The sequence below is a fragment of the Amphiura filiformis genome, chromosome 17, assembly GCF_039555335.1.
Source record: "Amphiura filiformis chromosome 17, Afil_fr2py, whole genome shotgun sequence".
Taxonomy (NCBI): Eukaryota; Metazoa; Echinodermata; class Ophiuroidea; order Amphilepidida; family Amphiuridae; genus Amphiura; species Amphiura filiformis.
The window spans coordinates 48669636-48813814 of NC_092644.1; the positions used below are offsets into that span (position 1 = coordinate 48669636).

Genomic DNA, 144179 nt, shown 5'->3' on the forward strand with positions numbered 1-144179 from the left:
AGAAATGAACATATTTTGCAAGATCTGGATGTGCTTTATTCATTGAGGTACTTTTTGTCTCAATCTACGCATGTTGTACTAGGAAGCAATATCAGTACATAAAATTAAAATGGAAGAAATGCATTGTGGGAAGTGTAAGATATCTTGTCTGTAAACAATCAATATTTGGTGAGCCATGTAAAGATTGTGAGCCATGTAATGTTAGAAGTTGCAGCTATAATTTGTCATCTTAACACTATTAAGGGATGGGGTATGAACGTTTGGACAGTATTTATTGTGGGACATTAGAGCACATCAGACATATCGAATTGCATTCTGAATACGAAGAATGTCCTTCTGATATCAAGTAATTTTTTTTTTTTTTAAATTCGCAATGTAATACACATTTTATGGCAAATGATTAAAAATTGGTATTTTTTATATTTAACAGTACTCGAAGTAAACTTTATCAATCTGATGATTTATACTTAAAGTGTATGTAGGTGGGATGAAAAGCCGATGATCATTTTCCCAAAACACCAAAAAAAGTTTGCGCTTATTTTATGTCATAATGGGTTTGTAGCAAGTTAAATTACCCAACTATGCCATTTTAGGGTCAAATCATAGCCATATAATGCAGTTAGAAGTGGTCCCTAACCCTAACACTGACCCTTGCTTTTTGATATCGGAATATAAGATCCGAATTTTTCAAGAAGAAGAAGAATTTTAACTTGGCACCCACGGGATTAGAACCTTTGACCCCCCGCATGCCAAGCACACGATCGCAGACCGGTAGCTGGACAGGTTATTGCTGCCCGGCCAGCAATTCTGTGAGCATATCACACTTAGGGTGATTGCGTCATCGCAGACCCTGGGATGCATGCATGATCAGAAATTTTCATCGTGGTATTTTGTGGTTTTTACTGGTGTAAGGGTTAGAAGACACTCTAATCTGGAAAAATACATCTTACCTAACCCTAACACTGACCCATGCTTTTTGATATCGGAAGTCAAAGAAGAGCCAAATTTTTCAAGAAGAAGAATTTTTGACTTGGCACCCCCGGGATTCGAACCTTTGACCCCCCGCATGCCAAGCACACGATCGCGGACCGGTAGCTGGAGGGGGTTATTGCTGCCCTGCCAGCAATTCCGTGAGCATATCACACTTTGGTGATTGCGTCATCGCAGACCCTGGGATGCATGCATGATCAGAAATTGTCATTGTGGTATTTTGTGGTTTTTACTGGTGTTAGGGTTAATGCCCCATATGTATACAATATACTGCTGCACTCCAGAAGAAGCAGCAGCTGAACTAGCTTTGCTCCAAAGCCAACCTATTTTCCATCCAATTGAAAGAAAAAATGAAAAACCATGCCATATGCCCGGGCCATATGCCCTCTGACACTAATAGTAGAGACCCTCGCCTGGCGGCTCGGTGAGTGGACTTTTGCGGTTGGTGGGTTTTGTAGACCAATATCTTAGGCAGACAGTGATCTTTACTGCATAGTGGTCCTACTGCATAGTGGTCCTACTTACTTGTTGGTGACTTAAGTAGCTTGCCTATAGTGAAGCTTGCCTTCGGCAAGCTCTGTACATGTAGATGTACTGCTGGGAGTGGTATTAATTTTTTACAGAATGGTCTAAACCAGGCAGGGATTGGCCTATATACATTTTCTTTAAAAATACCAGTCACTTGCTTGGGTTTATTTTACTTGGGGATCACTGGATCTTCTAAGGTACTGCGAGGGCTCTGATCAAGAGCTACAGCTGAACAAGAAGTCAAAACCAACCAACAAAAATAACAAAAACCCTTAACCAAGCCAGTAAAAGAAGACATAAAAACAAAAAGTGAACAATGAAGATGATCTTGACAAAATATGTCCTGATTGTGGACTGGAGGACATTCACATTGGTCATGTTGGTTGTGATTAATACCAGTGCATGTTTTGTGAACTTTTCTGGCATTTTGCATATGGAGAAGTTGTGGGCTCGGACGAGGACTGGAAAGACCAGGACTGCATGTGTCAGTTGTTCCTCATACAAAATAAACACCATACTGATATAAGACTTTTAAAATAAACTCTTAAGAACGATTGAAGGTCTCAAAATGGTCAACAAACATGACACTAGTTGGTGGTACCTAATGCCCCACCATCAGGGCAATAAGGACCACTTGACCTCACTGTAAATAAATGCATGGTGTTTGAAAATGAATGCATTTTTGGCAGATTTTTTTCCTGCGGTACATAGCTGAAGAACAGGTCTATCAAGTGAAACCATTAAATCACCTCGGTTAGGTGATCTCCGAGTCAAGTTGCAGACTGAAGAGAATAGGAAACTCTCTCCATACCCAGACTCCATACACACGTACCTGCCAAAACAAAAAGCATATAAGAACGAATTTTTTGCAAAAATGTGACTCTAGTAATGTATAGAAAATTCAGTTATGTCTCTATTTCTGAGGTTTAGGGTTGGCAAGTATATACACATGTACATACAATAATGGAATCCTTAGATAATTAATCGTATCCAATGGGGAGCTTCTTAACTGGGATTGGTACTAAACTTTCCTAACCAATCACAAACTTCCCAAGTAGGTTTAGATATATCAATTTTAGACCAATCACATGACTGGTATGGTTCAGATCACCAGCAAAGTGGGTCGTATCCCTTGAGATGATCTGAATCTTGGAAAAGTGATGGTTTGGGCAAATGTAGAGGAATTAATTAATAATATTCTGACATGTTATTTCCTTTGGCCAAACCACATTTAGTGATGCACCATTAGATATTATTTGGGGGAAGGGTTAGGGTCAGGCAGAATTTTTTCTGGTGTCAAAATTTTTTTTTTCACTGCTTTGAAGGCAATTTTTTTTTCGCCGCCTTTAAAGTTGTCTTTTTTCAATTTGAATGTATACCTTATCCAGAGCTGGGTAAGGCAAAAAAAAAAAAATTTTTTTTTTACTCATCAGTGAGGCAAATTTTTTTTACTCGTCAGTGAGGCAAAATAATTGTTTTCAAAAAACTCCCTAGCCTCCCCGATAATATCTAATGGTGCGTCCCTTATGATTGATTATTTAGTCAGATAGTTAGAAAACATGATCCAATTGACCATTACTTTTGAACATACCATCTGTTGTAGCAAACTATGGTAATCTAGAAATTTACCTCTTTTATTTGTGGGAAGTTTCACTTTCTCGCACCAGAATTTTAACTCTGCATAGGGTGAACTTTTAACTTTCTCTCTGAATGCTTTTATGTTATATAAGTTGTGATCAATCGGTATGTCATGAAATGTTTTTAATTAAAACTAAATCTACTTTTTAAACATGAACACATTATAAAGAGTGAACAAATATAAATAACAAATTGTATTACCGTATTTGTTCCAATAAGTGCCCATGCTCCAATGAGCACCACCCAAGGTATTTTCAATTTGCTGAAGGGTACCATTAATGTTGAAGTGACAGATAGATGTTGATACAGTGAAATAGCTGAAGGACTACAAGACCTGCATAAACTTGCAATACATTTTCTGCACCAGAAAAGCTACTAGAACATCTAAAGACCCTTTTATAACGTACATAAATTTGTCTCCAATAAATGCTCCTTACGAAAAAATTAGGTAAACGAGGTAAAAAATAAGTGCAAAGGTATTTATCAAATATCCAGGCAAATATCTCCCTCAATGAGGAATTATACTATGTCACAATAACCTAATCTCACAGGCCGTATACATGCATAGAATTTTGTCCATATATGTTGGCGACACAATGGCACAAGGTACTAAAGGCACTCTCAGATTGAGACAAGACAGACTCTAGCACTAGGTAGATCTGTTTGGCAAAACCACAATGTTTTCCCGGGAAGAGGACCAATAAGGGAAGAGTGAATTTAGGGAGGGAAAATATCAAAACAATTACCACAAATTTTGCATCATTTGCCCCCAAAGTAAAGGTTTTCCTGGTTTCTTATTTTGATTGGGGGATGTGCAAAAAATAAAATTGGGGGATGGATTCCACCCGTTCCCTGTGTCACCACTCAGTAGATCCATTTTAAACCACTTTATAAATCAATCAGATATATCTTCTGTAAATATGCTGTGTCATCAATAGAGGTTATCCACTTTACTCGTGCGTGACTTCTAACAAAAGGCACTGGTTCCCGTAGTATTCCTCATTCAAACCAATTCAATACACGACCTGCATGATTTTGGCGGGCTATTTTGAAACGGTCATAGTTGCACATGCAGGTATTTCTTTTGAAAGTCCTAAACAAGGTATAGCAGTCGCTAATAGGATATGCAGCTTATAGAACACGGATAACCTCTATCAAATCAGATGTGATAAACATTCTTATCTTTCGTGCATCGATAGCTATGTTCAGACCATAGATATCACAATAACTAGATGACTCTGATACCCCTTGGATTTGGATGAGCCAGCTGGAGGAATGTCAGCTGTATGCAAATTACCCGGGCAAATTAAGAGATTGATGCTGAAAAATGCTTGCCCCCCCCCCCCTCCTATTGGTTGGCTAAAAATGACTTGCCCCACTTCAATTTGGTGGCAAAACTCCAAAGCCAAGTGACTAAAACACTGTAAAATAAGCTTCCCAGTTCCCACTCACAAAATGTAATTCCATCAAACTTACATCAAGTTTGGGGCAAGTGAATTTCATATTAGGGCAGTGGTTCACAGTTCCAGGCCTGTGCACAGGTTCTCAAGACCTGTTTGGTCTAAAAAGGTCCACATTTTGAGAAGAAGGTCCACTCTCCCCCAGGAAAAAAGATCAACTCTTTCAAAATCTACACCCCTCAAAAAATCCAGTGTACAGGCCTGATGAGTTCAAATACTGTTAATGTGACCTTGTTTTGAAAATCTGATATCCTTAAAGTTCAAGCGGGTCCTGAAGTTCAACTTCAAAAATTAGCATCTATCTAAAATATTTGCATGTATTATTATTATTATTGTTGTTGTTATGCTGAGAGGGGATGCAAGCATTATTTGATAGGCAATTTTGGAATCCCCACCCCCCCCTGTGACAGATAAATATTGCATAGCCCCTTGCATCTCATGATGTAATATTGTAATTAGGGATAGTCCTTCTGTGCACAGTAAATATATGTAATTGTCCAATACAAATAGTAGTTCGGGGATTAGCATTTGTTGAATAAATATGGACTTTGCTATCAGCACCACGAGTTAACTACATGCTTGTATTTAGAGTTAGATGGGCATAAGCAACCAAATTATATAAATATTAATAATGTTTCATTCAGGATTTAGGTGGACCTACAGTGGCATGCGCAAAGGGGGGGGGCAGGGGGGCATGTGCCCTCCCCAATTTTGTTGGTCATTCGGGGGAAAACGTTAAAACTGCGCCTTACACACCTAAATCAGACTCCATTCTGGGGAACTGAACAACCTGCCCCCCCCCCCACTTTCAATGTGCTGCGCACACCACTGTGGACCTAATTGTTAAAGTTGACTAAGATGTTGGCCTTGGTGGCAGTATGAGATTGGATGGATGGTTTCTACTCTCTTGTCCCAAAGGCAAAAGTAAGACCAGTCAAATTCATAGCACAGCTGAGTCATCAATTGATTTGCTGTTGATTCTTGGAAATTATTTCAATTTTAATTCTGAACACACTACAGGTAACTCTTAGGGGCTGTGCAATAATTACAAGTTACCTGGGTGGGCAAAAAGAGCAGGGAAGCAACTTTTGCCTGGGCAAAGGTGGGGAGGGGCAAGTAATTCTTGGCAGGTCATGGGAGGGGGCAAGGTTTTTTGGCATGCCAAGGGGAGGAACAAGCATTTTTGGCAGGCAATTAAAAAATTGCCAACCCTGGGGACAGATATTGCACAGCCCCTTGATGTATGAGGGTTTTATAACAAAGAAAGAATTATAAGCGGTCAAGTGTAAACAACTTGGGCATGTAATGTGTTTAGATAGGCCCTCCCAGATTGGCCTACTCCTAAATGCCCAAGTCTATAGAACAATTGTGTAAATCACATTTCCAGTGTCAAATTTTGACATGAACAAACTATAATGAAATCTGGCACAGTGGCATTACATATGTTGCTATAAATAAACAAAGGAGCTAGCCAGGCAAACTTGAGCCAGAAAGATAAATACTTAGTCCTACTGTGTGGAACCTTATATTTATATTTTTCACCACCTATACCTGTATCCCCGGCCTGTATCTAATGAAAAACATATCCAGTTGAACCAAAATAAGCTACCGTAGTGAATGTGTGAGTGGGCAGGCCCATGTTGGAAATATCAGTGGTTCCCTTCTGTGGTGGGCAGTGTTCAGTGCTGATATTGAAGTGCATAGTAGGTTACCATGGTTACATGATGGAAAAAATGGTCCTACCAGTTGGACAGATAGATAAGGTGTCTTGTGGGGGAGTCCCAGGCAGCCTACCCAGATGTATAGAGTGTGTGCCAAGATAGTGCATGCATTGCATACATGAACTTTATACCAGGATATGAACTTTGCTGGGATGACTAGTGCTATATACACAGAAAGCAGGATACACTCACATGTGCATCACGGCTAAGTTTATTATGGATTATTTTAACAATTGACCTGAATGAGGAAGTTTTTATAACAATTTGCTGAGTTGAATGTATAGTTGCCTACATTCATAAGTTTTATGTTGAAGTGCAACCACCAGACAAAACTGGTCTTATCTTCATTTGAGTTGACAAGTAGCTAGGTAAGCTTTATCATAGGTAAGTATACTATCAGTCTATTTTACTTCATACATATTAATTATTGTTTGTTTATTTGTTTTGTTTACCTAGGTTGATCCGAAAGGGACACATGCTTTGCCATGCCATAGAAAATCCATGTCCTAGCCTATGCAAAGTGTATAAGCTAGACTATAGTTATAAGCCTATGAAAAGGATGCTGGCTCATTCTTTATAGGCCCAAGGTGATCTCAAACCATGCTATGGTCATAGCATGGTTTTGAGATCACTGCGGGCCTATAATTTTAACCATGACCCGAATAAAGCAGTCAATATTTGTTTTATATACCTCATTGATATAGATTTTTGTCATCTGATTGGTTAAAAGGCCTATATCGGTTATTGTTCATACTCCCCTTTACCAAGAAAGATTTTTGGTTTTGAACCGATCACATCACCACAACTGGCAGGCAGCGCATCTGTGCCGTGTGCGTAACACGAACACGCCATCGCGCGCGTTGAGTTTGATCGGGATGCACACCGATGAAATGAAAATGACTATTCCCGGGGAATAGTCTTTTCAGTTTTTACGTAATTCTAAAACAGGAGGGCATAGCTTATTCAATGACTGCACTTTTAACCAATCAGATGACAGGAATCTATGAGGTATATAACAATTAGAATATCCCTAGGAGATATTTGTATTTCTAGCTGGATATCATGCTATATTACTGAGTAGCATTGCCAAAACTTTTTCATGGAGGAAAATGGAGACATGGGAAAGGCAACATTCAGGGGCAGGGGGAGGGCAAATGGGCTAATATTAAGTAAAAGTCTTAAATTTCATATTTGTCCATTAACCCTAACGGCCTAAGTGCTTTTTGGCGATGGGAAGCGAACGAAGGACAGAATAAAGAGATAAATCAAAGAAAGAAGTTGTTTGCTCTGAGTGGGATTCGAACCGGAGACCCCTTGCATGCCAAGCACTGGGTCGACGACACTTTGCCACGGGTGTTGGGCTTCACTGGCCAATGAAACCGTGCCAGGGCGCTTGCGTCATCACACCACGTGGGATGCACGCACGAACAGCGCATATGTCAAGTAGTATTTTGTTTGTAGTACCTGGTACAGTTAGGGTTAAGTGTCTTTTTTTCTACTGCTCTGTTTATTTAATATATTGTTGTAGTTTAATGTGCCTTGATGATCAGGGGTGCAATATATATGTAAAAAGGTTTGTCGTAAGGTCATTTGCAAAAACAAAAAAAGGGCTGGACAAAAAAAGACCCTACTTGAAAGGTCTACTTGCCCTTAGAATGCTGGTTTTTTTTTTGCCTAAGCACTTTAATTTTTCTATCTGTATTTTCTAGATTGAAAACTTCTATTTTGTTTTGTAGACCCCTTTTATTTTTTTCTGATGTATAAAAAATACATGAGAACATAGAGCCTGAAAAAAGAAGAGAAAAAGAAAGAAATGTGCTACAATGCAAGCAAAAGTTATGTATGCATGCAGCTAACATCTGACAACTGTTCTTTCAATTTAAGCTTAATGCTCTGCGTGCTAGCCGTGCGCTTCAATGGAAAAAGTTTTGAAATATTTTCTCAAAATATAAAGAGCTATCTTAAGAACTACTGAATCAATACTAGGCTTGTTTGTACTCATTTTAATGCATTTTTCATGCTGATTCCAAATATGGTCATGAAAATTTACATTTCTGAAATTTTTGAATTTATAATTTTTAAACTTGTCATTTGCAGGTTTGATACAAAGAGTCAGTCATATATTTTGTTCATCAGTAGTAGTTGTTGACTCCAGCAAGATGGCAGGTACTTCTTCATGAGGGGGATCTAGTCAACAGAAACATAACCCATATACCACAGCCAATCCAGTATCAAAACTCTTCTTCTCGTAAGTGACATCAACCATCACTTTGTAGATATTTTGTAATAAATCTTTTCATCACTTGGCCTATAAGTATAATGAATATAAATTATAATCTGCACATTATAGACACTTTTCAATAAATTGCTGAACATGAAATAAATTGTATTTACAAGAAGAATTTGTCAATGGCTAGCTCAAATGATGTGTTATAAACTTTGGTTAACCTCAAGTTCATGTCGCATATTTCACTGGTAGCAGTTTTGAATTGTGCAAAATGACATTTGTTCAATTCTAGGTGGTGTACACCATTCTTCAGCAAAGTTTACAAGACCAAGAAACTACCTGCAGCAGATTTGTATGGAATTCTACCCAAAGACTCATCGGAATATTGCGGAGATCAAATTGAAAAGTAAGATATTTTAAAGGAAGATTTCGTGATCCTAGCATCCTCTTTTTATGACATTTTTCACTAGATATCCATTAAAAAAGCTTATTCCCAAAATTTCAGTTGATTTTGCGTTTGCGAGTTATGCATGATTATTTGTATTACACTGCTCCATAGGCCACTGTTTTAATATTTGGTTGATAAACATTATGTAGCCGCTGTTTTCCAGTGGCATAAAAATCTCAACTTTTTTTGAGAAAAGTGGGGGATGAGGCTGTGGATCACGAAATGCCCTTTTAAAATGAAGAACATGAAATATTAGTTTCAACCTAGTGGTGCAAAGGCTATATTCCAGTTGAAATCAATACACCCTTATGGAAGACATGACCTTAATCTCCCACACAGGGGTTGTTAAAAAGGAGTTACCTGAATGGGTGACTCCATTTGGAGACAATGTCTTCCATAGAGGGTGTATGGATTTTTGTCAGGGGCACTCTACACACCCCACTCCCTGGCTACACTACTAGTGTATATGGGCCTGTTGGAGATACTACTACATTTTGCTGTTCTGTGGCTTGATTGGGGTTAGAAATGGAAGTAAGTCTTTGTTAATATCACTGGAAAGACAAATTTTGTACCAAAATCTTATTTTGCCAAAACTAGAGATGAGATGGTGTCGCACTGACCCATCAATATAAGAAGTAAGAACAACTATTTTAAGGAGGAGCTGGGTTTACAAACAGGGCACTTTGAATAATATTTGCTATTCCCCCGCCCTATTTACACCCAAAGACCCTCAATTTGTTTAAAAATAGTCCTCTTTCTAGATCCTGGACTTGGTGAAGTGGGAATAGTATGTTATACCTTGCATTTTCATATGAGCTTGGTAGGCTGGTTCCTGGTCCATATCTACCATTACAGGATTCTCTCCAGGAGTCTTTTTTTAATTCCTGGTCTCTTTGCATAATGTAGTATTTCTTTTATGAAATTATGTGGGAGGGGTGGAGTATTTATTATAGGGGGCATTTATTATGAATCGTTTGCAGAAGCTCCAAAACAAATGTGCCCGGCTGATTTACCAACAACCAAAATCTTCGCATATCACCCCCTTGCTCACTGACTTGCACTGGCTCCGTATTGAAGACCGCATCAAGTTCAAACTTCTCCTGTGTGTGTATAAGTCACTAAATGGACTCTGTCCCCAGTACATGAAAGACTGTCTGGTGGTGAAAAAACCTCGTCTTGGGTTAGTAACCACCCGTTCTTGTCACAACATGAACCTTGAGGTCCCTAAGACACATAAATGTGCTGGCGACAGGGTCTTCTCAGTGGCTGGCCCCAGAGCTTGGAATAATCTCCCAAATCACATTCGCAATTCTCCAACAGTTGAAACCTTCAAATCTGCTCTCAAAACTCATCTGTTTCAGATTTCCTATGTTTAGTTTTTCTTGTTTTTGCTTCTTTGTTTTTATTTTTATTGCGCTTTGAATCCAGCGGTAAAGGCGCTATATAAGTGTTGGTTAATGTAAAAAATGTAATGTAATATTACAGACAATAAAATGTGACGTGTCATGTCAAAAGGAGACACTTTTGGGGCAGGTTATCAATTTTGAGGTTTTTACATATCTTAAATATAGAGATATTTTGCTCCACAATGTCGTTTTCCCCAATGAAATCCGACACTCCTAAGTGAAGATATTAAGTTCGTAAGTTATGGTATTACAAACTTGGAAATTGAGATATCTGCCTTTAAAAATATTATTGACAATGTTAAGAGTAGGAATTATTTTGAAAAATGTCTCAAAAAATACAAGATGCCAGTTATATTCCGGTCTGAAACTCTCAGACAATATTTTAAACATTAATAACATCACAAATTCGCAACAAACCCAAATTGTGAAAAAATCAACCCCCGACAGATTTTTGGCTATTTCTCCATTTACGCATGATCAAAACTAATTATAAACTTCAACTTCCATCCAGTTCGTTGCCAAATAGTAGAATTTTTATTTGGAGAACTATTGAAGTAAATCATATTTTCGCATAAAAATGCACTTACAAATGCACTTTCAAAGTAACGAATAGTCCCTATTACTTCAAAACCGACTGCAGATGTTCTTTACATCGGCCGCCAGTTTGAATGCAAAAGTGAGAGGCGAATTTCACCCAATACGGTTAAGCTTAAATAGCGATTTGTTTTAAGTAAAAATTTGCCTCTAATAACTGCCCCTGTTTAAAAATTGCACATCTCAGGACAATTATCACAGATAGACAGACAGACAGACAGATAGACAGTATCACAGTATAATGTCAAAGCTGTAAGGAGTCATCCCAAAAGGGATCATATCACATGGAAATGCAAAATGAAATTTGCAATGGACACTAAAAAGTATTGGAAAATTGTCGGCAAGAAAAAATATCTAATGGACAACCGGGCTATTTTTGTTATTAGTTACTGGACAAACAAAATGTATTTATATTTCTTTGCTTGTCTTCAGAGAATGGACGAAAAGAGCTAGAGAAGAAGAAGCCAAGTCTTTCCATGGCTGTCATGAGAGTGTATGGATTGTACTATGCATTCTTAGGGATATTTGCAACTACAGAGGTAAGCTTGAATTAATGTGTAGGAGATGTAAACCATAATGTATGATTTCTGTCCAATTTTAATTTTGTTATTCTTTACCCAAAATGCTGAAATAATATTAGTAATAACTGCTAGGAAGGGTATCTGTCCATTTTAATACACTCTATTGAGTATACTAAATCCAGGGAGGTAAATAACATGTTAACTGGGTGGGCAAATGCCCACCCAGTAAATTATTTTGCCCACCCAGTAAATTCAACTTGCCCATTGCCCAAAAGTGCCCACCCAGTAAATTATTTTGCCCACAAAAAACTGGGCACCATATAATAATTATCATAAAACTAGTACCAACGTGCATCTCTTGAATTCAACATTTTGAAAGTGATGTTGAATACTATGAAAGTGATGCATCTTTTCTTAACATCTGCCAATTTATTCATTTACCATGTTTACAACTTCGGAGTAGGAATAATTATCACACAGTACAAAATGGTATATAGGAAGCCAAAAATTAATATTATTTTGAGCAATTTCCACACAAAACCTGATTCTTATATGAGCAAATCAATTTGGATAATTATTCTTGAATAAGGCATGATTTTTTTATTATTTGAAACTTAATCCAGATATACATTGCTCATTTCAAGTCTTTGAGCATGCACAAATAGGTAATAGTATTATGAAAATGATTTCCTGCTATCAATCTAAACTTTAAATGTTGAAAGAAAACATGTTACTTGACATTATCATTACTTTTTACACTTTTCGACTGTAATTATACACGGGTCTTTCTTGTTGTGTGCATCATTGGGGCCTATTTATTTAATTACAAAATAAACATTTTATTTATAGTTGGGAAATAGGTCATATAATTGCCAAATTCTTTTGTTATGTAATTTTTTTGTTCATTACTTTTTACACTTTTCGATTGTGATTCTACATTGGTCTTAATTATTTTGTGCAAACATTGGGGCCTATAAAAATTATCAGAATTTGCAAAATCAACATTTTAATTCTAGTTGGGAAATAGGTCAATATAATTCAGAGTTGTCCATATATTGCCAAATTCTAGTAAATTCATTTACCGGCTTGGGTTGAAAATACCAGGGAATACCAAAATATACCGCAAAGAGGCCACTTTGGGCCACTCAAAAACCCTGAAACTTGGTCAAAAATTGCCTGTAATAATGTGTTAATTTGGACTGAAGATAATTAAAAGTGCTGACATTTTGACTTAATAAAAGAAGGAAGGAATTCAGGCATGAGAAGGAAAAGTGGCATCTCTGATACTGGAAAATACTCTTGTTAACATTAAAATCCCTAGTAAATACGTCCTGGTCAAATACTGGTTTGGCAGTAATGTTTTATAAATTTTAGAAATATAGTTTTGTTCATGTTTTCATCACATTTTCATAATTTCTTATCAAATTATTTCAATACATTTTAGAAAATGCCACTCGTCCAAAACAGGTAGGCCTATAATTAAATTTATATTTCTTTAATCTGGGAGTGATGTGTGTATAATTATGTGACAAGCAGTAAAGTCAAAACATTTTTTCAAAGTAATATCAAATAAAAACATTACCCTCCATCTAACTTTACTTCTTTTCCCCTAATGGTGAGTGATAATTAGTGTAAGACTTTTAAATGTCCAAAGTGAAATATATAAATACGATGTACAATTTTTCTGTTGCAACATGAATATGCTAATATCTATATAGATGCATTTAGGGGGAGGGTTAAGTCCACTTTTTACATCAAAGCCAACTTCCACGCAAAACCATCGTAAACCAGATCTACATTTCTGAAAATCTAAACGCCTGGATGCCGTTAATTAATCGCTGCCCACCCAGTAAATTATTTTCCCTGATTTGAGGGCAAAAATAAATTAAATTGCCCACCCAGTAAATTATCCTTATTTACCTCCCTGACTAAATCTATATTGATTTCTCCTTGTTCTGCAGGAAGCAATTCGTGTTGCACAACCAATCATTCTTGGATATCTGATAGACTACTTCTCACCAGTACCCGCTAAGCCTACAGAAGAGTGGGAAGCCTACTGCTATGCAGCAGGTGTCAGTCTTCTAGCCCTTCTATTAGCCTTGGTACATGGACCATATTTCTTTGCTATACAGCGTCTAGGGATGGAAGCTAGAGTGGGATTGTGTACAGTGGTGTACAGAAAGGTAGGCAGGGCAATCGGGTTTTGATTGAGCAAACTTCAATCAAAACCAAAATTGTCATTGGCGTAATAAGCCCTGGGTTTTGTTGGAAAGGGTTTCATTGTCCTGTAGATCAATAAAAGGTGGTGCCATGCGTGTTGTGACATCAGTCCGACACCTGTTGTGCATTCATGCCCTGTGTCGAGTCGCGTGCCAGTAGCCAATCATAGGCAGCGGTTCTGGGGCGTGGCTGTTTTCACAGAAATTGTTGCGGGAAAATTCATAAGCTGTTTCGATACCATCCGAAGAGGTCAGGAAAATTTTAAAACCCACCCACCACTCCCTTTATAAAAAATATGATATTAAATGGCATTGTTTCTTTTGCTTTTTACCATTTTGTCCAATATATGAATCAAAATGGAGATACATTGCTGCATTTGAGCAAGTCATTGGGAATGTTTTCACATACTTAATATTTAATGTCAATGGGGTTGTCCTAATTCCGGAAATGAGTAATGATTAGGTCCAAGCCAAATATGCTGTTTGGGATTTGAAGTGGGTCGTCTCACTTCAGGACCATAAATGGCATCAGATGATATAGCTGTCTGATTGCGTAAAAAGGGTATCAGATGATATTGCTGTCTGATACATATATGATTTCAATGATTGATATATATTGCTTTTAAAGAATAAGCCAGATGATATAGCTGTCTGAGGCGCTAATGAATTTGAATTTATATCTATTTAAAATATCAGATGATATAGCTGTCTGATTGCGTAAAAAGGGTATCAGATGATATTGCTGTCTGATACATATATGATTTCAATGATTGATATATATTGCTTTTAAAGAATAAGCCACATGATATAGCTGTCTGAGGCGCTAATGAATTTGAATTTATATCTATTTAAAATATCAGATGATATAGCTGTCTGAAGTGATATGCGATATTAAATTAAGTATGAAGAACACAGTTGACACTTGATCAACTGTGTAAATGAAAGGAAATAAAAGATTCGGATGGTAAAGATCCAGCTCCGGCAATAGTTGTGTTTGGTCTACTTATTGCGTCCATAGGACAATTGTGTGATATATTAGATACAAATGATACAATTTGTTTATTTTTCTGCAAAGTATAGTTCATTGTATAGTCCATTTGATGTTCATGTGTGTTACATGCACGATCAAAGGCAGTGTATCTGCAGGGAGCAGTCAGCAGTTACTTTGCACCTCATCGCATGCTACAGATGTGCTGCCCTTTGGTCATATGGACGCTACTATCTCAAGGAAATCAAATGGACTATAGTCATCTTCATTGTCATTGTCATCATTGTCATATATGTCTTTCAACAACTCTTCCTATGCCCTTGTACAGGAGCCAATCATTGTTAATCCGTGATTAATCCACACTTTTATTGTAGTGTATATGTGAACACGAGCGAGACTATGCGTTAAAATTCATCATGCCTTGGACCTGTGTGCGTATTCAAGCTTTACAAGATGAATTCGGTATTTTTCAGGTAGTGGCTAAACATTGCAGTTTTATTCTGCAGCTTTTTTGCTGATATCAACAGAGAAATCATCAAAGGTTTTGTAAGGCTCAGTGGCAATGATTAACTGACATTCCTCATGAAATAATCATGTGAATTATATGATCTTTAGCTTCTTTTCATTGTTGTTGAAGGGATTCAATCATGTTTCATCGTTGTTCATCACAGTTTAACAACTTGTGTCTGGCGTGTCTGTGTGGTATACTTCGCTCGGGCATCTAAAAATTCCCTCGCGAAGTAAACCATCCAGACGACGCGGCCGCATCATTGTTAAACGGTGATGAACAACGGTGAAATATGATTGAATCACTAAGTGTATCATCAGTCACTATGCCAGCTGCTATGTGGCCCCATCATCCCCCTCGGCCTTCATCTAAATACCGCTATTAGTCGTCTAGTCGACAAAAAAAAAGACCCGTTTTATGGATGGACAAACTTTTCAAGTAGGGGTGGTCAGTCTGGATTTTTTTTATAATTTTTACATTTTTTTTTTGAGATTAAAATTACCATAAAATATCACCACAAACTTGAAATCTGGCAAAAATTTGATGATTATTTTTGCAAACATATTTTGAAAAATGCTCTAAATTTTTTCAAAAAAATGTCAGTCAAAATAAATAAATCAGTGAAATAGGCTAGGAGTTGGCTCATAATTTTAATATTGTATGTTATTTTTGATAATTGGTTATGAAAAAGATTAGAAAATGTGTTTTCTAAAAATTAGAATGCTTAACTTGAAAATAGTCGTTGTACTATTCTTGGGCTTGATTGCCACATCAAAAATGCATGTTTTTGGCCCTTATTCCAAAAAATTACTAAATATCAAAATTTGACTTTCATTGCCAGTCAGAACTAACTAACATATTAGGATGTAATTATTTTCATTTGGCAAAGCAGGATAATCTTTTTATAATCCCACAAAATTAGTGCTGTATTTTCTGGAATATTGAGTAGTATGCTTACAATCACCATTGTCTATAATGTAATATTTTGTATTATTTGTTGTATTTTTAGATGTTAAAACTGAGCAATACAGCTTTGAGAGAAACTTCAGGAGGACAAATCAACAATTTTATGACAAACGATGTCAATAGATTTGATAGAGTAAGTCAATCTTCTGACCATCTACCGTATTTAGTCAAATAGTCCCCCCCCTCAAATAAACGCCCCACCACTTTTTTCAACCAAGATGTTTCAAAAATTCCGATATTTCCATGCAATCTTGTGTAGTAAGCTTACCAAGTTGCTCACATGGTCGGGAATAGCAGCAATAATGGGTGAAAATCTGCATCGGAATCCCGGAAGTGAACCAAAAGTCAGTGTTTCTAGTCCATAGTTCGTCATTTTAGCGTGACTTTTAAGCTTACCTAATGATTTTAACAGGAATTGTCGTGCTAAAAATGACCTCTAATAAATGCCCCCCCCCCCCCTTGGGAAAATGTAACGCCTCCGGGGGCGTTTATTTGACGAAATACGGTATACACAAGATTAGTTTGCAGAGGGTGCAGAATTGCCAAAATGTAGATTTTTTCCACCCACAAAATCACTTGTATGTAAAAAGTATACCTAAATATTGACATTTTGGACACATTGGGCATTTATTTTACCCTGTTTGTACTCTGAAAAGTGGCCTCTTCTTTGAGGAACTTGTTTGGGGGGGGGGGCAGTTGCACCCCACACACATCCCCCTCATGTGTATAGTGTGTGTGATTTTAAGTAGGGTTATTGTTCAGAATAAGTTTTTTTTCCTACATTTAAAAACCTAATTTGATTACACAGCGCATCATTCTTGTTTGTCATAAAAAATAACAGAGATCCTAGGCTCACTGATGACAAGACATAAACATCTAAAATATTTTGATCTTGTTACAATTATTGACAGTTATTTTATTGTCAACTTTTCAGATCTTTATATATCTACACTACCTATGGCTTGGTCCTGTTGAAGTAGTCATCATAGGATTCCTACTGTATCGTGAAATCAAGTGGGCATTTATACCAGGCTATTTTGTCTTGTTTCTTCTCATGCCAATACAAGCATTTCTTGGTAGACTCTTTGGCACCTTGAGGTATGTATATCAAGTTCATTGGAAGTACAGTCCGACTTCTTTTATCCATGAAAAATAATGAAAATAATACTGACATATGGCATTTGAGTTTTTTGCAAGATAGATAAATCATTACTTACTACAGTGTTTAATATGAAAATGGGTAGTTTTGTATGGAAAAGTTTGTATTTTCTAGACTAAACCAATCATAAATGATTAAAAACAAGTAGTAGAATTGTTTAGCTGTAAGGCCATGAGTCTTTTAGATGCTAAACAGAGTCAAAATCCAATTTACAGCCTTTACAGAAGCAGACTATGCACTAAAAATATCAATCCCATAGAGTTTGTGTGTACCACATCCCCCACCTCCGCCACCCTGCCCATACTGAATTCTATGAAGCACAGTGTCAGTATTAAAAAGGCTAACAGAATTCTTTTTACAGGGTTGAAAGTGCATTTCATTTAGCAATAAAATGAGACCACAAGCATGACAATAACTTCTTGCTTGGCAGAGATATCACCATTTAATTTGAGTCGAATTTGGGAAAATGTAACATCGCCACCTTTTTGGAGTGGCGAGTTCAAGACGCACGACCGTATAGCAGTGCACACAACCCAGCCTCCCACACACACATTCTTTCTTGTAAATACCTGTAAACGAGAACCTACAACTTTTTCCTATCTAACCAAAGACCTTGCAGACCCAAAGATAGGCTCCAAACCATGGACTCTCTTGATTCTGTACTATTAAACCATTACCTGACTTTACACTGGCAAACAAGACATGGTTTTATATGCATTTAACATTGTTGTAGAGGGAAAGCGTAAAAAAAACACTTTACAGGTTGTCGATGACCACTACGGGCCCACATCATTCCATAAACCATTTAACAACAACACGCAACCGCAACCTCTCGCACCATAGTCAAACGCCTTATAGATTGAGCTAACTTGACTGCAGAACAGTGGATGTCCTCTGTGGCTTGGTGTCCTTAGTTACTCTGCTATTATTGGGCATACATGTTCTCTTTTACAGGTCTTTAGAAATACACCCATGCATACTCCCTTCTACCTATATTCCATTCAATTATGTTAACCTACGTTGTTTTAATATTTATTCTTTTCTGTAGGAGAAAGACGGCTGTATTCACAGACAAACGAGTAGGAATAATGTCTGAAATAATTATGGCTATGAGAGTCATCAAAATGTATGCATGGGAACAGCCTTTTGAAATGGTGGTACGCCAAATCAGAAAGTAAGTTTGTTTTTATTGCTACTGTTGGTGATCCCCAGGGGTCTATCTTGGGCCTACTCTTTTTTATATAGGACAGCTGTATTCACAGCTAAGTAGGAATAATGTCTGAAATAACTTTATGGGTATGAGAGTCATTAAAATGCATGGGAACAGCCTTTTGAAGTGGTCGTACATAAGTAAGTACGCCAAATCAGAAAGTAAGTACACCGCAATTATAATTATAAATATTTTTGGAGAGTTTAAATGATGAATATCATTAAATACATATTACTTTCTGTCTTTATGAGATTCATACATGTTTTTAGAGATATGTCATGATATTAAATAACTGGAATACTCCACATAAGACAAAAAAATAGTATGTCTCAAAGATGTCATGGGCGGCGGTGCGCATACGTCTCAGAGAAATTGGCTTTTTTTTTTTCTTTACAAAAATGCTTGTAAATTTTTTAAAAAGCATTTGAAGAGTTCAGATGTAAAAAGTGATGTATATCCATATGATTGTTTAACCCCATGAGAACTACCTACTGGTTGGCCAAAATGAATATTGTGTCCAATTTTGAACCAATCAAGGAGGGTATTAATAAGATCATGTAAATGCAAGTTTAAAGCCTAGTTATAATTGGCAACTGAAATAAGCATTTCAAGTTATCAACCTATCAAAAATGCTGTTAGATGACTAGTAGTGTCCGGTGGGTTAATTGTAATGGTTAACTGTTCTTTCTTATTAACTATATTCAGTTTCCTCTTGTAGTGAGCAATTGTTCCCTATTGTGTTTATTTGTTCTTGAGCAGGATGCTTAGCCCCATTACCTACTGTATTTGAGATATAGGCAACTATAACTTATCTTTTGCCTTCCAGATCAGAGATTTTTCGGATCTTGCTGACATCCTATCCCCTTGTTTTCAATTTGACTCTATCCATCTATGGTAATCGCTTAATTGATGTATTTATGATCGCTACTTACATCATCACAACTACTAACTTCAGGACCGCCTCTGTGTATGTGGTTGTTTCTTATTGTGTAATATTGAGACATTCATTTCTGAAGCGATTCCCACAGGGTGTACAGTTTCTGGTTGAAACCAGGATTTCTTGTCAGAGAATTCAGGTAAATAGTGATCAAGATATTGCTTATCTTCAATTGAGTCAGTGATATAAACATGGGGCCATTTTCTCACAGTCTTGGTCTGAGTTAGAATGAATGAGCATGAAATAAAGAAGATGTCAGTTGAAATCCAAACACCCTGTATGGAATACATGACCTTAATCTCCTACACATGGGGTGTAGATTTCAAATGGAATCACCCATTCAGGTAGCCCCATTTGAAATTCATACTCCCTCTGTGGAAGATTAAGTTCAAGTCTTCCATGGGGGTTTAGGGATTTCAACTGGAATAGCCCATTGTTAAACCAGCCTTTTGACTGATTTATAATGACTGCAACATATAAAACATACATACATGGAACATACTTTTTGGAGCAGCTAAATGCCAATCCATCACAGTTTGCAACCGTAGAGATTCTGTAGGCATTCATACTAGCCTCCAATTCTTTGGTGCAAAGCTCTCAGAGGCAGATAGTGTGGAACTTCTAGTTGGTCTCACCCTCAGCAGAGATTTATCTTTGAACTCTGTTATAACCAAGATGGCAAAGACAGCAGCCCAGCTAGCGCACTGGTCTGCTTCGCCGTGCTGCACCCTACCTGGTGCCTGCTCAGTGAGCCATAATTTATAAAAGTGTGGTCAGATCTAAGATGGAGTATGCTAACACAGCATGGCATGGAGCTACTCCTACATCACTGTCAAAGCTAGATGCAGTCCAGAGGCATGTCATTCGTATCATAGATCTCCCTGGGGAAGAACCCTCCTCTCTTCAAAGTCAGCCTTTGGCCAGGTAGAGCAGTTGGTGCCACTACTATGTTCCATTGAATGTTCTATGGGAATGCTCCTGAGTTACTATGCCAACTACTTCCTGACCACCTCCAGACTGACCCTCATCTTTGCCGCTCAGGTAGATCACATAGTATGTCTCAAAGATGTCATGGGCGGCAGTGCGCATATGTCTCAGAGAAATTGGCTTTTTTTTTTCTTTACAAAAATGCTTGTAAATTTTTTTAAAAAGCATTTGAAGAGTTCAGATGTAAAAAGTGATGTATATCCATTTTTCTTGATTTGAGATATGATTGTTTAACCTAAAGCCAAGAATTTTCTGCTTTACAAATGCTAAATTCCGCTTTTCTCCGCTTTGTAATTTTAGCACATTTCTGACATAATGTCACGAACCCCTCACGGAAATATCCTGCGCCTCCTCGAGCCACTTCCGGTCCTGCCGGGACTCGAACCCACGACCCTGGGTTTAAGAGGCGAAGGCCAGCGATAGACCAAAAGAGGACTTCCCGTCAGGTCTATAACACTAACGCACTTTACCTCCGTGACATGCCCCCCTCCTCGTAAGCGCGTCCTCGCGCCTTACTTCCTCTCTGTTTAAACTGGTCGCCTTGATACAAGGCATACTCGGCCAGACTGGTCGCCTTGATACAAGGCATACTCGCCAGCCATTTTTGTGAACGCCTAACCCTTTCCGATGGTGATCCCCTGGTGTTAAGAAACACCAGGGACCACCGCTGCCACCATTTTTGTCACGTAACCCTCACGGAAATATCCTGCGCCTCCTCGAGCCACTTCCGGTCCTGCCGGACTCGAACCCACGACCCTGGGTTTAAGAGGCGAAAGGCTTAGCGTGATAGACCAAAAGAGGACTTCCCGTCAGGTCTATAACACTAACGCACTTTACCTCCGTAACAATAATAACATTTTAAATTGTTTGCAAACAATCCAAGAATAAACTGATTAAAAAGCCCGGCCAATGTGACGATCATTGAGATGTTGCAAAGTTGGGATGGGTGATTGGATATCATGGCTGCAATGGGAGGTAGGACAAGCGTTGTACGGTAAATCTATGACGGATTTTACTTTATTTTGAAGACCCATTTCATTTAGTAGTTTATTTATTTATTTTCAATTGTATTTTTTTTCTTTTTCTAGGTCATATTTGCTTATTTTGTTCTCAGAAATGCATTTTCCGCTTTACCTCCAATTCCGCGATTTTCGCGGAATTTCCGCAACGCGGAGAATTCTTGGCTTTAGTTTAACCCCATGAGAACTACCTGCTGATTGGCCAAAATGAATATTGTGTCCAATTTTGAACCAATCAAGGAGGGTATTAATAAGATCATCTGCAAATGCAAGTTACAGCCTAGTTATAATTGGCAACTGAAATAAGCATCAAAAATGAGGTTAGATGACCAGTAGTGTCCAGCAGCGGGTTAATTGTAAGAATTAATTGTTCTTTCTTTCTTATTAACTATATTCAGTTTCCTCTTGTAGTGAGCAATTGTTCCCTATTGTGTTTATTTGTTCTTGAGCAGGATGCTTATAGCCACATTACCTACTTTATTTGAGATATAGACAAATAATTTGTCTTTTGTCTTCCAGATCAGAGATTTTTCGGATCTTGCTGACATCCTATACCCTTGTTTTCAATTTGACTCTATCCATCTATGGTAATCGTTTAATTGATGTATTTATGATCGCTACATACATCATCACAACTACTAACTTCAGGACCGCCTCTGTGTATGTGGTTGTTTCTTATTGTGTAATATTGAGACGTTCATTTCTGAAGCGAATCCCACAGGGTGTACAGTTTCTGGTTGAAACCAGGATTTCTTGTCAGAGAATTCAGGTAAATAGTGATCAAGATATTGCTTATCTTCAATTGAGTCAGTGATATAAACATGGGGCCATTTTCTCACAGTCTTGGTCTGAGTTAGAATGAATGAGCATGAAATGTTCAAGATGTCCAGTTGAAATCCAAACACCCCTGTATGGAATACATGACCTTAATCTCCTACACATGGGGTGTAGATTTCAAATGGAATCACCCATTCAGGTAGCCCCATTTGAAATTCATACTCCCTCTGTGGAAGATTAAGTTCAAGTCTTCCATGGGGTTTAGGGATTTCAACTGGAATAGCCCATTGTTTAACCAGCCTTTTGACTGATTTATAATGACTGCAACATATAAAACATACATGGAACATACTTTTCGGAGCAGCTAAATGCCAATCCATCACAGTTTGCAACCGCAGAGATTCTGTAGGCATTCATACTAGCCTCCAATTCTTTGGTGCAAAGCTCTCAGAGGCAGATAGTGTGGAACTTCTAGTTGGTCTCACCCTCAGCAGAGATTTATCTTTGAACTCTGTTATAACCAAGATGGCAAAGACAGCAGCCCAGCTAGCGACTGGTCTGAGCCACGTGCTGCACCCTACCTGGTGCCTGCTCAGTGAGCCATAATTTATAAAAGTGTGGTCAGATCTAAGATGGAGTATGCTAACACAGCATGGCATGGAGCTACTCCTACATCACTGTCAAAGCTAGATGCAGTCCAGAGGCATGTCATTCAGTATCATAGATCTCCCTGGGAAGAACCTCCTCTCTTCAAAGTCAGCCTTTGGCCAGGTAGAGCAGTTGGTGCCACTACTATGTTCCATTGAATGTTCTATGGGAATGCTCCTGAGTTACTATGCCAACTACTTCCTGACCACCTCCAGACTGACCCTCATCTTTGCCGCTCAGGTAGATCACATAGTATGTCTCAAAGATGTCATGGGCGGCAAAAAGTGATATGTCTCAGAGAAATTGGCTTTTTTTTTTCTTTACAAAAATGCTTGTAAATTTTTTTTAAAAGCATTTGAAGAGTTCAGATGTAAAAAGTGATGTATATCCATTTTTCTTGATTTGAGATATGATTGTTTAACCTAAAGCCAAGAATTTTCTGCTTTACAAATGCTAAATTCCGCTTTTCTCCGCTTTGTAATTTTAGCACATTTCTGACATAATAACATTTTAAATTGTTTGCAAACAATCCAAGAATAAACTGATTAAAAAGCCCGGCCAATGTGACGATCATTGAGATGTTGCAAAGTTGGGATGGGTGATTGGATATCATGGCTGCAATGGGAGGTAGGACAAGCGTGGTACGGTAAATCTATGACGGATTTTACTTTATTTTGAAGACCCATTTAATTTAGTAGTTTATTTATTTATTTTCAATTGTATTTTTTTTTCTTTTTCTAGGTCATATTTGCTTATTTTGTTCTCAGAAATGCGTTTTCCGCTTTACCTCCGAATTCCGTGATTTTCGCGGAATTTCCGCAACGCGGAGAATTCTTGGCTTTAGTTTAACCCCATGAGAACTACCTGCTGATTGGCCAAAATGAATATTGTGTCCAATTTTGAACCAATCAAGGAGGGTATTAATAAGATCATCTGCAAATGCAAGTTACAGCCTAGTTATAATTGGCAACTAAAATAAGCATCAAAAATGAGGTTAGATGACCAGTAGTGTCCAGCGGTTAATTGTAAGAATTAATTGTTCTTTCTTTCTTATTAACTATATTCAGTTTCCTCTTGTAGTGAGCAATTGTTCCCTATTGTGTTTATTTGTTCTTGAGCAGGATGCTTATAGCCACATTACCTACTTTATTTGAGATATAGACAAATAATTTGTCTTTTGTCTTCCAGATCAGAGATTTTTCGGATCTTGCTGACATCCTATACCCTTGTTTTCAATTTGACTCTATCCATCTATGGTAATCGTTTAATTGATGTATTTATGATCGCTACATACATCATCACAACTACTAACTTCAGGACCGCTCTGTGTATGTGGTTGTTTCTTATTGTGTAATATTGAGACGTTCATTTCTGAAGCGAATCCCACAGGGTGTACAGTTTCTGGTTGAAACCAGGATTTCTTGTCAGAGAATTCAGGTAAATAGTGATCATATCTCAAATCAAGATATAAACATGGGGCCATTTTCTCACAGTCTTGGTCTGAGTTAGAATGAATGAGCATGAAATGTTCAAGATGTCCAGTTGAAATCCAAACACCCCTGTATGGAATACATGACCTTAATCTCCTACACATGGGGGTGTAGATTTCAAATGGAATCACCCATTCAGGTAGCCCCATTTGAAATTCATACTCCCTCTGTGGAAGATTAAGTTCAAGTCTTCCATGGGGTTTAGGGATTTCAACTGGAATAGCCCATTGTTTAACCAGCCTTTTGACTGATTTATAATGACTGCAACATATAAAACATACATGGAACATACTTTTCGGAGCAGCTAAATGCCAATCCATCACAGTTTGCAACCGCAGAGATTCTGTAGGCATTCATACTAGCCTCCAATTCTTTGGTGCAAAGCTCTCAGAGGCAGATAGTGTGGAACTTCTAGTTGGTCTCACCCTCAGCAGAGATTTATCTTTGAACTCTGTTATAACCAAGATGGCAAAGACAGCAGCCCAGCTAGCGACTGGTCTGCTTCACGTGCTGCACCCTACCTGGTGCCTGCTCAGTGAGCCATAATTTATAAAAGTGTGGTCAGATCTAAGATGGAGTATGCTAACACAGCATGGCATGGAGCTACTCCTACATCACTGTCAAAGCTAGATGCAGTCCAGAGGCATGTCATTCAGATCATAGATCTCCTGGGAAGAACCCTCCTCTCTTCAAAGTCAGCCTTTGGCCAGGTAGAGCAGTTGGTGCCACTACTATGTTCCATTGAATGTTCTATGGGAATGCTCCTGAGTTACTATGCCAACTACTTCCTGACCACCTCCAGACTGACCTCATCTTTGTCACCAGGTAGATCACATAGTATGTCTCAAAGATGTCATGGGTGCAGTGCGCATATGTCTCAGAGAAATTGGCTTTTTTTTTTTTTTACAAAAAATGCTTGTAAATTTTTTTTAAAAGCATTTGAAGAGTTCAGATGTAAAAAGTGATGTATATCCATTTTTCTTGATTTGAGATATGATTGTTTAACCTAAAGCCAAGAATTTTCTGCTTTACAAATGCTAAATTCCGCTTTTCTCCGCTTTGTAATTTTAGCACATTTCTGACATAATAACATTTTAAATTGTTTGCAAACAATCCAAGAATAAACTGATTAAAAAGCCCGGCCAATGTGACGATCATTGAGATGTTGCAAAGTTGGGATGGGTGATTGGATATCATGGCTGCAATGGGAGGTAGGACAAGCGTTGTACGGTAAATCTATGACGGATTTTACTTTATTTTGAAGACCCATTTAATTTAGTAGTTTATTTATTTATTTTCAATTGTATTTTTTTTCTTTTTCTAGGTCATATTTGCTTATTTTGTTCTCAGAAATGCGTTTTCCGCTTTACCTCCGAATTCCGTGATTTTCGCGGAATTTCCGCAACGCGGAGAATTCTTGGCTTTAGTTTAACCCCATGAGAACTACCTGCTGATTGGCCAAAATGAATATTGTGTCCAATTTTGAACCAATCAAGGAGGGTATTAATAAGATCATCTGCAAATGCAAGTTACAGCCTAGTTATAATTGGCAACTAAAATAAGCATCAAAAATGAGGTTAGATGACCAGTAGTGTCCAGCGGGTTAATTGTAAGAATTAATTGTTCTTTCTTTCTTATTAACTATATTCAGTTTCCTCTTGTAGTGAGCAATTGTTCCCTATTGTGTTTATTTGTTCTTGAGCAGGATGCTTATAGCCACATTACCTACTTTATTTGAGATATAGACAAATAATTTGTCTTTTGTCTTCCAGATCAGAGATTTTTCGGATCTTGCTGACATCCTATCCCCTTGTTTTCAATTTGACTCTATCCATCTATGGTAATCGTTTAATTGATGTATTTATGATCGCTACATACATCATCACAACTACTAACTTCAGGACCGCCTCTGTGTATGTGGTTGTTTCTTATTGTGTAATATTGAGACGTTCATTTCTGAAGCGAATCCCACAGGGTGTACAGTTTCTGGTTGAAACCAGGATTTCTTGTCAGAGAATTCAGGTAAATAGTGATCAAGATATTGCTTATCTTCAATTGAGTCAGTGATATAAACATGGGGCCATTTTCTCACAGTCTTGGTCTGAGTTAGAATGAATGAGCATGAAATGTTAAAGATGTCCAGTTGAAATCCAGACACCCCTGTATGGAATACATGACCTTAATATCCTACATGGGGGTGTAGATTTCAAATGGAATCACCCATTCAGGTAGCCCCATTTGAAATTCATACTCCCTCTGTGGAAGATTAAGTTCAAGTCTTCCATGGGGTTTAGGGATTTCAACTGGAATAGCCCATTGTTTAACCAGCCTTTTGACTGATTTATAATGACTGCAACATATAAAACATACATACATGGAACATACTTTTCGGAGCAGCTAAATGCCAATCCATCACAGTTTGCAACCGCAGAGATTCTGTAGGCATTCATACTAGCCTCCAATTCTTTGGTGCAAAGCTCTCAGAGGCAGATAGTGTGGAACTTCTAGTTGGTCTCACCCTCAGCAGAGATTTATCTTTGAACTCTGTTATAACCAAGATGGCAAAGACAGCAGCCCAGCTAGCGACTGGTCTGCTTTCACTGTGCTGCACCCTACCTGGTGCCTGCTCAGTGAGCCATAATTTATAAAAGTGTGGTCAGATCTAAGATGGAGTATGCTAACACAGAATGGCATGGAGCTACTCCTACATCACTGTCAAAGCTAGATGCAGTCCAGAGGCGTGCCATCCGCATCATAGATCTCCCTGGGGAAGAACCCTCCTCTCTTCAAATTCAGCCTTTGGCCCACCGTAGAGCAGTTGGTGCCACTACTATGTTCCATTGAATGTTCTATGGGAATGCTCCTGAGTTACTATGCAAACTACTTCCTGACCACCTCCAGACTGACCCTCATCTTTGCCGCTCAGGTAGATCACACGGCCTTGCAGCTCAAATCCCAAGATCTAACCTTGTTAGTCATGAGCGGTCCTAGCCCACACATGGAATGCACTCCCGCCTCACATTCCAGGAATTGTGAAATGAACCAGCTTCAAAAAGGAGGTTAACAGCTATCTAGGCACCAACTCATCAGCTTTATCGTAATGATAACAGCTGTTAATGCCTTGATATGTCTTGACATAAAAATAAAATATAGCATTTGAGCCATTTTTAATTTACATATTTCAGCTGTTTTTCAGGCTAAAATAATGTTAAGGCCTATTTGTCTGAAATCCATTGTCTGAAATTCATATAAAGAACAATGGAGTGTGCAGGTTTTCAAAACTGGAGGGGCCATGGATCTTGATCCCCCGACTGTTCCATATCTTTCTGCCCTCCCGCCCAGCCCCTTCTGCCCCACCCCTTCTGCCCCACCCAAGAGAGTGGTCACTTGTTGAATCGTGTAACTCTAACATTACCCTAATTCTAGACTCTAACCTAACTCTAACCACTAGCCTCTATGCTAACTCTAACCCATCCCCATTGCTTTACACATTATTCGTTTCGACATTCGCACATGATGTAAATTCAGACTCAATTCAGGCCTGATTGTTTGGAAAGATGTCAATATCACTGAGTCAAAAGAAGATAACTAAAATGATAAATAGCTTAATTTGTTTTTGTTATCATATTTTTTTTTCATTTCCTTTTATTTTTTACTAAATTAGGTCAGAAATTGCCAAGATTCTCCTTGCAACATACCCACTTGCATTCAACATGTGTTTGGGTCTCTATGGCAACCGCCTCTTTGACGTTTGCATGATCATCACATATGCCTTAACCGCATCTGAAATCAAAGCATCAACAATTTTTGTTGTCATTACTTATTGTAATACACTTCGTTTATCATTTTCACGGAACTTTCCTCAAGCATTTCAAATGTATTACGAAACAAGAGTCTCATTACAACGTATTCAGGTAGGATATACGTTAACCATGTATACATGGTTGATATGATTATTTTATTATTTTTTCTAACAAAACATCATAAAATTTTCAATTCTAGACCTGGACAATACCAACAGCTCTTACACTAATATAAGCTAATATACACATACCAGTATATTTGAGCTATTTTTATGCCTCCACCGCGAGGCATACTGTTTTTGCAATGTCCGTCCTTCCGTGCTTCCGTCCATCCGTCCTTCCGTCCGGACGCTATATCTCGGCATGCATGGGCGGATTGACTTCAGATTTTCAGGATAGGTGGGTCATGGTCAAAAACTCTGGCTTCTTTTTTGGGGGTGAGGTTCAAGGTCATATACTGAGTTCAAAGGTCATTTGAGGTCAGGGGGCCCATTTTCCTTATTTACCTCTTTTCTCGGAGACTAGGGGTCGCACGTTCCTCAAACTTGGTGAGTGGGTGCATCTTGACCCCAGGCAGAACAAGTTTGTATTGGATAGTGGCTCAAGGTCACCTGAGGTCATCCAGGGGTCATCTGAGGTCAAATGAGCAAAAACTGTCGTATGGCCATGATACTTGGTAGGTACAGTCAACATTTAGAGCCCAATTTTGGGGTCATCTGGGGTCACCCAGGGGTCATCTGAGGTCAAATTAGTAAAAACTGTCATATGGGCATGAAACTTGGTGGGTACAGTCAACATTCAGAGCGAAATTTTTGAAGGTTATTTTGGGGTCACCCTGGGGTCATCTGAGGTCAAATTTGTAAAAACTGTCATATGGGCATGAAATTTGGTGGGTACAGTCAACATTTAGAGCCAAATTTTGGAAGGTCATTTCGGAGTCATCCGAGGTCATCAGGGGTCATCTGAGGTCAAATTAGTACAAACAGTCACACAGGCAGGAAACTTTGTGGGCATAAGGGTTCATACCACTAAATCCGCCTGTGAAGCGGTTTCCGGTAAAAGTTTATCACGACTATAGTCCCAACTTTGCATAAAAATTGTGCAAAATCGGTACAATATTAACAATTTTAGTGTTGCAAATCGTGTTTTGCTAGAACTTGTGAATGTGATCTCTACTAATTTGAACAGAAAACGCAAAAATTTGAGTGATGTTTACGATGATGAGCGCATTAACACACGAGGTCAAAACGCTGTTAGCAGTCGGACGTAAACACGGGAAAATCGGGCCTTTTTATATAGCGCTATTTTTCTCAAAAAGTAGACCTAAAATATGGTGTCATTTTCAGATATGTTATGCAGAATTTTGTTCTGATTAAGATGATATCAAATATATATTTCAAAGTAAGACGAACTCGACTTATAGCCTAAAACATGACCCCTATTTTGCACGTAAAGTCTATGGAAAGCTATTTTGTGGCATGTACCCTTTAAGGAGCAATTCCATGCGTTTTCCGCGCGTCTTTTTCTATTTAAAATGCATGCGAAGAAATGAGGAAGGACATCAACAAGCGCGTGCATGGACGCCGCCATGTTTTTCGCTGTACGTGCGTTTTCCGCGGATAGGCTTACTTTTATTTCCAATTTAATAAAAGTTCCGATTTTGGTAGAAGTTTGAAACCTTTTGATATGAATAATGAAGAGTTTCAAAATATTGAAAACATTGTTTATTGGTGTTTAAATTACAAAGAGGTTTTTCAAATTCATTGTTCTTTTTTAGCTATTTTTTTTGTCATTTAAACTCAAGTTTTGGCCTTCATATTTAATAAAATTGCATAAAAAATTAGATTTTAAGATATTTATGTTTCTAGTTTGCTTCATTGATACCACTGTTCAGTATTGTAAATTGTTATAACACTCAAAGTTAAATTCATATTAATATTTAATTTGAAATAGCCATTCATTACATATGGTTTTTGGACAAAACGGGTTCAAAACGGGAGCTGGAGGGGGGGGTAGGCCTATTTGATTGTCATTGTTTGACTTGTTAAATATTCTGCACGCACTTATAATGTTTTAATTTTGAAGTTATGTACTTGTAGAAGATGTTAAAGTGACTATTATTCTTAACATCAATTGTTATCTTCATGAAAATTACAAATCTGCAACTATAGTATGCTCAAAGGCCAAAATGACTTAAAATGGCAATTGTCGGCTATCATGCTTGTGCTTGAAATCGACATCCTGTCTAAAGTATGAAAGAAAATAACCCACTTTTTCTAACAATTAATTTGAAATGTAGTGAAAAAGATAACAAAATCATTTTCAAGGCCTAAAAACGATGTTTTAGCCTCTTCAAGGGTTCATACCACTAAACCGCCTGTGAAGCGGTTTCCGTAAAAGTTTATCACGACTATAGTCCCAACTTTGCATAAAAATTGTGCAAAATCGGTACAATATTAACAATTTTAGTGTTGCAAATCGTGTTTTGCTAGAACTTGTGAATGTGATCTCTACTAATTTGAACAGAAAACGCATAAAAATTTGAGTGATGTTTACGATGATGAGCGATGAACACACGAGGTCAAAACGCCGTTAGCAGTCGGACGTAAACACGGGAAAATCGGGCCTTTTTATATAGCGCTATTTTTCTCAAAAAGTAGACCTAAAATATGGTGTCATTTTCAGATATGTTATGCAGAATTTTGTTCTGATTAAGATGATATCAAATATATATTTCAAAGTAAGACGAATCGACTTATAGCCTAAAACGTGACCCCTATTTTGCACGTAAAGTCTATGGAAAGCTATTTTGTGGCATGTACCCATAATCAATATTTAGAGCCAAATTTTTGTTAGGTCATTTTGGGGTCACCAGGGGTCATCTGAGATCAAATTAGTAAAAACTAGCATATGGGCATGAAACTTGGTGGGTACAATCAACATTTAGAGCCAAATTTTTGGGAGGTCAATTACAGAATCATACACTTGATATAGCTGTCTTTTTAACCAATCAAAAGGTCAAGAAATAGGAAAAAAAAATTGAGGGTGCTATTTACATTTATTTTACATTTATTTTAAATTTAATTCAGCCAAATAATCAGTGGCGTAACTACGGGGGCAACATGCACCGGGCGCTACCACTAGGGGGCGCCAAATCGGTCTCACTTAAAAAAATACCATTTGGCATGCACATAGACGTAGATCCCAGGGGGATGGGGGATAATCCCCCCTAATATTTGCCAGGGGATGGTCCATACAATCACCCCCTCCCGCAAATGTTGAGGCCTGTATATGGGTTTCTGATAGAATTAACCTTATATTTGGCCATTTTAGGCCCAGAATTGCAAAATTCATGCATATTTATCCCACTTTTGCACCATATTTCATCAGTTTAACTTCAAAATGGCATTCAGATAAAAACTTTTTGGACAATTTCCTTTTGTCTACTGCTTGTAAAATTCAGACAACATTTAAGATAAATAGCACCATCAATGATAACATTTAGTTAAAAATAACTATAGTTCTACATCAAACAATGGTTACTAATAAAATTATAAAAAGCACAGTGAATTACATGTACAGGTATAAACACACAAGCCTCAGCACACTTTACCGATATTCACTGACCACTGCAGTCCACCATATAAACCATTTAGCAACAATGAGGGAGCGCACCCTATACATACCACAATTAACCATCACAGCCAGGATCACCTCCCTTATATGGGTAACCAAGACAATGTAGTTAGCTCATTGCCCAGGGGAATTTCAATTTAACTCAATTATTCCACAAGAACATGCATCAATAACAAAATTACAGAATCATACACTTGATATAGGCGTCTTTTTAACCAATCAAAATAGTTGCCAATTATACGGCCGATAATGCCCATGCAATTGACCTTTTCGGTAAATCCCATAAGCCTTTGCGAGTACACCTGAGAACTCCCCCTTTTGCGTCACGCCGATCTGCGCCCATGCGCACATCGCTTATCGAACATCGTTACTGCGCATTGCAAGTCAGCGTGATGTCAAATGACGAGTTCTCAGATGTACTCGCAAAGGCTTATGGGATTTACCGAAAAGGTCAATTAACTATACATACAAATTGCCAATTTCTTGTACCACAGAAATTTCTACTGTTAGATGAGTTAGAAGTAGAACCCGTCCAGAAAGCAGTGAATGGAGATATTATTAGAAAACCCAAAGTAGAGAACCCAGGGATTACTGCAGTCAATCTGCAAGGGTCATGGGAAGAGGTAAGTTGTGTGTAACATTATAACCTGAGTCAAACTGTGTAGACTCTCAATCATCTGGGTATGTTGAAATTAAGATATAATTTAAATCTGGTCAACCAGATATACCTATTTTTGACATTCAAACCAATGTTGCGACTGAAACCTTCAGTCTTCAACTGGGTTGTGATGAGTACTGGACACGTCTGGTATAGATGACAATCGGCGAGGAATATGTCCTTATGATTCTGTCCCAGTCGTGTGAAAGTTTGGCCCGGACGCCTCCTCCATGGTTGAGGGATGGTAGCTCCGCCCTCACCCAGATAGCCTCTAAATTTAATTTAATTTAAATTTGCTCAATATTTTTGGTTTTTAAGTGTGTCACAGTATTTAAAATATAAAAACACTGTCCAATGAGACGGTATATCTTAAGGGACACTGTAATTGGTGATGTGGAATCACAGAACAATGGTTAATCATGTAAGTAGTATATTAGAAGAAATTATAGCTGTGTGTCCAATAAGATCTCTCTTTTACTAAGGACACTATTGGTATTGACAAAAAATCAAGAAAAAAAATCAACTCTGGTTTACAGGTCTTTCAAGACCAAAGTTCATTTGATTTTGGCCAGATCTGTGTATTAACATTTGCATGCACTTTATGCATTTTTATCAATATAGTCCTTTTGGGAGTATTTCAGCATGACTGTAATTTTGTATCCCTTGAAAATTAAACCTGGTACACAACTGAAGAACTAAACAAATAGTGTATGTTATAATTATGATAAACTTATTCACACTGTATTGAAATTCTGTCTACAAGCATATATGCCTCGAAACGAGGTTTTTTTGATGAAACAGACTACCAGACACCCTCCACAAAAACATTAAAGTAGATTGGTCATACAATAATACATATTTGTACAGCCCACCGTATCAGCAAAATGAGCAAATATAATGTATTTGTGGAGGGTGTCTGCCTTTCATCTCTTTCATCAATAGAGGTATATATGCTTTTAGATGAAGACGTGAAGACTTGTGTCACTCTTCTTGTAAATTTTGTAATTTGTACTTTATTTCAATCCACAAACTTGATGTTTTTGTACTTTATTTCAGGACAAAAGTAATCCAATATTGCAATTCCTTAATTTTGATGTACCTCAAGGAAACCTTATGGCAGTAGTGGGACCTGTTGGCTCAGGCAAAGTAAGTGATAGTCAATTCTGGAAAAAAGTGTTATTTAATTAAAAATGATTGTATATCCCTTCATTTTACTGAAGGATCCAAACTTGCATTTGCCTCGGAGAATTACGTGTCATAGCAAACTTAATTTAAAACGTGGCAACCGAGGCCAGGGGGCTATCATATTCTTCAGAAGGGGGGTCCCAAATTTACAAAAAGTTGGCGTCATTAAAATTGCGACCCTCCTATTTCGGGAACAAAAATGTTATGACCCCTACCACCGAAACACCTTACCCCCTTACCCCCTAAAACAGGATTGTATTTAAATAAGTCTTTTGAATAAAATAAAGACACTATCTGTGGTCATCTTAGACTCCTGGTCATCAAAAAATTTTATGACCCCCTATTTTTTCTTTCCAAAAATTATGACACCTGTATTTTTGGCCCCCCCCTACCGAAGAAAATGATAGCCCCTTAATACTAGAACTAATAGGCCAACAAGGCATGATGAATGGTCTTTTTTTGTTACTATGGGCAATGCTGAAACCAGTCATTCTCTATCTACATTGTATAAAGTACCTGTTTTAAGCTTGAGATCTTGAGAAAAGAATAGATTCATAAAGACAACTAGACCCCAATTGTACTTTATAAGTGTATTAATGTCCAAACAATCTAGCAGACATATGAAGCCAGTTAGTTATATCAAGGAAACCTATTAATAATTAAAGAAAAAATTGCTATATGAATTCAAGGCTCCACAATTCTTGCTTATTTGTATGTTATTCGCACTCCTCCTGCCAAGGCCAAGGAAAATTCTATGGAGGAATATCAATATCTTGTTATGTTTTTGTTGTTTGCATTGCAGTCCTCACTACTTATGGCTCTATTGAAGGAGTTACCAGGCATATCAGGGAAAGCCAGCGTGCGAGGAAGGATCGCTTATGTATCACAGGAACCATGGGTGTTTAGTGGCACAGTCAGACAGAATATACTATTTGGCAAAGATTACGAGGAGAAAAGATATAAGAGGATTATCAGAGTGTGTGCCCTTGATAAGGTAAAGTCAAGAAACTTTATCACAATATTTGTACTATTCTTATCTGGGAGTAAAGACACGCAGGTGTAGGATGAACACTCAAGATGTATTGCGATGTATATTATGAAAACAATCCTTGACCCAATCACATGATGGAATGTTTTGGAAAGCATGAGGGACAAGTGATAATCTGGATTGATTTGATTGGATGTGATAATATCATGTCAATCCTCCCACAAGGCCTCATTACACTTCATCACTAATGATGGTTGCCAGGGTAACCACCACAAACAAGTCAAATATGTTTAGGGGAGCTAGTAGATTAGCTGAGAAAACTATGACCCCAAATAGGATCATCTCTCTAACTTAGTAGTGGTAGTGGTACCAGCACAATTAGTATCAAGTTCTTTGTCCAAGAGGATTTCAATATTTAATATTATTTTCAAACAATTATAGGATACTACAACTTTTGTAGAATGTACAGTGTTTCTTCCATTAAACACCCATTATATTAAAGTATGCACCCACCCAGTGACATTTCATCATGTAAAACAAATAAATAAATAAATATTAGGTTTGTATTACCATGGAAATAAAATTATACGGGTTTCATTAATACAAATGGATAGATTTAAAAGGGCATTTTATGATCCACAGCCTCATCCCCCCACTTTTCTCAAAAAAGTTGATATTTATATACTACTGGAAACCTCTGGCTACATAATGTTTATTTGCAAAATATTTTTTGCAGATTAATTCGTATAGCAAAAATATCATCAAATTTAAATTAAACTCACAAACGCAAAATCGGAATCAACTGAAATTTTGAGAATAAGCTTTTTTCGTGGATATCTACTGAAAAATGTCATAAAAAGGGAATGCTATGATCACAAAATACTTTATGCCAGTTTTTTTCACCATGGTCACCATACTAAATATCAACAAAACAGTTCTAAAAGGTTGCTATCTTTTGGTGATGCCTTCATGGAAAGCATAGATAGTGAAGTTTTAGTTTTAGTAATGTAAACAATGGGTAAAATAAGCACCCACCCAAAATGACTTACAATTCAACCTCTCTTATCTGGACCTCCTTTTATATGGATCTCTCTGTTATCTGGACATGTAATCTTCAGAGAAAAACATGTTTTTCATGTTTAGAGAACTTGATTTCATGCATTGAAGCATTTAGGACATAACTATGTGGCATTCATAACTCAAATACCATATTTCAGTGTTATTACCCCATTTGCTGCCTCAATGTTAGCACTTCAGACATTCAATGCAGAATTACATGTAATTCACTCATCCGGATTTTTCACTTATCCGGATTTTTCACTTATCCGGCCAATGCTTGGTCCCATCACAGCCGGATGAGAGAGGTTGGAATGTACTTTTAAAGCATCCTATGTGCTGTAATGGAATGAATACAATGACACTGTCAAGTTTGATTTCATCATCCAGGATATCACCCAACTAGCTGATGGTGACTCAACAATGGTAGGCGAGAGAGGTGTGACCTTGAGTGGAGGTCAAAAGGCAAGGGTGAACCTGGCCAGAGCCCTCTATGATGATGCTGATGTGTATTTATTAGATGATCCATTGAGTGCTGTAGATAGTGAAGTAGGAAGGCATATATTTGACAGGTATGTGTATGTTTGTAAGTGCTTTTTGTATTTGAGCACCTGAATGCAATATTTTATGTTAATGGACAAAAAGCAAAACATGAAGGATGGTCTGTGACTTCTCTCTAGTGCGAAGAGTCGCTAGTCCGAAGGTTCTCTAGTCCGAAGGGTCGCTAGTCCGAAGACCAAATTAAGTTCACTAATCCGAAGGTTCTCTAGTCCGAATATAGAATAATGGTTAGGGTTTAGGGTTAGCAAGCCTTATTCTATATTTGAGAACCTTATTTATTATTCGGACTAGTGAACCCTCGGACTATAGAACCCGATATTCGGACTAGCGAACCTTAGAATTCGGGCTAGCGAATGGTAAATTACTTATTCGGACTAGCAAACCTTTGGACTACAGAACCTTCGGACTAGAGAACCTTCAGACTAGAGAGATGTCGCCGGATGGTCGACAGTTTCCTATGCTAAACAGGATGTAAATACAATGCTAAAATTTAAAAGGATAAACTTTACATTTTTCAAAACAGCATTAACATTGTAAATCAGTGTCATTTCATTCAGTTATGTTCAGGCAACACAACAACTTTACTTCAGAGTACTAATTTCCATGATGCACTGAAAAACTCTTTGGTCAGACATCCTGAGAATAGAAAAGCAAGAATGACAATCAGGATTGTCAGATTTTGGTCTTTTTGATTTTTCTGTGTAGTATAGTTTAAAAATGCTATTTACATGTAAGAGGTCTCCTTTTGTTCTATAGGACAAGCCACAGTTGAGAGCACAATTTCATGTGTGGTCAGAGTGCAGCTGTATGTTGAGTGGCAATTTGTATGGTACACTAATTACATTTGGTTATTTGGCATTTTCATTTTGCATCACATGTATGTGGGTGTGTGCATACGTGTGTGGGGGGTGGGTGGTACGTACCTTATCTTATCTTCCTCAAATTTTATCTTCCTCAAATGTTGTATTTCAGGTGCATCATGGGATACCTGGAAGATAAACCCAGGATACTTGTAACCCATCAACTACAATTTCTTAGCTCAGCCAGTCAGATTCTAGTACTCAAAGAGGTAAGAACACATCAAAAAAGTTGAAATTGTGACTTGTCAAATATGATCATAAAATATTTTGTTATATGTTGATAGAATTGTAACAACTTCACGGATAATTACCTAAAACATGTATGACATATCAAGTTCAGTAAGATGCTCAGAGGTGGAGTAGATTAGAGTAATTATTAATAAATTTTTGATGAAACCTTTACTTTTGTTTCTATTCTGTTTGCTTTAGGGTAGACAAGAGGCCCTTGGAACACTCAATGAGTTACAAGCAGAAGGCATTGACTTTGCTAAACTTCTGAAAGAAGATGATGATGAAGACGAAGATGATGATGGTTTGATATCAGCAGGAAGTATAAGAAGTCGTACTGGTACGGGCAAGAGCAAAACAGGGTCAATCAAAGAAGTGAGTCATAAATATTCTCTAATTAAAAGTATTGAAAGTAATTAAAAGACACTTGTATGTATGTCTCAATTGATAATCATAACAGAAATTTAAAAATATTTATGCAATGAGACTTTGAAATTCATCCATTAAGATTTGTACATAAGGGCTAGTACTAGGCTATTACTGACATTTTGTGTGAATTATATTATTGCAGTGTTTTTTCCACTTAGTTCTTCTTCTTCTTCTACCGGTGAGTACATTCCTCTCTTCGAGAGTATCGTCGTACTGTGTGCAGTGCAAATGTGGACGAGCGGGAACACGGCTTCTAGCTGCTCATGAAGAAAAAATATATACAGGTGCAGTTGCAGACAAAGTGCGAGTAAAAAGAATCCAAGACTTGAGGACTAACGAGAGCCAGTGGACGAGATTATTTCTAAACTGGTCCAGGGATTCTGCTGACACTACGGATGCTGGGAGTCGGTTCCAGATGCAGATGACACTCGGGAAAAATGAGTACTGGTAGGCTTGAATCCTGCAGTGCTGCTGCCTGTACTGCATGTTGTGTCCTCTGGTGGTCTCGGAGGATTGGTACAGGAAAGGAGGGCCAGATGGAATGGCTACCAGACCATGAACAATGCGGTACATCATGATCATTTTGTTGTGAGCTCGCCTGTCATGAAGGGTCTTCCAGTTAAGATCTTCTAGCATGCTGGTGACACTATGCCTCTGGTCGTAGTCTGACTTGACGAACCGGGCAGCACGCCTCTGTACCATATCAATCTGATTCACAAGGTCTTTGGTTGGAGGGTCCCAGACTGATGAGGCATATTCAAGCGCTGGGCGGACGAGGTGTTGTAAGCCTTCTCCTTAATCCTGCTGGGGCGTTTCCTGAGGTTTCTCTGTAGGAATCCACGGGTGCTGTTAGCCTTCTTGCAGATGTTGTTTACATGGGCTTTCCAATTCAGGTTGCTTTGAATGGTGACACCTAGGTATTTCGCCTTGTCGACAGTGCAGAGTGTAGTCCCATGGATGGAATATTGGGCATCAATGATCTTTTTCTTATTGGTGACTCTGAGCACTTCACACTTATCAGGATTAAATGCCATCTGCCAGGTCTTCTCCCAGGTCTGAAGTCGGTCTAGATCATCTTGGAGGGCAGTTACGTCATCGTTGGTTTGGATACATCTGTATAGGAGAGCGTCATCAGCGAAGAGGCGGATGCTTGATGTGACAGCATCAGGTAAGTCATTTATGAAGACCAAAAATAGAAGTGGACCCAATACGGTCCCTTGGGGAACGCCTGATGTTACGCTTTTGATGTGAAGCTCCTCTTCCTTCCAAGACAACCTTTTGGGTGCGGCCAGATAGAAAGTCACGGATCCATGCGAGAAGGTTACCCCGTACGCCAACATGATAAAGTTTACGCAGGAGACGCTCATGGGGACCCGGTCAAGGCCTTAGAAAAGTCAAGTAAGATGGCGCCAACCTGTTCTTTGTCACGGAGTCCCTCGGCCAGGTCGTTGATTGTCAGAAGCAGCTGCGACTCACAGGAGTGTTTTTTCCGGAAGCCGAACTGCTTGTCCGTAAGGATACCATGCTTGTCAAGGTGGTGAATGATCTGGCTGTGTAGGATGTGTTCCATTAACTTGCCAATGATGGATGTCAGGGAGATGGGATGATAATTCTCAGGCTTGTGTCTGTCGCCTTTCTTAAAGATGGGTGAGACGTCAGCTGTCTTCCACTGGGTGGGGATCTTGCCTTGATGTAGTGAGGCCTGAAACAGCATAGTTAAGGCTGGCGCCAATTGCCTGCTCCTTCTTTAAGTAGGTATGCAGGTATGTTGTCTGGGCCGCAAGCAGAGAATGGTTTGGTGTTAGAAAGCAACTTCCGAACTCCCTCCACATTGATTGTAAAGCTGGGTACAGTAGGGTGGATCTCCGGTCCCAGGTCTGGAAGTGAAGTGGTGTCTTCAGTCGTAAAAACAGAAACAAACTGGTCGTTAAGAAGATTGGCCTTAACAGTGCTGTCAGATTGAAGAATGCCATCCTTCATGATTGGGGCGACTCCGTGTTGTCGCATCTTTTGCCTTTAATAAAGGACCAGAACTTTTTGGAGTTGTTGGTGTCATCATCACAAATCATATTACAAACATAGTCACTGTAGGTTTTTCGACAGTCAGTTTGCATCTGCTTCTTCAGTTTCCGATATCTCTCACGGTCTTTATTGGATTTAGACTTTTTTGCTTTCAGGTAGGCCTTTTTTTTCTTTCTAGACAGTGATTTTAAATGTCTGTTTATCCATGGTTGGTTGAAACGGGTAGTGGCAGTTTTAGATGGTACACAATCATCCAGGATCTGTTGCAGATCTACAGTCACTCGATCCCATAACTCATCAATTGGAGTGTCCAAGGAGTATGATGAGGTGAAGTTGTTTGAAAACTCACTAAGGTGGGATTTGACTTCCGATAAGTCGGCTTTCTGCCACAGTAGAATTTTTCTTGGTATTGGTTTCTGCCGCTTGGCACGCACATCCGAGATAGCAAGCACCATTTCATGGTCACTTACCCCAGGCAGAGGGGTGCACTTGTTAATGAGTGATGGCCGGTTTGTTAGAAATAGATCTAATATACTGTCTTGCCTTGTGCAGAAATCAACAATCTGGGTTAGGCCAAGATCGTGGAAGGTTGCCAGGAAGCATCCGTTGATAGATTTCTTGTACTGGTGACCGCAGATGGATTCGGTTGGCCATGATATGTCAGGCAGATTGAAATCGCCACTCACCCACACAGTAGCACATGGAAATCTGGTCATGATGTCGCTGTATGGCTTGGCAACATTTCTGGGCGTAGTCCAAATCATTTCTTGGTGGTCTGTGTTTCGAGATGATAACCAGTGGTTTCTGTTGGTAAAGCTCAACCTTAGTGGCTACTATTTCACAGTCGGTAACAACTGTAATTTCACTGTCTACAAGATCATGTTTCGTAGCGATCAAAACTCCACCGTAGCCATCTGAGCGATCTTTGCGAAGAGGGGCGTTATAACCAGGTGGCATCATTTCGCTGCTCAGCATGTCCGGTTTAAGCCAGGTCTCGTTTGCTATGATGACATCTGGTTGACTGAGTCTACCGCTTCCCAAAAGCTTCCTTCTTTGCTTTACAGCTTTGCAAGTTGGCAGACAAAATCTTTAAGGGTCTAGAAACATTTTTCTTTCTGTTAGTTCTTTTTATGGGGATGAGCGTTGAAGCGGTGAACCAATATCCGAGCTGTCCGCTGCACTACCGGATGAACTGTGCCTACTTGAATTGACACTAGCGCTTGCTGGCATGGGAGCAGTTGGGTCGTGGTTTAGGCTGGATAGAGCATCAAATCGGTTTTCAGATTCAGAAACATAGGTGTCGAGGAGGGATGTGGAATAATTTGGGGTGTCACAATTAGCACATATCCATGTGACATCAGATCTGTTAATTCTGTCATACGATTCGGAAGACATGCCCATGCAGTCTGTGTGAAACCAAGTATCACAGGTATCGCATGCAGCAGCCATTCTTGTCCGAGACCAACGTATAGCCTTTTTGCATACACCACAGGGATATTTGGGGTGTATGGGCCAGGATTTGATTCAGTGTCACAAGATTGAGTTATAAGCAGGATACAAATATACAGTAAAACAAGTTTCTTATTCATGTGAACTGGGTATGCCTTAATGCTGGGTGTAGATAACAGGTTGATACTAGCTATAAAGGATGCTTGGAGCGACTGATGGTAGCAATGGTGATTTGGCTCAAACAAGCTAGCAGCTGGGTATGAAGCAGAGGAGTTCTGCTCAGACTGTCTATATGGTGCAGTAAACTGTTCATATGTACAAAAGTTACTTGCCAGGCATAATAAAACCAACAGTGATAAAATCAGGTAGCACTTAAACATTGTCACAAACTTCAAAGTGTTCACAAATAATGATGATGATGTTGATGATCAAAGACAAGGGAAACGAACAAGAGGTATGATCATGGGAAGGAACATTGGGTAATGGATGGGTGACAGAAGGTATCACAGCACAGTGGATTGCAAATGTTCATCAAAGTCAAGTCATGAATATAACAGTAAACAAGATGGTCGCCATATTGTTCATGCACTAGTCAGTCAACTACTGGTACTGTACTCACGAAGGGCCCTGCCCTATGCTGTGGTGCTTGTTGACGGTGAGAAGATAAGCTTAATGAAACTCCACACAATGGATCTCCAAAAACGATCACCAAAATGATGGAAACAATCTTGCATAAAAGATGGGGTGGTAGATTGCATCAGAAAGCAGGAAATCGGCTTGAGTCCGTAAAAGGACGATTTTAGGAAGGTTTAGGTGAGAGCAAAACAGAATACGTGTTCCCGCGACTCGTGACCTTTGACCTTTTACCTCACTGATATCACTAACCACAAGTTCCAAAGGGTTACTTACTTTATAAAGCCTTGAACAAAAGCTAATTATTTGAGCAACACATCACAGTGAAGAATGTAGAAATTGCAGCAGAGAAAAGGATTACTGGTCGATCACGATAGGATTTCAGTTCTTAATACTTAGAAACTTTTCTGATGAGTGTTTTGATCTTGTTTGAGCCCTCTCTAGCTTTTGATTCATCAAGCTACTTTGGGTCCAACCTTCATGTAATTATTTTGTGTAAGCTAATCCTAACCCTAATCCTAATCCTAACCCTAACTCTAACCCTAATTCTAATCCTAAACTAACCCTAACCAATCAATGACAGTACAGCCTGTTCAAGCCTATAAAGCAGCTTGCATGATTGCCTGCCCAATTCAACTACCTCCTTCGGCCGGAGACTAAGTTCAAATCCCACCTCTATTGGATAGCTGTGTTAACATGCCTATGACTGAAATCCTATTGAGATCGACCACGAATGGAAAATGCATCATTTATTGCAACATATAACCAGACCTGTATGCAGGGGAGGCGTGGGGATTAAAAAATTCACTTTTCTGCTTAAAAACAGGCTAACAAATTTCCAAGAATGTCCAAATTAGAAAGAAAATTTAACCAAGGGATCACTTTATCATGCTATCATTTTATCACGCTAAATTTATCAAATTAATCAAAGTGCTTACATGTACAAGTACTTTTTGCATGTAAGAGATTTTTGTAGGAGGAGAAGGTCCACATTTTGGAAATTCATCAGCCATTCCAAAAAGGACATCTTATATAAGAAATTTTTACTTATAAGTGGTCAGTATTTACTCTTAAAACAACATAATTTGTAGTTTATTTTCTTTGTCTGTTTTGCATCATTTGATGATAAAAGTTGTTTGAAATGATTTAATAAACATTTAGTAAGAACACATGTCTATATCTCTCCTATTTAGAAAAAGGAACTTGAGTCAGCTAAGATGTTCAAAGCAGAAGAAGCCAAGAAGGGTGATGTGACGTGGTCAACCTACCTCAAGTACTTCAATAATGGCACTAATGTATGCGGTTAATCATCTTGATATTCTTTATGCTGGGTGCACAGGTAAGAATTATAATGGGGTAGGCCCTATTCCAGTTGAAATACATACACCCCCTATGGAAGACATGACCTTAATCTTCCACACAGGGAGTGTGAATTTCAAATGGGGTTACTACATGGGTGAATCGATCATTTGACATTTAAACCATCTATGTAGAAGACTGAGGTCATGTCTTCCATAGGGGTGCATGATTTTAAATTGAATAGCCCAATTCATCACATACATGTACATAAATGTAAAAATAGTCCTCAGTCATTTAATGCTCTGTGTGCTAACCATATAGTCTTTAACATAAATAGTCAAGTTTTGAAATATTTTCCCAAAAGATCAAGACCTATCTTAAGAACCACTGAATGAATACTAGGTTTGTTTGTATTCAATGTAATGTATTTTTCATGCTAATTCCAAATATGGTCATGAAAATTTACATTTCTGAAATTTGTGAATTCTTAAAACAAAATTTGAAACTTGTCGTCTACAGTTGATAGCCATGTGGAGAGAGTTTAGTGTTCATAGCAGTTTTACAGTAATTTACTAGTTATATATACAACTTGTAGGTGATACTGTCCGCATGTACTTTTGTTTTATTTGATGTAGGTGGTGTATATTTTAGCTGACTTTTTCCTTGCTTTCTGGGCTGATAGCGAGGAAGCTGCTAGAATGATTCCAGAGACTACCACTCCATTATGGACACCTACTCCTATGGTATGTATGTACTGTAAATATACTTGCCAACACATTCTACAAGAAATGATCTTGTTTTTCTCTTTTTATAGTTGATTTTACTTTACTACAATGAAAGTTTGGAAACAAACAGTTCTAACATTAATCAGTTAGCATCTTACAGTTTTTGTCAGAGAAGAATGGCACTTGTTTACATTTTGAGTGCGTGCAGAGCATATACACGGAAGTGTGGTTCTGATTGGCTGAATCTATCGTCTGACAATCAAAGCAACAGACTGATAATCTGATTGGCCGATTGTGCGTCAAATCGTTGGTCGGCATAGATCGGCACCCTTGAAGTGAACACAAAGCTCGGCGTATGTCGCTCATTCACAGGGCACTCACATCAATCTGAGCAAGGGACTGCCGTCAAGTTCTTCTCTGAAACCCAGTTTAGTTGATATCAAGTTGATGGAACACTGCCCTACACACACCTGAAATTTTCAAATACATTAATTGGTAAGGACTGAGTAACTCAATTTATCATCACCCAGAGATACAAGATGGATGCTACTTCCTGTATCATGTCTGTTGACATTGTCAGAAGCCATCAGTCATGACATAATTGCTATAACAAATGTGGTCACAAACAAGGCACGAGCTTACGTTTCCATTGAGCAACCAGCGTCTTTATGAACGGCATTGTCCGTGTTTCATCGTTAGGAGGCGCTGCATATTCTATTTTTTCCCTGGGCAATCGCGCCCCGAAATTGGCTTGGTCACGTGACTCAGTTGTTAAGGGAATTGGTAACTGATATTTGGACTCTATCGATGCGTAATATAGGCGTGTTTTATTGCGTGAATGACAGCCTTGTTTCTAATCTAGACAACATTGAAGAAATCATGAAAATCGAGCAAGAAATGACCAAAATATGCCGTTTTTTTTCGAGGCGCCTATCAAAAGTTGTAGAATTTTCGGTCATCAAACTTGCACTCTTAGTAAAAAAATAATTTTGAGCTTAATAGACAAACAACCAAAGAAATTCAAACTAATTTAGGTATTTTGGATGTATTTCTAGGTGTAAAGTTTATTTATTTTGAAGAAAGTATTGATTAAATCACTACTTGAAGCAATCAAAATGTTGCTCGGAGAAGTTTAAATTTCGTCTTCGACGCCATTTTTGGTCAAAAACAGATGACTTAACGAGTCGATTAAATTCCATTTTTCTGCATATTTATGTAGTCCTTTAACAAAATTAACAGTTTAAACCAGTAACTAATTTGGTATTTGTTTAAAAAACAGAGCTTTAATAAATTTGGATCACCAGTTCATAACTTTTTACCCCATTTGTTGGGTCTACTCTGCGACATGGACACGGCAGGAAAAAAACAACGTGGACCGGGCGAAATTAACCTGTTGTGAAAGTTCGCGATCCGACACGCCCGATAAAAAAATTAATTTAAAAAAAACTAGATAAACAACCAACAAATCTTAGCCAGCAACCAAAACTACAATAAATTACCTTTCATATGATGTGTTCAAAATTGAATGAAGTATTGCCTAAATAGTATAAATTTGGGACACAAACATGGGGAATTTTGTAAACAAACTTCCGCATTTAACTGGCGATCAACAGCGCCGGTGCAAAATTCTGCAGTTGTGCACTGCTGTTGTTGATTGCCCTATGTACATGTTACAGCATCGGGACAATGGGGACATCAATGTTATTGATGCATATGCTATATTGTTAGTGGATATTTTCGAATTTTCTTTTGAGTTATTTTGAAAGGATAAAATAGAGATGTAAAACTTTGCATTTATATTTAGGAAATTTCATGATTATTTCTGATTTCATTCTGACAAAGCCCAGGAAATTATTGTTTTGACTGACACCATGATTGATGATTGCCCTAAACTTGCTCTTTTTAATATTCCATTTTTCACCTGATGTGGCAGGGATGTTGGTGCACATTTCATTGGGAGTAGTCTGGTGTTCACTTCATGGCGTACACACGCTTATTAAAAGATGCCCGCATAAATGCGCAAGCGAAACGGTGGTAATGCATTGACGTCGCTGTCATATCGGGCTGAAAAATGGTTTAGTATGTTTTGTTGAGCAAATCAAAATTTGATCATGGCACACTTTTCCTTACTTCTATCCCTCCCTTTCATTTGATTAAATAGAATACAATTCAAACATTGTGAAATCAAATGCATATTTATACGCTTGTACGGTTGCTCTCTTAAAATGAATTGTGTCAAAACTAAAATCACACAGACACAAGAAGATTTACTATTGCAGGTAACTTATTTTTAATTTCATCACCATCAAATCATCAATGTCATTGTCACAGACCACCCAGCCATCATTACTAGTACATTCGTTGACGTGTCCTAGTCTACTTATTGTCACTCGCTCCTGCCGAGACTCAAACCCACGATCATTGAAAACATCGTGGTAAAAAGGCGAGTGACAAATACCCATGCGTCACACAGCGTGCTCGCCTTTTCACCATGAGGTTGTTAATGATTGTGGGTTCAAGTCTCAGCAGGAGCAATTGACTGGAAGATAACACAGAATATTTCAACAAATTAACAGACGCAGTCCATGACATTATTTACAATATTGGTACGAGTGAACATAGGTCAAACAATTGGTATGCCAGTGACAATCTTTATCACACACAATGTAAATCGTATTCATTATTTCATTATAATTGAAGACCGAATTAAAAAGACTAGTTCGCGTATGACGTCCTGTCAAGTAGACCAAAAATGCTGTACGGTGCAGGTCAGCAATCAATCACGTTGCGCCTTTGCTCTGCCGTCAGACGCAAACTAGTCTTTAATTCGGTCTTTAATTATAACAATATTGGTATATAGATGGACGACCGACAAAAACACAATTTGGTATCGCCGGTGATCACAAGTCATCACACAAAATGAAAATTGCATTTAAAATCTGCCGCCTAATTATTTTATTAACAAAATAAGCAGTTTTTGGCACAGACTTAACGATATATACAGGTGATAACAAGTCATCACACAGGATGTAAATTCATTTCAAATCTGCCGCCTAATTATTTTATTTACAATATTGGTAATAGACGGACAATATTTAAGCAAATAATTTGGTACGCCGGTGATCACAAGTCATCTTACATTGTAATTCATTTTAAATCTGCCGTCTAATTATTTTATTTACAATATTGGTATAGACGGATGATAAAAAGCAAACGATTTGGTATCGGCGGCGAGTCATCACACAGAGTGTAAATTGAAATTCATTTCAAATCTGCCGTGTAATTGTTTTATTTACAATATTGGTAATAGACGGACAATATTTAAGCAAATAATTTGGTACGCCGGTGATCACAAGTCATCTTACATTGCAATTCATTTTAAATCTGCCGTCTAATTATTTTATTTACAATATTGGTATAGACGGATGATAAAAAGCAAACGATTTGGTATCGGCAGCGAGTCATCACACAGAGTGTAAATTGAAATTCATTTCAAATCTGCCGTGTAATTGTTACAATATTGGTAATAGACGGACAATATTTAAGCAAATAATTTGGTACGCCGGTGATCACAAGTCATCTTACATTGTAATTCATTTTAAATCTGCCGTCTAATTATTTTATTTACAATATTGGTATAGACGGATGATAAAAAGCAAACGATTTGGTATCGGCGGCGAGTCATCACACAGAGTGTAAATTGAAATTCATTTCAAATCTGCCATGTAATTGTTTATTTACAATATTGGTAATAGACGGACAATATTTAAGCAAATAATATGGTACGCCGGTAATCACAAGTCATCTTACATTGCAATTCATTTTAAATCTGCCGACTAAATATTTTATTTACAATATTGGTATAGACTGATGATAAAAAGCAAACGATTTGGTATCGGCGAAGTAGTCATCACACAGAGTGTAAATTGAAATTCATTTCAAATCTGCCGTGTAATTGTTTTATTTACAATATCCATGAGGCAGCTATTTCTATCAACTTTCTTTGTACATAAAAATAATAGCTGCCATGTGACTTCCATGTGTTCTGATAGCTTACAATCTGCATCAGAGAATATATACACCAAAAATGTCCATAAGGCAGCTATTTCTATCAACTTACTTTGTACATTAAATAATAGCTGACATGTGACTTCCATGTGTTTTGATAGCTTACAATCTGCATCAGAGAATATATAAACCAAAATGTCCATGAGGCAGCAATTTCTATCAACTAACTTTGTACATTAAATAATAGCTGCCATGTGACTTCCATGTGTTTTGATAAGCAATTATAATCTGCATCAGAGAATATATACACCAAAATGTCCATGAGGCAGCTATTTCTATCAACTAATCAAGTAAATTTTTAACATGTTTAAGTTTCATCGGTTCAAACAGGTGGTGGCCGCATTGCATTCTCTAAATTCAGTAAATTTTCATTGTCAACCATGTAATTGAATGGGATTATTTTGAAATTTTAAAACGCTTGAAATATCACAGACAAATGGGCCTATGTTAATAAGTAATATAAATACAAGCTAAAACTGTTGGGGTTCGATAATGAACCCCACAAAACTAACCAAGTATATTGAAAATGCCATACGGCCGGGCGGTTTCACAAGTTGCCGGCTCGATCATGTCATCCACCACCTGGGTTCAAACAAACATGTCAAGATTGTACAAAATGTATTTACATTTTGAATTAACTGAATAAATGCATTCTCGACCGGAGTCACAGGAGTACTTTTATGTCAACATTTTGTCAACAAGTCGATAGTTCTTTCTGACATGTCGACAAGTAAAAACATTCAATGACAGCTCTAGTATTATTGCTATTTCATCATGTAAAGACTAAAAAATCAAACACAGTAAATATGTGGAAATTTTTGCACAACAGTAATTTTCACACTGCAAGCTGTGCAGCTACTGTAAAATAGAAACATAAATAATGAAATAATAGCTGCCATGTGACTTGTTTTGAGTTGATCAGTACTAGTGAATATGTGCACCAAAATGTCCACAAGGCAGCTACTTTTATCAACCAAATTTGTGTATGAATTAATAGCTGCCTTTTGTTACCCATGTAATGTGGCAGCAATTACATGAACGGAATCAAACAAGTAAATTTTTGGTACGTTTGGTCTGTTCCAAATCACAGCAAAAATTTCCACATCTGCAGTACACATGCTACATCACACATTATGACATTATAATAAATAATAATTGCAGCATGATAAAGAGTCAATATTGCATTGTACCTCACACTTTAGCTCATTAAAGTCAAAATTGCAATCGTTCCATGGGTCGATACGCAGCAGTGAGACTTGGGAGTTTGTTAAAAGCTATTTTAGCTGTGGAAGAGTTGGAGCGCTGAATATATTGTGCTGACGACAAATAAGTTTTGCTTTTGCAGTTTTGTTTTGCACAGTACAAAACATGCGGTCTAACTTATTAATGTAACGGATGGAGCGATTCTATCGTCTGTTCAGTCAGCATGCCTATAGTAAGCAGTCGTCTTACTTGTCGCGGAACTTCAACTGTAAGATTGTGTAGCTTTCGTTTCATGTTTGCTTGTGGAAAATTAACTGGAAACCAGTTTCCGTAACTAACACATCGCATCACGAGTATTTCCACCTCATGTGCACAGAGAGTTCTTGTTATAAAGCTCATAACACTGTCCAAACTTTGTCAGCAGAGTTATCATCTTGACTCGTAGACTATCCGAACTGAATTTCTTTGCACCATTTGGAGTGTCTATCTCAGTTACTTTGAAGATGGATGCAAATTTGTGCACATTATGATAGGATGCAAGTTTTTTTTTTTTTTTTCCAATAAGACACCCACTGTGATACACAGCTCGCTTCAAAGAAAGACTATCCAGGACTTCATCGAACTTTGTCTTAAAGGGTCCTTTTATGCGATCCAACTCAGCCGTCGTTGCCTGCAACTCTTTCTCCTGTTTTTTCAGAGTCTGTTTTGTTTTGGCTATGTCAGCTTCATGATCTTTGATGGTTTTGCCGAGTTTCTCAAACTGGTCTCTGACACCCTTGGCGAGATCACTTCCATACGTATATGAACCGTTGGAATTCTTCTTGAAGAATTTGGCACGTTCCTTTATGATGTCAATCTTGTTCTTCTTGGCTACTGAAATCTTTTCCTGAATTCCTTCAATCTTGTTATTGAGATTCTGACACTTCTTAAGAATGACTTTTTCATGATTAAAAACAGTTTCAAATGGAGAATAGTCTCCATGCGCTTCTTTAACTTCTTGATCCAGAGCTATTGCAGTATTTTCTACAATGTTCAAAACCTGAAGGCCAAGGCCAAGGCTGATGTGAAGGGGACTAGTGCTGATGGTATCTACCGTGAATTCTGGTCCTCTAATGAGCGGCGGATGGATGCAATTATTAAACTTCTGGGCATGCTTTTTGTTTTCACCAGCCGCGACATACTCCTCGTATTTGACATGACATGCATCGAAAGTCCTCAGAAAGTCACTGTCATCTGGTAGGACTTTGCTTCTACCTTGAGTCTTATCCTGATATTTGGGAAATATGTGCATAGCATGTGGTACACTCTTGGGCATGTCTGTGGTAACAGCAAGACATGAGTTACAGAAGTATTTCCCATTCGGCCCACTGACGCCTAGAAACTTCGCCACCCATTCCCAGTCTCCGCCAACAGTTAATCTACCTTTGGTGAAAATCAGATCTATAAATAGGGAAACAGAAACAGAACATACAAAATAAGCTTTACATGGAAATTACAATTTAAAAAGAAGTTATAGGCCCTATAAATTACTTGTTATTCAAGGTTGAAACCGAGAAATACTGCTACCAAAAAAAAATGCTATTTTTGGATCAAGTTGTACATTATTAATGGACAGGAACTTGGATACTCTATGTGCTATCAGTAATCACGCTCAAGTTTTTAAAAAAAGTCAGAAAAAATCATCGACCGACCTTATTTTTGTCCAAGAAAAAAAGACAAACTTTCTTGTTAGTGGCATATTCTCAGGTAGGACAGGTAAAACAACATTAGGTGACGAAAAAAATTAACCCTGTTCTACGGGCCCGACCGCCCCAGACTTTGAACTAATGGGGAAACAAATTTTTCCTGTATAATGAATGCCGACCCAAATTTTTGAAATTTCAGGAACAATTTTTTTTGTATTTTCTGAAATTGCAAATTATTTACAGATTGTGGTGATTTTTAGGGTTATTAAAAAACAAAAACTAATCGACCCTACTTGAAAGGTCCGCCCACCTGTAGAACAGGGTTTCTTTTTTCCTTCGCCTTACTGTCGATTAGCCATTACATCTGTTAACATGGTTAATACAGGGTGCAACAGGAATGGAATGCTATGTGCTACAAGTCTAACATCTATAATGATCACTGAATTTCTAATGTTAATAATTTTGTACTGTGCATGTACATGTATGGTACTATAAGCTATTATATCCACCAGATTTTGAAATCGGGATCTTTAAAACAGTCGATATTAAACATGAAACTTCTAGTATCTCAATTTTGACTCACAATCACAAATGTCGTAAACACAAATTCCTGAAAAATAATAGCTTATTTTACCATACATGTACAATGCATCACAAACACACTGTACCTTTTTCTGTATGGTACCCCCAACATGATGATGAATTTGAGGGTAATTTGAATTCACAACTCCAAAGTAGAAGAATCAACTCATTGGTATCCATTTTAAAACATTAAAGGCTACAATACAACAAGATATGTGAACAAAAAATGGTTTAAACACTAATTACAAATTACATGAATAATGTACAAGATTTGTTATCTGTGCAATGTTTATCTGTGCAAACTTTACAATGTGTAGTATTATTTTTTTTAATGTAAACCTTACAACCCAAACAGGTGATAAATTTAGGCGTAAAAAGTATTTTTGCCGTAACTTTACCAACCCTTCAAAGTAAAAAAACAAAAGAAAAATTCATCCCAGTTTTCAAAGAATTTTTTGGCCAGTTACGGCAAACAAATCTTTTTTTACGCCTTACGGTGTACCAAAATAACAAGATCATAGTGAAATTATCCCGGAAATTATACAATGAGCACAGTTTTTGACAATTTACAATTAAATGACGGTGCTGTATTACTGTACTTTTCCCCTTGCAGTGCCGCCGAGAGCCATTACTGGGCCCCTTTTAAGATAAACAAGCAGGATAAAATAATAAATACTAGTAATCAAAAATGAAATCCCACCTGATGGTTCAGTAATGGCTGCAGAGGGTACACATTCCACATCAAACTCTGTTGGTTTCTCTCGTGTGCCATGTTGACTTGCTCCATCTGCATTAGAAAATGAATATTTTTATTTTAAATAAAGTTTATGATAGTGCACTCTTTCATGTTAAAGTCTAAATCTCAATTTACTTCATCACAATTCAGATTTTATGCAATGCAGAATTTACAAAAACAATTAAATATTGTTCATGTTGTTCAAAACTGTAAGAAATGTTTCAAAGTGCCTAAGTTTAATTTGTACAGAACATGTAAAGTAAATGCAAAAAATAATGTTAAGCATGAACTGTTTATGCAGTACGAACAATTTACAAATTACGCGAGTGCAGGTGATGTGGGAATTTTCATGCACGCTTAGGTAACAAATTTCTTCTTATAGACCTGCAATAAGGAAATAATTCACATTAGGCCTAAAAAAATTGTTTGATTGGTATACCGTAACATAAAAAAATATAGGGTAGGTCAGTCGGCAATTAAAAAAAAATATTTTAAGCTGTAATTGTGTATGATAAAGACCTTGGAACTTTTTTCTTTCTTTTTTATTTTAATTTTTTTTTAAATGTTTTTTTTAAAATATTTTTTGCCAAAAAAATAAGAAAAAAGTATTGGGTCGGGCCTATTTTTAGGGTCGTTGGGTTACACCAATCAAACAATTTTTTTAGGCCTTGTCAAAAATGTCGCAGAAACATGAAATGTCAAAGCATGAAATTTCAATGCCACGAAAACATCATGTATATAATGTCATACCTGTGCCATCCTGTTCATGATGTGGAGTTTTTTCCTGCTTCCTGATGCTTCGTCGCCTTCTTGCACACAGTCGCCTCTTTTTCTTGGGCCCTGGTGATGTCATGTTTTTCTTGCAGTGCTGGCATTCAGAGCTTACTTTGTCATTCTTCACATTTAGTGGCTGCAGTGGAGTGAAGTTCAGGTCATCTGATTGAAATAAAAGCAAAACAGGGAGCAACAGTTTAGTAAGGACTTCATTCTTTTCATTTTTGTACAAAGTCTGATGGTAACAGTGTCAAACCGTTGACAAAGATACTAGTACTATTTAAGGCTGTGGTCTTGTTTTGAAAATATTTTTAAAAAATGACCAGCCCTATTTTAAAGGGTTTTTTTCCCTCGGATAGGATGGGTAACTATTAAAACAACATAATTATTGTCGAGTAAAAAAAAAAAAAAAATAAATAAATAAATAAAATGAACAAAACCTTGACTGACTGACTTGATTTTTTAGCCCATTACGGTAAACAAACAAGTTTTGTTTACTCCTAACATGCGGATGGACATTTTAAGTACATTGTAGGGTCAGTCATTTTCTGTTTTTTTTTTTATAATTATTATTAAATTTCTCGTTGATTGTCCATGATTTTAGCAAAAAATAAAATCACCATTATCAAAAATGCAAATTCTGGAAATTTTGGTCGGCGGGCCCGTAGTAGTTTACTGTGTGACGCCTTTTTTTGACATTTACTGGAAACATTATTGTTAGGCCCTGAAGCGACAAAAAAACAAAAACATGTTCTATGTGCGGACAGAAGTACATAATTTCTGGAGGCTAAAATCCGCTAAAATAACCCTAAAATTATCGCCAAAATCTCGAAAGAATTTTTACAAATATTTACCAAAAATTTCAGCCAAAAAAACAGCCCATTTCACATGATTTTTGAAAAATTAAAAAAAAAATTCTCAAGTCAAAAACAGAAATTCTGGGTCGGTCGGGACTGTAGAACAACAAAAAAACCCTGTCCTATGTGCGAACAAAAGTACATACACATGTAGGGGGTTGTTTTGGTTTTATTTTGGTTTTTTTCTGGAGGTTAAAATATCACTAAAATCTGGAAAAAATCTGACGAATTTTTACAAGCATATTTTCCAAAAATAAAAAACCAGCTGATTTTAAATGATATTTGACAAATAGAAAAAAAAACATTTTCAAAAATGGAAATTCTGGGTCAGTCCAACAATCGGGCCTATAGCAATTTTTTTTCATCACATACAGGGCTAAGGATAGAATTTTATTGCAGTCTTAACAAAAAAGTTTGCTTACCTGGAGCAGGTTTCCGCTTTGATGGCAGTTGGGTGAAGTCAGGCGCTGTAGTTTCAGCTCTCCTATTTTGCTGCACATTTCATTCAGTTGCTGTAAAATGGGCCCAAACACTTCTTCTATATTTTGACGATTGTCTTTTCCTTCAAAAAATGCTAAGAGTTTACATTGTTTTATGGAATGCCTGCTTCCCTCACCAACGTTTATAACTTGCAATATGAGTTTTGTGCTTTTCCCCCCCTTGTCAGCTGATATGTGGAGCCAGAGCGTGTCCTGCGGCACATTTTCAAGCAGCTTGAGTAACCCAGCACTATGTAAATCATTTACTGTTTTCTTCACCACTTCCTCAATATTAGCAACACGCACAAACTGGATTTCATCCCCTGATGATGACGTAAAAGTTCCACATTCATATTCGAACTCCATGTTCCGAATTTCTTGTTTTAACTGTCCTTCAGTCATGAAGACGTCGTGGCCTACTTCTACTTTTAAAGTTTTGCGGATTAACCTCCACATAGTTTGAGTCATCATTGACCGCAAAGCGAGTACCGTTTCTTTATTGAAGCGCCCAATTATGTTAAGTCCAGCTTCTTTTGCCGCTTCAGTAAATCCAGCCTTATCGCGCTTTATGACGGCCACATTTTGTGAATGTACATCTTTGTTATAATTATCGGCAATTAGTAGCAGGTGCTGTATCGCCACGTACCTCGGCTAAAATTTTAACGAGTCTCTCAATGAGCTTTGCTCGTCTTGCCTTTGTGGATTCTGCGGCCTTCGAGCTTGATGTTTGGGTGCTTGGAACCTCAAGCAGTTTGGTGGGTTTCCCACGAGGATGGTTGACTATAAGTAGTCCATCTTTGTCAACATTTGATTGTTTATTCCGTACAAGTTTACTAAACAGTTCCTTTTGCGGCTGGGACAGTGGTCCACTCAACGGCACATCAAATCTTTTTTCAAGATTGTCCAATTTTCCTTGTATTTGGTCATACTTGAACGACAAGTCATTTATGAACAATTTAAAGTCTGTACGTCCCAGCGTATGTGCATGCATTAAATTAATTACACTTTCCTTTCCACAATATCGCAATATTTTAACAACTACTATTTTGGGCAGCTTGTGATTCAGGAAGTCAGTTGTATCAGTGGACTTGACATCAGCAGCTTTCTTTTTCTTTCGCTTTGCCTTTGACGCTGTTGTTGGTATGCACAAATCTGACACTGACAGTCGTTTTCTAGTGTTTGAAAGAGTTGATGATCTCGGTCTAGCTGGCGTTTCATTTACTTGTACATTCATTGGCGCAACAATAGGGCTTAAGTTGATTGTAATGAGTGATCATGTCTATTGGCACTGGTAGAGCTATATGGTGGTGGTGTAAATAGTACTGTCCTTGCGTGCTTACCCTGCGAGTGCGATGATGGCGTAGAATAATTACATGATAGTGGTGAAAGTACCTTCTGATTCGGTCGAATACCGTGTTTTGAATGTACCATGTAACCTGTTTTTCCTTTACTATCAAGTAAATCATGAAACGCTTTTGTCGCGATTGTTTCTGTATTTCGTTGTTACGGCATCCTTGCATGTTGGACAAAGCCAGCCTCGTCGATTTTCAGCGGCTGCACCGAAGCAACATTCAAAGTCCGATTCATATGGTATAGACTTTCGAAAGGAGCCTGGACTTTTCCTGGCACTACGACCGCATATACAACAAATTTTTGGAGCCATAATAAACCTAAAACTATTGCGATTTACGATCGAAAACAGGCTATTACTTGTACACTACGGCCGCGAAATCGTAGTCATGCGAGCCGCCATTTTCCAATCGATCATCGACAATACATCGATATCGCCGCCCACAATGCTTTGCGGGCGTTGGATTTTGGAGTTTGACCTTGGTGACCCCAATCATTGGCCGAAAATCGCCGTACGTGGCGACGTCAATAAGTGGAGGGTCCGTACGCTCGTGAAGGAAACAAAGACACCTGCATCTGAAGGAGTTGTGCGACTATGGTGTGACTGTGTATTTTGCATGCGATAACCATGGTATTTGCATTGGCACATGTAGAAGGACTTTGCTCAGAACTGAGTTCCAAAGGCTCAAGAAATTACTCAATTATAATTGAAAGGACATAATTCCAAAGAGATTTTAAGAATATTATACATGTCAAATTATGAGCCCCTGTGTGTGTATTTTGAACAAAAAAGCCATGTTCATGATGAGCTTCAATAATTAAATGATAGGGCTAACCACAAACACACCTTGATCGTGGATTTGACCTGTCAAGTAATATAAGTTTGTCACACCTAAATAAGATGCATCATCTTGATGTGCTTCCTCTATCTGTTCATGTGACCTTGACCAAATCATGTCAGTCATTGTTCTTTACATTATATGTCACCTCATCATGCAAAATGAGTGCAAAGATTGGGAAGTTTCAATTATTGTGGGATTATAAGATGTGAGCACACCTGTAGCCAGAAGTTTTTGTTAATTTGCGGAATTACCCAACCTTTTTCCAAAATAAATTTGCTTACATGTAAAACAAAATGTAGACTTATGCCCCAAGTTTAACATGAAATGGTGTTTGCTTTGATAATTAATGTATCTTTCTAATCTTGACCTTCTCTTGCACACTATAACATTCCCCCTGAAAACTGGACTTTTTGTCAAGGGTGTGTATGACTGTTAGCAAGAACATCAACTACCGGAACAATTCATCAGTTGCAGCATGGTCTAACTCTCGAAATGATATCTATGATGGGGTTACCAAGTTTTGGTTCAAAATGATCGTAGTAAATCCCTACCCCCCAAAAAAAATAGGATTTGAATAAGGCCAAAGAAAAAAGGTTTGTCTCAAAGCTTATGCGTGCATTTGTAAAATCACGCGATTTGAAAAAAAAAAAGAAATGCAGAAATATTTGTTATTTCAAAAAAAAAAAATTTTTTATAGTTTTTTCCTGAAAAATTCGGCGAAAATTAGATTTTTTTTCTCAAAATACCATAAAAACACCAAGTCGGGCATAAAAAAAATAATCGCATTTCGCATTTGAGACAAACATTCTATTTTTTTGGCCTAATAAATCCAGCAATATTATTAAGATACACAAACACAAGATGAGCACTGAGCTTATACAAATACTTTTTATGGCCTGGAAGCAGACATTTTGAGAATTAAAGGGTATGCTAATATTGTCCACTGCAGCAGTGCAACCTGAGCCACATTTGATCTGCTAGGGACACAGCTGAATGGAGAGAGTAACATATAGTGTGTCATTCTAACACCTTTCAGTGATACATGAGATAATCAAAGTCATCCTTGCACATATAAACTGTCATCGCATTAATTTGTTGTTTGATACAACTCTATATACAAGTCTGTGAAGGAGAAGGAAGCACCTGTATTCATGGGAGTGTTGACATGGGTATAGGAGGAGATGAGTTATGATCAGTTAGGTTTTCAAGAAGGGTCATCAATAATTGGAGCATATAGCATTGACGAGGGTCTGCAGTAACACTAGAAAGCAGTTACTTAAGTTGGCAATAAAAGAAAACTAGTGTGCTACCAGCTTGTTTGACTTTGTACTAGGCAAAGGTGGCCCTTCAGTTATGGCAAGTGTTGTTTGGTTCCCATGCATGATCCAAGAAGATTGTGATAGCTTAAAGTGATCCCATTCAGTGATCCCAGCTCAAGTGTAAAAAATTTAAATTATTTATAAATTGATTAAAAGTGAAGAATAAGTTATTCAAATTATCATTTGGTATTTTTGAAATGACAAATTTGGCAAAAAACAAAGAAAACATCAGTTGAAGCCCCATTCAAATACATGTAGCTAATTAAGATATTGTCAGTATCTAAATTACAGATTCGTGTAAAATGTCTTATTTTGTCTTAAATACACAGCTTTCGGCTGAACCACTGGCATGCTATGTTAGCACCTCTATGACAATGGCAAAGGTATCAAAATCTGAATTTTGATGATTTTTACGATCATCCGGATGAGCAAATCACTGAATGGGCCTAGTGATATAAGGCTCTTATGTTCTTGAACTAGACCCCATTAAAAATGTAAATTATATTCTATATAATCTTAATCAAAGTAATCTAATTTGTCTTTGATTTTCCAGACGACACCTGATAGTCTTGAGGACTTTAAATATAACTTAACAACAGAAGAGTCAGCCTTCGTCTACGGGTTCTTTGTGGTGCTACTGCTTCTCATGGGTCTCTTCAGAGCTTTCTTAGCATTCCGTGTCATGATCAAAACCAGCAAGAATCTACATTACAAAATGTTCAAATCAGTGGTCAGGTCTCCTGTGCTATTCTTTGATACAAACCCAACAGGTGAATACACCCTATTTATCTAATGAGCTATTCCGGTTGAAATCCATACACCCCCCTATGGAAGACCAGACCTTAATCTCCTACACAGAGGGTGTAGATTTCAAATGGATTCACCCATTCAGGTAACCACATTTGAAATTCACACTCCCTGTGTGGAAGATTAAGGTCATGTCTTTATTATGGGGTGTATGGAATTCAACTGAATAGCCCATTTAACATCACATTCATGTCCTTGTAAAACTTCTTGTAAATTATTTTCCTTTGATTTGTCTTATGATATTTTCTATTATCTATTAAAACCAGTTGGTAGATTAAAGTATATTTCACCCTAAACCTAATTTTTTAATTTATATAGCATACTCATGTATCAGAAAGTAATTAAAGCAATTGTGATGTGATCAAGCAAGTCAGTCGGAAGTCGGAAATATTGATATATAGCCAAACAACAAAGGAAATATTATTATTTGTTTCCTATTGTTTGGAAACTCTTTAACTGCTCATATCTTTTGAACTGGTTGTCCAAATTCAATGTAGCTTAGCAACTGCTGTTTACAATCCATAAGAAACTGAAAATTGAATATGTCCAACCTCAGACTGATCTTGCTTGATTACACCACAATTACTGTCAGTATTAAAGTTTTGTCAGTATTGTTGTTATCATGTTACTGTTATCAATGTTGTTACTTTTATTCTAACCATTCAACATGTTTGTAGTCTTTCAGTTCCATCTATTTTCACTGAATTTGTTCACTGATTTGGCTTATTATTTGCAGGAAGAATCTTGAATCGATTCACCAAAGACATAGGATTGATGGATGACCAACTGCCAACTACATTCTTTGATTTTGCTCAGGTACATGATTATATTCCTTATAAGATACTTAATAATTAATACCAAACTACAATTCCGGAAGTAAATAATGCATAACTTGAGCAAAGCTTTTCAAATCAGTCCAGATGCACTTTTAGTCTTACAGGCCAATCTTATTGGCCTGGCAAAAAAGTTGGAAAGTTGTAACGCAATATGTACTTACCAGGCTACCACACTGCAAGATATCTGAATCCCAATGGTCCTATTATTCTTGGACTTTACACATATTCTGCAAAATGTAAAAACTACTTGCACCAGAAGATCACATGAATTTACATTCGTTCAAGTTGTTGCATATTGTTATAGAAATATTTCATTTGTAGTAATTGTCCTTAATGTAACATTAGGCTGAGGTTAGTGCACCTCACGCTCTGCATTTAGCAGTGTCCTCATCCATCATCTCCCTTTCATAGATGTCTTTCATTCAAAATATTTGCTCTTATTGTATATTATATATAACCATTATATTTTATATTTACTTTTTCATTGTATATTGTTTTCATGATGATTGGGTAAATAAATTTGATTTGATTTGATTTGATTTCAATAGCATTAACTTTTCTGTTACATCTCTATCTTCACTTACAGCTATCTCTACTCATTCTGGGCGTGGTCATAGTCAACATGTTTGTGAACCCATTCACTATACTCTTGGCATTACCATTAGGTGTTATATTTGTGTTCTTAAGACGCTATGCGTTGCTCACAACCAGACAAGTCAAACGTCTAGATGGAGTCAGTGAGTATAACAGTCTTGTTTTTGTAGCTGAAGTTGTTGTTAATCTTATGTGGTGTTATAGCAAGATGCGGTTCTGTAAAACTGTTCAGTAGCTTTAGGATAAGCCCTTTTGCAATTACAACTGCGCATGTGCAGAAACGAAGTCGCCAAATAAAATTAGAGACAAACAGGACGAGGCTACTGTACATTTTCAATGGGGTGAACTTTGACGTTTGCATAAAAATGTTTTGTACTGGAATTTTGCTGACAGTTTGGTTTTCACAGGAAATATGAATTTGTATTCACAGGAAATATTAACATATGTAGGAATGAATAAAAAATGTTTTACAAAAATGTGTTTTTGAAGTGCAAAGTTCGCCACCATTGGAAATGCACTGCAGCCTCCTCGTGTTTATCTCCAAAAAATTGGCAAATATTACCCACAATGCATCATGATTCTGGAATTGTGAATCATCTTATTGAAATACATTTTAAAATAATAATCTTATTCTACAACATAGTACTACTGACCAGGGACAGAGGATCTGGACTTCAACTTGTCTCTTAAAGTTCTTTACTTAAACTTGCAATATGTGCAATTTCTTAGATGTCAATTTGTGACTAAAATTTGCAAATAAATTCCCAAATTATTGTACAGGTTTGACCCCTTTACTCACTACTATCAGTCATTTGAAAATGGCACAGTAGCACAAATGTGCAATTTTACACCCCTTTGGATGCTAGTGTGATATGCCTAGGGATCATTGATGTCAAGCATGCATTGAGGCAGCTGCACAAGCGGATACTTTACTTAAAACATTTTTTTTTATAAAATGCTAGAGTGAACAAATGTGTGCATGTCTACGTCAGTGTTTTGAGTGAATGCTTGCAATTTGAATTTGAGCCTATTGAAATATGCACTGACGTCACTGACTTGCCACAGTGAAAAAGGTACTATGTGCTATTTTTTCAACTTCAACTTTGCCAATATCATTTTCTTACTTACAGCTCGTAGTCCAGTGTTTTCTCATACCACCTCATCCCTCAAAGGCATATACACAATTCGTTCATATCAAAAACAAGAGAAATTCAACACAGACTTCTGCAGACATCAAGATCGTCATACAGAGGCTTGGTTTATGTTCTTAGCCACTAGTAGATGGTTTGGAATCAGACTGGATCTTATTATGGTTATATTTACCTGTGGCATCACGATTGGAGCAGTACCTCTTGTTGAATGTGAGTTTTTGATCTGATTGGGATGGAGTGTAGGTTGTACAGGGATGGTGACATAATATGGAGGTCCAGGGAGCAAAGCACAATATGCAATGCCTTAACCCTAAATCATTTCTGTTTTTGAAAGGGGAAGGAAAGAAGCAAAGAAAGAAGAAAAAGGAGGAGAGGTTTTGGGGTGTTGTAGCACCCCCCCAAAAAAAAAGATCCTTTCCAAAAAGTCCATTTTTCAGGATACATACAGGGTTAAAATGTCCAAGAAGGTCCAAATGAGAAAATTAACAAAAGGACAATTTATTTTTTTTCCTGTTAAACCATTCAAAATAGCCCAAAAGTCTATTTTTAGGGGAGTGAATTCTATACCCACCCCAAAAATATCCTGCATACGGACCTGGTTCTGTTATTATAATCAAATGTATGCTCTTGGTTATATTATCATAGGAACTCTGAGGTCATAAATTTTGTACAGTATTAATGCTGAATTTGTATATTGTTTTTACAGTTATAGAAGCTGGTTTAGTTGGGCTGATACTTAGTAATACTTTATCTCTTACCACCGTCTTCCAATTCTGTGTACGTCAAAGTGCTCTTGTTGAAAACCAGGTAAGTTTGGGCTTGTCAAGTTGAACAGGTGTGAACTTCAAATGGGGTTACATGAAGGAGTGACACCATTTGAAAGCTACACTGCCTGTGTAGGAGATATAATGAAAGACAGAGATAAAAAGACTAAATCGCGTCATATGTCAATCAAACTCGAGCACAGTTTGTTTACAAGTGTTGTGATGATGAGTTCCTGAACACAGCGGTAAAACAGGGCGCCTTACGGTTAATTTTGCACCTTCAAATGCACAAATCTCTCAAATGTTAGGTCTCTATCATAGGAAACTTTATTTCCGAAGGCACCATGTCAACAATGCCTAGAAAAGTTGCTTTATGCCTTGTAAAAGTACGTAATTTTATGCCATTTTATTCCTTTTCTCCGATCAGCACCAGATGAATCAACCTTCCTTTTACACGCTATTAACCAATCAAGGGTTGTAGGGAATTTGATTGACAGTGATGTCAGATGCGATTTAGTCTTTTTATCTCTGTCGTTTATTATATATGTCATGTATTCCATAGGGGATCTATGGGGTTTAACTACACTAAGCCAAAAAAGAAACTTATAATTTTTCACAAGGTCGTATCTTAAAATCCTGTCCATCAAAATTAACCAAAATTACACACAGGATTGCCTCAATACTCTACTCTAAACACATGTCAGTAACAAATCAGTTAGCCAACTGACACAACCGCAAAATGCACTGATATGGAACAACTTCCTGGACCACATTCACAGCCCTATTGGCACCCAACAAAAGAAATCTGAGAGAATGGCATCTTGAATCACAGGTCACAGCCAACAATTTTAACAACATTAAGTTAAAAACATTAAAGAGAGTCACAACAAACTTACCAGGATCATCATGTCATATGTCCAAACCAATAATGAAGTCCTTTAGTAACGGGAAGCATGGGGCAATCTTCCCCAGGTGTCATCAGGAACTTGGTTGGATGCAGGTGCACAGCATGTGTGCAAGCGCACGGTGGACATACCCATTACTAAAGGACTTCATTATTTGTTTGGATATGTGACACGATGATCCTGGTAAGTTTGTGATCTGTTTGTCTCTGTTGGTAAGTTTGTGACCTCTGATTCAAGATGCCGTTCTCACAGATTTCGTTTTCTGGGTGCCAATAGGGCTGTGAATGTGGTCCTGGAAGCTGTTCCATTTCAGTGCATTTTGCTATTGTGTCAGTTGGACAACTGCTTGGTTACTGACATGTGTTTAGAGTAGAGTATTGAGGCAATCCTGTGTGTAATTTTGGTTAATTTTGATGGACAGGATTTTAAGATACGACCTTGTGAAAAATTATAAGTTTCTTTTTTGGCTTAGTGTAGAACAGCCCTTTGTGCAGTTGATTCATCCTATTTGAGAGGGTGGTGAATAATTCTTTCTGATGATTTTTTATGTGAGTGCAAGAAAGCCGTATGTGCAATAGCTGCCTTTGTCATTTAAATTATGTAACACTGTTAAGGTATCAAGTCTGAGGGGACAGGGACTTGAGATGCTTCCAGGAGCAACGTTAATCACCTGATGAAGACTCTCAAAACCCATGCCTCATGAGATTAACATTTGGCAACTTGCATCGGTCAACCTTTTGCCTTTCCCTACCAATGCCCCTGCCAATGTAAGCAGGTGAATATTGAGGCTGATACTGTGGGATGCAAGAACATTTTTATACTTTTAATGACACTGAGGAACAGTGATAATATATGGTGCAAAAAAGAATGAAAAACATTGTTGCTATAGTTTAACTGTTAACCAAATTCTTCCCATTTTACTCATTCAGATGACATCAGTAGAAAGAGTAATGGAATACTGCAAGTTACAATCAGAGGCTCCACTAGAAATCCCTCAAAATAAACCAGACTCATCATGGCCTCAATCTGGCAACATTGCATTCACATCTATGTCACTAGCATATTCAAAAGAGATGCCAATTGTACTCAAGGATATTAACTGCCAGATAGAAGCTAAAGAAAAGGTATGAATACATTTACATAGATAAGAGAGAAGGGGATGAGGGGCAGAACGAGAAAGAGACTGACAGACAGACAGACAGACAGACAAACTAGAAAGATAGACAGTTTGGTAGTGATGTAGGTGCATACTTTGCTGGTTTCAGAATTGAATCACATGCTAACCTAATTCCACAGAGTGTATACACAGGGCGATTTGTCAGCACACCTGTAGCACAACTGCATTAAAGCACAAATATCACTTCCAAACTTGTGGTGAAACAAAGTGTAGTCAGAGATAGAGGAGAGCCACAGACAGTGGGATGGATCCAGAGTAAAGAGAAAAACAGACAGAAAGAGACAGAGTTGGAATTGGGGAAAGAGAAAGAGATGTGCCAACAGCATGACCGGTTTTGTAGCAAATTTGTGATTTTTTCTTCTCCAATTTTGTGAATGTAACAGAAGATTTTCAATTGCTAGGTTTTTATTTCCAGCGGTAAATATTTCTGTCACCTGTCACTTGGTGGTTTCTAATGGCGGCACCCATGGCCACCTGAGGAATTCTTTTATTGAAATTGATCAATTTGATGCTACTGACTGATAGAAAGTGGGAGGAGCGAGAGGGAGAAGTGAACTATCAGATAGTGACATGAACCCTAAATTTGTATGCATAAGATTATGCCTATGCCTGTACATATTGTAGTTTTTACAACTTTTCCTATTCTCTATAGATTGGAGTGGTAGGGAGAACAGGGGCTGGCAAGAGCAGTTTAATCACAGCTCTATTCCGATTGGCTGAACCTCATGGTGCTGTATTAATAGATGGAATACAAACCAGTAAATTAGGACTTCATGACCTGAGAAAGAAGCTGTCAATCATACCACAGGTAAGTGGAGCTTAATTACATCTTAATTTTGATTGGCTGATGGCCCGGGGGTGCCACTCATATACCATTGCATGTTGTCATCACTGACCAGACACTTTTATTTTTCACCCAAAACACTGACATGCCCAAGGGCTGAAAGGTAACCCTTACCACTGACCTGCTATGCAAAAAGGATACCCAAATCACTGACCACAGCCATGGTGCAAACAAAGGTACCCATATCACTGACCTTACATGTCCCAATGACCCTTTTCACTGACGAAGGTAGAAAGCAATATTTACCTAGTGTATTTCCAATCCCTTTACATACAATTTCTGTTATAATATGAAATAGCCTGGAATATCATCCTTAACACAAAATTGTGGTCATACACAACAAACAAGCTGCAATCATAGTCTCTACGCCCGTCTCTACGCAGCCCGCTCGGCAGCATGCACAAACATCACCGAGTTTTAATCATGGTACAAGACCGGGCACAAGACTAATATATTACACTTACAGACCCGGAAGTAAGAAGTTGTTTACTATCAGGAATGAAAACAGCGGCTGACGTCAAATGCTGGACTTTGATTTTTCATGAACCCAAAACGCCGACATATCTATTGTAAAAAAGGTACCCTTTTTTCCAGAAAACACCAAAATTGAGACCCTTTTCGCGTCCCGCTCTGGACGTGGCCTATGCTTAAAAAGATACCCTTTTACCGCTTGAAATTTTGGTCGGTGATGACTTCATTGACGGTTCAACTGGCACCCCCGGGGCTGATGGTCATGGTGCTGTATTAATAGACATAATACAGACCAGTAGGTAAGGACTTTGTGATCTCGGAAAGAAACTGTCAATCATACCACAGGTAGGTGGAACTTAATCATATCTTTAATTTGATTGGTTGAGCAATGTCACAAGAAGGCAGAACTTTATCCAAACTCCAGTCGAGATATATTTGAAATTAAAAATTCAACTTTGGAATAAGGAATAATTTGCAAATTGTATATTTTTCAAAACAAAGTCAGAAATGGTACACATTCTAAATTAGGTATATTTTTCATTACATATTTTGTTTTATAAAATAACCAATTCTATTTTCAACTTTGTCTACCCAGGACCCAGTCTTATTCACTGGTACACTGCGATATAATTTGGACCCATTTGGTGAACATAACGATACAAGTCTATGGAAGGCACTTGAAGAGGTAAGAATTGACAGCTAACAGAGCCCCTGATTGATTAATTCCTTGATGTAATCATCTGAGTAACCAATCAGAGCTTTTAGATCTTTGCACTGTGCATGTAAAGCCTGTGCATTAGAAGAACTGGCTGAGCTCCCTAACCACTTCGAAAACGTGATTTTATATGATTGATTCCAGTATTGCATGCAAAGTACAAAATGATATCAAAAATAAACCAGCTGATGAGATATTCAATACATGGGAAATTTGGTAATTACAGTTGTCATGCATACAGTATGACAGATATAGTTGTGTCTGTAGCAGGCATTTGGGCAAATTACCATCAAGGATTGAGTAACATATGAGTAAGGGAATAAACCAAAAGAGTGATGAATGGGTATTGTACTGAAGGCCTATAGATAGGCTTAGAGAGAAAACATAATCTCGCTTTTCTGCCGTGAATCTCGCTTTTAGTGCTTTTCTCGCTTTTAAAAGATTCATTTCTACCACGAAAATCTATTTCTGTGGCGAAAGGTTGCAGAATTCGACAACCATTGCAACTAAAAAAGCTTAAGTTTGACCTGATTTTCCAGCCTGAATGTACAAAAGCGGTCCATTTTCTGGCACATTCAAGCAACAACACAAGTAATATTCTTTATTTACTACTCAAACCTTGCAGTATATTGACCTTTTAAGCTGATTTATGAGGACAAAATTTGTGTATTTTTGATAGTCCAGTCTGCAATTTCTATGCTTTGTTTTGGTATCACTCAGGGGTATGGAGTCAATGAAATACTGCCCTCACTCAATTTTTTTACCTTTTTTGATTTTCGCCAATTTTTGGGCATAAATCTCGCTTTTTCTCGCATTTTGAAGTTGCCATCTCGCATTTTTGGTCAAAAAATTGCGTTTTTTCTCTAAGCCTACCTATAGATAATAACATCACTGCTCTTCTCCATCTGACTCTTTATTTAGCTCAGTTGGTAGAGCTTCAGTCCGGTGATCTGAAGGTCCAAGGTTCAAATCGTGGATGGTCAGTGAAATTTTTCGCTGGCTGTCATTTATGTATGTGGAGACTTGTGTTAAAATCTTTCTCATAAGTGATGAAGCCCTTTAAGGGAATCTAGTCAACAGAAGATATGGTTTAAATAATTATGTCAATTATGTATCCTGTATAATACTGCATTGATGTAATTTTGACCCACTGCAAGTTTCATTGCAGTTTGGGAGGGGTCAGCTTTCTAACTGTATTAGTTACCTTTAGAGGACTTCATCAGTCTGTTGGTGTGTTCCCTAATAATTACCAACATTTCTAGTTTGGAGTGATGATATGAGATAACTATATTGCCTTCCATATCTCAGAATGAAATGTAGATCCACAAATATACCAATTGGTGATGGGTGATGAAATTGGGAAATTTGATAATGCGGTTGTCAAGCAAACTAGAAAGAGAGGAAAGCTGTGTCTCTGACAGATATTTTGAGGTTATTGCTATTCAGGGATTTAGTAACATTAATAACAAGAATAAGTACAAATTTTCCTTAGGATTTTTTCTTCACAATAAGCTCCAAAATGAAATCTAAATCCATCAATATACAAGTTGATGTGTGAAGGAAGACTTGGGAAATTATGTAATTGTGGTTGTCATGCAAGCTGCATGTAGCAGGGGAGGACAGCTGTGTCTCAGGCAAATATTTGAGGATGTTGCTATTCACAGATTACGAAATATTGCTAGCAGGAATACATGTAAGTTCCAACATTCCTGGACTTGAGCCATGATGTATATGATGACAATTTAGTCTTACATGCAAGCTCCAAAATGAAATCTAGATCTAAATACCAGTTTGTGATGTGTAAGGAAACATTGATAACAGAAATAAGTATCAACATGCCTGGACTTTAGCCATAATGTATTTTATTATTTTTTTATTTATAACATTCGGCCGAAGCCAGGCTAACCCCAATAGTGCTCAGAGGCTACTAAATTTAAGGGATGCCATCCGGATATGATGGGACAGGGATATGGGAAGAGGTCCGATTTTAGATGCAGGAGGAAAACCGGAGCACCCAGAGAAAAACCTGCGAAGGACGAGCATGGATCGGCAACAAAACTCACATGTGGCGCCGCGGGGAATTGAACCCCGGCCACAGTGGTGAGAAGCGAGTGAGAAGACCACTACACTAACCCGCCCTCCCCATTATGTATAATGACAATAGTCATTATGTATAATGACAATAGTCTTATGTGTAGACCCAAAAATGAAATCTAGATCTATAAATATGCCGGTTTGCTGTGTGAAGACTTTGGGAAATTTAGCAATTATAGTCATCACACAGAGCAGAAGGACATGTGAGATTTTGCTATTCAGGGGCTAGAAAAACATTGATTATACTTAGTTCAACCATGTAAAAAAGAGATAAGATATCTTCCATGGTTCAACTTATCAATGGCAAGCCTGACTCAAATAAGAAATGACCCACCACTAATTGCACCAGAATCCATTTGACATGCATCCATTTTCTAAAAGCTCATACAATAACATATCAAAATCAAAAAGAAAATCCAAGTAGTGGAACAGTGCCTAATTTGCATAAATTCAAAGTGGCTGCTTATGCAGGGGTGAAATTTCAAAGTTTGTCAAATTTGGTTATAATCTAGTTATAAACCAATGTATTAAAATGACTGCTTGTAAGAATTCAAATTTTTTAATAAATTGGCTCTTAACAGGAATTTTACACATAAAAAATGCCCTTAATAAATAATTTTGCTCTAAATAAATAATTTTGCCCTAAATAGATAAATTTGCCCTTAATAAATACTTTTTTAACAATTTTAGTATATTTCAGTTATAATACCTACCCTTGATTAATCCAATGATGATGATGATGATAATAACTCAATGTTTTAAATTGCCTTCTTTGGTGTGGTTTCATCAGATTGTGTTACATTTATTTAGGTATGGAGAAGCTGACAGTTCAGAAATTGAGAACTTGATTTATGTGATAGTTTAAAGAGCCATTCAGCATGCAGCTTGTCTGACATCTTCAATATCTTGATGTTAGCAATTTTGTCACCCTTGAACCTGTTCAGAAATAGTGTGGAGATATGTAGCTATATGTTAAAAAAAGGCCGAATGTCATCTGGAGGTCAAATTGCAAATTGCTACATATATTTTATATTATATTATATTATATTATATTATATTATATTATATTATATTATATTATATTATATTATATTGTATTATATTATATTTATATATTTTTATTTTACTTATTACCACTATTGTAATACTATGGAGTGGACATACTCTGTTTTTATTGGATACACAAAGATATGTGAATAAAATTATAATTATATTAAATTTAATTGACTGAAACCATGTGGATGAAGAAAATAGTCAGTTACTAAAATTGTATATAAACACATCCAAAAAAGAAAGTCCCCACTACTTTGGGTAGTCGTAGCTACCAGAATTCTTTACACATGCATATCACTTTTGAAGTTAATTTTGCTGAAAGTAATGGCTACTCAATTTAGTAGTGGGGACTTTGTTTTTTTGATGTAATTATCCTGGATTGATTACATGCACTGGTGTCATCAACCTAATGATGAAAGCTATTCAGTTGACAAGCATGATATATGGCCAATAACACTAATTGTTTGGATAAATTGAAATATGAAACGCATTTGGTTATCTCTCATGATAGATTGCTTCAACACTTTGGTTGTTTTTGGCTGTTCCATCTTGCACCCTCTGACATGAATGGGAAGCTGTTGCCCTCAATGGGAGAAATCGCAAAGCATGACACAAAATAAATACCATTTGGTGAAGCAATTCCACAGGGAATCAACTTCCAATAATTGTAAAAGAAAAGTTAAAATGGTATTTATGCAGAAAAAAATGACTGGAACTGAAAGGTCATGTAAAACCAAAAGGGATTTTGTGATGCTGTCCCCTTTGACAGATGTGAGAAATGGGTAAATGCAATAGATGGAACAACCCCAGCAGTAAGTAGGAAGCAATTTAGCACAAATTGATCATTTTGTGTTTTGAAGCAGCAACATGGCTGTATGTGTAGGCTATCGCAGAATCCCATGTAAAACATCATGCTATGTGGGAATGGTAGTGGTTTTATACACGATTTTATCAATTTGTAGTAAACAAGTAACAATTAGTGGGCAATATATTAATGAGACAATTCAGTGTGAAGGTGAGGTTAATGATACAAGATGTCACATGGAATGCCCAATCAACTGTACCTGTGCCTTAGATGATGTCACCATAACCAGTAATTGCACAGATGGAAGTGTGTTTGTGACCCAAGTGTTGTATCCATTTGACGATGTAAATAGTCTCAGCTGGGCTGGCAGTACTTTACACAGTATAAATCCATTCGCATTTGCAAGATTTGCATCCTCATTACAAACATTGGATCTAAGTGATAATGCATTACATGAGATACAGCCTGGTGTGTTTGAAGGATTGGCAAGTGTGCAGGGCCTAACCTTGCATAACAATGAATTAAGTGAGATACAGCATGGTGTGTTTGCAGGAATGGTAAATCTGGAGTGGTTGAACCTTAACAACAATTCATTATGTGAGGTACTGCCTGGTGTATTTGAAGGATTGGCAAGTCTGGAGGGTTTATACCTGGATAGCAGTGTATTACATGAGATACAGCCAGGTGTGTTTGCAGGACTGGCAAGTCTGGAGTGGTTAACTATGAAGAGCAATGCATTGCAAGAGATACATCCTGGGGTGTTTGAAGGACTGGCAAGTCTGACGGTGTTAAGCCTATCGCACAATGTAATATGTGAGATACAGCCCAATGTGTTTGAAGGACTGGCAAATCTGCAGTTTTTAAGCCTGTCTCACAATGCATTACATGAGATACAGCCCAATGTGTTTGAAGGAATGGTGAGTCTAAAGTATTTACACCTGTATAACAATTCAATACACAAGATAGCACTGAATGCCTTTGGATCATTGAGAAGCTTACAAATACTGGCGTTATCCAACAATGACTTAATCTCTCTCCATCCTGACATGTTTGAATACCAAACCAGGCTTGAAGATCTGGCTCTGGATCATAACCAACTTCATCATCTTCCAGAAAACATTTTCTATAGCCTCACTCATTTGAAGTATTTAAACCTGTCTTTCAACAGTTTGAATCAAATTCCAATTCTATCAAAGTGTACCTCTTTACGAACAGTTAACTTGAAAGAAAACACACTGCTATGGATGCATAGTGATGTGTTGGCGGGTTAGATAAAACTGTTAAATTGTTAGTTACTACATCTGCAATTTGCTGTTATGCACCATCTGTTCAGTGTATAAGTGATGAGCCACCTTCTCCATTCCTAACATGTGACCGTATGTTGACCTTTGACATCCTCCGTATTGTTATGTGGTTTATGAGTGTCTTTGGCATTCTTGGAAATATAATTGCTCTTTGCAAAGGATTTAAGCATATGCAGGAAAGTAAGAAAGTCCAGTTTCTTCTCATCACAAATCTCTCAATATCAGATCTCATAATGTGTATCTATCTGATCATTTTGCTTTCAGCAGATATGTATTACAAGGATTTTTTCCCAGCAAATTCTGAATCCTGGCGAAGAAGTGCATTATGTAGGTGTGCTGGTGCCTTATCTCTATTATCCAATGAGGCTTCAACTTTCTTGATAACACTGATAAGCATAGACAGGTTTCTGCGTGTAAAGTACAGGTACCCGTTTGGAAGCCGACAATTGACTACAACTTTAGCACACTTACTTATAGCTATGCTTTGGTTAGCAGCCATCATTTTGAGCATCACCTCTTTTGTATTAGCTGGAATAGATTCTAATTTGTATTCAATTTCAGAGGTTTGTGTTGGCCTCCCAATTTCAAAATTAAAGGTTTATAATGAAAGCACTGCTGCCATTGTCAAAGAATATAGTTACTATAATTTAAGCATACAGTTTCAAGACTCCATATCAATGAATACACATGTTTATAGTAAGGCATCCATGTATCTATCTATTGCCATGTTTACTGGCCTCAACCTAGTCTGTTTCGTAGTAGTAGGCTTCTGTTACATAGCTATTTTTATTGATGCTAGAAAAACTATGAGAAACTCTGGACAGTCACAGAGATCAAAGAATGAAATATGCATGGCTATGAAAATGTCTCTCCTTGTCCTTTCAGACCTATGTTGCTGGGTACCAATTGGGGTTTTATCAATTCTTGTACAGGCTGGTGCAGTTGAAGTCAGTCCTACTGCTTATGCCTGGATAGCAACATTTGTGTTACCTATCAATTCCACCCTCAATCCATTTCTGTATACATTTGCTGGGTTTTCATTTGACAGAATAAAATGCTCATCTTGTAAACATAGAAGTCGGGAAAAGAACATCCCAATGACGGAAATTGGTGGACAGAAAGATTGAAAGAGTAGATCACAACTCATAGACAAGTTTGAGGTCATGGATTGTTGTTTTTGTAGATTTTAACATGAATTAAATGTCATTCACTTTCATAGGATACTTATTGGAATTTAGTTGTAAATATGCCTTGAAAAAGGGGCCCTTAGACAGTTGTCACTTAAAAATCCATATGCACCACTTATTAGGTCAGGGATGCTAAGTGAACTATAGTGGGAATTCCAATTGAATGAATGCAGCTTTCAATAGCGTGACGATTTTTTGCGTATACTTCGTGATGTACGCTAGCGTGTGCGACTGTGCATGAGTAATGCGGAAGTGAATCCAACTATGCCAAGGTGATTGGTTAGCACTGTATCCAAGGTCATGCGTTCGCGTTGTAGTTTGAAATACGCGATATACGATCGCGGTTGGATCGGGTACAGCTGTTGAAAGCTGTGTTCATTCAATTGGAATTCCTACTATAATTGTATTATTATCTTTATAATTTCACCAGTCATATTTGCCAATGTCAAATTTAGAAAAATTAGTATATCAGTTTTCACATATCTGAACTCTTCATATTATTGTGATGTATGTATACACCAAAGAAGATCTTTTACACTTCCCACAATTCCATTTCAATTTTCTGCACTGATTTGCTATCAAGTGCAAAATGGGTCGATAGTATACAAATATTAACTGTCTATGAGTGTGATGGTCGAAATATAATCACAAGGTGAAAGATGGATTGTTCCATTCCACGAGCCGGAACAATACATCTTTCACCGAGTGATTATATTTCGACCATTACACGAGTTTAAGACAGTTAATATTTGTTTTATATCACTCATACATAAATTATATTACTAAAATACTATTTAAGGTAGGAAATACATTTTTTCATCAACGTAACACCATGTTTTGCTGTGATATACTTCACATTTTGGGGTCCACCCATAACTAAATCGGCGAAGTCTAAGAGTAAGCGCGCTTGGCGCAGGCGCACTCTGGCAGAGCACATGATGGTAAAGACTATCACACAGAGAGGCTGATGGTAAAAACGATAAATGGTAATCAACCAATGAACTGTCTGGAATTTATGTATGAGTGATATAATAACAAAAAGTACCTCAATGAACAGAGCACATCCAGATCTTGCAAAATATGTTTATTTCTTGACTATCATGTGCCATGTTACAAAGGATTCTGGGAAGTTTGAGATATCTACTCTGGTACAACACTATTTTATTGAATTATCCAATTATTTAGTAGAATAATAGAATTTGAAAGTTAATTGTAGTCTAGTATTAACTGTATCTTTATAATCTATGTAGTTTGTAACTGTTATTATACATGTATCACTTTTGATTTCGATTATACTTTTTGTAATTGTAAATAAATTATGCATGATTCTGAGTAAGCAATAAAACTTATCCTGAAACATGTGAAAATGCGACATTATTTCAGCAGCACATACCTGTATTTTGTGTATAGCCATTTGTACTACCAACCCCTGCCAATGCAGTTGAGCTTTGCTGTGGTTGTGTCAGTTGCCTTGATTCCATTTGAAATTTGCCCATCCCCTGTGGAAGATTTAAGAACAGTCTTCCACAGAGGGAGTATGAGTTAAAAATAGAATAAAAATTGGGTGACTTCCACTTGAAATACTCACTCCAGTTGTGGAAGATATAGGTAAAGTTATATACAGGGGGAGTGTAGGTTTCAAAATAATTAACCATAGCCAACTTAATTTCATAAACATACTCCCTCTATGGAAAACTTGTCTTAAATCTTCCACAGGGGGAGTGTGGAATTCCAATGGAATAGACCATTTGGTTTACACTTTCCTCTGTATCTGCAGGTGTGACCAGTCTAAGAAATCCTGATCTAGTCAACTTTAATTCTCGTCTTCAGTCATGTCTTGATCTCAATAAATCTCAAAATTGATGTAATTTCCACATCATAATTCATTTGTCACTAAATCATCTTTCAAACCCATGTTTCTGTATGAAGAAGTAGGACATTTATTCAACTATGTCATTACATAGCTTCAGTTTCACGTTTTCCTGATAGCAATTTGTCTTTAGAGACCATTTCTGTCCATGTGTTATTTCTATGGCTGTAATTGCTATGTGTCATCAAGTGTCATTTGTGTCATCAAGATAAATCAACAACAGGATAGCTACATGGATCTTTTTAGATGCACTTTTATCCAGACAGACAAATATGTACTTAAGATTCTCTCAATGATTTCATGATATTATCATCCTCTTTTCAAAAGATTTCCACAAAAAAAAGCTTATTTTCAAAATTTCAGTTGATTTGGACATTGAATTTGCAAATTACGCATAAATTACGAATATTTACAGCGCCCCATAGTCTACTGTGTTGTAATTTCAGGCTGTTGACAGCCCAAAACTACAAATTGGATGATATCTTTGTCAAATATGCAAGATAGCTTATTCACATAATCATGATGTCCTAGATTTTATGTGGGATTTTATATATTATAAAAAATCTTGGTATAATATAAAATCCTTTTTTGGAGAGTACAAGTTTGGGGACGAGGCTGTGGAACACAAATTCCCTTTAAAAGGTACAACAGCAATTCTAGCATATTGCAAGGTAGAATATATGGTCATATAGCAAATATAAAAAACGTTATGAATGACACACATCTACACATGGATCTGAATCAATCTGAATTCATGTGGTATTGTGGGAATGGCTGTAAAATAGGGGACATAATATGGTGTGATATGGTCTTTCATCACAGTGGATTAAAGCCTTTCCCATCATGCATTTCATAATGTTGTATCAAAAAACTTGGTATGTTAGATAACATTATGTAAGGGAAAACAAAACATAACAAAATTACAAATATAATTGCATGGTGTGGCATTACACCTGTATCATATACTCCTATGAACATAGTGGGCTTGTTCAGACGATCGCAAGTTTAAGTCATCAGTAACTATTTTCAACGGAAACTTGATGATGTACAAATTTTTCACCCTGATGTGGTGGTAACGTCAATGCGCATTTTATTGGGCGCTTCCTAAAATCGCCAGCGTTTGGTCAAAGCGCTGCACACACACTTAAAGAAACTGCTTCGCGGTGTGAGCACGGCAATTGGAGAATCGCAATCAGAGTGAATTGAGCCAGTTCTACTTCAGTATGATATGTTAATCCTTGGTTATTAGTTTTACATTGCATTATGGGAAGACATTCTTGATGTCCCTCTGTTCATAAAGAAACCTCATTGGTCTCATGTTTTTATTCAGTTCTGCAGGCAGAATTAGGTGAAGCTAAACACAGCTTATAAAACTTTACCATTTATGCATTAAATAGTGTAACAAATGTTGACAACTTGATGAAAACAATGATTTATTTGTCAAGTTTCAATTTAAACTAGATCATATAATCTGTTTTTCTTATTGTTATTGTCCAGAAGATATATGTAAGAAGTTAGATACGGGCTTATGTTACAGGTTTCAAAGATGATTTGGAGACTAAAACTCTCACTTTGATTGTATTTTGCCCTATATATCTGCGATAAGAAACTGCTTTGCTTTCCTGTCTGTTCCGGAGACCTACAACACTGTTTCACGTGCATGAAATATCACCAATCTGCAACTACCAATGATCCTTGACATTTTCATGCAAGAAATTTTGTATTTTGCAATTAAAGACTGAGTAACTGGAGAATTTAAGAATTTGTAACAATGCTATGCTACAAAAATGAGTTTTCTTTCTCAATTTTGAAACTTTCAGGCTGTGAAAATATTGATGTTTACATTACTGGAGTATGGATATAATCGGCAAATTGGTTCAAAGTAGTGTGACAGTAAAAGCAAGAAAGAAACTTGGCTTGATTCCCCTTGCCTCAAAATAGGCTGACAAAATCAATTAAATTTATCATTTTTATCTTATTTTAGACCTATATCAACAAGTTATTATCAAATAAGTGAGTGCAAATTTTGTACTTTTTTGCTTTTGTGAGTGCTTTGCCCAATATCCACCGTAATGCACGGCCGTCAAAAAGGAATAGTAAAGATTTTTGCTTAGGACCCGGTAAGCTGGCAATCAAAAGCCTCCCCGGCCCCCATATTATTTAATTTATACTATTACTTGCTAAAACTTTAATGGCCCATTATGATGGTGATAATTTGTTCTTCATTACATAGCCATACATAGCAGATGGTACCTATAGCCTCAAACTAGAACTGCTGTGGATCAGATGATATGAAATATTGACCTCTTGACCCCAAATTGACCTAAGGTTAATTTGGTCCCAGAGGCTGGATGAACCTTTGGTAATTATATGGATCATGGTTAAGCAGCTGTACATTAGCTCTAAGGTATAATTAATCATATCCACATGGTGGTTAAAATCTTAAGATTTTTGATAATCTTAAGATTTCCCCTGTTCTACCAAAGAAATTCAAACTGTGGGTCTTCAGCGCAACAGTAGAGTCTGTTATAATATATGGATGCTTAGTGCAGTGTACAACCTCAACTGGAAACAGCACATAAGTAACAAAGAGCTGTATGGAGATCTTCCAAGACTCTCTCAGAGAAGATCAGAGAAAGGAGGATACGCTTCGCTGGACACCGCTTCAGGAGGAAGAGTGAACCTGTAGCATGGAGCAAGAAACACAGGTCTCTATACTTAGATGTGCTCAAGCAGAAAACTGGAAGCTTCTACCGCAGCTTCAGACCTGGGAACTGTGATGCAGACAAGAGGACATGGAGAGCTGCTGTGGTTTGGGGAAACCATCCCAAATAAGCAAGCAAGCATGCAAGATTTCACCAGGTGTATGAGCATATGAGACTGGGTGATGCATTCATGATTTCATAGCACTGATACTGCACCAAGTCAATTCTGAAAGGATGTTTTAAACATTGATTCTTGAAATTACAAAAAATACTTCATTGATACTTAGTTTCAACTTGAGTTTAATTGCAACATTAGTGCTTTTACTTTTGGGTACAAGGCAATGGTGGCAACAAGCTACTCATGTATGTGTGTGTACGCAATGCGAGATTATGGTAGCACATGCAATTCAAAGCTGTGATACACATCCACATCACTATCAAACTTGAGATAATAAACATCTCAAAAAAAGTAACTAACCCCCTTTAAATAATGGCCATTATTCAAAAAGGGGCTATTGTATTACAAATCTGTAAAATGCGTTGGAAGCAGAATTTATTTCTGCGCATTTTGACACCTCCTTTGATACGATAGCCCAGAAAACAATAAAACACCGGTGCAGGTCCAGATTTGAAAGTTGCACTTACATACAAATTTTCACAATACAAAAACACTCAGATATCATTACACCACAGATTTCCTTCCATTACAATGAATACAAAATCAATACAATTTACTGCAACTTTCAAATCTTGGGTTACATTGATTTAAATGTATGCTGTGATGTCAATATTTAGTCAATTGCTACAAATGAGGTGTCGAAATAAATTCTGCTTCCAGTGCATTTTTCAGATTTGTAATACAATTTTTGAATAATGGTCATTATTTAAGGGGGGTTAGTTATTTTTTTTGAGATGTTTATGGACTATATTCATGATTTTGGCAGAAAACGCTTAATAATTATCACATCTTCTACTATTTTGCTAAGAAACAAGAAAACAATTCACAAAACACTATACAGTATCATATTGCCCATTTGCAACATGCTAATTTGCATATTTGCATACTTAATTTAAGTACTTTTTGCTTCTCATTTTGCCAAATCAAATCTGTGGCAATTAATACCAAACTCAAGTGTTATTGTCCAATGTTAACTTTATCCACAAGTGACCTGGTTTAGGTGCAATAGCCAGTTTGGATATAATTAAGTGTTTTATACCAAAGTCTGTGAAATCTTGAGATGTATGGGTTCATATGAACATCACTTGTAAATGAACCTTGTAACACATATTTAAGCTGGTGATGAGCAGACTGTGTCTACTCACAAACTTTCTGCCATGAGTACATTGAACCATCATACTTCCATGATTGAACTTATCATAGCAGAATAAAAATGTGTGATAAAAATAGTCCTGATTAGAAAGTGAAGATTTCACTCATTAAAGATGTACTGATTTCCAGATGGTATTAGGACTTGGTATTAATGACATCCATGATTATTACTAACAGTGTGGAGGACATGATTAAATACACCTAAGGCTGTGTGGTAAAACATGCCATTGCATCAGATAAAATTGGCCTGCATCTTCATGACTACTCCTGATTCAGAAAATTCAAGAAATAATGTTTTTAATTTTTGTGGTAGTGCATAGCAGAATTTTGGAGAATATTGACTGTATTCTGTTACAGTCTTTAACAGCAGCTGTGAAAATTCAGGCAAAATCTGTCTGCTTCATGAGAAAGCTTTCTGAAGTAGTTTAATTTAATCGGACTGCTTCATCAGAATCTGCATTTGAGGTTAAGGTTAGGGTTAAGTGCAGAAACTGAGATGATCTAATCAGATTTATAGTTTGAGTTATATCTTTTCCTCTGACTGTTTGAGTCAGGTTCAAAAACAAAACTGAAAATAAGTGAGACAATTTCTTGAAGGATTATCAACAATTTACTAAACCAGAACTGGTGCAACTGATGTAACCGAGTACTCGGGTACATTTTCGGAAAGTAGCCCAATTTTCCCTCAATGTAATAAAAAATTTAGGGACATTTTCCACGCACACACAGCACTGACACACTTTGTGGTTAGAACCTTGTTTTGAGATGACTGGGCGATCAGAGAATCATGAGACATGATAAATGTCATCATATTGGCCTATAATTGTTGATAATTTGGTGGTAAAGTGGACAAAACATTTTGTGTAGAAAATCTCAGGTATCGTTACGCATTCGGCCGACAGCCGAACCCGGATTGTTTTTTTTTGGATAAATTCATGTTTATACACATGAATTATTTTGAATTAGAGAACAAGGGATCAAACACTTTAGCTCTAGATGGCAGCATATCATTTATTTTTACCGGTGTTCATTAACTAAGTGAAAGAGGTCGGCATACAGTGTTATAGCTGACAGTGCAGTGCAGTACAGTCAACATATTTCACTGTTAAAAAATTTATATGCTGCCATCTAGAGCTAAAGTTATCCCTTGTACGCTAGTTCAAAAATAATTTGAAGTTATTTAAAGCTGAATAAAGATTTGGCTGTCTGCTGAACTCATGACCATATAAAAGTCTTTTAAACCCAATTTTTTTTAGTAGGTAAAACATACATACAAATTTAGACTGCAAAGGAGATTAGATTCAACCTACCATGTTAGGTTTAGTAAAAGAATTAATCTCAATTAATCTGGGAACAAATCCCTAAGCTTACAAGGATGCAGCATATAAAAATAGAGGAAATCTGAAGCTTAGTGGATTCACAAGCACAGATGATATTAATTAATATATAAATTAGAGAAATAAAAAAAATGTTGTAAGTTTGTGGTGTCATCATTCATCACGGGTGTAACTGACCCTCCCATACTAATCTAAGGTTTACTTATAAATTAACAGATTTGTCATTAGTGATATGTCATCTTGTTATACTTAGTCAAATATAATTCTTGACTGTTTTAAATGAAAAATTGACCCACATACAATGTGAAGTTTGAATCTGGTTGATTGAGTTCCTTGAAGTGCAGGACACTTGGTCAAGAAAGGATGATGAGAACTAGAACAGGTATCAAAGTCACAAATTGTCACTAAAGTATTGAGTGTAAGACCAGGACAGAATGTAATAAACCAATTTTAAATTATCCAAACCCCAAAGGTAGACCATATCCTGGTTTACAATGGGATCAGTGGTGGATCCACAAGGAATGGGGGAAAATCCCCCAGTCAGAGATCTTGCCCCCTATAACAACCAAAATATGAAAAATTTTCAATTTTTGTGGCAATTTTGCAGAAACATTATGATTTTTGACCTCACTGAAATTTGAAATTCACTCCCCCATGCCCCCAATGTTAAATTGCACACTAAGTACCAAGAAGTTCATCAATGAACAACCCGAATAGATGTCAAATGTCTTATTTACCTTCAAAAAATTCTAGGAAAGATTGAAATGTGCACACCTTTGTATGAATGAAAAATCCAATTGAAAACCCAAAACCAAAATGTACCAACATTTTCTGCAAAATTGATACCATTAATTTAAAAGAAAACAAAATTCTTCAAATATTGTGTTTTTCTTCTTCTCATATATAGGTGCAACTAAACCAGGTAGTGCAAGAGTCTTCAGAGAAACTGGAGATGGATGTCGGAGAGGGTGGATCAAATTTCTCTGTGGGTCAACGTCAGCTTATCTGTTTAGCTAGAGCCATCTTAAAACACAATCGTATCTTAATCTTGGATGAGGCTACTGCAAATGTGGACCCAAGGTATGCATGTCTGTTTGTGTATTATGTTTGTCAATGATAGTCTTGCCACTATTAAAACAATGTTTAAAAAGTTGTTTCAAAATGACTAGTCATTTAAGCAAGTCACCTGAACAGCCCCTGAACAAACGTTTTAAACAGTGTGGCATCTTGTCAAGTTAATGAAGTTGAACTCTTTTCATTGCAATGTTGATATCTTGGGGATAAATTGATTCAAAAGGATTCTATTTGCTGTCTTTTAGTATGTTTGAACTGAATATTAACATTGAAGAAAAAAAGACAACAAATTGAGTTTAACAAAATATTTCTTGACCCAATTTATCCTAAACTTCTGCTCAGTTTATAAATCATGTGCCGGATTTTCCATTGGGCCAGATGGGCTCGGGCCCAAGGCCCTCAAATTTTAGGGCCCCAAAATGGCCCTGAGCATATTCCTTTTTAGCCCGAAAACATCTTGTTTTTGGCCAAAATTGGGTAAAATTGCAATTGCCCTTTGCGTACCAAAATTCACCTTCATTTGGGCTATATTTGTCTGAATTTAATAATTTTTGCATGCTTCCCGTGCACAAATATCCAAGTAAAACCTATGCTCATCTCCCCGCTGCCACTATCAATCTTATACCTACACCAAAACTGGGCACTTGAGTGCGTTTCGGGGCCTGGCCCAGGGCCTCCAAAAAGGTAAATCCAGCTCTGTATAAATTATGGCAAAGGCAATTTGTTTGCTTATTTGTCATGATGAGACAGTTTAGTTCTGATTAAAGTTGCCTTGGAGCTTAATTGCACACTTTTAGTAACAATTGCTTTTCAAATTAGTACAAGAAAGCCAGAGTTTGCTTTGGAATTCAATTTTAAGCTTTGAATCAAAAACCCGGACAAGAACTAGGCCAATTAATCCATCCCCTATTTAAAACCTACGGCCCTTACCTTAAGCCCGGGCCTTAAGCTAGAAAAGAGATACAAATTATGGTATTAACAGGTATCAAACTATCATTTTGTGCTCCTATATAGTTGTTTTGGTAGTCTAGTAGTCAAAGGAAATCACCTAATGTGTACATATGCTATTGTCATTACAGCAAGCTGGATTTAGTGTAAAATATTAAAAGCATCCTTTTAAGGGAAAAATATCAAATTGTAATCTACTCCGGGAATCTACCCTAGCCCTATTAGTGCAAGAGTTGTTTTTATGAGAAATCCAGACATATCTAATGAGGTAAAAGTACAGCTACTCATATCTGATTCTTATACTTATCATCATATCTGACATATGATATAAGATGTCCACTTAGATATCACTGACTTAAGGTCCCTTCATACTACACTGTAATTGCTTTGCGCTGCGGTACAGTGCCGTACTGCAAAATACTGCATTACGGTATCGCAATAGAGTTAAATACATTTTAACTTGGAAATGCGTCGAGTTGCGGCAAAAAGTAATCGATATATCGGCAACGCACCACGCCACCGCAAAGCAATTGCGACATAGTATGAACTGACCTTTAGGATGGGGAAGGGGTGGCAAAGGATGGGGATAGCTCTCGGCTCCGGGGGATGTCTTGCCCCCGCTCTCATGATGGCCGCCATGATTTTTAGGCATTTCTTGAATGTTGCTTTGCCTACTTACTGGTTCTATGGTTCTCAAGTTCAGAATTGTAGACTAGTCAGCAGCATAGCCAAGATGAGGGGGGAAAAAGGGGGAGAGCTTCCCCCTGTGAGAAGTCTTTCCCCTCTCTTGCCCCTATGTGGGGTGCTGGCCACCCTGATTTTTAAGATTTTAGGCCTTTTATGATAATTTTTGTCAAACTTTTCCACCCTTGAAAGATGTTTTGTATCCCTTCTGAAAAAGACACTAGTATATTGGTGGCATAAGTAGTCAGGTGTCATATATCTTCATTAGGCCAATGCTGTAATAACATCTTGTAAAATATTTAGGCCTAAACATTACTGTCATAAGAGATCCATTCTTTCTGCATCTGATAGCATGAACCTATGAAATTAGATTTATAAAGATATCATGATGAGAGTAGTCAGTAGGTAGGAATAACAACATGAAGCCAGTTTTGAGTGGATACTGACTGCTAGTAAACTAAGCATATCCCGCTCAGTCAATCAATTCAATGTTTGCCAATCTTAAAGGGATATACACTCATTTTGCCAGCAAAAGCTGCAGAATGGATTTAAGTTATGACATCCTTATTAAAAACTAAATAAAAACCAAACTTTAGAGCTTTTCTCACCAAAAGTTTTACTTACCATGCTTACATGTTCAATTAAAGGGCAAGGTGACAATACAAAACAAGGTCTTTGAAAAAACTGCCTGAGCTGGGGCATATGGGATGCAGAAAAATTTGCCACGGTCTTATCGCGCAATAAAAATTAATTTATACTCTACATACTTCTCGCGATAAAACATTTAGCATGAGGTAAGTGTTGCTGTTTGAAAGTTATATGTAGTTAATTTCTTTACCTAAGTATAAAAATTACAGATTCATGTAAAATGTCTCATTTTGTCTTTAATACATGGCTTTCAACAGTAGCAGGCTATGTTAGCACATCTATGACGCTAACAAAGATGCCAAAATCTGAATTTTGATGATTTTTAATGATCGTGCTTTATAACGCTGACGATGTAGACTCTTATGCATGTCAAATAAATTTTGATTTTCGAGTGATGTAAATCAAATTTCATGATATAAAACCTACAAGCAATAAAATTAACATTTCAGCGAATCTGCAAACCATACTCTAAATATCACGATTAAAATTTGACATAAAGTTCAGATAAAGAAGATTCTAATCCCTTTTTAGGACGTGTGGATCTCCCTCATTTCTGATGAAGTCTCATGTTCACTGGGCTCTAATATCCCTCGCTGGTTAGCCAGCTCGGGAAAAAGAATTGCCTATTTCTATTTAAAGGTTGTAACTAAAAACAGTTTTGAGTCATTTTTTTTTTCAACTTGATTCATACTTTCATGTGACACCAATTCCATAATTCTACATGTGGTCCCAATTTCAAGTTTTTATTTTGACCGAACACAAACCGCCTCAAATAGATAAATAAGGCTGGAAAAATTAGAGCTGTGGCTGATTTGTCTGACAGAGTATTGCCCTGTGGATAAGCATCTATCCTCACTATCATCCCAGTCTGGTGAAATCATCATATAGGCCAACTAAACACTTGGGATAGAGCACATTTACACCAGCCATTAGAACTAGCTCAAGATAGAGGTAATCTACTTCACCACTGATGTAATGTATTAGTTGTGATGTACAGGGTCCATGGATTTATGTGCGGTGAAATCCCGCGATGAGACATGAAATTTCCCTTGTACTGCACAGATTTGTCAACATAATTTGCCATTTTGCTGCACGAATTGCTATTTTTTTCACGTAAATCATTGGTCTCTGATGATGTATCATACAGAGATCCCTAAAGAATGGTTATCAGAAGTGAGCATGTGTAGTTGGATCTGTGTGATGAAGGAGTGAGATACAGGTGTCTGCAGGGTCAGTGGGGAGATGACCCGACTGGGCAGGAGGATGAGTCCAAAATGAGGTCAAGTTGTCAGATATGGATAAGCACAAATATAGGTCATATAAGTCATGTAAATGCTGTAATAATGTCCAAGGGAACAGGTAATTTTACACAATCAAAAATAGTACAAAGAGATGAATAATCAGATGATATGTCCTGGGAGATCTGGAGTGAAGCTCCCAGTGAGTGGCTTCATGTTTTATGGCAATGTAATGTTTGGAAATTTTGATTTTGATCGTTTGGCAATCCACGGGTTGCAGTCCCTGCAGTTTTGTACTCAGAAATAAGTATACTGGCAACATATACACCAATCCGAAGCGTTTACTGTATTTGGCCCTCTATTGACGGCAACACAGATGTACCAGAGCGGAGATTTAATTCAGTAATTCAATACTCATGATTGTGTATTGAATATCACTGTTGTGTACAATTCCGGGTACAATTCTGTATAGCACACAATAAAATAATGGATGGAACCCCCGACCTCGGGACACCGCAGTTTTACATCGGGGACACCGCAGTAATGGCGAAGTCGGATAGGTGTATATATACCTTGCATGTCTGATCACTTCCCTGATCTGATGCAAGTGCAATAGAATTGGGAAATTTAGAGCAAAAGTTTTAAAACTCCCACTTTGGATACTTTGTATGGTAGGGAGCTGAGTCAGATGGCCAATAGAGGTACAGGGGTTTTCGAATTATAAACTTCAATATAGAAGTAACTTGTTTTCAAATTAGTTTTTTAACCTTGGGTGTACTTTTGCACCCCATTTTGAAAGTTCTGGTGCAATTCATCTGATTCTGATGATGCAAGGCAAATTGAAGTGCAGTCTCAGACAATCAACACATTAAGTTAGTACAATGTGGTATCGCAATTTTGCACCACACTTTTTAAGTTGTATCGCAACAGGCAAATTTTGGGGTGCAAGTTGCACTGTGATAGGGATTATTTCAAACGCTGGAAATAACACACAGCAAGCTAAAATAGCAGGTCTAAGAAGCTGCAGAGGAAGCGGGAAAGGATCATCATCAGAGCAGCCCATCACATGTAGTCTATGTTAGCAATCCCCGGGAGTTGGGGTCACTAACCAATTGTCTTGCTGTGCACCCGTATTCAAGAAACATGTCAAAAATGGGTCTATTTCATTTTTCACCACACAGTAGCCTTGACATCTTTTTGAAAAGGGGGTACTTTTTCAGAAGGTAGTGCGTTTAGAGGTCATTAACAGCTAAATCCTTCAACGTTTAGGGTTAGATACTTTGCTGGTTGACTTGGAAGTAGAAAATAAATGGTGAAATTGGCCTAATTTAATGTTTTATGTAAGAAAATTTTTATTTTGTTTCTTCATATGGTTTCTCTTTATCTTCTGCAGGAGATACTGAAAGTTTAAACTAAAGCCTGATATTAACTTAATGCCATTAGCTATTACATATTACTTAATCTTGGGGTATAAGATTGAGTGCAGTACGCCATTTAGGGTGCATCTCAGAGGTTATTGGATGGATGTGGGTATAGCACTTTTGTGCGAGAGTGATCCCCGGGGCAAACCCCTCCTGGCATTTACTGCTCAAACTACCACCACCCTGCCTTTGGCCATACCCAATTTGCCTGCCAATGATGAACCAGCCTTGTGGAGCCAGAATAAATCTGGGTTTATAGTATGACCCATCTTCTGTCTGATGAGAAGTGGGTCAAATTGACCATCTTAAGGTATCTGTACTTTGCTGCCTGTATGTTAAAGTGATCAGGATTCTTAGAACAAGTGTTTTGATAGTACTTGTAGATGGCTACTCATCATACTCCATTTGTAGCACAGATCTATACAGATATGTCAAGCCCAAAGGTATTAACACTTCACTGTTTGATCTATATACCAGCCCCTGTAATTTTAAATTTGCATTAAAGGTCCGTGACCCGATCGACAGCATCATCCCCGATTTTTTTCATTGTTGATGAGGTTTTGGTATCACATAATAGATACTATTTTTCTCATTACTATCCTGAAATTTGACGCCCAAGTCGATGTATTTCGGAGAAATCATGAATCACAGCGGTTTTTACAGGTATACCAGTTTGTAAACAATAAAAATTTCTTCGGAGCATGGGAAGAGAAAAAAGCGAACTACGCTAAGTGTAGTCTCGCGGCCAGACTGTATGTGGCTATCACGAGGATCGACGAGTGTCAGACCGACGCAAACTGGCTGTGTAGGAGACTACGCTAAGTGCTGAGGAGACGGTCCGCCGATATAATTAAAACAATTCCTTGATTATTTCAGTTGGTGAAATAGCTCAATTGGCTAGCGCGCCGTTCTTTTACCCAAGAGGTACCCGGTTCAAAACCCGGTATCGGAAGGTTTTTTTTCTCTCCATTTTAACCCAAACTTTTTATATTAATTTGAAATGTACATATTGCAAGGGGAAATATATTTTGTTTCCTTTTTTCTGAAACGGTGCGAAAAAACAAAAAAAACAAAATATTTTCCGCTCAATACGGGCCGGCATTGCAGCATGTCAGCATTCGTCATCTGAACGGGAATTGTTGTTGTTGCATGCCTACCCAGAATGCAATTCACGTATACAAGGTATTGGATTGCAAATTTGGCTATTTATTCACATTTACGCTGAAAATGCTCTCGCTTTTTTCACAAAGCAGCATAAAGGGGAGATATTTGATATTATTATGTAATTTTAAAGACAATCCATATCCAAAACCAATAGGGTTACCCCCTTTAAAAACTACTTTCTCTCTCACAAACACACTATTTATATTTAAGACTTTTGAAAATCTATTACTTATGTTTGTAAAATTATTTTGGTTGATGATGCCATTTTGGGTGTACTGCTCTTAACTGAAAACCCACGCATATTGCTGAAAAGGTATCCAAAACCGTGGCACATCCCCATACACCTTCAACCAGGGAAAAAACGCTCCGGGATGAAACAATGTCAGATTAATTACTATATTAAATTACTTTTAACTAATTAAATCAAAATCATCGTATTACAAATTATCCTTGTCTACCTTATTTCTGTTTCCAAATCAAAAAATCCTTAAAAATAAATTTGTTGGATAAATATATGATTCAATTAGAGGTTAATCCTTGACTAAAATCTGGAAATTGTTAGGAATTTGATTAAAAATAGGAAATTCTGCAATGCTGTAAATTCCTGAAACCTTAATTGTCTATTTAATTGTTAGTGTTAACTAGGGTCATACTCATTGGGCCTGTTTTTTAAAACTTTTTGACAGTTCTTTTACAAGAATTTAACTGTTGTATACATCTAACAGAAAATTTGTGGACTTTGGGTTTTCCTCCTGCAATTTCAATCAGACCTCTTCCCATATTGGGCTATTCCAGTTAAAATCCATATGCCCCCTTATACTCTTATAGATAGAAGACATGACCTGAATCCTCCACACATGGGGTGTAGATTTCAAATTGTACCAACCATTCAAGCAAAGTATTCTGGCTAGAAGACTTTGATTCAGTTAACCCCATTTGAAATTCACACTCCCTGTGTGTGAGATTAAGGTCATGTCTTCCATAGGGTGTATGGATTTCAACTGGAATAGTCCATTCCTGTCCCTTGTCCAATTCAACTTGTTGTGTTACAGCGGCATTAAATTGCACTTCACAACAGCGCCTTGAGATACACTTGGTGGATATAAGTAATACCTTTATAAATCCCTGTGTTAATATTTTAAATTTTATAAGACAGGTGATGTGTTTTCAAGCTCAGGAAAAAATGCCTTGGTTTAGTTAGGTTTTTGCTCTTAAGTGAAGTTTTGATCCTTTTATGGGCTATTTCAGTTCAAATCCATGCACTCCTATGGAAAACATGACCTTAATCTTCCACAAAGGGGGTGCAGATTTCAAATAGAATTACTCATTCAGGTAACCCTATTTGAAAGTCACATCCCCTGTGTGGAGATTAAGGCCATGTTTTACATACAGGGTGTTTTAAACTGTAAGGGTAAAGCCTAATTCATTCTGTTTTTCTTTTTCTAGATCTTAACGGACAGGCTTGTAGCCAGGGCTTTTTATATGTGGTGTGGATTTTTAAAAGGCTGACTTTTTGAGCGCGAAGTGTGGGGTCCTAAGGCTCATTCAGATAGAACTGGCTCAGCTCCTCTGATCAAGATGCCCTCGAATAGTGCTCTGAGAAGCAGCCGTCAGTGGTGACTGGAGTGCAATTACCAGGGTTGGTTTGTTACACCCAGCACCAAACGATAGAGACAAAATTGTGAGGCTCAGCAGTTTGCACTCCTCCCCTTCCTAAGGCTATGGATGTTACAAAGTGTGAGGTCACAAATAAGCTCTACTTAACTTGATAGAGTGTAAACTTGGCATTGAAATACAGGTGTTAATTAAGTCATGACAAGGTCTTGGCTTAGAGCTGATGATAATCATTGGAAGACAAAATCTTGTCAATACAGGCAAATTGAATCAGGGTTATCACATCAACTCTAGCTATGGATTGCCAGTGGCAATGTTGGGAAGGGGCAAGGGGGTCACGAACGAACACTGGGATGGGCAGGGTGTAACAAAGGGGTGTCAGTGACTACTTGGGAAAAAATAGGTTTCTGGTAAAAGCAATAATGATATAATAAGGCAATAATGTTAAAATAAACCCCTTTTCATCTGGGGCATCTGGGAAGGCAAGAGTTCTGACTGGGGTATTTCTCCCCCATGGTGCCAGCATGGTTCGGTGCTGGATGTAACAAACCAACCCTGGCAATCATGTTTCCCAGGTCTGTTTCTGTCAACTGGGAAAAATGTACAACTTAAAATGCCTGGGAAATCAGGGAGGTGCCACAAATGAGGGCATTTTTAAAGCATTACGTTGGAAAAATTTCTGTGATGAAAATACATAGGAAAATGGTTCATACATTAATCAAACAATAACCTTTGGTCATGTAGTTAGTGTTGCTGCAAGAAACAGAAGCAGTGTATATGGAGACTTTTTTGTATATTTTTGTTCTTCAAAGTGTAATTAGCCTTGAGGGAGCTAAAGAACTTTACCATCTCACCAATGAGGTTGAACCAAAGAGTTGTACCAAAAATGTTTGCTAAGCTCAGAGACGGCACCATGGCGGAGAAATCCCCCAGTCAGAACTCTTGCCTTCCCAGATGCGCCCAGTTATAACACAAAAATTACAAAATTTCCACTTTTTGCAGCAATTTTGCGCATAATTTGTAGATATTTGCCCCCTGAAATTTACTTTTCCCCTTGCCCCCTCAATTTTTGTTCTGGTGCCACCACTAGCTAAGCACTGAGCTGCAAACCTGTAACAGACAAGATTAAAAGATACAAATTATTGTTTGATTTCGGGCTTTTGCCGGAGGTAAACTATTTGCCCTCGGTCCATGAGCGACAACCAATATGGCAGATTTACCATATCATTACACACAGGGTAATTTTGAGGACTCTTTGGCTTTAATCTCTTTCCATCTCACATAATTTACATTATTGTTCTTTGAAGATAACAATCTTGCTCGTCCCATGATATAACAGCAGTAGATATAGCTAGATCTAAATCTGACCAGAATTGATCCAGAAGACCTAAAAGATGACTATTTGGATCGGCTTTACTAGTGTCATAGCATGAGTCATTCGATGGAGGGGGCACCGAGCCTGATTGTGGGGGATACCAGGATCTACAATTGGGGCATGTGCCCCTATAATGCTAGGCCAGTCGGGTTAACTTTGGGCCCTTTACATATTCTCTGGGGCCACTTCTAGTCTCTGCCCATGGGTATTCCCCCTCATTTTGCCTTGTGTGTGGGCCTGCAGATAAGATTGGCTCAGATCGATCTAGATTGAAAAGACAGACTCAGTTTGAAATCTTTTGCACACAGACTAAGCAAACACACCTCTCCATCTCACGCAATGTTACATAATGTCCCATGTGAGCATGTAACATGATGTGATCCATTCAGGCCAAAGGAGGGAATTTTGAAAATTGAGTTTTCAGCATCATCAACTTATCCAGCAACCAGGCATACTATTACTGTAATCCTTACATCCCCAGCATACTTGGTTGTAAAGTTATAAGCCTTTATAATGCCAATTTCCTTATATATTTTATCATTTTTTGCTCCCTATTTTTACCTGTATCTCAATTCCACAATTACCACCTTTGGCCTACTTAGAGCTTATCGCATCCCATACGATGTTCTCTTTAGATTAGCATCTTTACCCTGTGACATTACTACAAATAGGATTTCTCTGCACGGGTTTACAAATGGTTTAATTTCTCTCCTATTGAGCCATTTAACCTACCGCTGATATGTACTGTCAATCGGATTCCACAGAGTAAGCTTAAGTAAGCTTAACTACATACTACTCAGTGTGGTGGCATGGGTTATTGTATGACACACACGCCAACATTATTGTATTTTTCAAATCTATGTCAATCAAAATCGTAAAATGATGCCAAAATTTGGGTATTCCTGAAGATTTTCCGTGATCTGTGATGTATTCCCCTTAAGGACTAAGGTGAGACTGAGAAAAGCTAAAATATTTATGTCAGTGGGAGGCCTACCTTGGGGGATTCACTTGATCCAGAGTTAAGTATCAACCCGGTTTAACCCCATGGTGATGATGCACACCACAAAAGTCGGCGGCAACACTTTACAGGTTTTTTTAATGCGTTGGTGAGATATTTGACTCTTTAAATGCCAAGTGTTCTGCTAACATTTGGGGCATGTGCTTTAAACATAGGACATAGCCATGTGATTATCTGTGTGAAGTAAACTTATGTTGAATCAATACTCTCTATATTTGTACTCTTTTCATTTTATGCAAATTTTGAATCATAAAAGGAAAATGTTCTGAAGCTGATTCTTTTTGAAAATTTTGTAAACAACGTTGAATGCATTTTATTCACTCATAGCAACAGCAAATCAAGGATTAATGCTCTCCGTGCTGACCATAGGTTCAACATAAATCAAGAGCTATCTTAAGAACCACTGAACCAATACTAGACTTGTTTGTACTCATTTTAATGCATTTTACATGCTGATTCCATTATGGTCATGAAAAATATATATTTTGAAAGAAATTTTGAAACTTGTCATCCGCAGTCGACTCCCGCATGAAGAGGGTTAAAAGTAATTGAACATCTGAAGTGGACATTCATGTTGAGTAAGAACAACATGATTAGCCCAATTTGAAGAGACCAATTTCCGTAAAGTTGCCTCCTTTGATCTAGGAGCAATGGTATGGTATAGACAACCTGTGGTTCTTAACATTCCTAAAGAACTAATTACATGATGTGGTTTCTACTCAAAATAATATCAATTGTTCTCTGTATCACTGCATTGTTCCATTGCCAAAGGGTAGGATGGTGATTCTGATTCTCCCTTAAATTCACCAATTGAAATATTTCAGTCTTCTAACAGTTGATGGTAGGGATCAACCTTAGTAGATCAAGTGTTACCTCTAAAATGTACTGATTTCTATTTAATATTCAATTTGAATATTTAAGAGAGTATATGCACACACTAGAATGTGCACAATATATATTTTTTAATACTGACAAATTGACGAAACATGCCATTATATGTTTTTGAATTCTACTTTTTTTTTAAAACTATTTCTCTATTTATATAAAATAAAGAAATAATAAAAAAATAGAGTAAAATTCAAAAATATATAATAAAGTAATAACATGTTATGATATACACAACATGATTTCAATCATTTTACTATGAAAATTCCCACTTATCTTCAATCAAATGTAGGCACAAGACATACTTTGCACGTATAGCTTTCATAAAACTTTGATGTTCTTCATCAGAGCCGCTTTTTGATGGAATAGCCACTGGTTATTCCCACCCGATCTTGTAAAGACCTGCAATCAGGAACCTTTTGACCAGAAAATACCCCACCAACCGTGGTCACCACAAACCAAAATTAACCGCCCATCCACAGATCTGTGGCCCAATCAAGGACACAACAACAGGACACACCAGACCTTTTTAATTCCAAAGGGGTCTCACTACCCTAACAAAAGTGGACATTGGTTTAAACGGTGAGTCACACATCACTTTGCATTTTGATTGATTCTGATGACTGTAGATGTCCTCGGTTGCAGGTGTGTCCTCATTTAGGTGTTAAAAAGTCAGATCAAAGTTCTTACAAGTAGGACTGCCAACCACCTTACTTTGCTACGCCAACCGCCAATGACCTGTAGGCTGTTACAGGACATTGCTAGGAAGTACTAAATGGTCAATGAACCATTAAATAGGAGGTTCCACCTGCCACCTCCCCACATCCCTGCCCAGGGGACCACTCAAGTGTCACAGTGTACACATGGCTGACCAGAGACTTTCAAAACATACCCTAAACAGGATTTGCCCTTTTGAGCAAAATACACCCCTAAACAGCATTTAGCGCAGCTTCACAACAAATTTTACCCCATTACAGGATTGTACCTGAAAGATACTATAAACAGGATTTTATCTGAAAGGTACACCCTTACAGGTTTTTGATAAAATAAATCTTAATATATATGTTTGGGTGATGTTCTTAATGCATCACATGCCAGGGGAACATGTTTTGTGAAATAGTGGGATCATTAAAATGGCCCTAAAAGCACCAAAAAGAAGTTTAAAAACAGGCGTTTTTGATCCCCTAAGCAGGATTTGTGTGACTTAAGTTCATTCTCTGAAAAGAACCCTTAATTTGTGTTTTTTGGTCACGCATGTGTACACTCACTGTGAAACTTGAGTACCCCCCCCCCACCAAATGTCTCACTTCCAATGGCATAGTTCAATAACCTTTATTTCATTTGACAATCATATCTCAACATTTGAGCTCACGTTATTGTTATTGTACCCAATGCATTCAAAGGTCATACAATGAATGTACAAATATATTAAGGTTAAAGAACTGTACCCTGATAGATGAGCATGTGTGAGATCCTAGTGCATGCTATTCATTCTGAAATATTACCAAAGGCTGTATCTCAAGAATCAGTACTTGGCATAGTAGTACTTGTTTTTATGTAGATCTACATACCAGCACATCTGTAGCCACATTTGGATTACGGTTTTCAATGACATACAGCCCAAAAATTCCCAACTTGGGCAAAACTGGAAAGTCTTCCAGCTGACCATGCGGGGTGACCATGTGGCTCCCAGAATGACTTTACTGGGAAAGTATAATTCTAGGATAATTATGTCGCTGTTTTTTGAACCAAGGGGAAACTTGCCCCCATCCCCGCTGAGGGTTTTGGATAGGATTTAGGATAAGGGTTGGGTTAGGACAGGTATGAAATCACTAATCAGTCTGGTTGGCTGAGGAGGTAATGTCCCCACTCAGAGGAATTGGTCAAAACCCCGGGTCAAAACAGGGTTCATATACCTTGAATTTTCAGTTTTCTTTCCTTCCCCTCCTCCTTCCTCTCTGCAGTCATGACCCTTGGTTAAGACATGATGTAGTTAGAGAAGGGGCTCTTATGGGGAGACCAGCTCAAGTAATGAGCACAAATCAATTAAAATTACAGTGTGCATCTTCGTTGGTCACTTTGATTATTATCCAAAATATGTAAAATTGCAATTTTTGTTCACTCTGTGAGTGCAAATTGCAATCAACCTGTTGAAAGTTTTATATTTTTCTGTCTGCAAATCTGACCAGCACCTACATGTGAACTCATCAGGCCAAAATGATGCATACTGAGCAATATTTAATATCACCCGCCCATAACAACCAACCCTCGATATTAAGATTAGGCTTAGGGGTACAGTAAGTGATAGGGTTAGGATTTTTAAGCTTTTTATGTATGAGAGAAGACAAAGTAGTGATATAGACCCTGTAAATGAAGCTAATGGCCCGTAGGCTATATGATCACAACATAGGAAGTAGTCAGTGGTCAATGAACCATGTAATGGGAGGTTCTATCTGACGCCCTGACAACCATCCAACTGCCATCTTTATATACTTAAGCTTAACCTAACCGCAGATTTCAGTCTGAAAGTTAACAATTTTGTTCGATTTGATCTAAAATTATTGTGATCATTTATAAAATAACAAATACTAGGCATCTTTGTACTCATTTTAATGTATTGGCATAAATTTTGAATAAAATTTTAGTCAATTTTATATAAAAATTGTGCAAAATGAAGTCGTCGTCTGCTCTTGGTGTTGGCATATGGAAGGTTATCACAGCGTTCAAGTTCTATTAGGGTTTCATACTTTCTCACCTTCACACCTGTGTTATGCATACCTGGCTTAATAAGTTACACGTGGGTAGACCTAATTGTATTTGGCACATGAAATCATGAGCTCCGATAAGGATGAGACTATGGTCTGGATATGGGAAGGGTTTCTTAATGATTAGGCATGGTTACTGAATCATCAGTGAATTATATATACTAGGCATGTTTGTACTAGTACTTTATGCATGAATGAATAATAAGGCCTAAAACTTGTATTGCCCTTACAGCTCCAAAGTCAGGGTCAGTCGGGGGGGTTTCCTTTTTATTTCTCTTTTTTTTTGCACACAATATCAAGAAATGCAAGTTCACCACAAAATACCATGGTAAACAATGATTTATGCCTATAGGGTGTCTTAGGCTTGTTGTTTAATATATCAGAGTTAGGCAAACATTTTCACAACATGTTTGTGTATTTCATACCAAATATGAAAATTGACACTAATGCATATGTGTGTCAGGGAATGTGACACATTTCTTTCTATCGGTACATGAAAGAAATAATCATGAATATAATTAGCACACTTTAATGAATCCAGGTGTGTAACCAGCATGTTCAGTCTGCAACAAAATCTACAGCATTTTCCCTCAAAGACAAGGAAGTGTTTTAGAAGGCCTAGGTGGCACACTCTGGTCCACCACCCCATCCTTTTGGTCACACCCATGGATAAATTAAAACCCACAATTCAAAGGTTTGTGAAATAAGTTAACTTTGGCCTTCCATGTCCCACCCAGTAATGTGAAATATAATGATAGCAAAATAGAAACCCAGCTAATATTTGTAAGGGGAAAAATATGTCTCAACGTCCCTCCCCGCCCCACATCAGTGAAATAACCTTGAGATGCCCATAACTTTCAAAGCTTACATTCTTATACACATAATAAGAAATATTGTCACTAATTTAAATATTAATTATACAATTCTACCAACAAATGCTTTTAAACATATTTTTACCTATATTTTGGGTATAAAAACACAAGTTTCTGAGATAAATGTGCACCAAAAAACAAACGCTGTGGCAGCTTTGAGACATACTCTTTGGGGCCTAAATATGCTATAAGAAAAAATGTATAAAACAAAAACTGGTTAAGAAAAGGGGAAGCCTGTGATTTTTGTCACCTTGAGAGGTTGAGGAAACCTCATGTATCCACCAGATAAGACTGTATAATTGTAGGAAGGTTAGATAAGGTTGAGATGTCATCATTTGTAGGTTACTATTATGTACATTCTGGATATTAAATCAGGATTTCTGATCCAAAATATGAAACCAAAGGCTGCCTGGTATATTTTTGTGTTAATATTGATTTGCTATGTAAAGATACAGAGGGCGAGATGGCCGAGTGGTTTAGGTGTTGCGCTGCCGGCCGGGAGATACGATCGACGAGGGTTCGAGCCTTGGGCTTGCCTTAGGTGAAAATTCTCTTCCCTCCCAAAAAGTTCCTATATGGTCGGAAATCCTTCAATTCATTTCAGTAATTAATTTCAGAATTTAATTGAAGAATTTCTTCTCGCCCCCATACACTGCTTAGCACGTGCAGATATAGGTAGTGTATGTGCTTCGTCCGTGATTCGGAAGTCACATAACGCCGTTGGTCCCGTGTTCAGGAGGATTCATCCCTGTGCACGTTAAAGTGTCAGAGCTATTCGAAAAGAGAAGGGGGACCATCCCCGGTTCTGATATCTGCACTCATCCACTCTAGGTTCCAGAGTTATGTTAGCGACTTGCGGTATTCCGCCCTGCTGACTAAAAACTCAGAAGGTTCAGAAGGTTGTTGTAGTGACCTAAATAAGGAGGACATTAATATTACCCACACAACCCATTTTTGAAAACCACACACTGTGATTTGTCAAAACACGTCATATTTCACCGCATGTCCAGGATCTGTTCCTGTGGGGGCTCAGAGGGGCTTTCAGAGTTAGGGGGGCTTAATGGCTAAAATCGCCAAAAAACGGCTGATTTTTAACAAAGTGCCCCTGGACAAGCTGCACATATCCTGCAATATTAAATGTGTCAAGCATTGCACAATATATGCAGAGGCCTAGTATTGCATTGGTTACACTTACAATATTTCCACCTGCTAATGTATATTTCATCCAAATATGATCATGAAAATGCACAATTCTGATATTTTTGAAGACAATTTGGAACTTGTCATCTGCAGTCGACATCTGAGTGAAGAGGGTTAACCAGGCCCATAACCCCCCCCCTCATCCTCAAATACCCCAAAAGTCCCCTATTTTTACCCAAAAAGTTCCATTTGGTCAAAAAGGGTCCAAATTTTGGGGAAAAAGTCCACTTTTCAAAATCTGCACCCTACTCCAAAAAGGTCAAAAGTTTGAAAAAAAGTCCACTTTTTCAAAATCAGCTCCATCAAATAAATCCTGGTTATGGGCCTGGGGTTAACATACAACTACCAATAAGAATATGGCTCAAAACTAACACAGGGCAGCACTAAGTCATTTTTTGTGCCTTAACTCTGTGGATAGTCTGTTATGTTAAAGGAAGTATTATTCATGACTTGTATACAAACATTGCAGAAATGTGACAAAATTGTTGCCAAAACTAAATCAAATCATTTCCCATGACAAACTTGCCATTTTCTAAAATAAATCAGATATATTAGATTTCAAATGATGCTCCCCAGATGACAAAAATGGAAAATTAAATGACAGAAATTAACCAATTTCATTGGTTCAGAAATTTCTCCATGAGGCAGAACTGTTGCATCGGCAAGGTTTTGTTTTTGCAGTCTGCATTTTTCTATGTTTTTGAAAACATTAGCAAAATGTTGTCAGAAAATGTTTCAATACTAGTGTATTAGGCTATATAAAGGGATAAAAGGATGTGAATAATATGGAAAAACAGTGGCATGATCGACGGGAATTATATTAATGAACACATTTTTCACCAGGTTCGCCATCTCAAATAATAAAGCAGACAAGTAGAAAAGTGATCCCGCCTGGGAATTGAACCCAGGACCTCAGGTTTTCGAGACCAGTACCTTAACCACTGGGCTACAGGAGCTTCATGATTAGGCTGGTTGAAATTCAAACCCATAAGTGGTCACTTAAACTTATCTCCTCCCCACAAATAAAACACATTTTAAAGTAACATTTTAACAATGTTGATAAATTTTTTCCCTTGTTGTCATGATCTTCATATAACCTGCCATTTAATATTATTAATGTTATTGTATACACATTTTATTGTTTGATGATTTTAAGTAGCTAAGTTTTAGTTTTGAATTTTTTCACAATACAGGACAGATGCACTGATCCAAGAGACAATTCGAAGCAAGTTCCAGGAATGTACAGTGATAACAATAGCTCATAGACTGAATACTATCATGGATTCAGACAGAATCATGGTAAGAATATCTAGGAAAGCAGACTTGTCCTTCCTTTGCACCACTGAGGTCCTGGGTCCGAGCCCTGGGCATTCCCAGATGACTTCACATACATTTGGTTGCCTGTCCATTCTCGGTCTCGCACTTGAGACTCTCTGAGTACTTCAGGTTCTTCCTGCATCAAAAACTGGGCTTTATTCCTTTGGTATATTGATTTGCCTTGGATCCCATATGAATATGATAAATAAAGATACTGGACAATGGCGCAAATGGTCTGAGTAACTTATATAAGAATAACCCTATTAGCTCCTATTGCTAGTTGCTATGTTTAGCTGTGTGCATCATTCATGTATCCCTGCTAAAGCAGCTCAACTCTCTGGCAAGGTGCTCCACTTTCTGCTAAAGGCCCATGGGCCATTGTTGCCATCATCCTATTCCAATGAATCATACACCAGAATCATTCTTTTCAATGTTGAAACAATTTAAAATAAATGTTTCAAATCATTGCTGCACAAAATATCAATCATATTTATCATGTTTTTATAGGTATTTTATGATGGGGAAGTGAAAGACTTGGATGACCCTACATCCTCCTTAAGACAACTTGAGTTACAGTGAGTTGCTCTGTGGTGGCTTTGGGGACTCAAAGCCACCTTTTTTTTACAAACATGCAAAATCAGTCAATATTTAGACATTTTTGACATGATTAAAAGTCCCTTTTGTACATGGAAAAACATGTTTTCCATGTTATATTTCCTCTACAGGGAGGATGGCAATTTATTTCTCGCATTTAGGGTCTAGCTACTGTGGGCTATTTGCTGGGAGGAGATAAGTTTAGGTGACAGCTTATAGGTTCAAATTTCAACCAGCCTAATCAGGAAACACCTGTGACCGAGTGGTTAAGGCACAGGTCTTGTAAACCGGAGGTCCTGGGTTTGAATCCCAGGCGGGATCACTTTTCTACTTCTTCTTTATTATTTTCGACAGCGAACCTGGTGAAAAATTATGTTCATTAATTTTGATATCCCTCTTGTCTTCTCCTGGTACATGTAGCATGCTTTTCTGTACACTCTAAGTAAACCAGGTTCTAAGTAGACTTAAGAAGAGGTTGCCCAAGTGTGCTAACAAACGCCTCTTCATGCTCCGTTCTCTTTAAACGTTTTGGTTTCAGCGTTTTGGAGCTGACCACAGTTTACGTTGGTTACATACGTCCCCTTTTGGAATACTCTGATGCCATTTGGCATTCATCGCTCACTGTTAAACAATCAAGTACACTTGAGCGAGTCCAAAAAAGGGCATGCAGAATCATTTTGGGTGCTAATTATATTTCGTATGATAATGCAGTTAATGTATGTAAGCTAGACTCTCTCTCTGCCAGGAGGGAACAACACTCGCTTAAGTTCGCAAGTAATCGCTTGCTAAATCAGAGCGCACTCAACATGTTGCTCCCTCCTAGTAGAAGTGAAGTCCATGGAAGACAGCTGAGAAATGCAGCCCATATCTCCAAATTGCGTGCACGCACAAGCAGATTTGCTGAAAGCCCCATTCCCTACTACATTAATCTGTTGAATAAGCAGTAGTAGCTTGCGTGCTGGTGGCTTCCCATTGTGCCCTTTTGCATCTCTCTGCTGTTTTCCATGCCAAGTTGCCTTTTTTCTTTTTTTTTTTTTTGCTTTATAATTATGTGTAATTGGTTTCTTTCATAATATTTGTTAATGTTATTTGTTTCTTGTTTCTTGTATAATGCAATTTGGCCGTTTGGCCGTGATGTTGTGCAGGTTAATAAAATCATATCATATCATATCATACATGTGTCCCAGCCATTCAGGGAAAATGAAATCCATTTTTTCAGACAAGGAAAACCCGGTGAATTTGAGTAAACAGCCAAAATCAGGAAATCTTAGGAAATTTGAGTAGCCCAAGTGGGCAAGCATTTTTGCCATTTTGGCATACTCATGTATTGCATACAATGCATGAATCTAAACTGTACTACAACCATTCAGCTATAAACATATTCCATATTTCATACCTTTTGAAAGAATTCTTCCTTCTCCATCTCTAGGTTGTTGTTTTAAACAGTTCGCACCCTGAGGCAACCTTTGTAAAGTGGAAATAATTCTCATGAAAATTGTGACATTTGTCAGGGAAATATCAAGGGAAAATGCCCCAAACCTGTTCTTGATAAGTAAAATTGCAATCTTCAATAAAATATTTCCTTCTTACAGGTGCTCGATAATGGTGAACTAAAGGAATTTGAGCAACCCTATATCTTACTGCAAGACAAGACAAGTCTATTAAGTAAACTTGTAGAGCAGACAGGAAAGGGTGTGGCTGCACAACTCTTAGAAGTCGCACATGCTCACTATAAGGAATATCAACAGGTTGATACAAAGATGATACCGAATGGAGCAGCAGGAAATTCAGATGACAGGTAATGAGCGTTGGGCTATTCCAGTTGAAATCCATACACCCTCTATGGAAGACATTACCTTAATCTTCCACACAGGGAGTGTGAATTTCAAGTGGGGCTACCTGAATGGGTGATTCCATTTGAAATCTACACTCCCTGTGTGAAAGATTAAGGTAGGGCTGCTAAGAATACGCGATTTTGGAGGCCAAAAAACGCACCCCAATTTTCCAAAAACGCAAAAATGTGTGATTCTCGATTTTTTAAGGATTTGAGAGTCCCTGACCTAACATCAAGTGCTACCATCATTAAAAAAAATTGAAGTAAAAATAAAAAATCCATTTTTTAAAAAATATTTAAATATAAGCACTTGATGTTAGGTCCAGGGACTCTCCAAATCCGCGAAAAAAAATTTAAAATCGCAAAAAAAAAATGTAAAAAAAACGCATTTGGAGCCAAAATACGCAAATTGCGGCGCAAAAAATGCAATTGCGTTTTCTTAGCAGCCCTAGATTAAGGTCATATCTTTCATAGGGGGTGTATGGATTTCAAATGGAATAGTCCATCAGATTAGGAAACACTGATGAGCCAAAAGAGGCACCCTCCCTGTTCCAGTTATATAATCCTGATATCAATTTGTCAAGTTTTGCATCCCACACACCTGCCCCTACCTGTACATGTACAGGATGACAGGTACATGCCAGTAGTGTAGCCAATTTTGCCCCCTTGGAAGTTGCAGTGTCCCCTTTGAAAAGTCCTGACTATGCCACTGGTGCAGGCAGGTATTTATTCATGGTGTATTGATATGCTTATATTCTTGTTTGATGGTGATACCTACATACATGCATGTGTGCACAAACCAACCATCCCCTCACACACACACCTACTACTTGTAAAAACCTGCAAAAGAGGACCCTTTTGCTTTCTTTTTGCTATCTAGTCGGGGAGAGAATCTAGCTGACCTGAATCTAGGTTCCAAACCATAGACCCATCTGATTTTTTACTATCCAACTGAGACATTACCCTACATTAGTAAACAAAACATGATCTTATATCCATTTTTACATTATCTGTGATGTACATGTACTGGTAGGTAGAAGGAACCGTGGACATCTTCAGTTGAGGAGTGTCCTTGGTTATTCTGCTATTTTCATGTGTGAGTCCTTGTTTGCATGTCTTTACAGAGGCTCACACATACCCAGCAAACACAAAACATTTTGACATTATTTTGACATTAAGGGTATAAAACATTTTCGTAGCATTCAAAGATATTGTTTGAAAACTTACTGCAAAATATTCTAACATAATGTTATTTAAGTGTTGACAAAATATTTGTCAACAAATGTTTGCAAATAATATTTTACAATAACATTTTGAGTGAAATTTGACAACATTTTATGGTGTTGTAGTGTGTTTCCATACAAAACGTTTTTTAAAACATTTAAAAATGTTTTTATGACCTTTATAAAACCTGACATTTAATGTTGTGAAAACATTTTTATCATCATTTGGTGTTTGCTGGGTACAAACAGCTTTTGATGGTCCTAGACATAGAGGCAGTCTTTTGGTAATTTTCAGGCGCTCTATAGTAATGACATTTACTTGCCATGGTTTACCTGACTTACAGGGTAATTTCATCAATTCAAATCAATTTATCAAGACAAAGTTTCAATGATTACTGCATGAAATGTGGTCTTGAAAACATTAATGTTACCTGGCATTATAAGTACTAGTAGCTGACTGTGGTCTGCATAAAAAGATAAGAAATCTAAGACAGTGTTGCCATTTTTTGGACCAAAGTGCAGCTTTTGAAGGTAACAAATCACTTCTGTAAGGTTCACTTCGAACCTTTCTGTATGCAGAGGTCTTGCATAAGACAGTTGTTATAAAGACTAATTTTCCACATAAAGGGTTCAATGAAAATCCAAAACAGGTTCTTTGAGCAACATAGAACGTTTTGCGGTTCCCAGAGAGGGATCTGGAGAAATTAGTTTAATTCTAAAGAAACAGTTCTTGAGTTGAAGGAAACAGTTCTCGAGCCAGGAGAAAGATTTGTTACAGTTTGCTTCTTTTTTTTTTAATCTCTTTCACATTTTGTTTGTTTGTGTGTGTGTTTGTAAGCCTACTTATCTTTATGAAACTAGTGCAGAAAAGAGGTACTTTCTGGAACCTGATACAGTGCTGTAGCTCTTTTGGGCGGGGGTGACCACACCCTGGCAATTTTAGTGACAAAAATTGGCCATTCGGGCCACCGATTGCCAAGTTTGAGGACAAAGTTGCTAGAAGTGTTGTTACCAGGCAACAGTTTTTTAACATAGCCCAATTCTGTGATTATACCAGAACATAGGCAACACTGATCTAGGTAAAACTTTGAATGCTTTTGTACCAGGAAATTGGGCAATGAAGTAGTTACTTGAAAAATATAAAGAAAGTAAGTTATTGGAGTACTCAGGGGGGTGAGGGGGGATTGGAACATTTAGGAACCAATGTGGCTAGATTTGCAACTAATCAAGTTCAGTCCTACTAAGTGTGTTATGCATTTTGTAGAGGAAGCAACAATTTTATGGATTTGTTTCGTTAGCGGTAGAGTCATGAATCTGTCGTAGTGTTCGTCTAATGTAGGGGGTTGCATGCAACACCCTGCATTCCCATTTGTTATGTTCAAATGCCTGCATAAACCACATAATGACTCAGGAGAAATTGTGGGATCATTTGTTACCCTAATTTTACTGAAAAAATTGTGAACGCTGTTTTCTTTAGGCCTATGATCTACTGGAATTTGCCAAGCATGCCTAATAGCTTTCTTAATATGTAGGGTTGCATGCAACACCCCTGCTTTCCCATGTGTTAAGTTCAAATTAATGGCTTCATAAACCACAGAATGACTCTGGATAAATTGTAGGATCATCCCGGGGATCATCCATTACAGCTAGCTATTACCCTCATTTTGACTGAACAAGTTGTTTTCTAGTATAAGCTTGCTTACTAGATTTTGCCTATGATTTTGAACCCTGACCGCCCTGAATGCTACAAAATACTACAGGCTGGGTGCCTTGCCCTTCAGTAGGTAGGGGTGGGCAACACACAGGGCAGCTCCGACCAATTCCCCTTGGGGGTGATAGGGTTAATAAACTGAGGAATGGGGCTGAAGATCAATCAAGGTGGGCTAATTTAAAGTTTTCCTTATTGATCAATCAATTCACCAATTAGATAAATTAATACATTAATTGATTAAAAAAATATTCCCAGATAATTATAGTTTTTATTAAATCAGCGTACATGGCAATGAAGACATGTAAATTTTAATTGATAATAGGTTATAATTACATAAAAAGACATGTAAGTTTTAATTGCGCTTATACCCTGCATGTCTTGTTCAGTATGCTGATATTTCATGATTCATGTAACCAATCCGTACATCATTTATTTACCCAGGTGTTCTGCAATGACAAGAAAAATACAAAATAATTCTGATAAAGGAGTCAAAATATTGATTAATTAAATAATTAACAAAAATATTGTCACTAATTAATATACTCGCTTAAAATTGCAACACTTGACATGAAATATGGTGTGATTGGTTTCAAAAAACAAGATTCATTACTGGGGTCAATCAAACTTATTTAAAATTGTTTTGGCTAATTTTTGAGACAATGAAAGCTTTATGTATAAAAATATGTGACCAGGGGCTATGGTATTAAGTGGTGTTATCATTGATCACATTGATACAATGTCGGCATTGGACTTGAAGCCTTATGTTACAAGGTAAATAGGCCAAGATATATGCAGGTGTACAGGGTGGAAAATAATGGGTGGTTGTTTACCAAAACATAAGCTTAATAAACACCATGTTCAAATTGTGACTGTTTACGTAAAAAGTTTACATTCAGTGGATGTATTGATAGGTAAAATTCTAGGATAATAGACAAATGATATACATAAATAGTACAAAATGATAGCTACAAAGTGGTTAATCTTGTGTAGAAACTTGTAGATTGAAACAAGCCTTATAGCAAAAGTTCCAGATGATACAAAGTAACCCAACCCTTTCTCAGTGGTTTGAGATGGACTTAGCGATCCACTATGTTCACATTGATTCTGGGTGTTTTTAGAATTCCAGAACAGATTCATACATTTTTTACAGCCAGACCCATTTTAATTGATGTAAGGTCTTCCAAAATCACTGGAAGAAATATCTTAGTAATAGAATGAAATTAGTTCTTATACACCATTTTTCGCCCAGATGTGGCAGTGACATCAATGCGTTGAGGCAACCGTTTCGCGGGCGCATCTTTGCAGCATCTTTAAGCATGGGCATTTGTATGTCAGCGCTTTGAGCAAATGCTAGCGATATGTAGCTGCGTCAAATAAAATGCGCAATGACGTCACTCCCACATCAGGGTGAAAAATGGTATAGTTATCCCTATAAACATAGATTTCATCCCCATTCAGCATAGACACGAACCGGGTCCAAGTGTGTACCTCTTTCTCAAGAAATCTTGAATCATAAGATGTTATTTTACTTTGCCAACATTTTAATTTCACCCTGTATACATATGGGTATTTAACTGACCATACTAATGATATAAGTGAACTTCACTGACATTTACAAGTAGTAGTGAACTAAACATCACCATGCCGGGATGATCCAGGCTTGCACACAGATTAGGGGAGGTATGGTAAGCATTGTAAGGCAATTCCAACCAAACATGTCATATGACAAAAATATTGTAATTGTGAAATGCATGCTGGGATATTAATGTGATCTAATTGAGTACCAAATCCTTATTTTGTGCAATTATTATTGATACAAATTTTTACTTTTTGATAAAAATTTTGATCAAAATATTGAAAATGAATTGCTCTTTAACATTAACAGCACATATTGCAATGAACTTAAACTTGCACATCCAAGACTGTTAGAAAATCAATCAATGTAAGTGTTACAAACACTAGCATATGCAAAATGCATCATTCAACAAAAGAAAACAAATAGAAAATAATTATATTTGCCCATCATATTCTCCAAATAAATAACTGGAATTTGCTGCAAAAAGATTAAAGTTGACAAGATTTCACACTCAATAAGGAACTGAGAAATCCATTGGAGGATTACTGTGAGGATTACAGAAAACTAGTAAAAAGCACTGGCTAAGTCTGGCTTACACTACCCCCCCCCCCCTTTACATACAGATGGTATAGTAAGACCACACAACCCAATGAAAAACGCAGATGATAGTCTGACTCTATAGCTCACATGCTGCAGGGGAAAGACCGGCATATTTGCACATTCTTGGTATCAGTTGGTGCTCAGATGCTATGCAATTCAATACATTCAGTCAGTTACGTCTAGTGTACTTTATGTTCTAAGAAATGACTTGCAGGTATAAAGAGGCCTCAAAATAATTGTTAGCATCATTATTTGATTTGGAAAATAATGCTCATTATTGAACTTAGGGCATGTGTGACATGACATAGCGGGATGAAGAGGATGGGATCTAAACACCATGATTATAAAAAATGGGCTATTCCTATTGAAATCCATACACCCTCTATGGAAGACATGACCTTAATCGCCCACACAGGGGATGACGATTTCAAATGGATTCACCCATTCAGGTAACCCCATTTGAAATTCACACTCCCCATGTGAAAGATTATTAAGGTCATGTCTTTCATAGGGGTGTAATGTGTATGTATTTCAACTGAATAGCCTAAAACTATTGCCATTTTGCATTGTGAAAGTTAAGTGTTTCGCACACAACATGTCAATTTTGCAGTGCAAATTGCATGCATTGAAGTTACTTCTTATTTGAATTTTTTGGGTACAAATGAGATTTTACAGTCTAAAAGCCAAAAATATAAGGGGAAAGCAGGTTAGCATGTAAACCTATAGACGAGCGCACACTGTAGCCTACATGGACGTACGGAGTGTGTTGTTTTAACTACATGGATGGACATGGAGTGTGTTGCATCATACTTAAAAGTATGATGCATTGTAGATGTAACAATATTTTATTAAGTAAATGCCATAGAATTACGTTCATCAGGTTTTTTGATTAAATAACATTTTCACTACAATATTTTGTCCTTCACATTGGAGGACCAAGTTCATCAGGTATGACTGATATGGTCATCTGATCCACTTTCCCAGGAAACTGATTTCCGATGTTCCTTAGTCTCTTTTCCAGTCTATTCCAGTCCGATGTGAAGAACAAAATATTGTAGCAACCAAAAATTAACTTGGGTTTTGTCAAGTAAAAATACCAATTTGTTTAATTAAATGCCAATTGCAAGATTCATAGCTTCTTGTACATATTTTGCAATGCACCTGTTTCATACATACTGAAACACTAGGAATCACAACATGCTCATCTATCAGGGCACAGTTCTTTAACTCCTGTACATTTGTACATTCATTGAATGACCGTTGTAAATTTTGGTACAAAAACTCATACTCTGCAACTTGATGTCAAATTTTGCACTAGGATTGTTTTATTGAGGTTATTGAACTATGCCACTAGGATAAGGCCATTGTGGTCCATAGTGAAACAAGAGAGAGCAAAACTCAGCAAACATGATTTAGAAAGGGATGGGTGGTCATTAGGTGAATATGGTAACCTTTTGTTTCAGTTTTGGGTATTAGTTTCCATATGATAGAGATGTGATATTAATCTCGTCATATCGGTCCACAATAGCGTGACACTTTATGTTTTCATTAAATACACAAGTCAAGAGATCACCAATTGTAAACATTGATAGCAACTCTTATGACAACATAAACATCAACATAATATCTTACAACATAGATAGCTTGGGTGGTCTGTATGGCCACATGCAAACCTTATGGAATGTGTTTGAAAGGAGAGAGAGAGAGAGTGAATGAATTGGTTATACCAGATCCTGGTTATACATACAAAAACTGCACAAAGTATCAATGCACTTTAAAGAGTCGCATATTTGTGAAGAAGTCATCACTTGATCAGAATGTAATAGTTGTAGATTGATCAGTTTTGATACTTGTCACAATGTGCAGTGGTGTCAGGGCATGGAGGAAAAGCCCCAGTCAAAACTCTTGCCCTCCCCCCTCCCTAAAAAAACCCATAATTACAAACAATTCCACTTTTTGTTGCAATTTTGTGCAAAATTGGTTGATTTTGCACCCCGGTGCCACTACTGACAATGTGACCCCTTAACTTTACTTTATGTCCAATTGGATAAAAAATTATATTAAAAAATGTCAATAATTTCCATTGACTCTTCCCCAGAACATGATAGTAATGATAAACACAGCACAAATTCTCCTAAATTGTCTTGTGGCAATGAGCCCATTTCTAATGTGAAAGAGCAAATATATCACAGTTTTTCAGTTTTGATACACACAAACCATAATAATACCAATATTATGTAATGCAAGTAATGGGAGATGGTGGTGTGAAGGTTTTATACCAATTTCATTATAAACAGGAAAGAACAATCAAAATGAATGCAGTCAAAGCTGCAAAAACATTATCTGTTTTAAATTTTATTTGAAGTTTTCTTATTCTGTGGACTGACAAATGACCCATGGGTAATGACCCGCTTGCTATTCTTTAATTCAAACCAAATAGTTAATTCTCGTTTTCATTGCAAGTTTAGGTAATAAGCATAATTTAGTATGGTGATTCATTAAAAGTGACAAAATCTTGGAAAAATATCATGAAATAACAGATCCACCAGTGAAGACAGATTCTTTCAAGACTTTTCTATAATAAGTGTCTAACCAGGGTCTAACCCGGAAAAAGGCTTACTAACTGTTTATTCATAGCATTAAATTTTCAACACTTTTTTACAATTTTTGGTAACTTCCTCACATGTTTCAAATCATGATCATTAACAAATATGGCAAACTCATTATCGCATCTTGATTTTCTTGCAGTACTTATGATGCTCTTCCTTGCTAAAAGGATTTTGTGGATTTTGTTGCAGACACGGATCCTTTTTGTCATTCAGCAATTAATCGCATAATTTGTTTCGCTGATTATTTTACAGATCCCACGAGTCTTTGCAAGATGTCCGTCCATCATCACCTGGGGATGATTTAACCTTGAGGAAATCCACTGAGGTAAGCTTTAATTATACCAATGCATTGTGGGTAAAATAATCAAATCGGCAATTAGGTAATTGTCAACTACAGAATTATCAATGAATATCTTTTTGAGGGACAAATAATCTATATTTAGGAATAACACAATATTACTAATATGAAAATAGTTTAAATTATCAGTGAATAGATTTATCAGGTTTGTTGAATTTTGACATTTCTTTCATCTTATCTGTGGACTTCATTCTCTCGTTATTCTGTGCATTTCTGGATTTTGGGCCATGGAACACTTTTCATGATTAGGCATACCACAGTGATTGCACATTATAGTTCTGCTACACTGCACACAAGCATAGCTGTGAATTTTAAAAGCACACTCACCAAATTGTGCACATCTTTGAAAACCCATCTATCAAAAAAATAACATTTCCTCATATTATATTTCATTCATTAAAATTATTTGTGGTGAGACCATGTCAGGCCTGTATGATTTATTTTGGGTTCTATAAAGTAAACCTTTCGTTAATTTTTCTTCTAAAAGGGACTATTTCAATGTTTTTACTAAAAAAGCGGACCTTTGGTGAATTTTTCCTTCAAAAAATAGCTGATTTTCAATGTTTTTACAGCCTCCACCTCAACACCCCCACCCAGGATATGGGTCTGGACCTTGCTGAGGTCACAATCAAGTCCAAAAATTCTCAAACAAGGAAGCAATGCTTTGCATAGAATGCTTTGTAATGCTGTAGACTGTAGTAAAGCATCTATAAATCAATAATAATAATAGTTTACCCTAAGACAGAGAAATTGAAAAACACTCGGACGCAAAATTTGCATGCATGTTGGCAATCAGACACGACAACCATTTATTGACTTTTGTTTAAGACCCGCACCAGTACCTACAACAAATAAACAAACAAACAAACAAATTCTCAGCCGTACTATAGGCAAATATATAATAGGAGATTCTCTAATCGAGCGAATTATACCCAACCCAAGACTCTAGCGAAACAACGACCAAAGGCGCAGAAAATCTCGTTTTAGCCAAACAATACAAATTTATCTGCATGACAATGATTGACATCTGACCCGGTAAACAATAACATGGATTGGCCCATTTCTCAGCAAGGGTAAATTGAGTTTAACTTGTTGCACTGTGTTAAACTTTAATTCCAAATTTGTACATTGCCGGGTCCATTAAGGGATCTAGAATGAGCGTTTATGGCGTTTTGACAGTATTTTTTGCAGGACATGAGAGCACCTCAGACGTATCAAATTGCATTCTGAATACGAAGGATGTCTTTCTGATATCAAATAATTTTCATTTTTTGAAATTCACGATATACACATTTTATGACAAATTATTAAAATTTGATGTTTTTCAAATTTTTGATATATAACTGTCCAAACGTTCATACCCCTTCCCTTAATAGTCTATCCAATAAGTTAGAATTTGAAAACTTGCATTCGGTTACATGGACCCCCAAGTATAATAATTAACTTTTGTTTCTGTATGTAAATATATAATTTCAGGCTCAGGTTGGGCACATACAAGGTGTATGAATGTAAGATCAACAAAACCTTGAAAAAAGTAAATTATACACTTACCTAATTTGCATAAAAATAGCATGAATACATAAATTAACTAATAAGCTAATTTACATAATTACTTTACTTGCATTTTCTATTTTGAAATGAAAGAACTTCAAATCCCCAACACATGTATCATCATTTCATTCTCATAGCATGCACAGTTTTCTATAGCGTCATTTTGCATGACTTGAATCATTTTCATTTCAGCTTTGTATGTCTACAGATTGACCAAATGGCTAAAATAGCATATTTGCTTAAAGTCATAATGTACGATCTTATAATATGAATTTGGTTAATTTTTTTTTCAAACCTGATTTTTTGCATATTTGTAATGTTTACACATGTCACAACTTGCACCTAAATGGAATCAGCCAAATTTGTTGTGTTTGTAGGTAAACAGAGCAAAGTTCGACATAAAGTCATAATTCAAGAAATTATGACTTTATGTCCCCATAGAACTGCGTGTTAAACGGCCAAAATAACAAGCAGTGTTTCTTTCACGTTACCTCGTTATTTCAGCTCAAAATGGACAGAAACCATTACCGATCATTATTACTAGTATTATTTCAGCATTTTGAGTATATAATGACAAATTTAAATTTTGAAGGAAATCGTACATTAAGCCTTTAATTTTGTTCATTTTATTCAATGATGCATGCATGATTATCCACCACAAATGGACTGTAATGTTGTCATTTTATTTGTTTAAATATTGGACAGGCAACTTTCCCTCAAAATAAGCTATACATTGATATATTACATGTTGCTGTTGCTTGTGCAAGGTAGTAAAAAGTGGTGAAGAGTTGGGAATCCTTTGTTTTCTGTTGTCTTTGAGAGGTTAAAAACATGGGCCAACATTACAGCCCATATACAGTGGATAGTCACATATTTTTTCTTTAATTTAATTAAGTCCAGCGATATAAGCATAGGATGACATGTGACACTTTTCTTCCTGCTGGTTCGAAAAATATGAAACAAAGCCTTTGAATTTGCTATTTTGCCTATTTGCAGCCACATTTTGTGACAGGTTTTTAGGCAATTTCTAAATATCCTAAAATTGATATTAAATCCAAATGCATTGGCTGATTTCAATTCCTAACCCTAATACTGATCCCAGCATCATGATCTCATTTTCCTAATCCTGACCCTCTTAATTGAGCTATTCCAGTTGAAATCCATACACCCCCTATGGAAGACATGACCTTAATCTTCCACAAAGGGTGTGCCAATTTTAAATGGAGTCACACATTCAGGTAGCCCCATTTGAAATTCACACTCCCTGTGTAAGAGATTAAGGTCGTGTCTTCCATAAGGGGTGTATGGATTTCAACTGGAATAGCGCATTCTAAATTCTTACCATGATTTAATTAATACTTGCCTTGATACAATGATTCTACAATGATTTCAATTTCAGATCCATGATAGAATAGATGACAACAACTCAACAGAAGACCAACAACTCAACAATAGTGAAGTAGATACTACAGATAAAAGAGCTTTACATAAAGACACAGAAATTGATGAACAACAAAAGGCTGACAAACAATCATATGAAAATGCTGGATTTGAGAAGGATGACCAAGAGGATGATGTAGACACAGAGGACAATAAGCAAAACACTGAGAAACAATCGTTTGAGAATGATGGTTTTGTAGAGGATGAACCAAATGATGTTGAGATGATGGAGGAGGAGGGCGTGGCACCTGCAGATGATACCGGTGTATGTAGTGATACTAGTAGTGGCAATGATGACACTACCACAGCTTTATAACAAAAGGATATATAGGTTGATTTGTACACAATCAAACTTTTTAGGCCTGTACGCAAGGGGGTGCAGGGGTGCGGTCACAACCTCCTAAAAATAATTGCAAAAGAATACAAGAAGTCCCTAAATATTAATATTATATATTTTTAACACCTTATTGGCGTTTTGTTTAAAAAGGTCAAAATTTTGGGAAGAAAGTCCACTTTTCACATTATTATGTTTTGATGGATCCAAGTGTGTGAAAATATTGGATCCAACACATAATAATGATAAAATTGGATGCTTTATGCCCAATATTTATTGGTCTCGCTATGAGTTATAAAATATTGGACTTGGCTACGTCTCGTCCAATATTTTATAACTCGTAGCTCGACCAATAAATATGGGCTCAACCGATCCAATTTTATATCAAAATTCCCCCCCTCTTGAAAAAAGTCCACTTTTTCAAAATCAGCACCCAAAAAAAAAAATCCTGCGTACGGGTCTGCAAGCTTTACTTGGAGAAAAAGATTTAAAGGTGTTTAAAGTCAATTTGAATTTCATTCTTTTACTACTTCTTACCTATTTGCAGGCTTTTTTATGCTAAAAAATGAATCCAAATTGGACTTATATAAAGATATTTGTATTCAACTGATATGTGACATGATCAAGGGAAACTAGTCAGAAATATTCAATTTCAAGATTTTTAAATTTTGTACTAGGCCTTCAAAATGCAAACTCCATGAAAATTGAATTTCTGATTACCAAGTTATTAGCAATTTATTGGAACCACAGAGAAAAAAAGGAATTTGAGGACCTTTTTACCAATAACTCAAATAAGTATTAGCCACATTAGACTCATTCCCCTTTATTGCGTCACACACTTTTACACTGAGGCAATTGGGCTATTCCGTTTGAAATCCATACACCCTCTGTGGAAGACTTTATTTTTATCTTTCACTCAAGGGGTGTAAACATCAAATTGAGCCATCCATTCAGGTAACTCAAGTTGTAATACATACTCCCTGTATGGAAGATTAAGGTCACATCTTCCGTAGGGGGTGTATGAATATCAAATGGAATACCCTATTATTTCATCCCAATACAAGTTTTCATATCATGATGATATGAGTGTCTCGTACGTGAATGTAGACAAAGCAATGTTCAAAAATAGCAAAGTCAGTAAAGGCATTTTCCATTAAGATAATGACTTTATAAACCGCAAGATTTTTGTCTAATTCTCTATTGGTATTCTAGTCATATTGTAATCAGCTTAATAGAGCCTAGAGCCTTGATGCACAGTATCTGAAGAGTAGCAATCTATTTTTGTAAATATTCTTATTTCACAATGGTTGCAATTGTATGAATCATATTCCAGTGAGATGCAATTGCGCAATCCATTTTCTAGTAATCAGTTTGTGACCAAATATTTGAAATTGTAGCGGTATGAATTATTTTCACACTAGGTACAAATATTTTGTTAAAACATTTACAGAATTATAATTGACTATTGAGAACTTAAATGTGATATGCCAAATGCTAAAGTGTGTGCTATTTGTAGAAATAATTATATATTTTTAAATTTATAAATTTTATTTTCAGAAAAGGTGCTTGATTTGTTATAAAAACATCCCTTTGCATAAATAAAAATGGAACGTTTGTGATGTGTATATTGCCACCTTAACATGATAACTAATGCTTTGGCTCAGATTTTTGCACTGGAATTCTTAAATGTAATGAGCATGTTGAAAATTTGAGTCTTTGACCACAGATATTTCATAATCAGTTATAATTCATATCCAAAGATTGATGAATAAATATGCATATTTGGCCAGCGTTTCAACCAATCCTTTTCAAAATAAGTTTTTTTGTCAGTTTAATTTGTGCTGTTGCTTATGTCACAAGATTCTTTTAGCATCAAATATAACAACTATGTAGTATAAACCAAGCCTGACATAAGGGTTGGGAAATTTCCTGGAAATCAGTGATGTAGTCTGGATTTTGAAAGCAACAAAAATCATACCAGCAAGTCAAACAAAATGTAATGCAAGTGGAATCAATTAATTTGCTTTGAATTTCCAGGTATGTGATGAAAATTACCAGTTTGTTTAGGATTAAATCTGATTGCAATGTGTATGCATGTGATGCAAATAGTGTACCAAAGCATATGTAAATATTATTTAAATGATTTATAATATTTTGTCTTTGTACTGTTTTGCTAAAATAAATTGATTAATTTATGTTTGAGCTATTCTGTCATATTTATGTTTGTAATGCATAAGGCCTTGAGATTTAGTGGTATATTATATTCTTTTTTTTTTTTTATGCTCGCAATGGTAAGAGGGTAGAGCACAATCAGAGGCATGGCATAGCTACTATACCAGGAGGAAGCAAGCGAGTGCAGTTGTCCTCCTCCATCCAGTTGTAGAGCTGTTTTTGTAACTTTTGCATCTTGACAACAGGAAAAGTAGTTAAAAATCATGCCATATCAAATAGAAATTACTTCTGTTCTTGTCAGGGTTTTATGCATTAAGTTGCCCCTTACTCAGACTTGCACCTGCGACTAAACTGCTGACGCATTTTCCACCGTGATGTCAAACGGTCGAGGCAACTGTTTCTCATGCACATCTATGCAGCATCTTTGAGCGTGTGTGTGTACGCCTGCGCTTTGACCGAATACTAGCGATTTGTAGATGCGCCCAATGAAATGTGCACTGATGTCACTGCCACATCAGGGTTGAAAATGCTTTAGCAATGCCATTGAATCCATGTGTTTGGGCATGGTGGGGGGGCGGTACTGGTCATTGACAGGGGTATCATGCCAGTATGATAGGCTTGGGGTAAAGGGCAGGGAGTGAGATCATTGAGCTAGTAGCCTGATGTTACTGGTTGGCCAATATAGCCAGACTTCTAGAGGAGTGCTGAGGGTTTGGGACTACTGATTGAAATGGAAAAGAACAGCAGAGAAGAATTAGCTACTTGCAGTTCATGCCATTATGCACTATGTGGGGAGAGCCTCGAACTGGCAGCATACATGAAAGGAAGAATTATGTAACCTTACACAGAACGTTATGACTAGTTCAATTCCCATTCATGTATGCTGCCAGTTCGAGGCTCTCCCGCACATAGTGCATATAATGGCGGAACTGCAAGTAGCTTAATAGGAAGAAAGCAATACTCCAATGACACAAGTATTTGCTGTTTTGTCTATTTTGTCAGTATTATTAATTTGTCAACAGGTTTACATTGGTCTCAATTCATATATCTATCATTTACACAATTTCCAATTCCATCAAATCAATAACTTATAAAACTTGTCTTACAAGTGAATTTACATAATATATTTATATACAATCAGCCAAAGTCTTATCATTATTTAAATACAACTTTTTGTAATTACAATTTAAAATGATAAGCAATATATATCCTTGTTTGATACATTACACTTTCAAAATACATCATGTGACATGTATGAGCCAATGAAAACAATCCGTTTGTTTGGGCTATTCCATTTAAATTCCACACACTCTTGTAAAAGATTTTGGAATTGCAACCAAATTCAACAGTTTAAATTAATCCAAAGACCAACAAAATTCAACCAGATTTTATCAATTTTACCAATTTTGAACACAAATTGAACATAAAACTAGTTCCAGCTAGATTGAACATACAGAGTAACTGGAATTTAGAAATGCATTGAAATCTTCCACAGGGGTGTGTATATTTTAAATGGAACAGCCATATATGCATGCAAGGAAGGGGACATCAAAATATGTTAATTTACTTACAATAAATAATTTTAACCATTTTTAAATATATCACAATGATTTTTTGGTTCAAATTTTCTTATAAATTACAGGTATAGTCAAATCCTGTTAGAATTTAAGTCCACCTTTTACTAAACTTCTGCGCAGAAAGGTTCACTTTTTGTTTTGGAAATCCCCCCTCCCAAATAAATCCTACATACAGGCCTGGATATAGTCCTCTTTGTGATAAAGCAAAATAGTTCTTAGAGTCTGATATTTTGCTGTAGTGCAAATGGGGTTAAAACATTTAATTATACTGAGCGACGCCTATTTAGGCCTTGCATTTAAAAACGTTCACCAAAGCATGTACTAATTATGCTTTTGAATTTACAAAAACACCAACCAAATTAATAGCAGATTCTTCAGGACCGTTCATAAGTCATTTTAGCTGGGAGGTTCTTGTACAGCTCACTAAAGCTGAATTTATATTTGATCGTTCTGCTAAAGTTAACACAAATTAGCACAAGTTTTTACAACTTTTCCCTCAATTTTATGCTACAATGAGGCAAAATTGAGCAATTTTAAAAACAATTGAGAATTTATTTTTTAATAGCCATTCATATGCCAAAATTAGTGTAGAAAAAGGGGTCACTGATATACCAAACAGCATAAAATGTAACCCATGTTTGTGGCACTACCCTCTATGGTCATTAATTTTTGTATTTATTAATTAATCAGTGAGTAATATGCAAAAAGTAGTTTTTCAACCTCTATTGCTAAAATTATGTGGGAGTAAAGTGATTTTTCGTGTTTTAATTTCACTACCACTTGGGGTTTTATTAACATATAACCGGTTGTTATGACAATCAATATACAAATTAAACTTTTTATTTATATTTGCCATAAATACTTTTTCCAATATCTACTTAAAGCATCACTAGACCAATATTGGGCTATTCCAGTTGATATTAATACACCCTATGGAAGACATAACCTTAATCTCCCACACAGGGAGTGTGAATTTTAAATATGTAGTCGCCCATTTAGGTAACCCCATTTGAAATCTGCACTCCCTGTGTGGGAGATTAAGGTCATGTCTTCCATAGGGGGTGTATGGATTTCAATTGGAAAAGTCCAATTTCAGTCATAATCTCATCAATCACAATTGTTACATTTATTTACATTATAGAAAATCAATACAAAAATGTGTTTTTATACAATGATCGCCATGGGTATCTCTCTGCATAATAAGATTAATATTGTACAAATATACAACAAAAGTGTGTAATACAACTCAAAGAAAATATGATCAAATTGCAAAGATCTGTGACATATTAGGTAATTCTCTGTCCTTCAGGGGTATTACACCCCTGCCCAATTTTGAGCCTATTTTTGGATTTTTCTCAAAAATTATAGCGAATTGGTGACAAGTAAGATATGTATATTATAGGGGCAAGGACTACAACTACTGCACTGGAAATTTTATTTCAGCACAAACAACAGTTGTGGAGTTACAGTCAAAAATGAGGGAAAACCAATATTTGATCAATAAATCAATAACTACTTGCCTTGAGTTGCTGAATTTTCAGTGCAGGACTTGCAGTCCTTGCCCCTATAATATACATATCTTATTTGTCACCAATGCCGTATAACTTTTGAGAAAAATGCAGAACTAGGCACAAAATTGGCCAGGGTGTAGTACCCCCTTAAGGAAAGTCAATGTTGTCCTTCAAGAAAATACACTTCAAAATTTTAGCAAAGTTTTTGGTTAATAGGACAACTTTTCAAACTGTGGTTTGCAGTTGTGATGAGAAATAATTAAATTTGATGAAACCATAATTATTATGGTAGCAGGCCTATCAACAACAACAATAACAAAATAAACTTTAGACCATTTAACTTTAATAGTGAAACATCGCTAGAATTTGTTCTCACTTCTGCTTTCAAAATTTATCTCTGAAACTAGGTCACAAGCTTATAATTCCACTTAAGTGCTTTTCAGTCTGTATTTACACATTATAATGACATCTCAGAATTCCATACATTTATTCAATACCTCAGTTGATTTGAACATTTACAATCACTTGCATAAATCATAGCACCTTGTTATGAGGCTCACTTTGAGGTATGTTATTTTGCATCAAACCATCCTTTTTAATAGGTTTCTTTTTTTGGTACAAATATCTTACAATATAGGATCAGATGATCAAAGTGCATATATCTATACATCTGCTTTTACTGTTGCTTGCTGCTCCCAGCCGGACTCCCAGCACTGTATTTTCCTGAGCTGTATTATTTACAGCGACAAAATTACCTGTGGTGTGTGGTGTGTTTTGCTAATGCCCTTGTGCTTATTATTGCAAAGACACACTTGGGTCCTGATGGGACCAGGCTCAAACAAAATGCTCAAGCCAATCTAAAAAGTCTATATAAGCATGCTGGCTTATATAGAAAGAGTGTTTGTGTTTGTGTCTTCACTTCAAACTTACTAAGTTCTGTGCAAATCAATGCTGATACAAACACCTTCATTTTGTGTACCAACCCTGTTCAGCCCTTTTCATGGCAAGGTAAAGTTTGTTGTCTATTAGTATGATAATTTACCATTACCATTCATGTATAAGGACCATACGCTAAACCTTATAATAGTCTGACATCCAAAGGATTACATGAGGCCTTAAACAAGTGCTTGTTACTGGACCGCTTCTGTCAGGAGGCATTTCAAATTATTCAATAATTTCATAACCATTAATGATATTCTATGTCAGTACTTAAATTTGTCATGAATGAACATGTTCTTGAGACACTTCATAGAGAATTGCTTTTCAAATATCCCTGGTGGACCATCTAGCTCAAAAGCTCTCAAACAGATCACTCTCAAAAGGATGCAGTCTTGAGGCAGGTCTTCATATTTGGTAGAAAAGTTATTCGAAAAGATATCTCTGCTGATAGACCATCACTCCATCAAGCAATCAGGGTACCTTATAGCATGCCAATTGTTCAGAGGCCTAGATATCATCAACACAAGAGTCTGAGACCTATATTAGGCCGCATGCTTAACTACTGCATCAAGAGTCAGTCAGTTTTAGTTTTGTACTCTGAAGAAAGGCCCTCTTGAAGGAACCACATGGTCTATTATTGCCCCTATGGCACTATACCAGGGAGTAAATATCATGGGACTCCTATGCATGAAGATTATCATGGGATTGCTCTCATTCGATGTGTCCCTTGCAGTTTATCATGGAATAGCTCTCATTCGATTCCTAGCTTGCAATGTCTGTTGAATAGCAATCTCTTCTTGGCAGTCATCCCTATCCACTGAAGACAACACCCCTAATTGTTTCAATGCTGTTGATAGTCCATCTATTAGGTACCCATTGACTGAATTATATTTGGTGTTGTCACATGTGTCTGTTGCCAGTTCAAAATTGACCCTTGTGACCCTGTTGTTGCGCACAGTCACCACCTCACTGCTTGTCTTGTAGCCAGGTGCTGAGACATGGATGGTGTAGGATCCTTTGAGAAGTAATCTCCAGTAATCACCATCAGCAGCTGTAATGGAAAAGAAAAAGGAAACCAACAAGATTATTAATATAGTTCAGTCAAGTCATTCAAAGATCATTAGATATCACATTGTGAAGATTGTAAGAAATTGAAATATTGCTCTTTTGGCTTCGTAGGTCTTGCGGTTCTTGTGCATGTGATGTTCCAAAGTATGAAGAAAAAATTTTCTCTAAAAAACTGTAATAAAGCTTGTAAAGGCAATAACAAAATTGGTTTGATCTTTCGATCGACCATCGGTGCTTGGTTGATCCTTATTATTCATGAAATCAATTCAATGAATATTGTTAATTGTGCTTCCATATGAATCTGTGCATGTAATATTGACCTATACAAATTTACCAATAATTCTGATTAATTAGTTGATAGTTCATTAATTACAAGCATCGAAGCTGCATCAACGGTTCGATCCAAAGATGGAACAAATTTGTTTCTGGTGCCTAAGAGCTCTAATATATACAGAGAAATCTTAGATGAATCTGTTTAGTATGAGCATTTTTACGCTACTTGTGATTTGTCATGTAAAGCTATTTTTATATCTTTTGAAAGGAAGCAATGGGTGATCTGTTTTAATACAAATTTCAGAGTAAACTGTCCAAAACAGTTTGTGTCCATAAACCCCAAATAGGAAATTTAACAAACTTGTGGATAAAAGTCCACAATTTTGATGTTATTGCACATGAAGTCCACTTTGTGATGAGTTCATGCATCAAAAAATCCCCTTATCCAACATTACTGTCCCCCCCCCCCCCCAATATGTCTTGGAATAATTGCATTGAGTGCTCAAAAATATGATGTTTCACACATTGTTAAATATGGGGTGTTTGGATATACAAGTCCACAATTTTGATGTTATTGCACAATGCACATGAAGTCCACTTTGTGATGAGTTCATGCATCAAAGACCCCCTTATCCAACATTACTGTCCACCCCCCCAATATGTCTTGGAATAATTGCATTGAGTGCTCAAAAATATGATGTTTCACACATTGTTAAATATGGAGTGTTTTATTAAAGATTTTATCGCTGTTCCTCAGATGTTTTGTCAACATGTGTTAAATAACAAAATCCTATGCATATTCCTGCATCTGTCTGCACTCCAAAAACTGACAAGGAACTTCCTTTGCCCTATAAAAATCACCAAGTTTTCTGTCAAATATTCACCTTGTGATATCCTATGGAAACGTATCTAGGGTTTAGAGCAAGAAAACCCTATCTGCAATAGCTGCCCTATAGACAACTTGACAATTTCTGCATTCTAAGCTATTCTGTTTTGTCGCATATGGCATCTGGCAGCTATTGCAGATAGGACATTCTTGCATTACACCCTGGATATGTTATGGTAAGGAAATGAGGCTGCAATGAGCTTGTTAGGAAAACTCCCTACGGTGGGGAAAGGGGAGTGGGGAAGAGGAAATGCTGGGTTGATGAAGTGACACTATATCTGTAGGCAATAATAATGGGATGAGGAATGGGCAGGAATTAGATGTGTGGGGTGAATATTATATGGGTCAATAGTTAAGTGATGTCTTCTGCTTGAGTGAGATAGGATCATAAGAGATAACAAATTAATTAACAGTGCAGAATTTAAACCTTATGGGTATAAATGTGATAATTTTACCTTATAGGTATAAATGTGCTGACTGGCTTACATATTAAGGCTAAATGTGGTTTTAAAAATGTGCTGGAGATCATCTAAATGTGGTTTAAAAAATGTGATGGCGATTAGTTTGTCTACACATATTTCATATTTCCTAATTCAAACATTATGGGCGCTTAATTTAATGCGAATTTGTGATATGTATGCTTTAAAAGAAACACCATTTTGTCAATGACCACTGTTCTCATATCACATTAGACTATGTTACACATTGAATCAGTAAACAAGATAATATCTTGTGAAATATATTATAAAAATTGAAATTGGTTGGAAATGAAATAATGTTCTAAATTCACCAAAAAGTCTAAATTATCAATTATGTGGCCGGCAAATGTTTGTTTATTACGTACAAACATTACTAGTATTTTGTAGAGTTATTGACCGATTATATCAATGGTTTAAATTGATTTATAATGTAGGTTATCTCATATTAAACCATAACTGGCCTAGTTCATATAATTAATCAACATGATCAGCCCCTACAGCCTTAGCACAGGTCACTTGTTAGCAAAGTCACTTAGAAGTAATAAATAAAACAAGCCAAGGATGCAATGATGGCAATGCACTTGAAAGGAAATACAGAAACAAAAGAAACAAAGCAGAACAGGATGATGCCTCTCTTCCATCAGACCAGGTCTGTACATACACCAAAAAAAATCCACAAAGCCCCACTTTTTGCTATTTTTTCAATAAAAAAGGTCCAAAAATGGGAGAAAATTGATAAAAGGTCTACCTTTTAGGGATAAGGTATTCAAAAAGTCCAGAAAATGGCATTGGGGGGGGGGGAGTTAGGTCCACTTTTTACAAAAAGTCTGCACAAGTGCACTTTTCATTTGAAAAATGTCCGCTTTTTGGAAGTCCCACCCCACCCCAAATAATTCCTGCGTACAGGCCTGAATCAATTTGAGAAGTCATATCAACAATTAATGGACTACTGTATTACAGTTCAAGTGCATAGGGTGTGTATGGAAGACTACTTCAATAATTATTTCTTTTCAAACAAGACAAGTTATTTTGAAGAAATTATAATATTGTTCTCTTTATAATCTGTTTACAGAAAATTAGGAGTAGTATGAAAGAATTAAGAGGTAAAGTGGGAAGGTGTGATATTACAAAGCAAGGGAACTGTCAAATTTCCCCTGACCCAGGGGTAAGAGTCTGGCTTATGTCCCCTGACCCAGGGGAGAAGACACTGGGGGAAAGTCTGGCTAATGTCCCTATATTGGATATCGCTAATATAGTAATCCATATACTTCCTTGTACTGATCTTGAAATACTTAAGGATATATAGACCCTTAAATGTCCTTGATCTTCACATTATGATGGGGATATCCTCATGTTAAGTCTTCATAGATTTATGGTGTATATCTTATTTGAAAATTAGTCTCCACCCCAAACCTATCTTCATAATGGTGAAACACACCAATACATAGTGGGGCCAGTCAGACATGACTGTGTAAAAGACTAAGTAGGATTACAGGAAGAAAAGTGCTAATCTCATGCGCAGACTCATCAGCACTAAAGATGAACAAGATTTGCACCCAACATGCAGCTTCATTTCTAATATGTGTAAAAGACTATTTAAGTGGGAATTCAAAAGTGCTTTGTCAGTGAGCTAGACTCTTACTGCTTGTGTAAGCCAAGTAGCCCTGTAGGTAGTGGTCTAATGGGAGTGAGGATGGGAGGGAGGGATGGCATGAGATATGACAATTTATTGCTTATTAAGCTGACTCACTGCTGAGGTGCCTTGTTAGTGTCTCCTCTTTATTCTTCTACTGTAAAAGTGGACATTTTTAACATTTTACTAAAAACTGAATCAAATACTATTCATGTACAATAAATGTCTGTGCATATTTGTACACATCATGTGCATATTTATGGGGGCTTTGGGGGCGCAAGACCCTGGAATAAAGTCAAGGGGCGGCAAAAAAGAAGGGGCTGCGGAAGATGAAGGGGTGGCAAGTATTAAAGAAAAAAGGGCAGGACAGAAGGGACGGCAAGATGAATTTTTACTGTTAAAGCAAAGGGTGGCAAATTATTGAAAACTAATGTAACTAGACATTTTTTGTCGCTAACAGGGTCACTCACAGCTTTAGTTTTTGAGAGCCATCCTGGCTGGTAACATATTGGGTCAACCTCTTCGGGCCAACATCAAGGGGCAGCTAAATTTACATTTAATCTAGCCCCCCGGAGTAAGAGCAGCCTAGCCATGATACGCCACTGCACATGCATGTTAACTCCAAATGTGGACATTGAAAAAGGCACAAATAAGACCCCTATGAAATAAAAATGTCCAGCTATTGGCCACGCATCATCCTATTGATGCAGCTTTGATGCACCCAATAACTCCTATCATATCCCATTACCAATCAGTAAACATATCCCCTGACAGATAATCCTACAATAATTACAATTAGTAAACCTATCTCCTGACAGATTATATGTCAATGTCAATCCAAGCAGCAATAATATTGATAGTTATTTATGTCTTTTGTTATTTTGAGCATGTTGTTGATCTGTGGAGGCATGCGGTAGTACTGATTGGGCAGTGGGGGTCGGACAAATTGCACCAGCGAGAGTTTTCAAAGTGTGTGATTTTTTTAAAGAAATAAGATATGTTGGTGAAAGCAATACGGTAATAATGTTTTCCTTTATCATGTTTAAGGCATGTTAGTTTTGATGCCTAAGGTTCATATTATGTTTGTTTGTAATTTTGCGCTAATAGTAGATCTATGATATGCAAATGATCCTTTTGATCACTGCACTGCGCTTTTTTTTAAAGCTGGTGAATTTGAAATAAATCAACAAACCATAATGTCATGTACAAGATGTATGAAGCTAACGAGAATTAGATTATTTTCTTTTTTAACTAGGATGTTACATCAGAGCCTTTAATGTCTCCCTCGATATGTTTTAGACATTCCATAGCACTAGAGCTATTCACTAATAGCTACTTTTTGTAGCTGAATGATATTAGAAGCACATCTTCCTAATTTCACCCATCTACGATGTCATATTCTTATTGCCAAAATTACAGACCAAAGATATATGTTTTGGAGTTAATGAGGTATCACAATTGATGAAACCACTCACCTTTTTAATAGTTGAATTCCTACAGCAGATAGTATTACTATCACAATTTTGCATTATTTACATTATAAATAAATGTTGAGTATGATCCTGACACATAGGCATTGATAGGGAAGTGTCATTGAACTTCCCTAATCTGTGAACCATTTTCAAAACAATCCTGTACTTGCTAATTGATAACTTGTAGAGATGCCAACTCAATAGGCTATTCCATTTTGGGCTATAAGTATTCCATTTGAAATGCACACTCCCCCTGTGGCAGATTTAGCTGTATTCTTCCACAGAGGGAGTGTGGGTTTCAAGTAGAATACACAATTGGGTACCATCCATTTTAAATACTCACTCCAGTTGTGGAAGATTATGTAAACCCATATACAGGGAGAGTATGGATTTCAAAATAATTAACCCTAGCCAATTCCATTTGAAAATCATGACTCCCTCTGTGGAAGACCTTTTTAAATTTTCCACATGGGGAGTGTGGACTTCAACTGGGACAGCCCAATTATCTGGCAGACGACATTATCTGTTCTCATCATTCTTATGTAATTTGATCCTATTGAGTGATTCTAAAAATATGCACCTAAACTAACATGACTCCTATGGTGATTGTGGGTAGGCTATCTTCTTCCCTTTCTTGTTATATGATATCCTTGACATGAGGGATAGAAGGTGATCTTGGTTAGTTCAGCCCTTCCTTTTCAAGTTTTGTGCCATTTTGTTGAAATATATTTGTATGAATGCCAATAAAATAATTTCCTTGGATTCTGAAAAAGTGGAGATGCAACCAAAGCGCTGGTTAACAAGATTTGTTTAGCTGGTGTAATCTCAGTATGAAACCTGTAAAAAGTAATAGGATGACATTTGAGATATCCTGGTAATGAGGTGATGCATCATGTTGCAAAGGATTCTGGGAAGGGTAAGCTATCTTCTCTTTGAAAGCCATAGTGTGATATTTTCTACTAATTGGAGGAATTGAACACAGGATCTGTGAGTTGAACCAAAGCTGTTAGTGCCAGCACAATTATTTTTTCCAACGTTTGGTTCCCATCGTCAAATTTGGATTAAGTTCAGTCATTAAAAATTTTGCACCTAAAACAACATACCTCCCTGTTGTGAAACTTTCTATATTTTCCCTCTGTTGTTATTTGATACCCTTGGAAAAATGACTTAAGTATGATTGCTAGCTATTCCCCCTATTAAAATGCTTTTGCCATTGGGCTATTCCATCAAAATTCACTCCCTCCTAAGCCACTCCCAGCTCAATTTACTCAACCCAGTTGTAAGTATTTGCTAGCTTTGATGTTAAATTCAGAAAATTGTTGTTGAAATGTGTCAAATCCAGTTGAATTTGACAAAATTTGACCTCAAATTAGTAACTTTTGTTTGAAATTCAAAAATCTTCCAAACTTTTCAACTTTTTATGAATAGAAATGATTGGATCTGGAATAATTTAAACTCTTGAATTTGGATAGAATTACGAAATCTTCCTGCAGGAGGGTGTGGTTTTCATTGGAACAGCTCATTTGGTTTTGGAAACCTACGGAAAACCTATGGAAACCTTCACCTGATTTCTGCCAGTTATTGTTTTGTTAAAAATGTCAACATATTGGCAAAAAATCAAAACATTTCCATGCAAAACCACACTTTTTCAGAAAATATCTGGCAAATATTTGTAAGAATTCTTGCAATCATCATATATTTGCTGGTAGAAATTGCATACTTTTTAGTAATACCAAATTATTTCTGACAAAAAGGCAAGTTTATAACATGTCATTCACTGGACTTAACAAATTATTTTCACAATTTGTGAAACATGGTTGAGTTACAATCCATGACAATGTAATCCATTTATGAACTAGTCATACTATCTAGGGAACATTAGTACAACTATACACATCACTTGAAATTTCTTAAAAGAATTAAAATGTCCCCTATGGATATCTCTGACACTGCCATAGAGAATTTGTGACAGCATAACAAGTGCTTAGTGGCAAATCAGAAATTTCTTGACATAAAATCACAAATTTGTATAAAAATGTATGTTTTCTGGTATTTTTTAAAACCAATTTAGTGGTAAAATTCATTGACCTTCTTTGAATCCTTGCTAGAATCACAATTGCTGTCAAAATCACACTATTCAAGAATAACATATTTTCTGGCAAAAATTACAAATATCTGAGCTTATCTGGTAGAAATTAGGCAATTTCTGGCAAATATTAAACAATTTCTGGTAACCGTAAGACCATGTTTTAGTTCTAAGCAACATAATGTCATAAATATGTATTGCGAGCATGCCTGTATCACTAGGATCCATAACATGCTCATCTATTAGGGCACAGTTCTTTGATGCCATTTGTACATTCTTTGGATGACCTTTGAAAATTTGGGTACAAAAAAGGTTATTGAACTATACCATTGGGATGAGGCTATTGTGGTCCATAGTGCATGTTATTCCCATGTATGAAATAAGTCTACTATACATTTAATAATTGGAACACATCACCTTCGATCTGATCTTGGAATGAATTGCATGGTGACACATGTTCTACATAATCATTTGCTTCTCTAACCTCTGAATTATTTGCACTGATATAATTAATAGGATATGGATTGTGCTACATAGTCTTTTTAAATTTTGTGATTCAGTACGTACTAGTTATGGAGTTATAACAAAATAAAAGTATATGGTAATTTTTATTGGGATACACTGTATGCCTGTAATGTTAATCCAGGTACGAACTAGTCATACTATCTTGGGAACATTAGCACACATCAGTAAAATGTCTTAAAAGAATTGAGAATATCCCTGATGGATATCGATGACACTATGATGTGTAGACTCATTTCAAAAATGGTAAAATCAAATTTGTTGCAAAGCATGAAGGATTCTTTAGTAAAAATCACATTTGTCCAGAAAATTCTGACAACAATGTTACAAAATCCTTGCAACAATATCACAATTCCTGACAAAAATCACGCTTTCTAGCAAGAAACGCATATATTGTCTGTACAGTTTCAGACTTCAGGGTTTGTGTAGACTCATTTAAAAAACGGTAAAATCAAATTTGTTGCGAAGCAAAAATGATTCTTGAGCAAAAATCACATTTTTACAAACAATGTTACAAAATCCTTGCAACAATATCACAATTCCTGACAAAAATCACACTTTTTGGCAAGAAACATGTTTATTGTCTGTACACTTTCAGACTTGAAACAAGTTTTTTGTAATCACAGTAATGAGAGAGGCATATCCTAAAGCCAAGAATTCTCAGCGTTACAGGAAATTCCAAAATCATGAATTGGAGGTAAAGCGGAAAACGCATTTCTGAGAAAACAATATAAAAAATAAAGAAAAAAACACAATTGAAAAGAAATAAATAAAATACTAAATGAAATGGGTCTTCAAAATTCATCAAAATAAAGTAAAATCAGTCATAGATTTGCCATTACAACGCCTGTCCTACCTCCCATTGCAGCCATGATGCCCAATGACCCATCCCAACTTTGCAACATCGCAATGATCGTCACATTGGCCGGGCTGCAAAAAATGTGCTAAAATTACAAAGCGGAGAAAAGCGGAATTTGGCATTTGTAAAGCAGAAAATTCTTGGCTTTAGCATATCCCCTAATGTTAATCCAGGTACAAACTAGTCATACTCTCCTGGGAACATTAATTAGTACACATCACCTTACATGTCTTAAATGTCTTAAAAAGAATTTAAAATTCCCCCTATGGATATCTATGACACTTCCGAATGTGTGGACTCAGGGGATTTAAGTCGGTATGTAACGGCCAAGCAGTGTTCAGCGGTAAAATCCAATATTTCCTATCATTAAATCACAAATTTTGACAAAAGATTTGCTTTCTAACATTGTTTGTCAAAAGTGGCAAAATATAAAAGATTTTCTTGCAAAAATCAGATTTTTTTTCAAGAAAATTCTGTTAGCAACTTTACAAAGTCTTTTCCCACAATCACAATGGGCAAAATTCACAACATTTCTGTATTTCTGGTAAAACTCATACAATTTCGGGCAAATATTAAAGAATTTTTAGCAAAAAGCCAAATTGCTATATTCAGGAAATAAATTGGAGCATGGACATCACAAATTTAGAGTTTAACACTTTTATTGTGTCTACACTTTTCGACTTAAAACACAGTTTAGTTTTAAGCTATGACTATGTAATAAGAGCATATCCCCCAATGTTAATCCATGTATGAACTAGTCATGCTATCCTGGGAACATTAGAATATATCAGTGTAAATGTCTTCCTTTTCCCCGGTAGATAGAAAAGAATTTAAAATGTCCCCTGTGGAAATCTATGACACTTCCACAGAAAATGTGAAGACTCAGGAGATTTAAGTCAGTGTGTACAAGCCTTAAGTGATATTGTTGTATCCTTTTGATCCTGAAATTGACAATGTGTTTGGGATTAAAATACTTTGAGTAGAATAAGTTTGGAACAAATGGTCACATTAACTGGGGCATTTAAAACTATTTTAAGAACATTAAAGGAGTATTTTGTGATTCTAGCATCCTCTATTTATAGTATGTTTTCAGTAGGTATCCATGAAAAAGTTTATTCCCAAAATCTCAGTTGATTCTGATTTTGCGTTTGGAAGTTGTGCATGATTATGTATATTGCATTATATCCAGGATCTGTGATTACACCCATAGGCACCTGTGATGTATCCATTTCAGCAGAACACAGATACAAATTTGATGATATTTTGCCAAGCGAATGAACCTGCATGAAGCTTTTATTTTAATTTGCACACAAACATGTAGCCAGAGATTTGATGAGGCTGCATGGGATCACGACATGTCCCTTATTCCCTCTTCCATGAGATTTAATATTGTAAAGGGATTTACAGGGGTAGGAGTGTAAGGTCTATCCCTCAGGAAAAAGACTCTCCTTGACTCTCCTTGCAAACTTGTCCAAAATATTTCCAGTGTAGTCTGTGTACAGCATTTAACCCCGGCATTTAACAAACCAATGGTGTTTCAGGTTAAGTTGACAAAGGTGTTAAACAGGTGTCCGTGTTGTATCCAAGTGCATTTTCAAACCAATCATTAGTTTATTTTAATAAGTTCATTTCGGTTCAGTTCGGTTCAGTTCAAATTAATTATGCTACTTTTAATATTTTAGTATTTTTTTCCTAATTTGTAATACCTGTTGTCAGAATTTGTACATAGTTGTTATTCTTGTTGTAATTAATTATTTGTTTTAGTGAAATCTTTCTCATATATATTGTATTAATTTAATTAGTGTGTGCATATTTCTATTGGCATGATTGGGGTTTGTTCAGTGCAATAAGGCATATCTGTGATACATATTGTGCTCTACAAATGTTGGTCTATTATATTGTTATTATTAGCAAGCAGTGGCGTAGCCTGGGTCAGCTGCCCTCATGAGAAATCTTGCCCCCTTTGAAATTTGCCTTGCCCTCCCCACCCCTCTGAAAAAGTCCTGGATATGCCACTATTTGCACTGGCTGCATGTCAAGTCTTGGTATCATTGGAGTAAAAGTTATGTCCCCCTTGCATTTTCAAAACAAAATGTTTGATTTCACGGTTTTATTATTTTTTTAAGCGCAGTGATTTATAGTGCGCTACGCACAGCACAGGCACAACGCCTAGACGTTGATCCACAAGCCTCAGGACACTTTACAGGTTGTTGCTAACCACTACGACCCCACATCATTCCATAAACCATATAACAACAATTCAAGGACTTTGCTGCTTCAAGAGCGCACACCCTAGACATTCCACAAATTACCTTCGCAACCAGGATCAGCTTCCCGAGTTTCGTACGGGTTACAACAAGACAATTAGCAGTAAGTTCCTTGTCCAGGGGAATTTCAAGCTAACTCAATTTTAGAGAGCGTAATAGGCACCGCCAGGATTCAAACCCGCAACCTCTTGCACAATAGTCGAATGCCTTATCGATTGAGCTAACTTGACTGCTATTATAATTATAAAATGTAAAGGTAATATGACTTAATGAATTTTAATGAGTGCAATATGTCTATAGCATTGGTACAGTAGCTCTTGACATCTCTGGCCTTATGATATTTGGTGAAGAATTTCAAACTTGGTTGACATGCAACATGTGCAATGTGTGAAAGCTGAAAGCAATGCTTGCAGGGTTCACACACATCAACATGATCAATGCAAGAAAACATATCCATAGCAAAGAAACATATAGCTGCCTTAAGTAAAATCATCAAATTTGTGGTAAAAAAATTCTGTATCTGTTGATATAATATCACATAATGTCAGGGGCATAACTAGGAGGTAGCAATGGGGCAGGCACCAGGCAGGTGAAATCAGAATGCAAGTCAGTCCTTAATACTGCTTTATCTCTAACAGGCACAAAATTGTCAATGACCATGCAGTATTTCCCTTCTTGGAATGCCAAGACTGGTTATGTATGTCTTTGTTAATATAATCCATAGGGCAGCTATCAGTTGTCCTGATGTATCTTACACCACAGTGCACTATGTGAGCTATCATGGATATTGATGTTACAGTGACACATTGGTGTTGATAGCACACTATTCCATCTATCTAGTAACAGATATGATGACAACTTGTGTAGCTTTTCTGAGTTCACTGCAATACCAAAATCAACTTTATATTGGCTATAGTTCAACCTAATGTTGCAATGTTTTAGTAAATGAGCATTGTGAGGTTTTCATGATATAGCAATCTACAAGGTTTCAACAGTACACCTGATTAAAAATGTTGTCAAGCTTATGTCCTGATGAAGTCACAGACACACCTGACAAAAATGTGACAACTTTATCAATCCAACAGCATACCAGTCGTTAGTCGAAACCATGTTGACTGTTAATGCTCTGCATGCTTGCCATAGGCTTCAACATAAATCGTCCATGTTTTGAGATATTTTCTCAAAATATCAAGAGCTATCTCAAGAACTACCGGACCAATACTAGCCTTGTTTGTACTCATTTTAATGCATTTTTCATGCTGATTCCAAATATGGCCATGAAAATGTAAAATTCTGAAAATGTGTGAATCTTGAAATTTTGTAAAAAACTTGTTGTCTGCAGTCGACACCCATGTGGAGATGGCTAATTATTGGACTATTGCAGTTGAAATCCATACACCCCCTATGGAAGACATGGTATTAATCTCCCAGACAGGGAGTGTGAATTTCAAATGGGGTTCCCTGAATGGGTGACTCCTGATTCCCTATGTGCAAGATTAAGGTCATGTCTTCCATGATACTCCAAACTGTTGCCAAAAAAATCCAACGACAGTCTTGGACCTTGTGTATAAAGTCACCTTATGCATGCTCTATCTGCCTATTCTCCCTGTATCGTGCATTGGGGGAGGGGAGGAGCAAATTATTTAATCAAAGGTCCTATCCTAAATGGTTGATTATTGTCTATCAGTAAATGTTATTCATGTGTTTGGCATCAATTGAGTAAAAGGAAGTTACATTAGCAAGAGCTCTTGTAAAAATCCCAAACTTACTATTTTTATAGTAAGTTTATAACATTTAAGGAAGTGATATGTTTTTATAATTATTATTTCCAACATCTGTTTGAAACTTTTGGCTCTTTATGCTTTTATACTATATGTGGTAGTTTACAACAGATGTGTGATCTTACAACAGATGTGTGACCTAAAACAATAATGACTACACTAACAAACAAACAAACAAACAAACAAACAAGTCACTTGTATACTTACCACTTAAGACATCATGTCCAATTGATGGCCCTGCAATCTGGATTATAGCGTCTGGTACAGGGTTGCCATTCACATCGGTTACTACACCTTTAACTCCTTGGTGCACCTGAAATGATAAAGGACAAACTACAGTGAATCTGGTATCAAGACATTTGAGTCTTTTTAAGATCTTTTCCTCTACACAGTCTTTTAGATTGAAAGCCAATCTTCTCCTTTTGACAATATGTCCATATTATGTTAGCCTATATTTCAAGAACCACACTTTTTAACGAGACTTCTGTGCATTATATAATATGTCAAAAGTAATGACTGGTTTGCATAAGCAATTTGTAAAATTTATATAGCACTTATAAGACAACTTGTGCTATAAGGAACTGGAGATATGTAAATTGAACATTGATGCAAAACATGAATGAAATACATCTCCTTCTCTTACAACAATAAATAAATCTAGGCCTACATTTTGTTAACTTTATTTTTAAATGGGAACATTTACCAATTTACCATTACAAATAATACCATATAGAATATTTCTTGTGCATTTAGTATCGGTTCTATTCTCCTATAATCTGTATATTCTTTAAGATATAGGGTAATCCCTCGGGACTGTCCATGCCTTTTTAAAAGATTTGTTGTTATTAAGAATCTATTACTTATATGACATTTATATGGGAAGATACCAGGTAAATATCTTAATTGTGATATGCTAGGATTACTTTAGTTTAATCAAGGTATGTGGTAATTGGAAAATTGCATTAGAAGAAAATTGCAAGTGAGTCATGCTAAAAAACAACAATCCCATTTAGCTACTAGAGTGGTATTTATCAGAGTTAATTGACAAACATGTACCTTTTAAAGTATTAGTTGACCATAGCAATCAAATTATGTATGACCAAATCATATTGCATGTATAACGATTACAACAATATTTTCAAAATAATACACAGGCAGATTCCTTTGTTACACAAAAGGTGCCTCACAGGTACACCACCTTACCCCGCCAGGTCCATGTTGTCAGCATAACCAGCAATTATTTAGGGGAGTGGTACACAGCATAATGTGTATACTACTAATACATCATGAGGGGGCACTAGAATATGAAAGTGATGTACCTGTGCTGATTTTAAGGGTCTTTTGGTGTGTGATGTTTCAAAAAATAAGGGGTCATTCAGCATTGTTCAGTGTGGAACCTTCAAAAAACTAATGATGTACCATTGGTACTTCAGCAGCAGCTCACTGATACTTAATTGTTCTTTCGTTTAATGAAATCTTTTATTAACATCTCACAATTCATCACATTTTGGTACCCAATGGAAGAGGGATCTTGTTGTGTATATCTAATAAATAATATGGCTGTTACTGTTAGTAAATATACCCGTAATCCTTTACCTTTTGGATATATGCTATCATTGCTTGTCTATTTGCTGTCCAGTAGGATTTGAGTGCTGATTCAGGAGGGAATTTGGTACATCCAAGCTCTAAAGTTATCTCAAAACAGTTACTGGATAAGTAGTTGTAATCTTGCATACCTGGAATTATAAAAGCAGTCATTATATTTCATGTTACTACCAAGTGTGCACGATTTTGCCTGATTTCCACAAAATTCACCAAAATAATTCATGTAACCCTCCGCAGAATTGTTGTTTCCCCACAAAATAAATACAACGAGAAGTTTATGTTTCATCATGTGGACCACAGTAAAAAGAAAACCTGAAAGAACTGTATCGTTGGAAACTTAATTGCTTGGGTATTTTAAAGCCACAACTATACATAAGTAAAACTGGTGTGGTTGAGGAATAAATTAGCTATCACATACTTTTTGAATTTTGATAATTGACCACACCGTTCTTGAAATATAAGAATTTTAAAAAGCTCCCTCATTTTCAAACCTTGCCGCAGATTCAAATATCAATCGATGATTTATATTCTGCCGACGATACAGTTCTTTCAGGGACACCCTGTATAAGGCCTTTGAAACTCGATTTCCTGTTTCCCATCCCCCCTGCGCGTTATGAAATTTGAAAAAGTCCATTCAATCATAAGCAATCTGCAATTTTGTTTCTGCAGAAATCACATATCCATGTTCATTAGGTATATTGCTACATAGATTTAAATGGATTATTTCCTTGTGGAGAGTCAGCAAGGGAATATATATCAGAATTAGTCATTGAGGGTAAAAATGGTATGTGGTAATTTAAGTTTGAAACATCAATTTAGTTATATACAGTAATTACATTGTCTTTTAACCTTTCCAGATGATCTTTTAAAGATACAATTTAGGTAAATTGCAGCAATATGATTCTCATTTCAACCACTTGACAGTTCCTTACAGGTATCTTTGGCTTTGTATACTTTGCAATTTGCCTTAGATATTCAGGCGATGAGAGCCAACAACTGCGATGGCTATTCAATATAAATGATTCTAGTGACCCATTTGTAAAATGCAAATACTCATTCTTGTTTTAACATAATCGTGCTACAATATATTTTAGAAAACTAATAAGTTAAGCAACTTGCACCATATCAGCAGGGACCAGACAATCTTTTCCAGGGAAATGGGGGGGTCTGAAACTTCGGCATTTTGGTCCAAAAATTGGGATATTTGATTAATTTTGGTTTTGACTGGTGGCGCAAATTGGGGGAGAAGTTGAGGGAACTCCCACCACAACCACCACCACTGTATGTATTCCATTGAATCTAACCATATTCATCAATATATATGGTAATGGTAATTTTGTTTATCTCATAGCAATGGGAAAATATCTGACAAATTTATTATGTATGTTTGGAAATAGCTAATTTGTCAGTGTTTGTTGAAGTTCAATTTTAGGGTTCTTTTTCAGAGAGATGGCCTAGAGCTAAAGGTGGAAAGGCGACTTTCAATGGGGACAAGTTTGACAAAATGGTCCAAAAGGCTTAAAAGTTTAAACTTTCGCGTTGGCCAGCATCCTACATAGATAGCCCACAGGGAGGTGACTGTCCATATGCACACACCCTTGGCTACACCACCGAGTGTCCAATGTCTAGTGTGCTGAAGACTGAGACAACCCAGACAGAAGAGGACAAGATATCTGCAATCAATCCTAGGTTCCAGGATCCTGTCCAAGTTAATAGCTCCGACTTTGGGGCGTGGGACAGTACACCTACAAGACAAGACAAGACATACATACCTCCGTTAACTGAGTACCAATCAGCCCCATTTGTAATACCTCCTTTGAAGTAACCTAAAGTCTCAGGACATGGCGGTCTTCTCTTAGCCATTGTCCTGTGTTTCTTAGCATAGGTTTCTGCTAGATCCTTAAATACTGCATCATCTGGTGAAGCTGCATAGTCATAGTGACGGGTTCGACTCTTGTCATATGGATAATTGGCAACTAATTCACCGTCATGTAAATTAGCGGACAGGATGAATGGGTATTCTCGTAACCATTTTACGATGGCTTCTGTTTCTGGTTGTAAAGTCTGTAATAGATTAAATAAAAAGATATGGGGTGAAATCTGGAATAGATGTATAGATGAAATCTGGAATTAATGGATGAAAGATGGGCAGGATAATCAGTATCACTTGTTGCACATGTTAAATTTATCGGAGTAGGAATAAAAAGGAAATATTAATAAATTGAAGCAACTTGACATGTATGTTAAATGGTCCATATGGAGACATTTTGACAAAATAGTAATGCAGAAACAAGTATAGGTCTAATGTAAGTTTTAAGATGAAAAATTCAAACTAATCGTTTACTTTTTAACATGGTTGTGCACTCTCCTCTCAGAAATGCATTAATTAAAAGTGCTATAAGGGACCGTTCACAAACACTTGTAAGGGGGGCCTGATGCAAAAAGGGGGGCCCTGAACATTTTGACCATCCTGAAAAAAATGACCACACATTTTCCTGAAAAAAATTGAGTTTATATGCTTTTCTATGGGGTTGACACATAATTTTCATGTCAAAAAGGGGGGCCCTGAAATTTTCGAGGTCTGTAAAGGGGGGGGGGAGCCGAAAAATTTTCGCGATAATTTTTTTGTGCATCAGGCCCCCCCTTACAAGTGTTTGTGAACGGTCCCTAACTTCTTAATTACTTATGCAAGATATATAAAAGAAATCTGAATAATTTGCTTCCCAAAAATGCATACTTTTACATAACATAAATGAATAATTAAGAAGTTACAGAACGTATTATATATATGATAAATGCATTTCTGAGAGTGCACAGTCCCCTTAACACTAAAGATTGTAGATTTGGTCGTGTGTAGTTGTTCAATCAATCTTTATTAACACAGCAAATTTTGACAAAATAATAATTCGTAGACTCAAAAGATGTTGATTACCTATAAAACAAAAAATGTGAGTATTACACAATCATGCATGTCTATGTTCTATTGAAGTATATAGCTCGGGATTAATGTTGCTTTAACATGAAACTGAACTTTCTTTAAGCTGAACTTTGGTATTCTAAGGAATTAAGGAAGTTGTTTCAGTCAATGCAAAAGTGCCAAAATATACAAATTTGTTATGTAGACATGCATGTTTATGATAAAAACCTGTGCAATATAAGAATAAAATCAAGTAAACTTCCCAAAAGGATTAACCTCAAATGAATTGGCTGATTTTTGAATTATAAATGAGTGACAAATTTGGCACTTTGCGGCTAAAATAACCGCAATATTAATGAACTTGATCGAACGCAGACGACCAAAATGTCACTACATAAAGCTAAATAGATTCTCAACAAGGACTTTGAATTAACACAGAGCACGATTGTGTAAAATCACATTTGTTTTATTATCATTTTATCATGTACAGAAACCATTCGCTGTTGATTTTATTACGTACAGATATCATCTAGTTTTGATTTGATGGGATAATTTCGCCAGAGAAACCATCCAGATTTGATATTTGATGTAACCGTTCTGTCATAATTACTGTTATCTCGCCACAATATGCGACAAGTCTAAGACACTGAAATGTCCCAGTACTTCCTATCATAATCTGTACGGAACTGAGTCTTAAAGTTACCTTAAAAACACACACAATTATATCTACTTTCTCTTTAATTTATAAAGAGCAGATGGTATGTTGGTTTTAACCGCGTAATTTGTCTGAATTCATCTTTTTCGACATTTTTGTCCTGTTATTGGACACTTTGGTCAAATTTGATAACTGCCATTCCTCGTTGTGTTCCTTTGGTTAGATTTAGATAATATGCAAATAATTGATGTTTCCTAACCACTGTCCATAACAAAATTATTTTGTCTGACAAGCAATTGAAGTGTATTACGGATTGAGTACATGTAGGAATATTTGGTTACAGGTATAATTAGTTCTCACTCCTCAAGTGTCATTAGTCCCAAAACCGAATAAGGGACGTTATAATCATTGCCCCCAACCTAACCCACACTCTCTCCATAACCCCAACCAATAACTTTAGCCCTATAATCCTAACCCTAAATCGTATCCTAACCGTATTATAATACACTTGTAAGCCCATGTTGTTGGTGGTGGTGGTGTTTAATCCTAACCCTAAATCGTATCCTAACCGTAACCCAAATCGTAAACTTAACCATAACTCTAATCATTACATTGACCATAACCCTATAACATAACTTATATCCCAACGCTAATCCTTACCCTAACTCTATCCCTAACCGCAATTCTAACCTAAAATGCCCTATAACCCTTTTTTGAACTAATGCCCCTTCGGACAAACGTTCCCGAATATTCCATCTCGAAGTGTGAAGAAACATTTATTGCACATATACTCTAAGAAATAAAGGTTTTAAAAGGTCCTAAAGTTGTCCTCTCAGGAGAACCCTTAGAGGTTCTCTAAAGAACCACAAATGGGTCCAAAACCATCGAAAATGGCCCCAAAATGTGATACATCAGAACTGTTTTCGGTTCTTTAAAATCAAAGAACCTTTTTTTTTTTTTTGGGATGGTTCTCCTGAGAGGACAACAAAGGTTCTATTTAGAACCTCTATTTCGTAGCCCATTTTGAGTTATATATACAGACTAAGGCCAAATCCGAAAATTAATGAATATCGTATTAAATGCCCTTTGATGTTAAACTTCGCATCTTTCTTTTTCAGTTTACGAATGTCAATTAAATTTGAGACATTTATTTCACAGCATTTCAAGTTTTCAAATATTGAAAGTTTATACAGTATTATGTAAGCGGAACTGTCCTTAGTAACGTTTTACTTGCAACTTGACGAAAGACTTAATTATATATAGTGTCATTGCGTCTGAACTATAAACTGATAAAGCAAAGCGTATATTTCTTGGATTGGTTGTTGACAGGTTCAAATCTTTCATATTTTTTTACCGATATCCGCAATGAAATAATCGACTTCACGCAAAAGCTGAAATTCACTCAGGAATCTAGCAAAGCGACAAAATGCAATGAATGGAGCCATTAGCAGGAACCTAAGAGTGAAGATGGTGCGATAAGGTGATAATGGGCAAGGGTCATCAACACCAAAGGAAATGAGAACTTGTCATCGCGATACATTTCAAAATTAGTGCATGAGTCTGAAAATGTAAAGGTCATAAAGCCTCATCAGTAACACTTATTCAAAGGCAAGCAAGGAAATGAGAACCTCATTCATTTTTTTTAATTTTTACAATTATTTTGAAGTTAAAGCGTTGGGAACTGCTTATCCTGATCCACAAAAAATAGCCTGTTTAGTAAAATCTAGAAGTTTTAGGGGCCTGAGCTTTGATCTTTGCAGGATCTTTATCAAAGGCAAAGTGACAAGACAGCACACAAACATGCAAAAGGCCAGTATAATATAGGGATACAGACTATTCATATAGAAATGGACACAAAGGAAAAACAAAAACAATTATTTTGACATAGACAATTACGTCATATATTTTTTTGCATTATTCTAAAAAACACGCGCTTTCCCCCAATTCCCTAGCAAATTTCAGGTGGTTTTTTAATCAATGTTCAGGTTTACGTTCATGTATAGACTGTTATTCGTCATATAGGCCTACTTGTACATTATAACGTCAAGACCATATGAAATATATTTTTCTTTAATTTATTTGTTCTCCGTTAGCGTCAAACATTATACATGAATTCTTTTCATAATCCATTTTAAATTACAGGCTACAACTTATCAATATAGTCACAGAAATCATACTTTGATTTTTGTCCGCTAGTTCATAAACCCACGAAACATGAAAACTGTAACGCTAGCTCAGCGTGACTCTTTCTCCGTTGGGAACATAAGAGTGCTGAGACCCGAGGAATTATGATTAACCCATGAGTTTCCCTTGAGATCATAAAACGTGTAATAGGCCTAACAAAAAGGCTAAACCTAAATATTTTATAAAGAAGTTACTGAAGTTTTAGGTAAATAATGTGGAACTATAAAATCATTCCATGAGATTATGCAGAAGCAGCGTTTAAATTAACCGCAGTAATTCTTTTTAGATAATGTCCAAAGTTTGTGACAGGAAGTCAAGATCTCTGGAATATCACTGCTTTCGTCAGTGCAGTGTCGTGTACCTTACTCCAATCACGAAGAGTTTTATAGGGTGGTGTTACATGCATGGAACTTTATAATACGTACCCGGAATTCTTGCTTTGATTCAATAAATGAATGTATGATTTTAAGGTATTAGCCATGATAGCCTTTAGTTGTTCTCACAAATTTCACTCCATAACCTTATATAATTTGGGGATTTTACCAACAAAACATTTCCCTTCAAGTGTGTTATTTGAGGTCATTTGGATCTTTATAATAATTCGTCATAAAGTCCGAAGAAGCCACCGCGTGTGGAAAGACAACAGTAAAAGTGTGAATAATTATTGGCATTGACAACTTGGTCTGACGTGGAAAGAAGTTGCTTAATAAAATTATCTCAGGTGGTCTCATGAGGATTTACGCATGTCCTGGAGGAACTCAAAACTATCTCTCCAAGTTCACAGTCAAGTTTAACCACCTTCAAAATACGCGATATGACTTTTGTTTTAGTCCATGCTAAATTATAAACACATTAAAAGTGTAAATTGACTAGCAGAAGATTTGAATATGTTGAAAGAATATAATTTCATCCCTTTTATCTTGTCTAGCATTATTGCATAAAGGGCACGGTAGCCTAGCGCCGGTATGGGATCTGACTCATAATCGGATGGTTGCGGGTTCGAAGACAAGGTCCTTTAACCTATAATGTCTCTCTTCACCCAGGTGTGTAACATGGGTACCGGCGTCAGTATAGTGCTGGGAAGATAAAGCAGATTCGTGCAAGATGGAGTGACAAATCCCACAATAATTTAATTCAGGGGAGTCTGAAAAACGTCAAGTAAAAGTAGGTGGGCTCCGTCATACCTTTACCTTAAATATTATATTGTAGAAACAAAATAAAAATTCAATAATATACACTGTTAGAACATTGGGTAAAAACCGGTTAGGTAAAATGATTTACACAACAAGTAAAAAACCTCGCCCAACCCATGGAGATTGTAATGTTCATATGCATGGTATATATACCCTGCATGCAGCGGTTGGGGAAAATTGCACTTTTTCACAACTTTGGTAAAAAATATATTGTAAAATGAAAATGGAATCAAAGTGATAAAATGGACAATGGTAAATTACAATGCTTCTATTGAGAGTGCGGATTTAAATAAATTCCTATGCTCCAAACGAACTCGCTGTTGTCTCGATGCGATATATCTATGTAGGCCTAACAGCGGTAACGAAACAAGAGATAAATTACATGAGGTAATTAGTCCTAGTGGCTTAAATATTCCATACACTGTGATACCTGATCAACAAATGTCATTACATATATACTTCAACTCACTTGAAGCATATTATTTTCACTTTGCAATGTGGTTACAGACAGTGAAACATTATCGACCGAAGGAAAATTGGCCAGAGATGAAGTCGAAGTGTAACGGACACAGGCTTCTGTATTATGTTGTATACAGTTATTACAAAATACTAGTACGTATTCTTGAAATTATGTACAAAATCATATGCAAATGTTTGCCCTTTTCACATTTCACGTTCTCATTATATCGATTTCCTGAACACAGTGTCAACAATCAATTAAAATAACATTGAATTAAAAGTTTTCAAAATATGTGTTTGAATGTTATATAACGTTTTCACCCTTTATATAACCTGACATTTAAACGTTGCGCTTTTTGTAAAACGTGTTTGCTGGGCTCACAGAAATAATTATATACAAGAGTAATAGTATGAAAAAGATAACTTACTTCAAAATCGATGTTGATTGTTCCTTTGGCTGCCATGGTAACGGATGATAAGTGGTTATTTGCCCTTTCTCGTTCCTTCTCATTCCGATACATCACTTTATTTAAGTCAGGAAAATCTCGATTTAAATCCACACCATTGGCGTTGTTTCGACCCAACATGGAGGGTACTTTACCCTGCAAATAAAGAAGACATAAAGTAAAAGAAAAGTTGGTATCTCTTCAGAACTATGTGAACAATTATACCCTTTAGCGTTTTCGAAGTATGGCGTACACAAAAGGAGGGTAGTCTTCAATCTGGGTAAAACCCGGCAAATTCAAAAGACTTTATCCACTTCGTGCAGCGCCACCCTATCGTGTCCGCCATATCTCGAAAAGGCTAATGGATCAAGGTAAATATAATTTTACCCTGTAAATAAAAAAAAGACATAAGGAAAAGAAAAGTTGGTATCTCTTCAGAACTATGTGAACAATACCTTTTAGCGTTTTCGAAGTATGGCGTAAACAAAAGGAGGGCAGTCTTCAATCTGGGTAAAACCCGGCAAATTCAAAAGACTTTATCCACTTCGTGCAGCGCCACCCTATCGTGTCCGCCATATCTCGAAAAGGCTAATGGATCAAGGTAAATATAATTTGTACATACAAGAACCAAACTTGAAGATTCACAGACCTGAAATTGCAGATGAGATTGAGATCGGTCAGATATTTTACTGCCTTTTATCCATGCAAAGTATATTAATTAAATCTGGTTCAACCAAACCCAGATATTTTACTGCCTTTTATCCATGCAAAGTATATTAATTAAATCTGGTTCAACCATTTTTATGATCATCATATTTTAAAATGCTTTGTTTATTGTTGTTTACATATTAATTCCCAATATTAATGCTTGTTTATCATTTGATATAATGAGGCTTATTTTTAAAATATCTGTTCATATCATGCTATACAGATTATACTTTTTAGTGATATCTCAAAACGTCAAGTTCAGTATAGATGTTGACCAACAAAACTTGATATTAGTACCTTTGTCCATACATGTAAGGGTGAGGAATATTAAAATTTTATGCTTGATTTGAAGAGCTTTTTTTGTCAAATGAGTATATAACTCATGGATAAGTGCATGCATATGAGTATCGTGTATAGCATGTCGTTTTTGTAAATCTGATTTAACATTGACAGAAATGTACAATTTTCATTCATATATACAACCACTTGTAATGTACGACATCTTCGTAGCATTTCCAAAATGCTTCAAATACCACCTTAAAACATCAAATGTCGTAATTATGAAAACACGATGTGGCCCACTTGTTCATCCGTGAGATAATGCTCATCCATGAATCAGTTTGAAATGATACTGTACATATGAGATATAGGCCTGTATTTATATCTCAGGTTGATGATTGTAACACCGGTAATGTAATTTTTGACAAGGTGAAGGTTATAGATACGAATTATTTTGACTCATCCTGCAAGTTTTCAGCATCTCGTCAAGAAACTGACAACTTAGTGAGTCTGATAGGGGTAGGAGGAAGAGGCAGCAGTAAGACTGGTCTTGACAACTTAGTGAGTCTGATAGGGGTAGGAGGAAGAGGCAGCAGTAAGACTGGTATTGACAACTTAGTGAGTCTGATAGGGGTAGGAGGAAGAGGCAGCAGTAAGACTGGTCTTGACAACTTAGTGAGTCTGATAGGGGTAGGAGGAAGAGGCAGCAGTAAGACTGGTCTTGACAACTTAGTGAGTCTGATAGGGGGAGGAGGAAGAGGCAGCAGTAAGACTGGTCTTGACAACTTAGTGAGTCTGATAGGGGTAGGAGGAAGAGGCAGCAGTAAGACTGGTCTTGACAACTTAGTGAGTCTGATAGGGGTAGGAGGAAGAGGCAGCAGTAAGACTGGTCTTGACAACTTAGTGAGTCTGATAGGGGTAGGAGAAAGAGGCAGCAGTAAGACTGGTCTTGACAACTTAGTGAGTCTGATAGGGGTAGGAGGAAGAGGCAGCAGTAAGACTGGTCTTGACAACTTAGTGAGTCTGATAGGGGTAGGAGGAAGAGGCAGCAGTAAGACTGGTCTTGACAACTTAGTGAGTCTGATAGGGGTAGGAGGAAGAGGCAGCAGTAAGACTGGTCTTGACAACTTAGTGAGTCTGATAGGGGTAGGAGGAAGAGGCAGCAGTAAGACTGGTCTTGACAACTTAGTGAGTCTGATAGGGGTAGGGAGGAAGAGGCAGCAGTAAGACTGGTCTTGACAACTTAGTGAGTCTGATAGGGGTAGGAGGAAGAGGCAGCAGTAAGACTGGTCTTGACAACTTAGTGAGTCTGATAGGGTAGGAGGAAGAGGCAGCAGTAAGACTGGTCTTGACAACTTAGTGAGTCTGATGGGGGTAGGAGGAAGAGGCAGCAGTAAGACTGGTCTTGACAACTTGTGCGCGGCGGCTGGCTCGTCCTGATCCGGTAGGAGCTTATTCAATTATATTCAGTTTCAAAATATATAATACCTACAGATAACAGTGCTTTCTTGTATATGTGTAAATGAACATCAAATCTTATACTTATGTATTGGGGCTCTGGGGCTCACTTCATAACCATGACATTTTGGCAGAAAGACAAGGGTCTTCAAAATCACTGAATTGGTCATCAATAAGACACAAACTCACCATACATTACATAGACGTTTGAAAAAGTGACAACTTGACAAACCCCTTTTTGTACCATATTAATTGAGAGATTGTAAGGAATATAATCTATAACTTCCATAGATTGAAAATCAATCTATATAGCATTGAGATCCAGGTACAAATCAAAAATTGGGTCCAAACATTTCAATTGAATTAGATAAAATTCTACTAGACCGATATTTTCAGTCTATGATATTCGTCCCTAATCTTTAAAAGTAAAGAGCAATTTTTTAGATCTATATCATTGACACTCATATAGAAGCTGACAACTATCACTATATCTTTTGATTTGGTGAAATTATAGTTCCACCCTAACCCTACCAATCTCACTCTAACTTGGGACAGTCTTAATCATGCAATTACGCCTTTGATTATTTTATAATTTGTAAGGCTTCAGGAAGCCTGAACCTACCTTTTGCTTTAAATACTTGGTAGGCTTTATTGAAGCCATCTGGATTCAAAGACGGTAATAGATGTATTCTGGTATGTGTTGTTAATCTGGTAATCTTGCTATCGCCTTGTCTGTACTGCTCACAAAAATACTGCGCGAGGTATAAAAGTAGTTCCCGACCAGAAGCCTCGTTCCGTGCATATTGGCTACATATTTAAATTCCGCTCACCTGGAGGAGAAATAAAGAAGATGGAAAATAAATTATTAACGATGACGATG

At 36.9% G+C, this 144179-nt stretch overlaps 3 protein-coding genes and 1 non-coding gene across 4 annotated transcripts in view; 1 reads left to right on the plus strand and 3 right to left on the minus strand.

Annotated features, from left to right (window-relative positions):
- The first annotated feature begins 5494 nt into the window (after positions 1-5494).
- On the plus strand, positions 5495-114065 carry LOC140137251 (ATP-binding cassette sub-family C member 4-like). Its single transcript, XM_072158898.1, is given in 33 exon segments — positions 5495-5540; positions 8519-8585; positions 8857-8970; positions 11445-11454; positions 11456-11551; positions 13495-13716; positions 16258-16347; positions 17149-17312; positions 18422-18547; positions 28106-28355; positions 32375-32503; positions 33595-33684; positions 34526-34717; positions 36158-36339; positions 37301-37397; positions 37618-37791; positions 39019-39057; positions 43167-43248; positions 43251-43288; positions 43884-43991; positions 58422-58638; positions 59412-59491; positions 60098-60248; positions 61236-61466; positions 61963-62063; positions 63855-64049; positions 64755-64910; positions 66013-66102; positions 80725-80897; positions 97917-98022; positions 100227-100432; positions 108440-108512; positions 111496-114065. Coding segments are annotated over 33 exon segments (4452 nt in total). The 3' UTR covers positions 111853-114065.
- On the minus strand, positions 49609-54825 carry LOC140138270 (uncharacterized). Its single transcript, XM_072160183.1, has 4 exons — positions 54301-54825; positions 52998-53256; positions 52212-52298; positions 49609-50684 (listed from the first exon to the last, which is right to left on the minus strand). The coding sequence occupies exons 1-4, from the start codon at positions 54823-54825 to the stop codon at positions 49609-49611; spliced, it is 1947 nt and encodes a 648-aa protein (XP_072016284.1).
- On the minus strand, positions 97606-97679 carry Trnas-cga (transfer RNA serine (anticodon CGA)). The gene has a single exon. It is a non-coding gene; the product is annotated as a tRNA-Ser (tRNA).
- A 3392-nt stretch (positions 114066-117457) lies between the features above and the next one.
- LOC140137905 (carboxypeptidase E-like) overlaps positions 117458-144179 on the minus strand; it is a 90005-nt gene continuing 63283 nt past the window's right edge. The window contains 8 exon segments of the mRNA XM_072159712.1: positions 117458-119120; positions 131603-131708; positions 132992-133131; positions 134773-135064; positions 140837-141010; positions 143334-143348; positions 143938-144095; positions 144098-144124. Coding sequence (XP_072015813.1) covers positions 118807-119120; positions 131603-131708; positions 132992-133131; positions 134773-135064; positions 140837-141010; positions 143334-143348; positions 143938-144095; positions 144098-144124 — 1226 coding nt within the window. The 3' untranslated portion in view covers positions 117458-118806.

Coding starts and splice junctions, on each gene's coding strand:
- LOC140138270 (XM_072160183.1), bottom strand. CDS start 54,825: ATGACTCAAACTATGTGGAGGTTAATCCGCAAAACTTTAAAAGTAGAA. Junction 53,257..54,300: donor AAAGCGGAAACCTGCTCCAG/GTAAGCAAACTT, acceptor TGTTACCATCAG/ACTTTGTACAAAAATGAAAA. Junction 52,299..52,997: donor TCATGAACAGGATGGCACAG/GTATGACATTAT, acceptor TTTCTAATGCAG/ATGGAGCAAGTCAACATGGC.